At 43.7% G+C, this 144,179-nt stretch overlaps 1 protein-coding gene across 1 annotated transcript; it reads left to right on the top strand.

Annotated features, from left to right (window-relative positions):
- Positions 1 to 32,302: 32,302 nt before the first annotated feature.
- On the top strand, positions 32,303 to 141,758 carry CHORDC1 (cysteine and histidine rich domain containing 1). The gene is made up of 11 exons (XM_086933987.1): positions 32,303 to 32,506; positions 51,361 to 51,410; positions 59,637 to 59,693; positions 61,716 to 61,876; positions 63,934 to 64,037; positions 65,699 to 65,757; positions 70,679 to 70,749; positions 79,975 to 80,080; positions 91,297 to 91,416; positions 103,635 to 103,697; positions 140,718 to 141,758. The coding sequence occupies exons 1-11, from the start codon at positions 32,443 to 32,445 to the stop codon at positions 140,874 to 140,876; spliced, it is 1,014 nt and encodes a 337-aa protein (XP_086790113.1). The 5' UTR covers positions 32,303 to 32,442; the 3' UTR covers positions 140,877 to 141,758.
- Positions 141,759 to 144,179: the final 2,421 nt, after the last annotated feature.

Below are 144,179 nucleotides of genomic sequence, written 5' to 3'. Positions count from 1 at the left end.
AAGTGCAAAAGCACTCGATTGCACTGCATTAAAGGAGTATCGACATTACTTAGCTAATTTTGCACACACGATACAGTGAAGACGGCCTGTAACAGTGATTTCGAGGTATTGGTTTTCTCCACTGATGTAGCTGTTTTTGCCACTGCCCCATTAAGTCACCTTTCTCTTTTCGTTTTTCTACATTGCAAGTTTGTGAGGTCTGTTCATACTAGAGTACACTTACTTCACAGTCTAGAGCGCAGTCAAAGAGACCATAATTTAAGAAGAAAGTTTGTCTCTAAAGTCTAATTGTTGACAGGCAGGTCGAGGAGCGAGAGCGCTGCAACTAATGCGAGCGGTTTGGATGCAAAATATGACTTTATTTATTTTACAGTGAAGTAGTGATGTATAAGCAAGTACGAAATATATTCCTAGATGTTTTAAAAAGGTGTCTATTTGTAATAAATAGAGGCCGTTTCAGTCAAAACCTAACGAAAGAAGCAGACTCCTTTTTGTTTTTCACACAGTCAGGACAACCTGTGGCAAACTGTATTCAGCTTGACAGGCTACGTCCATCCACCTGCCTTCTTATCTCACCTCCATAAAAGCAACACATTAACTACTTGAGCCTAAACTATTTCTGCCCATGTTTCTAAAAGATAACTCACCAGCCGGACTACAGTTTTTCACCAAAACTGCTGCTTAAACAGCGTGAAGAGAGAAAAAGATTAGGAACAACTGTGTTGTGTAAAGTTGTGTAAGTGTTTGAAGTACGTAATAGCTATTGAGTAGATCAATCACCCACATACATTTTCAATCAGCAGCTCTCGCCACCATGACCCCACAATTTATTATCTGCACCGAAATTTTGAACATGTCTGCAGCGTCATGGCACTACTGGCAATCCTGAACGGCGTGAAAGTGTACCGAACAGGGTTTACGCTGAATGGGAAAATAATTCCTCCAGTAAAAATTAAAGGTGTGTCCCCCACTTCCTGAAAAACAAGCAATTGCAATGCAATAGGTCTCGCATTAGGAAAGTGTGAGCTATTGGTATTGTAAATGACAATTTTTTTAAATATGTGTTGGCTTTGAAAATATATAAATTAATAGCATTGTTATTCACAACGCCAATAGCTTACACTTTCCTAATGCGAGTCCTATTGGCTATGGCAATGATTCTTGCTAGCAAGCAAGGACAGTGCTGTTGTGCTGCTGAGTGATGATGTGGTTGGGTTGAGTGATGTGGTGGTGTCCCCGAGTGATGTGGTGGTGTCCCCGAGTGATGTGGTGGTGTCCCCGAGTGATGTGGTGGTGTTCCCGAGTGATGTGGTGGTGTCAGTGAATGGTGCCCCTGAGTGATGTGGCGGTGCCCCTGAGTGATGTGGCGGTGCCCCTGAGTGATGTGGCGGTGCCCCTGAGTGATGTGGCGTTGTCCCTGAGTGATGTGGTGGTGTCCCTGAGTAATGTGGTGGTGGTGTCCCTGAGTGATGTGGTGGTGCCCCCGAGTGATATGATTGTGCCCCCGAGTGATGTGGCGGTGCCCCCGAGTGATGTGGTGGTGTCCTCGAGTGATGTGGTGGTGTCCCCGAGTGAAGTATCCTCTTAATAGACCTGTAAACAAAACCCTTGTTATGTATATAACATTGGTTAACAAAGCATTGGATGTGTTATGAAGAGAGACGAGTAGGCACAGATCAATACTGCAATGATTTTCTTAGCCAAGAATGGAAGTATGTCTGCGAGATGAAGAGAGGGTGGTACATTGGATAAGGAAGATGAATGAATAGGAGACAGGAACAGTAAGCGTGGGAGAGGCGAGGGAGAGAGGAAAGAGGAGGAGGGGGCCGAGATCCAAAATCAGTGAGGGAGGAGGTTGTGGAAAGGCCAAATTTCATAGGAGCAAAAGCAGCGAGCAACAGAAGTGAGCCTGTATGGAAGAGAAGAGCCAGGGCAAAATCAATATGAAACAACAAGGTTGAAAGCGAGAGAGAGAGCTGGATGAAGAACAGACCATGAAAACAAGTAAATAAAAGCTCGCGAGGCCAGCAAGTTCGAGCGCGCATGCCTTTGAAGTCTGATGGGGGGAGGGGGCGGGGGAGCGGCTGCCTTTGCAGTTTGATGCCGAGGCTCAGACAAATGGTGGTGTGTGAGCGGCTTCCTTTCAAGTATGATGGGGGGGCGGGGGAGCAAATGGTGAGAGCGCGCCTGGCGCACATGCACTGGCCATAATCCACATTCCAAAGCCCTCTGGCAGGCTTTCCTGGAGCCCCTACATAAGATCAGAACGCCCAAGGACACATCATTTCTATAGAAGATATTTTTGTAACATTTCCCTGAAAAAAAAAAGCTCTACACCTCACCGTCAGCGTTAGGTGGCACGAACACAGCAAGAGAAACGTGCTCTTTTTTGTTTTCCTCCCATACAGTGAGACTGTTGAAACCATGCCTTGTCACTATGAGACCCAAATTAGATTGTTGCAAGGCAGGGGGGAATGCTTTGAAACCCTGGAGCAAGAGGCACCAGGGAAGCTACCAATGCTGGGAAATAAAACAATACACAGTGCAATCGTGTTTACAGTGGCAAGATCAGTGCTCGGTCTGTGATTGAGTTCAACACACAGCAAGCCATTATCCCACATATGCTTCTCTCTTTCTCTCTCGTAAAATATTCAAAATTAAGTTTTTTTTTTATTAACTAACCCAAAATAACTAAACTGCAGGATGATGCACACTATACACAGGCGGATCTCGCGAGCAAAGTTTACTAAGGCGTTGTCGCGCTGTCCAATCGAATGCAGTGATACGGACAGACCCGGCATAATATCAGTCCGGTGGTACACTATGCGATGAACATATTTTTAGCCTAATTGCTTTTAAGCCAAGCCCTTAATTGCATTGGTTACGCCCCTTTGAATGACCCCATAGTTTTTTCATCCCACTCAAAGCCCTGGTCTACACGCACGGTCAGGTTTATGGCGCACATAGCCTTCGCTGCAGCGCACAGAGACTTCACTCTGCCGCACACAGAGGAAAATAATTAGAGGGAACATTGGTCATGACCGCCTGGAAGTTGGTGACAGCGTCAGGGGAGGTGAGGGGGAAAATAATTTGTAAATCGTCCGCGTAATTGAACACTGTGACGTCCCACCTACCTAGGGAGTGAAGGAGAGGTTGAAGATATAAATTAAAAAGGAGGGGGGACAGAGAAGATCCCTGGGGGACCCCGCAGGATGAAGGAACACTGGTGGCGCTAAAGGGACCCAAGCTCACTGCTTGAGATCTACCCTCTAGGAAAGATTTGACCCAGGACAAGGCAGGCCCACAGACTCCGGCGGCCTCGACACGGTGGGGTAAGATGTAAGAGAAATCTCGGTTTTTAGTAAGTGAGGAGGAACAAGACAGAAAGAGAGGGAATAAGAGGGAGAAAGAGAAAGAGAGCAGCTGCCAGCAGCAGAGCAGGAGAAGTGGACACTGTCCTTTTCTTCTCTGGGCAAGAAGGGAAAGACTAAGGGCCAGTTGTAGGTAGGTCGTTTGCGTTCGCAAAACCCAAAAGTTGCAGAACTCCGGGTGTTTGCGATCGCAAAATTGTGTGATGAGATGTAGGTAAGTAATGTCCCATGCTAAATTGCTAATCGCAATGTTAGCGATTAGCAATTATGCGTGTAATGGATTCTGCGCATAAATCTGGGAATTCGCAAACTGCGTGTCAGTATTTGCAAAAATTGCAAATTCCGTCACGCAAATTGCAAATTCGCATTTTCCCATGTAGGTAAAAGTAGCAAATAGCGAATTCTCAAATAACCCATTTTTGCACTTCTCAATTACCACCAACTCTGGCCAGGTGGTAATCAGGTGCAAACTATTTAAAGTGGCCCATAATGCAACAGTGGTTTCTCACAATGGCTGGGCTTTATGTTATATCCAGGAGGCTGCGTATCCGAGAGGCTGAAGAGAGAAGGAGACGGCAGGAGAGGATCTACAGGACATGCATCACCCTCTTCCAATGCACAAAGGAGGACATCCATGTGCACTACAGGCTGCATCCAGAAAGTACCCTGGAGCTGATAGAGGAGCTGACACTCATGCTGGAGCACCCCACATACAGGGCACACACCATTCCCACACACATACAGGTGTTGTGCTCACTGCACCTCTTAGCATCAGGGAGTTTTCAGGGGGTAATCGTCACAGTAGGAGGGGTGTCCCAGAGCGTTTTTTCTGTTCATTCCTGTTAGACCTGGAATTACCAGTCTACATAGGGTAGCCTGGCACAGAGCAGGGACTGCTAAACTCCAAGGCAAATGTGTTGTGCTTACAATACCCACTCACAGTAACCCGGCGCTACCCCACTGAAAATAAATGACACCACACCTTTGTAGAAAAATATGGTCTGCTTTATAAAATTCTTCTTTCTTTTTCTTTATCAAAAGCAGTGTTTAGTTTCAGTACATAAAATAGTTCTGCAGTCAATTACTAGCCTCTACACCTCTTCTCATAGCATTAATCACCCTTTCCTTCCCCACAGAAAGAATCTCTGTAGTCGCTCCCTTATTTGAGCGATCTATACATATCACAGTTCTAGTTAAATTTCATTACACAAGTAGAGCTAATTTTCAGTTAGGCACGGGTGTGCAGTACCTTTAAGGCCTTGACGTTATTACAATGGAGAAATTACAGGTGTTTAGCATCAACTTAAGCACTAGCCCACTTGTATCTTCAAACAACCAGAGATGTACCTCAATACAGACAATTATGCTGGTTTAACATTCTTTTCCCCATGACTTGACAGTTTGTTCCAATGACCTCCTTGGATCCTATATCTCTTAATACTAGGAACACTCCCCCTCATGCAATGTGTTTTCTTATATTGGACTTGGCCCTGCTACCTCGGCTCACAACAGCAGTACCTGCGCCTCTATCAGTGTTCGTTCCCCCACAGGTGACACTAAATAAGCAGGGAAGTACTCAGATCATGGAGTCTTACAATGAGGAGGTAAAGTTTGTGGCGTACAATAGCAGGTTGTATTTGTCCCAAATCCGAATGTTATTTCATGGCCACGGGTTTCTGTCAAATCTTTGGCTTAATACAGGCAGGCTCTGGAAACCTATTCCTCCCCTCCCTCTACGGCTCTCTCAGGCCACTGCGAGGCCCTCACAACCTCTGGGGCCCACACGTTACTTCCAGGCCTTACCGGGTGTGTGGCAATTTCGTCCCGGTCGGCTCCCTTAGCCACACTACCTCTCAGGATCGTGCTGCAGCAGTTCGATGACGTTCCCGGCCCCCACGCTGCAGGTCCTAAGCAGCTGACAGCGCCGTAACTCCTCTGTGCGTTCTCCGGCGCGTTTCCCGGCTCCGCGTCGTGCTCTCCCCTCAGGCGTCACAGAGGGAGGGTACTAGCGTGGGCCGGCCTCTTCGGATTTCCGCCCCTCCCTCCACCGCTCACTCGTCAGCCTTCTCCAGCTTCCGCGTTTCAGCCTCCCTATGTCTGCTACTCTGCCGATCAAGATCGGGCCCTCCCCGCGGATTCTACTCAGCGCTGGGGCCCATATTCCAGAATCAAGGACCTAGCAGTAAGGACGTCAGTCCACGGATGTAGCCAGTGAAGGACCTTTGTAATAGCTTCTGGCCACCAGGGGTCTTGGGGACAGCAGCGGTGAAGTTCTAAATCCCTCTACACACTACCTCTGGTGTCGGCTCAGGTTGGGTCACAGAGGAAGATGGGGGGAACCGGACAGTCTCTTCCACAGTCAGCTGTTTCCCTGTTGCGCTCCTGGGCTTGCGTCACCAGCAATTTTGGTACAGTTCTCCCAGGACACTAACGGGTTTGGGAGAGCTGGAATGGGGGAATGATGACAGGCTTAGTCAATAGGTTGTAGGGGCACATCAGCCAGTAGAGCAGCCGGCTCAAAGGTCGATCCACCTCCTATCAGGGCGCTTCCCTCCCCTCACTATCGCTTTGCTCCTCACCAGATTCTACCCCAGCTCTCAGGTCATTCTAAAATGGCTGCTCTGGTTCTGGCCCTTTTAAAGGCTGGGCTCTGGCTACCAGAACTGGCTAGAAGATTCTAGAACTTCCCTATGTAGTTCTATGGGTCAGTCTTCTGAGGTAAATGATGTGGCAGTTACAAGCCACCATTTTGTTTGTCTTATGTATTCAGTTACAAAGGCACTTCCATAAAGGGTGCCAGGGCCTCAGAAAACCATAGGGACCAAGCAGCACCTAGCCCCCCTGGACAACATCAAAAATTCCAGTGGACACAAAAATAAAAAGAGTTAGGAGGCAAAAGAGGACAAAAATAAATAATTAACAGGAGGGACCACCCAAAAGGCTGACAGGTCTAATACGCGTCCCCCCAGCTGAAAGTGGGGAGAGCTACCCAAACCCTTGGGAGTTCTCATCACTAAGGCGGAAATACATAGAGAGACTATCTGCATTGACATGGTCCACTCCAGGCCGATGTTCCACCCGGAAGTCCATTCCCTGTAGGGAGATAGACCATCTCAACAGCTTGGGATTTTCTCCCTTCATTTGCATCAGCCAACGAAGTGGTCGGTGGTCGGTCTGCACCAGGAAGTGTGAGCCAAACAGGTATGGCCGCAGCTTCTTCAGAGCCCATACCACCGCAAATGCTTCCCGCTCAATTGCACTCCACCTCTGTTCCTGGGGAAGCAGTCTCCTGGACAGGAAGACAACAGGTTGATCCAGACCCTCTTCATTGAGTTGCGATAACACTGCCCCAATGCCATGTTCTGAAGTGTCTGTTTGGACAATGAATTCCATGGAAAAATAAGGAGCCCTGAGAACTGGAGCAGCACACATTGCTTGTTTCAAGGTGTTAAAGGCTTGCTGACAAGCCTCCGTCCAGACTACCCGTCGCGGTTGTTTCATGGATGTGAGTTCAGTTAGGGGTGCCACAATGGTGCCATATCCCTTCACAAAGCGACTGTAGTATCCTGTGCGGCCCAGGAAAGCTCGGACCTCGGTTTGAGTCTTGGGGGGCTCCCAGGCCATAATAGCCTCAATCTTAGCCTGAAGAGGCTGCACCGTTCCTCTGCCCACCAAGTGGCCTAGGTATACCACCGACCCCTGCCCGATCTGACATTTGCTGGCCTTGATTGTCAAGCCAGCCTGTTTCAGGGCCTGGAGAACAACTTGTAGATGACACAAATGGTCCTCCCAACTGCTACTGAAGACGTCAATGTCATCCAGATAAGCAGCGGGGAAGGCCTCCATCCCGGAGAGGACCTGGTTCACCAGCCGCTGAAAGGTGGCAGGAGCGTTCTTGAGCCCAAAGGGCATTACACAGAACTGGTAGTGGCCCTCAGGCGTGGAGAAGGCTGACCTTTCCTTTGCTCCATCTGTAAGGGAGATCTGCCAGTACCCTGAGGTGAGGTCAAAGGTACTCAAGTATTGGGCAGCTCCCAGCCGGTCAATGAGTTCATCCGCCCTAGGGATCGGATGAGCATCAGTCTTGGTCACTGAATTCAGTCCCCGGTAATCCACACAGAACCTTAGTTCTGGAGTGGTGCCCGGTGGGGCAGCTTTTGGTACCAGAACCACCGGACTGGACCAGGGGCTACTTGAAGGTTCAATTACTCCTAGCTCCAGCATTTTAGTGACTTCACTATGGATGCTGACCTTCACCTTGTCTGGCAGCCGGTAGGTCTTAGACTTCACAGGTGGGCTGTCTCCTGTGTCCACATCATGGGTACACAGGTGGGTCCTTCCCGAGACAAGGGAGAACAGCGAGGAGTACTGCTCCAGGACGTGGCAGCAGTCCTCCCGCTGCTCAGGAGTTAGGGATGGGGAGAGAATCACTCCCTCCACCGACCCATCCTTTTCCTGAGACGAAAAAAGATCAGGGCGAGGTTTGCTTTCCTCTTCCCCTGCTCCATCAGTCACCATCATCAAAATGACCTCGGGCCTCTCATGGTGGGGTTTGAGGCGATTAGCATGTAGCACCCGCAGGGGCTGCCGGGGGGTTTTCAGATCCACTAAGTAAGTGGCCTTACCCTTCTTCTCCATCACCTCAAAGGGGCCTGTCCAGCGATCCTGGAGGGCACTAAGCTCTCCAGGTTCCATCACCCACACTTTCTGGCCAGGCTCCAACTCCACTGGGTGAGCATTGTGGTCATACCACTCCTTCATCACTGCTTGGCTGGCTTCCAAGTTGTCAGAAGCTTGCTTCCACAACTTGGCCATTTGACTCCGGAAGGCCAGCATGTAGCTCACCACATCCTGGGGAAGCTTCCTGGGAGTCTTTTCCCATCCGTCTTTCACCAGGCTGAGAGTTCCATGCACAGGGTGCCCATACAGAAGTTCGAAGAGGCTGAAGCCCACTCCCTTCTGTGGCACTTCCCTGTAGGAAAACAACAGACAGGGTAGGAGGACGTCCCATTTCCTCCGCAGGCTCTCAGGCAGACTTCTGATCATGCCTTTCAAGGTTTTGAAGGTTTTGTTGAACCTTTCCACTATACCATTGGTCTGTGGGTGGTAAGGGGTGGTGAACTGGTAGGTAACCCCACACTCCTTCCACATAGCCCGCATGTAAGCTGACATGAAGTTGGTGCCCCTGTCGGACACAACTTCCTTGGGGAAACCCACCCGGTTAAAGATCCCCATCAGGTCCCTCGCCACTGCAGGTGCAGTAATGGTCCTCAGAGGAATGGCCTCTGGGTACCGTGTGGCGTGATCCACCAGAACCAGGATAAACCTGTGACCAGCTGAAGTGGGTGGATCCAATGGCACCACAATGTCGATGCCCACCCTTTTAAAGGGGGTGCTAACAACAGGAATTGGTTCCAGGGGAGCTTTCAGCATCACCCCTGTTTTCCCACTGGCTTGGCAAGACACACATGTCCGGCAGTAAGTGTCGGACGCCACCTTCATCTGAGGCTGATAAAAGTGGGGGACAAGCCGAGCAAAGGTCTTGTCCTCACCCAGGTGTCCTGCCAAGGGTATCTCATGAGCCAGTTCTCAAAGAAAGGCTCGGTAACGTTGAGGGACAACTAAGGCCCGTGACGAACCGTGCACTGGTGCCTTGGGTTCACTGTAGAGGAGACCATCCTCCCAGTAAATATGGTAGTTCCCCGTAACGTTACCTGCCGCCTGAGCTTCGGCCTGTCGCCTCAGTCTCTCAAGGGTAGGGCACTCCTTCTGGCCCTTACCAAACTCCTGCCTGGTAGGCCCTCCTTCCACATGCCACTCTGCAGGGATAGGTAGGTTCTCCAGGGAGATAACATCCCCCTCCGTGGACTCCTGGTCCACCACCGCAGGTGGCCTATCCGTCTCACAGGGCCCGGATGCCGAGGCAGGCTTCTCCTGTCCCCGAATCTTTCCCTTTCAGGCAGCTGGCTGTGCCTTTGTTCCAGGCTCTAGCCCAAGCGAACTCCCCCTCCGGGTAGTCGCGGACCTTGTGCTAGCACAGGCCCAATCAGGTGTACCCAGCATCTCAGAATGAGTCCGGTATTCCACCTTCTTCCAAGCATTGTGCTCCATATCATTCCCCAACAGACAATCAACTGGCACGGCAGGGCTTACGGCAACTCGAAGTAGACCTGCAACCCCTTCCCACTCAAAATGGAACATCGGCCACTGGGTAGTGGCCCATTCTGCCGTCAGCCATCGCGGCGGGTGGAGTACATGTGGAATCACCTGCTCTGGAGACACCATTTGACTCCTTACCATAGTCATACTGGCTCCTGTGTCTCTCAGAGCTTCCCCTCTTTGGCCATTGATGGTGACCCACTGCCCATACTTGATAGTATTTGGGGGCACCTGGATCTTAGGAACCATCTCCCGATCTCCCAGGGACACTAAGGTGACACCCGCCCACTCCCCCCCCCTTATCTAAGGGCAACTCCTCCCCGAGCACTACACTAGCTACTCCCGGGGCTTTTCCTCCAATGGGAGGGGGGTGGTCTCTTTGGGCACTTAACATCTCCTTTATAGTGCCCAACCCCACCACACTCATAGCAGCGGACAACCCTTGGCTGCTGACTATGGTCAGGATGAGGGTTTCTCGGCAGGTTAGCCTTGGGAATGAATCCTGTTCCCTTTCCCTGGAATCTGTTTTGGGGGCCTCTTGAAAACTCCCTCTGTTTATCTCCCCCTTCTTTCTTCTGGGGGGCGCCCTGTCCAGTCTTTTGGGAATCCCCTCCAGTCCCCTTTGAGGACACCTGGGTACTAGCCCAGATGTCCGCCTCCTCAGCAAGCTTCCGGGGCTGGTCAGCTTGCTGTCCACCAGGTGTTGTCGCAGCTCGGGAAAACATTTCTCGAGTAGGTGCTCCTTGAGGATAAGGTCATACAACACCTCGTAGTCCCCCACCTCGCTGCCTTGCACCCAACCCTCTAGGGCCTTCTTTGCATAGTCTAGGAAATCCACCCAATTCTGTGTGCCTAGTTTGTGACTACTCCTAAACTTCTGTCGGTATTTTTCTGGAGTCAGCCCAAACTTTTTTATCAGCGCCACTTTCATGGTGGGGTAGTGGGTCTGTTCTCCCTGCTATAGGGCCAAAAGGGTATCCCTTCCTGCAGGAGGCATGTATTTGTACAAACCACCGCCCCCCAGTGTTTTTCTAATATCTCATGGGCTCTTAAGGAGACCTCATAGGCAGCCAGCCACTTCGCAATGTCATCCCCTGCACTGTAGCTGGCAACTACGTCCTTGGGTAGGTAGGGTCTGGGTTCTCTGCTGGTGTCTTTGGATTCGCTGCCACCATTAGGAGTACTGGGAGTCCCTATTTGCAGGGCCTTAAGGTCTAACTCTCTGATACTCAGTTTGTGAGCTAGCCTCTTCTCCTCCCTCTCCTTCACTAACTTTGCCAACTCCCATTTTAATTGCCTCTCCTCCCTCCTGTCCGCTAGTTCAACTTCAGTTAAACACCTCACAGAAACACTGCTGCCCTCCATTGAGAGTACCCTAGGACCTGTTAGTAGGTTCCCCCCTCCGGTGGGTACAGACCATCAACCTCAATGACAGTGTCCCGGTCCCCCTCTTCCTCCTCCATCTTCCCCTCTCTGTGCGCTTCCCCCCATGCCCTCAAGCTAGTTTGAAGTTCACTCTTTTTCGCACCTCGCTTGAAGTACACCCCCTTTCTCTGGCAAAAGTCTCTGAGTTGGGCTGCAGTATAGGTCTCCAATTCTTCCAGATCAAATTCCATTTTGCCACTTAGGGTCAGGGACAGCCACTTGGAAGAAGTTAAGAAAGGGGTAAAGTGAGAGTTACCTCCCCACACTACCAGGAGTAAATTTGGAAAAGCAAAAATTATTAATTAGGGAGTCCGCTAGGAGAAGACCTGGAATTACCAGTCTAAATAGGGTAGCCTGGCACAGAGTAGGGACAGCTAAACTCCAAGGCAAATGTGTTGTGCTTACAATACCCACTCACAGTAACCCGGCGCTACCCCACTGAAAATAAAGGACACCACACCTTTGTAGAAAAATACGTTCTGCTTTATAAAATTCTTCTTTCTTTTTCTATATCAAAAGCAGTGTTTAGTTTCAGTACATAAAATAGTTCTGCAGTCAATTACTAGCCTCTACACCTCTTCTCATAGCATTAATCACCCTTTCCTTCCCCACAGAAAGAATCTCTGTAGTCGCTCCCTTATTTGAGCGATCTATTCATATCACAGTTCTAGTTAAATTTCATTACACAAGTAGAGCTAATTTTCAGTTAGGCACGGGTGTGCAGTACGTTTAAGGCCTTGACGTTATTACAATGGAGAAATTACAGGTGTTTAGCATCAACTTAAGCACTAGCCCACTTGTATCTCAAACAACCAGCGATGTACCTCAATACAGACAATTATGCTGGTTTAACATTCTTTTCCCCATGACTTGACAGTTTGTTCCAATGACTTCCTTGGATCCTATATCTCTTAAAACTAGGAACACTCCCCCTCAGCCAATGTGTTTTCTTATATTGGACTTGGCCCTGCTACCTCGGCTCACAACAGCAGTACCTGCGCCTCTATCAGTGTTCGTTCCCCCACAGGTGGCACTAAATAAGCAGGGAAGTACTCAGATCATGGTGTCTTACATTGAGGAGGTAAAGTTTGTGGCGTAGAATAGAAGGTTGTATTTGTCCCAAATCCGAATGTTATTTCATGGCCACGGGTTTCTGTCAAATCTTTGGCTTAATACAGGCAGGCCCGGGAAACCTATTCCTCCCCTCCCACTATGGCTCTCTCAGGCCACTGGGAGGCCCTCACAACCTCTGGGGCCAACACTTTACTTCCAGGCTGTTACATTCTTGCATTTCCTATGCTTGGTTTTTCTTCACTATTTCTTATGTCATTGTGGCTGGAGCCTAGAATGTATGATGCGTGCCTGCATCTTACATGCTGGGCTCCAGATTCTGCTTCAACTGTATTATACTCTGGACATACTGCCTAACGGACGTGCTGTGCTTCTTTTATTCAGTCCTAAAATAAATCCTTATATTTTTTATATATACAAGCCTCCTACTTTTTTATACTGGCGACGACGGACATCCATCATATTTCTGCCACGTTACTTTGGAGCACAGGAGCAGAAATTTTGAGAATCCACGTTTTCAAAGTTTAAAATTATACTTCTTACCCTAGAAGAGAAGCGGATCGTTTCATGCCCATTTCCTGCTTGCTCCGGTGAATCTACGTAAAGTATTCGGCATTTTCTTGATTTCTTCGTGTTTTCAACGTTTTCTTCGTGAACTGAGACTGGTTCTTTACGTCATCAAGTGCCCGACGCTTGAACCAATCAGCAACTTTCTTTCTATCTCGATCCTGATTAGTCACCGACAACCAGCCCTTTGTGTGAGTCATCGCGCATCACGCTACACGTCATCGCGCACCACGCTAGGCTGCCATTTTCGTTGCTATAGCAACTGAAATCACCGAGTGAAAGAAACACGAAGCAGTTACCGTATACTCACCGGACAAGTGAAATTAAACTGTTTTACTTTTAAATTGAAAGAAAAAGGTACCATTTTTACATGCTCTTCTATTCCTTGCGTGTTTTGTGTTATTTGATTCTCACTTGGGAGGATTATCTTCTAAACAACTGTGCTATACTACAAACTTAATATACTACATACTATCGACTTCCTCATTGTTACTATTTTCATTAGCTTCACGCTACTTCAACATTTCAGGTCTACTTTTGGAACTTTACTGTGGAAATTTTGACAGGAGCTCTGTTTATTTTATTACTAGACTGCCATCTACTGGATGTTTTAATAATTACTTTAATCTTCATTACTTTTAGAATTCATTAGTTTTCCCAGGTTGTTTATTTGGCATTTATTTACATTCAGGATTTAACATGTAATTTGATCCACCGTCCAAGTTCTTACAATCTAAGGGTGATCCGCCCATTCCATGGACAAGATGGAAGGAGGATTTTTTTACTTATCTCAAGGCTATGGACGGAGAACGCATGTCTGCTGAGAGGAAAAAGAACATATTTTTACATTGCCTAGGTTCTGAAGGACAATTAGTATTTAGAACATTGCCACCTGTAAGATCGGGTGGTGATAGTAATGTATATGATGAAGCGGTTTCAAGGATTGTGGGGAGACTCAAACCTATTACTAGCGTTGCACTCAATAGATTCAAATTTTATACTAGAGTTCAGGATGAGAAAGAATGTTTTGATGATTTTCTTACAGCTTTACGCGCATTATCTCTACATTGTAATTTTGGTCTTATGACGGATGAAATGATCAGAGACCAGATCATTGTGCACGTAAAGAGTAAAAAAGTTCAAGAACAGTTGTGGATCCTAGGAGATCCTAGCTTAGAAACAGCTATCAGTACTGCTAAAGCTCTTGAACAGTCAGACAAATGGATAAAGTCTTTGGATAAAGCATCTACTTCTAGTACTTCTACCTCTGGTAATGAAGTTAGTGTTGTTAAACCTCATGAACAAAAACATGTTTATTATTCCAATAGGAACGATGGAAAAACTAAACAGTTTTTCTGTTTTAGATGTGGTAATCCCGACCATATCGCTTCCTTTCCGCAGTGTCCAGCTATTAGTAGACAATGCAATAAATGTGGGCGTTCTGGACATTTTTCGAAAATGTGCAAAACTCCTACAAAGCCCTTCCAAGACACTAAAAAATCGTTTTCTACTTCTAAACGTCCTGCTGGTAATGTTTCATATGTTAATGATGAAGCATGTAGTGATCCTAATATTAAGGAGTTTGGTATTGTTGTTTCTGTACAAGAGTCATTTGACATTTCACAAGCTGATACTTTATCTTCTCCTAAGAGTTTTGTTAACATTTTGGGTAAAGTATTAGAGCTTATGGTGGACTCTTGTTTCCCTTGGACCATTATCACTCATGAATATTGCATAGAATCGTTTGGAGATCTAATTGATATCAATGCGTTATCTAAACCTGATATCAGTGCTTACAATTTTGATGGATCTGACATCAAGTTTATTGGTTTTAAGGAAGTTCTACTTACAATCAAAAGTAATTCTGCTATTGTGAAGTTATATGTTGCATGGAAAGGAGTGAATGTATTGGGATGGAGGGACCAAGCAAAGTTAGGAGTTACGTTGAACCCTAGACTGAAAGATCCCGTGTCTGTTCTTGCTATATCTAATGGAGAATCTACTGAGTTACCTGAGTTCACAGAAATTTCTCGTGCCTTTCCAAAAGTGTTTTCTGATAAGTTGGGTAAGTTGAATGGGTTTAGTCACAGAATCAAAGTTAAGCCCAATTCTGTTCCTGTTAAGCAACAACTAAGAGGGGTTCCTATTAGTATTAGGGACGAGCTTAGAGATATGTTGGATACCATGGTGAAGGAAAATATAATTGAGGAAGTGGAATCTTCAGAGTGGGTTTCACCCATTGTTTTAGCCATTAAACCTGACAAAAGTATTAGGCTATGTGTAGATTTGAGGGCACTTAATAAGAGTTTGGTCACTGACTGTCACCCACTTCCTAACATCAATGAAATGTTATGTATGTTAGATGGTGCAAGTGTGTTTTCAACGTTAGACCTTAGGTCTGCATATCACCAGATCGAACTCACTGAAGACTCTAAACAATTCACAGCGTTCATCACCCCTCATGGGTTATTTCAGTTCAAGAGAATGCCATTTGGTTTGGATTCGGCTGCTTCAGTGTTTCAAAGGGCCATGTATCACATTTTTAAAGACCTAGTATTCGTCAAGTGTTTTCAAGACGATATACTTGTGTTTTCTCAAAATAACTGTGAACACCGCTCTCATCTTAAAGAAGTCTGCTCTAAATTAGAACAATTTAGTCTGACAATTAAGGCCAGCAAGCGTAAATTTTTCTGTAAATCTGTTGAATATTTGGGACACACTCTTTCTGGAGAAGGAGTGGTACCAAAGAAAAATCTTGTAGATGCCATTGTGAAAGCACCAGCCCCGGATAATAAGGAAACATTGCTCTCATTTGCTGGGTTATGCGAGTATTACAGCAAATTCATTCAGAATTTTGCTAACAAAATGGAACCCCTGAGAGAATTGACCAGGAGTTCTGCCAAATTTGTTTGGACAGACAAGCAAGATATGGCTTTTAAGCAAATTAAAGATGAGATTGTCAATGCTCCCACACTAAAATCATTCTGTATTAATAAAAAATGCATTGTTACTGTGGATGCCAGTCTATATGGCATTGGAGGTGTTCTGAGTCAGAGTGCGGGTAAGGATGAGTGGTGTGTAGCTTTTGCTTCTAGAACTTTATCTCCCACGGAAAGAAGGTACTCGGTTATCGAAAAAGAGTTGCTTGCCTGTATTTGGGCTGTGGAGCATTTTAGAAATTATGTGTGGGGACAGACCACAAACCGTTGGTAGGGATTTTGTCTTCTGGGGGTGGATGGAACTCGACTGCACGGATAGCTCGTTTATCTTCACGCCTTCAGGAATATGATTTTGAAATTATGTATGTACCAGGAAAGAGCAATGTCACGGCAGATTTTCTCTCCAGATTACCTTGTAGTGTTGATAAGGTTTCTACCATTGATCTTGACGTGGATGTTGTTGCTTCTATTGAGGATTGCATTTCTCAGGGGTTTTTAACGTTAACTGAAGAGGAATGGTTTAAGGAAATGGAAAAAGATTCTGTATGTCAACAAATGTTTGACTACGTAAGAGTTGGATGGCCTAATAGTAAGTGCATTTCTGCTGAATTAGCTTCCTTTTCTCAGGTTGCTTCTGAAATCGAAGAGTTTGGTGGTTTTTTATTCAAGACTGGTAAGTTAATTCCTCCTGCTTCTTTACAAGAGAAGATTTTGTTGTTGGCTCACCAGGGTCATATTGGTATGTCGTCTATGAAACGCTTGATTAGAGAAAATTTTGGGTGGCCTGGCATTGATAAGATGGTTGATAGAATGTTAAGAGAATGTTCACAGTGTATTAATAGCGATAAAATGCTTCATTTGTCTTCTGCTCCTCTTAAACCTGTGACTTGGCCTAAGTTTCCTTGGCAGAAGGTGGCTTTTGACATCTCTGGTCCTTTTAAACATTTGCCATTGAATGCTCGTTTTGCTTTAGTTTTGGTAGATTACCATTCGAAATGGCCCGAAGTAAAGTTTGTTAGTAATGCTTCTTCACAGGTTATTTTGTTTTTTTTTAAAGAGATCTTTGCTAGGGAAGGTTTTCCGGAGACTTTTGTCACGGATAATGGTACACAGTGGGTTTCTTCTGAGATTGAACAGTTCCTTAACAGTTCTGGTATTAAGCATCATACTGTCTCTTTGTATGAGCCTAGGGAGAATGGTCAGGTTGAGCCTTTCAATCAAGTTCTTAAGGATTGCATTAGTGGTATAAGCTCTTCTGATGAAAATTGGTTGGATGTTATCAGGAAAAGGTTATGGATCTATCGCATCACACCTCACTCTGTTACAGGTGTGAGTCCTTTCAAACTTCTGAAAGGTAGGGAACCCATTTCTGTCATTTGTCCCTGGTGGGTTAAGAAGTTAAACAAGAATGATTCTAAAGTTGATATTGAGAGTGTTGCTAAACGTGTTGAAGATAGACAACAGTGTATGAAAGTTTTGTTTGATTCAAAAATGAATGTCAAACTTCATGATTTTGTTGTAGGAGAATGGGTGAGAGTGAAAAAACCTGGATTTCTGGTTAAAGGATTTTCTAAATTCTTTCCTCCCATTAAAGTGGTCAAAGTATTCAAAAACAGTGTTGCCACACAAGATTGAAGGGTTTGGAATGTTCGTAGGGTGGCCAGATGTCCTAATTCTTCTAATTCTGCCAGATCTGATAGTTCTCCTAACTCACTTCCATCACGGGCGCAGGTTAATGTGTCTCCTCGTGCGCATGTTAATGTGTCTCCTCAAAGTTCCCCTCATAAAGATTTGTCTATTGCATCTAGGGTTAAAACTGATGTTAGACCCAAAAGAATGCCTAGTAGGTACCAGTGTTAATTTTCTTTTGAAGGGATAAGATGTGTTACATTCTTGCATTTCCTATGATTGGTTTTTCTTCACTATTTCTTATGTCATTGTGGCTGGAGCCTAGAATGTATGATGCGTGCCTGCATCTTACATGCTGGGTTCTAGATTCTGCTTCAACTGTATTATACGTTAGTCAGAAAGAAGTTCCCTTTGGGTAAAGTAGCAACAGTACATAAGTACTCACAAGCATACAAACAACCATTTAAGACACCCACATATCACAAGGAAGCAATGTAGACAGATGAAACTTGACAATGTATGTGAAAACACTCTAAAAATATTTCAAATTATAAAAACAATTTATTAAGGATACATTACATTAGATAAAAACAGAAATTGGGAAACACATAGGGATGGTACAATAATCAATAAAAACAACATTCAAATAAAAAAGGAGTGTACAGGGAAAAAGGATAGAACTCAATCAAAAGACAACAATTTTGAATTCCTCCTTAGTTTGTATTCCCAGATTCGCTCCTTAGGCGTCGACGCGTTTCGGCGGTGTATTCATGTTAATCCGCCTTCATCAGGACAGTAAAACAATAAAGTTTCCCAAATAATTTCTGAAATTTAAATGAGACCAATCTTAAGCTTACTTACTAAAGACAGAAGATCTACTCAATATAAAGAAATCTAGAATCACAATCTTTAAAAAACGTAATGTTTCCAACTCATTATACTAACATACATATATATACATTGCTTCCAAAACAGAACACATAGTACATTAATCATGCTCCTATAGATATACGACATTCATGGTTTGACAGTAGTAGTTCAACACTTTTGTTAATCATCACAACCTTAAAGGCATTAAAATATAAATGTTCATGCCTAAATAGGAATCCAGGAACATTTGAGTTTCTACTAGTATTTGTGTACTACATTAACCCAAATTTAGCAAAAATAGAGGTGGCGTGAAAGGAGAGCACTGATACATCACCTACCTCAAACATAAGATAGGTCTGACAAATATTGTAAGGGGTATTCAGCCTCCTTAACGTCAAATCAAGAAATTCGTCCAGCGAATCCTTTTTGCTATATGTTCAGACACCTAGTCAGGAAAAATGAATATATTGAAGGTTGGCCCTTTAGATACTATGGCACAGGATTCACAAAGAACTTTGACTAATATGTATCCCTATTTCACAAACTTTCGGGCTGTGAGTTACTCGATACTCTCTTCTATTTTGCTATGCCCATTATTTTGTGCGTTGGCAAATAGTCATGTATTAAATTATATTTGATCTGAATACTATAGTCGAGCAGAGAGGGCGATAAATAATTAAAGATAACAGAAAGGCTTAATGTCTGTTAATTAGCCGGTGTTCTTATGGAAAGCGAGTTCGTACATTTACGCCAGAAATTGTGCTTCAGGTACTTACTATTCAAAATGTAGTGGTAAGAGGCGTAAATACGTCTTTCAGATTCATCTAGTTCTCCAGCTAAATGACTGGTAGCTGAAAAAATATTTTTATATATACAAGAACAGCGCATTACTAACTGACTGCTACAAAGTAGAGAATGCTTGCTATTTCAGGTATCTAAAGGCATACTTACAAATAATTAAAAAGCTAGTACGTAAGCACGCAGTAGTGATGTATTCAGTTCCAACTTCGGTCCTTTTTACTCATGCTTTTACACGATTTAGTTGCAGCATAGGTTCAGGGAGTTGTCCATAGATACCCGCTGTACGAGGGAAATCCTCTCTATAAGCCCTACATATTATAACAAGAAAAAAAGGGGCAAATACCCTTGTTACAAGCGTGTTCTTAAAACGCTATTGCAATATAATCTAAAACCCCCATTCAGTGCATTTACCTTGGGCGCTGTAATCGCGGACGTCCTGCGTGCTTCTGTTCGTCTTCCCGGCTAGCAGCGTCTAGGAGAGACACGCGAATTTAAATACCCAGCGTTACGCGGGTGTTTGATGATGACGAAAGCGGAAATAATAGAACGGGAAGAAAGACTGCCCGTGGTTGAAACCGCGTTATTAAAAAGGAAGCATTTAGTTATTAGAAATTCTCTTTGTAATGCTTAAACCATTATATAGTTTTACAAAAAACTAATTTAGCGGTTGTAATTTATATTCACTGACCGTTTTAAAGAACTAGTTGAAGAAAGATTCTTTTGCTAGAAATATTCTTTTAGAGGATCGCTAATAAAATGATCACAGACGTGGGTCACTGTTTAAACAGGAAACCTAAATACTATGGGCACCGAGGTTGTATTCACAGAATAATCTGTTTTTACACTAGTGGACAGCCTGTTCTACATACATCTAACGTGTCTAAGTACTGATGGTCCGAACGTATTATACACCTAATGGAGACACCTAGGAGCCAATGGATGTCCTATGTAGCTCCAATAATCCTGTCCCATTCTTCTCTTGAATTAAGACCTTTCCTGACAGTGTCCAGAAAGGAGATGTACCATTGCTCTCTCTCTTTCCTCCTTGCGACCATATTGCCACCTCTTTTACCAATTTTGATTTTTTCCAGTATGAACCAGCCAAATTCTGAATCCTTGTGGCCCTTTTCTAGGAAATGGGCTACAATTGGAGCAGTGATTTTTTCCATTCTCACGGCTGATCTATGTTCCTGGAGTCTAGTTCGTACTTCTCTCCCTGTTTCTCCAACATAAGATAAGCCGCAGGGGCACTGCAGTAAATAGATGACATTTTTACTTCTACAATTATTGTGGGTCTTACATGTTATTTTTTTCGAATTACAGACAATATCTGATCCCACAATACATTGATTGCACATGTTACAGCTCCCACATTTCGTTGTACCAATAACCTTTGTACCATCAATAGTTCTTTGTTTTTCAACTGATTCATCTTTGTAGGTATGAACCAATAGATCACGAAGGTTGCTGTTCTTTTTAAATGCGAATAAGGGCTTTTCTAATACTACATTTTCTTCGTGATTCAGAATATGCCAATGCCTATTCACGATGTTTTTTATTTGGTTACTCATGTTTGAAAATTTGCTAACAAATACAACTTTATTGAGGGGCTTCTTTTCCTTAGGGGTATTGTGGATCAAAGCATCCCGATCAAAGAAGTGTGCCCTTTTCATAGAATTTGACAAAAGTTTTTTTGGGTAACCCCTATCTTTCAGTTTAAGTTTAAGGACTTCAGCATGTTTGTAATAGTCATTCAGATCAGAGCAGTTTCTCCGAAGGCGGAGAAACTGACTGAAGGGAATGCTTTCCCTTTGGGATTTTGGATGGAAACTAGAGAATTCCAATAATGTGTTCTTTGCCATTGGCTTAGTATATAGTTCTACTGCCAAGGCTCCGTCACAGTTCTTTATGCATATATCAAGGAATTCAACCCTGGTGGTACTGTAAGATGATGTAAATTTTAGGTTGGGATCTCCTAAGTTAATCCACAGGAGAAATTCCTCCAGGAGTTCAATTGGCCCGTCCCATATAAAGAAGATGTCGTCAATGTAGCGGTACCAGCCCGCTACATTTTCGAAGAAAGGGGCCAATTCATTGTTGATGTGTATGTCTTCAAACCTGCCCACATATAGGCAGGCCAGACTAGGGGCACAGGTGGCCCCCATGCTGGTCCCCTTGAGCTGTTTGTAATAGTCATTTTTGAAGAGGAAGACATTGTTAGTCAGGATAAGTCTCACACAGTCAACTATAAAGTCCTTGTTGGCCCCACCAAGATCTTGTCCTGACAGAATTTCATCGATCACCTCTGTGGTTGCCTCCTGAGGGATATTCGTGTATAACGACTCAATGTCTAGGGTTACTAGACATTGAGTCTCCTCACAGAAAGGCATTCCCTCAATCATTGATATGATGTGCGCTGAGTCTCGCACATATGATTTTAATTTGCACACAATGGGTTTCAAAAAGTGGTCGACATACTTGCTCACTGGTTCCAATAGTGAATCGATACTGCTCACTATTGGACGCATTGGTGGGTTGGATCTGTCCTTATGTAATTTGGGCAGGCCATAAATGGCAGGTGTTCTAGGCTCAAGATTGTTGAGGAAGCAAAACTCCTCTTCACAAATAAACCCGGACTCCTTGGCATTTGTGAGCAGAGCGAGGCATTCATTCGCTACTCTTTTTAGGCTGGTTTCGGTAGTACGGACATAGTGTTCGCTGACCCCAAGGAGCCCCAGCATACGCTGCTCATAGTCCTCGGTGTCAAAGACCACCACACCGCCGCCTTTGTCTGCTGGCTTGATGGTCAGAGATCCATCATCTCTCAAATGATTGATGGCTTCTCTTTCACTAGCTGAGATGTTATGGTTGTAACTTCGCTTTTCTTTATTGAAAAGTTTGTGAATGTCGCTTTCAACTGCCATTTCGAAAGCTTCGATGTTTTTATTCACCATACTAAGAGTAGGGGTGAATTTAGACTTGGGTTTTAAACCGGAGATATTTATTTTTTCTCTATACTCCCTGTCTTCAAAAAATCTTTTTAATCTAATCTTCCTAAAAAATGAACGTAAGTCCTTTTCAAACTGAAATTTGTCTAAATTCGTGGATGGGACGAAACTGAAACCTTTACTTAGAATCCCTATTTCTACATTACTCAAGAGTTTTTCTAGATAAATTGATTACTGGTAATTTGGTTGTTTCCAGTATTTCTTGTTCCGGGTGCTTAGATATTCCTGCTGAGGAGGTGCTGGGTTGTAGTTCTGCTGGGGAAGACCCTGGTTGTAATTGTGTTGAGGGGGACCTTGGTTGTAGTTGTGTTGTCCTTGGTTCTGATATTGTTGCCTTCCTCGAATGAAATGACCCTGGCCTCGATTCCCATTGTAGACCTGCCCCCTCCTTGGGCGTGGTTCTAAAAAAACCCCTTGGTCATAACCGTTCCTACCAGCCTCGCTGATTTCTTCCTCTTCAGATCCGGAACACGATGAATTAGAGAAGGTTACTTGTTTGTTACCACCTCTTGAGTATATTTGTCTGTTGGGGGGTCGTTCCCAACTCCCATTATATTTATTCTGAAAGTAGTTCTCTTTTAGAAAAGGGTAGGTTTTGTCTTCTGCATACATCTCAATATCTTTTTTCAGTTTGTTTGTTTTTTTGTTTATCAGGTAGGTACTGTAACCCTCAACATCTCTATTAATGTCGGCCAGCTTTTTCTTGGCCTCCTCAAGGGCCGGGCAATTTTTAAGTTCATCTTCAAGTTTATCAATCTCTTCCTTTTCTAGGATGAGTAGGCCCTGCGCTGTTTCGATGATTAAGAGCATCCAGTCTCTACTGCACCTATTTGAGATTAATGCCCAAGTTTCAAGGAACTTCCTGTTCTCTGTGAATACTCCCGGTTCATTGCGAACCTGTAATCCAATGGGGATAATGCCAGATGTTAGATATTCTACTAGGAAGTCAGCATGGGCTTCCGTTCGGATTAGTTTTTTCTTCAGATTCACAAGCTTACCCCAATTTTCCCCTTTACCCGAGGCTACTGTGATCCTATTCCCGCTTTTGGTACTTATAATGCGGTGGAGTTGGTCTTCACTAAAACCGAATGTTTTGATTTTATCCATCAGGGCAAAACGTCCCTGAGGATATAGATATTGTGCTCAAGGGCAAAAAGTAACTCTCCAGTCCAAAGGACCGTTCACAGAATCTCTAATAAAAGAGAGAGGGACCCCAAAACCGTATTATACTGCCTAACGGACGTGCTGTGCTTCTTTTATTCAGTCCTAAAATAAATCCTTATATTTTTTATATATACAAGCCTCCTACTTTTTTATACAGGCCTTACCGGGTGTGTGGCAATTTCGTCCCGGTCGGCTCCCTTAGCCACACTACCTCTCCGGATCGTGCTGCAGCAGTTCGATGACGTTGCTGGCCCCCGCGCTGCAGGTCCTAAGCAGCTGACAGGGCCGGAACTCCCCTGCGCCTTCTCCGGCGCGTTTCCCGGCTCTGCGTCGTGCTCTCCCCTCAGGCGTCACAGAGGGAGGGTATTAGCGTGGGCCGGCCTCTTCGGATTCCCACCCCTTCCTCCGCCGCTCACTCGTCAGCCTTCTCCAGCTTCCGCGTTTCAGCCTCCTATATCCTGCTACTCTGCCGAACAAGATCGGGCCCTCCCCGCAGATTCTCCACAGCGCGGGGGCCCGTATTCCAGAATCAAGGACCTAGCAGTAAGGACGTCAGTTGCCAGGGAGGGACCTTTGTAGTAACTTCTGGCCACCAGGGGTCTTAGGGACAGCAGCAGTGAAGTTCTAAATCCCACTACACACTACATCTGGTGTCGGCTCAGGTTGGGTCACAGAGGAAGACGGGGGAACCGGACAGTCTCTTCCACAGTCAGCTGTTTCCCTGTTGCGCTCCTGGGCTAGTGGCTTACCAGCAATTTTGGTACAGTTCTCCCAGGACACTAACGAGTTTTGGAGAGCTAGAATGGGGGAATGATGACAGGCTTAGTCAAAGGGTTGAGGGGGCACGTCAGCCAGTAGGGCAGCCGGCCCAAAGGTCGATCCACCTCCTATCAGGGCGCTTCCCTCCCCTCACTATCGCTTTGCTCCTCACCAGATTCTACCCCAGCTCTCAGGTCATTCTAAAATGGCTGCTCTGGTTCTGGCCCTTTTATAGGCTGGGCTCTGGCTACCAGAACTGGCTAGAAGATTCTACAACTTCTCTATGTAGTTCTATGGGTCAGTCTTCTGAGGTAAATGATGTGGAAGTTACAAGCCACCATTTTTTGTGTCTTATGTATTCAGTCTCAAAGGCACTTCCATAAAGGGCGCCAGGGCCTAAGAAAACCACAGGGACCAAGCAGCACCTAGCCCCCCTGGACAACACCAAAAATTCCAGTGGACACAAAAATAAAAAGAGTTAGGAGGCAAAAGAGGACAAAAATAAATAATTAACAGGAGGGACCACCCAAAAGGCTGACAGGTCTAACAATTCCTCAATGCCATGATGCAGAGGATGTATCACCACATCAAATTCCCAGACACACAGCAGGAACTGGACAAAACTAAACAGGATTTTTATCAAATTGCCCAATTCCCCCACGTGATTGGCTGCGTAGACGGAACACAATTCGCACTGTCCCCATCACCACACAATGAGTATGTTTTTAGAAACAGAAAATCATACCATTCGTTAAACATCCAGGTTGTCTGCAATGCCAAACATGACATCACAGACATAGTTGCAAAATTTCCGGGAAGCACTCATGATTCCTTCATTTTTAGACACTGTGGTTTACATCACAGACTTACAAATGGCGATTTTTGAGAGGGATACTTGCTAGGTATTTATATGGCACAGACAAACAGTAGTATAATATGTTTCAACTTGCAGTTTGTCGCTAAACATCTACATACTTCATCCCTGCAGGAGACAGTGCATATGTATTGAGGGACTACATCCTCACACCCTACCTTAATCCAACCACAGCTGCTGAGCGGAAATACAACACTGCCCACAGAGCCACAAGAGCCACCATTGAGAGGACCTTTGGAATCCTCAAAAGCCGTTTCTGGTGCCTCCACAAGAGTGGAGGTACTCTACAGTACAGCCCGGAGACGTGTTGCAAGATAGTGGTGGCCTTCGCAATGCTACACAACATTGCTACCAAGAAGGGCACCCCAGTGGATCTGACAGAGTCTAACACATCCGATGAGGAGGATCCAGCCCCCCAACGCAGACATGCAGGAGGAGCTGGGGCCGCTGCTGGGTGCCTGAGACGTGATGACATTACACAGAACTACTTCTAGGTGAGAAAATAGACCACAATGACCAATGTTGATGTTTAAAAAATGTTTACTTCCTTAAATGCAGGATAAGCGAAGTCAAACAGTGTGACTGTATCTTTGTAGTTAGCACATGTTAATATCCTCACAGTGCCAAAATATCATCGAATTAGGTAGTCCTTATGGCATGTGTTGCCTCACAACATGCCATTGTGCATGCCGTCCCTTCACCTCCAGCGTGCACGCCCTGATGCACCTCCTTCAGCCAGTGCAGTAGCCTCGCTGTTGTCGTCCACAGCTCTGCCCTGACGGCCACTCCTACTCCTGTCTGCAGGAATAGGTGGAGTAGGTGTGCTCCTGCTGGATTGCCCATCTGTGTCTAGGCTCCTTGGCATTACAATTCCCCCAGTGACAGCAGCCCGCAGTTGGTCAAGTGCATGGGATACCTGCACCAGGCACTTGGCAACGTCCTGGCAGCAGTGTGCCATCTCATGTTGCATGCTTACAGTTCTTCGAGCTAGCATAGATATGGCTGTGGATTGCCGGCTGACAGCCCTTGCAAACTGGTCCAGGCGTGTGTGTAACCGACGTTGCTCCCTGCGCAGGGCCTGCGTATCAATCCTAGCTTCACTCAGATTTGCCTCTGAGGCTTTTGCTATTGCTGTGACACCAAGTCTCAACTCCAACATGTGCCGGTTGTGTTGTGCCAGCTGGCACTGTATTGATGTGATTCCTTTACTTTCAGGCGCTGCACACGCAACATGTTGCCCTCAAAACCTGCGAACACAGAATCTGTCCCTGAGGAGGCATTGCTGGTGTTGGCCTGTGCCCTCTGTCTTGCACCACTGCCAGTCGTGTTTGATGCGCATGTTTGTGATCTGTTCTGACTTGTGTTTGGAGTAGCTGCAGCCTGTGTGTCATCTTCTGCATCTGTGGACCCGGATGGCATTGGTATCAGCGCAGGAACAATTCTGCGCTGTTTGCTTTGCGCTGATGGTGTGTCATGTGTCGCACCCTGGCTCTCCTGCCCTGCCTGGTCCTCTGCTGTAGCTTTCTCCCCCACTGATGTCACAGTGTCCTGTGTTGGTCCATCTGCCAAAAAACAGCACACATGAGTTGTGTGTGAATTTATTTTTTTTCAATAAAGTTCTTGATTCTACAAATGACATTCCTACTTGTCTATTTTGTCTATTTTGCACATTGCTAGTGTGAGTGTTCCCTATGTACCCTTTGTATGTGTATCTGGACCAACTTACATTACATGGGACTACATTTCCCATTATGCCCCACTGGGTGACCCTCAAAACATGGACCGGATTCCTATTCATGCATGGGGATGTTCGGGTCTGAGTGGGATGGGGATGCTTTGGGGATATTGGCATGCATCTTACCTTCTGTGGTGCCTCTAGTGTCAGAGCTGTCAAGGTCAGCCATGCCCGTTACTGCCTTAGGCATGAGGGTGCCCTCCACCAACTCCTCCAGGGGAGTCGGATCTGGTGTAGTGGAGGTCCCACCTCCAGTTGCCTTAGCTTCTGCCAATCTTGTGGCCACCCTCTCCTTCGGTCTTTGCCTCATATCGTACCACCTCTTCCTTAAGTCCTCGGTGGTACGATGGGTTATGCCTATGGCGTTTACCTTTTCTTATATGTCAGACCATATTTTTCTTTTCCTGGCTTCAGGAACACGAAGTGAGGCTTTCCCAAACAGGAGGTCATGTTGCCTCACTACCTCCTCTGTCAATACCTCCAGCTCCCTCTCTGAAAATGTTTGTTTTCTTTTCCTGCTCTGTTCATCAGCCTGCTTGTCCCCACCCTGCTTTCCAGAACCCTTGGATTCCATTTCTGCAACTTTGGTGTCAGAGAAAATTCCACACTCCCTCTTCACTGTCTCTCAGCCAGCAACTGACTCTGGAACAGGTGCAGGCAATCAGGTGCAGCATGGGAACTCACACTTCCTGGTTGTGATGTCATCATTCTGCACCTGAATTGCTCTTTCTCGTTTTTGCGATTCTTTATTAGCGAATTAGCTAATAAGGAATCGCAATATTAGTAATGTCACAATATTTCTGCGAATTTTTGGTAATCGCTAAATAATAGTAAATGTTTACCTATATCTGACTTTGCGATTCCGAAAGTGCGATTCGCAGAAAATCGCATTTTCCAAATCCCCAAAATAGATTTACCTACATATGCCCCCAAGTCCTTTTCCTTCTCTGCCTACCCCACCAGTCCCCAAACGGCCACGAATGCAGATCCTTATCTATAGGCATTGGCTATTTCTGCCGACCTGGGACGCATTCTTAAAATAAACAAGATGGGGATCTGATTCTACTGAATTAAAGAAGTAGGGGCACAGCATGCCCTGGCGATCCCGCCCACTTCGACCACTGTATGTGTGGTGCATTTCTCCCTTTGCTCTGGCTAGCACAGCATCCCGTCTTCCAGTGCACCCACTAACGTCAGTCCTGCCAAGCATCACGCATCAGGTGTGACGCTCACGCATTTCAGTGCGGTGTTCCACATCACTGCCCTGAAATACATTGTCACGCATTTTGCCACTCGCCAGCGCGTGCCAACAGCGTCGCCTGTGCATCGGCTCTACTGCTCCGAGAGACATGCTGCCAGCAGCTGCTTGCTGGGCTGAGTTCAAGAAATAGTTAAAGATCCATCTGCTCTCAGCTCTGGAGTGGCTGAAAGCGCTACAAAGTAACAAATCTGCCCAACCTATTGTGCCTGGCTGGCGCCGCGCGGCTTTCCTTTGACACACACACACACACACTCTCACTGCTGCCAATTACCGATGGGGGGGGGCGGAGGGGCGCGGGTCTTGTCCTCCTTCAGCAGTTGATGATGCTACCAGTCACTGTGGCACACCAGGGCGTCCAGGTTTATTAAATCCGGATGTGACCCACAGTGCCCTCACGTCTGAGGAAGAGGAAGTGAGGCAGAACGGTGGGGGATTCAATCTAAGTGAGCCGAATCCCCTTCACCGGGTTCACATGCTGACTTTTTTCTGCGGTGCCGTGCGCAGTGCCGCAATTTAATTAAACCCCCAACTTTGTGAATGACTGACCGACCCTGTGACAAAGTGAATTACTTTCACTCACCGGTGACACAGGACACTGAGTGACTGACTCGATTCGATTGATTCGATTCAAAATCTTTATTCGGATTGCAAGAAATCCATAAAAGCACAGTTTAAAATACAATTCGACATATTTACAATTACAGTTACAGTAAATGCAATAGATGTTATAAAGTGCATATCAGTACAATTACAAAGTCACACATTTCCATTGTCTAAAGTGCAAAGGAGGTCAATAATCATGAGGAGTGCAAATAAATCAAGGGCATTCCATACTTCTACGTACATTAAAAATAACTTTTAAGAAAGTGCTTGTGCGGAATATAAGTTCGTCGTCCTCTAATTTTAGGAGCATAAAATAGGACTGGTTCAAGGAGAGCGGTCTATGTTTTTTAAAATATGGGGCTAGAAACCATTTAATATATTTCATATAAAACTTACACATGAAAAAAAAAAGTAAATCATTTTGTTTACTGGTTCCGTCACAAGGACACGGAATATTTCCATCTGAGCAGTGTCCCAAAGGAAAACAAAGTGAAAACTTTATCGTTCCTGCTCTCATTCTGAAGAGTAAGGATCTTTCCCAGTTACACATTGGCAGTATCAAATACAGTGGGAGTTGTTGAATTGATAAGCCATTGTTAATATAGGACACAACAGTTTGTTTTCGCATCTCTTCTGACAGTCTTTTTCCATTATAGGTGGCATATAATTCAAGTTGGACTTCCTTTTTATCGTCCTCTTAATGTGAGATGGATTATCAAAGAGGTCACCTCTGTCTATGCTAGACAAACTTTCTTGTATACCACGAAGCCATGGGATCTTGTTCCATTTGTCACAGGCTAAGCATTCCCTCAGGATGTCCTGTGTTAGGCTAGCATGGTCATTTGCCCAAATAGCCAACCAACATAGTACGGGCCTGGCAGCAATAAAATCACTAATATAAGGTATATTCAGCTCTGAGTGGCAAATGTACCCTGATGATGAAATGGGAACCCCCAGTAGTTTCCTACAGAGCCGATTCTCTTCTCTTTGTAGTATGGGGGTTTTTACTGACCCCCAAATTTCGGCGCCGTAGGTTGCCACTGGAGTACATTGAAGCTTATATATCTTTAGGATTGCTTTAGTTGCTCCAATTTTCCTTGGTCTGGGAAGGGATAAAATTGAGTTTATAGCCTTTGAGAACTTGCCTGTGGTGTGGGCAATATGCCCACTCCACAGGCCGTTCGCAGCAAAGACTATACCTAAGTATGTGAAAGTTTTAGTTGAGAGCAACTTATCAGCTCCTATCGTAATAGAATTTAGTTGCCTGGCACCCGGCCCACAAGATATAATAAATGATTTTTTTAAATTTACTTTTAGATCCAAATTCCCCATATAAAGTGAAAAATCCCTGACTAGTGCACGTAGGACATTAGGTGTTAATCCCATGAGCACAGCGTCATCCGCATACAAAAGACAAGGTAGTGGGCCTCCTTTAATTTTGGGAACATCTAAGGTAGCCTTCTTGAGAGAGTTGCTCAGGCCATTTATATAGATAATGAATAACAGGGGTGCTAAAATGCACCCCTGTCTTACACCTCTTTCTACATTAATTGGCCCGGAAACTGTACCCTCCATGTCAATCCGTACTTGCGCCTTTGTATCTTTGTGCAGGTAGGCGAGGAAATGTACCAGGGGGGAATCCAGGCCGTACGACAAAAGAATCGACCACAATTTTGACCTATTTACCTGGTCAAATGCGGACGATAAATCCATAAATGCAAGGTAAATGGGTGATGCCTTAGCTATATTATATTTACTGATTAAAAGATTTAGATTTAAGCATTGTTCGATGGTCCCAACCTTGCATCTAAAACCCATTTGACAACGGTCTAGTACCCCCATTTCCTCAGCCCAGTCATTGACTCTGTTGTACAATACCCTGCCCAAGATCTTCAATGTATTGTCCAGGAGCGAAATAGGCCTGTAATTTACAGGATCAGATCTTTCGCCATTTTTTATAAATGGGCACTATTATGCTCGTGGACCAGGTTGCGGGTATTGGGACAAACGGTAGACTATTAAAGAGGTTTACAAAAACGTTCCCCCAGAGTTCCGGCTTATACTTGATTATGTCTATTGGGAAGCCATCGGGCCCAGGTGCCTTGTTACCAAGGCTCTGATTAATTGCCACGGTGACTTCCCCCATGGTGATTTCTAAAGATTCCAATATTCCTGGGGCATAGTCTCCTATGACAGCTCCAGGGCTGGCATATATTTTGGAAAAATGCAGTTCCCACTGCTCGCTTGCTATGGTACAGCTAGTTGGAGTTAGTTGCTTACCCATATCCCGCATCTTTTTAACAGCAGGCCAGAAGGTCGTACTGCTCCCTAACGCAGCAGCAGTTGTTAGTGCCTCCCATTGCTCAGCTAGTAAAGCAGCCTTCCTTGAGCCTATGGCTGTTTTATAATTTTGTCTAGCGGCCCTCACATCCCTTATACTTCTGGGTTTGCAGTTTAAAGCTCTACGAAGGGCTTTATTTGCTGCTGAGCAATAGCAATAGAGTGACTGACTCATCATGGCCGCCCGCCGTGCAAGAGGCATCGGTGATCACGGGCGGAGCAAATTACTGCAGCCAAGCGGGGGACTAGTGAGTCAGCAGCCTGCAGTGTCTGGGGGGAGAAGAAGATGAAGACTGCTACTGCAGAGTGCATCATGCAGCAGTGCAGTCACAGTGTTGCAGCGCTGTGCTGCCGCGGCGGGTCCCTGAGTCTGTGAACTCGCATAGTACTAGTTCAAGTAAGTTTTTTATACAACACGATGAGTCATCTGACAATAATTATTTCTCACACAAAAGCATCTGCAGGGCTGCTCTGTTTAAGTCTCATTTTAGGGCAGTAGTAAGCTGTATTATATTCATGGCCAGGTCAGTGCATGACTGTTTTACCAGGCAGGGCTCTCACTGCTCTGGGCACTGGGTGAAAAGTGTGTGTGAGTGTGAGTTTTATTTTTATTTATTTATTTAACGTGGTTTTCTTTAGCGCGAACATTACCCGAAGGTGTCAGAGCGCTTTACAAAAGAACCAGTTGTGATACATACGGATTTAGGATTACATGAGTTACATTAAAGATACAAACAGGAAAAAAAATGTAAATGTACAAGTTGTAAAGTCACACAGGGAAGAGATGTAGGTGCCCTTAATGAACCTTCTGCCCGGATTTACATGCGTTCCTCCAGGTTGCCACCAGGGCGAGTATCACCAGCTGGCACCTCCTGTGGTTCGCATCTGTTGAACTGAAATGAAATAAAAGATCTGAGGGGGGTGGGAGAGAGGTCGATTACAACTGGGGTTAGTGTCCTTTCATTTCTGAGACTCCGCAGCAGTTTCAAGAAGTTCTTGGAGTTTCTTGTTGCTCAAATGGCTGTAATTTCTGATATTTAGATATTTCCCTAGTCTTAATTGCATGATTTTTGCTCGCGGAAAAGTGTCACTCATACTCGTTGGACTGTCACTCATAATTTCACTGACATTTTAAAAATGGAACACATGGCAATCTGAAACCTTTACAGCTATGCGTTTTAAACGTTTCAGGGCTACACTCAGAGTAAAGGGAAGGGGTTTCTTACACTGCATAAGCACTAGAAGCGCTTTGCAATTACTTCCACACTCCTTGAACATAACTGCACAAAAGTAGGTAACTTCACTCATTTATTACATGAACAGAACTGAAGCATCACACATAAGCAGAACTGAAGTGTCACACATAGGCATTAAAATGTCACTGAAAAATTGATATGTCACACACCAGCAGGTTTCATACAATTCAATAGAAAGTTAAATATTGGCGCATTCGCTATATATAGCTCTCAACAATATGCATCCGTCAAAGCTGCATGCATTGATATCTGCGCGCGAGCACTGTTTATCCTCTAACTTCAAACGCGACTCTGCTGGCGTAACTCTATTTCGTCCCTGCAGCCTACGGACTACGTTTTTTCCCGATTCATCTAGATTTTTCTCGTCCCTCCCTGTGAACACGTCCGCGCCACCCCCTCCCTGTCAACTTCAACCAGGAAACTCCGCCCCTTTGACTCTAAGCCAATAGGATCCAGGCTTGGAACTTCTAGGATCTGAATGGCGGAAGTGACTCTGGCAGGTAGCGCATGCGCGATCGCTCCGGGTCAGTGCCGGTAGCCTGGCATTGGTGTTGTTACTGCTTCTTATCGCTTCTCTTTAGTCGGTTTTCTCTGTGCTGCGCCTTGGACCATGGAACTGCTGTGCTACAACAAGGGTTGCGGTCAGCGCTACACGAACGAGCAAAATAAAGGAGGTGAGTGAAATACTTTTTTCACCTTACCTGTGTTATCCATCGTGAACTCTACTTATCTCTCCTTCTTGACATAACCACTCATCCTCGGACCTCGCTCCTACTCCGTTAGCCTCAGTCCTGAACCCCAACTAGGTTGCTACCCAACCTTAACTCCTCTTCCTATCTCCGTCCTACCCTGTCTGCTCTATCCCTTTCCCACCACTTGCTCCCTTCTTAAACAATTTCTCTCGTCTTTAACTCTCTCCCTCCCTTATTCCTGGGTCATTTATTTATTGTTCTTAATGGGCCTGTACTTGTCTCCTTCCCTGTGACCGGAGGTAAAAATAAGACTTTCCTCCTTTCCCTCGCCCTCCTCCCCAGGGCTTTAAGTGGATTTAAAAACTGGGGGGTCTCTCAAATAGGCGAAGCCGTTGTAATTAAGGGCATGGCTTAAAAACACTAACATCTGTGCTTAGCATAGTGTGCCGCTCAACTTGTACTTTGCTGTTTCTGTCTGCATCCAGATATGATATAACAAGTACCATCATACCTAGAAGTCAGGACTATTGGCTTTGCCAATGGTTGTTCGTTGCCTACGATAAATAAGCAGAAACTGTGGCTTGTTGTATATAATATTGAAAAAGCTTCCACTTAAAGCCCTGGTGACACCACAACAATGTTGCTGCTCTTGCTTTTCAAAAAGAGAAGGGAAATCCTGAGCGAAAATTACTCTCTTTAAAGAATGTCCCTTCCCCTACAAGGCTCACCTGGCATGAATTGGGGTGGCATGGTGAGCAAAGGAATGATGGATTTAACCCAGATCTGTTGACTGGGGGTGAATGTTTCGATTTATTCTGCCTTCCGTCCATCAATTGTGTCTTTTTCCACCTGGCACGACGTAATGGTGTAACTTTTCCACTATTGAGAAGTGAGGAGTGTGAGCACCCCACATCGATGTGCATACTGTTACTGCAGTCTGGAAAAAAACAGACCGGCTGTGCCAGGGCACCAAACAGAGACCGACCCGTTTTGAGGCCCCCGTTTAAAAACTGCCAGTGCCTGAGCACCGGCAAGACCCGTCACACTTAAAGCCCTACTTCTCCCTTTCTCGCCCCTGCACTCTCCTCCCTTTCTCGCCCTTGCACTCTCCTCCCTTTCTCGCCCCTGCACTCTCCTCCCTTTCTCGCCCCTGCACTCTCCTCCCTTTCTCGCCCCTGCACTCTCCTCCCTTTCTCGCCCCTGCACTCTCCTCCCTTTCTCGCCCTATCGCTCTCTTCCCTTTCTCGCCCTATCGCTCTCTTACCTTTATTTGCTTTCCTCCCCTCTTCGCTTCCTGCCCTTCCTTACATCCTTATGATGTCCTCCCTCAAACTTGTATTTCCCTTCCGCCCTCCCTGATTCCCTTTCCTTTCTCCCACTACCCCTGTGCTTTACTGCATCTCTGTGATTATCTCCCTCCTTCTTGTCTTTCCTTTGCTTATCCTCTGCAGTGTGACCTAGTTCAGGTGACACAGGGCCATTGTAGACTTTCGACTGTACCATTGGGTCCAAATACCATACCAAGTACTCCCCTTTAGCACTTGGCTCTCAATAGCGAGATAGGGCATTGAAGTCTTACTCGAGGAGATGGTGTGGAGTTGACTTTTGTAGACGAACACAGGAATATTTCATGATGATAATACCACTTGAATTAATACTTTTCTTTTTCAAAAGAAATGTACTTTATTGCACACTAAACTAAATCTAAATCTATATCTATATCTATATCTTCCATACTACTATTATAAAGAGAGAACACAAACCTTTGAGCCAGGTAAACTCGAAAAGTACTGCACCAATCACTACACCCAATTCAAAGATAGCTTTATTTAATTTTTGGCAGTAAAAAACCATAAAAGCACATTTCATTACACAATAATATTAAAAAGATAAAAAACAGTTTTGGTTATTTAGAAAAGGGAAAACTATTTACAATAATGTTTGCATTAGACTTGTAGCAGCAATCAATTCATGGATGCTCTGCGGTTTACGGCATATTTCAAGAACATAGCTACTGCAGTCACTGTAATTTCATCCTGAAGCATGTATAGTTTAAGTAAGGCTGGTCTGCATTGTCTTAAACCCCATAATTTTAACAGTGGGAGTAGGTGTCTCTTTCTTCCCCATTCATAATATTTACAAAATAATATAACATGGATGTTTGATTGTTTGGAGATGTTATCGCAAGGATAATTTATCAGATTGGCAGACCAGTCATTTGTACTAGGAAATGTTAACAATCGGAAAAGACAGTCAGTCCTCATCCTAGTTAGCAGAAATCTCGTGTAAACAGAATATGTAGGGGACAAATAAGACTGAATACCTGTACCAAACAACAAAAGATGATGGTAAACAATTGTAGGTTTGTTGCCCTCTAAATAAGAGTGTCTGTCTTCAAGCAGACCTAGGCAGCATGCCTTGAGTGCCTTTTTCGAAATTGAAGAACATGAAATAAGATTTTCATACAAGTCAGAAAGCCCTAAAGAGTTAAAAAAAATTCTGACGTAGGCAAGCCAGGGTATTTTCCGTGAGGCAGCTAAGGCCATGCAATCTGTGATCACATCTTTGCTAAAGTCTGTTTTAATCGAGGTCCATATTTTATGCCACAGCAAAATTGGACTTGTCTTGATTATGTCTGTGATATGGACCCGGGCAAGCTCATTGTGACAGATATTGGTAGAGATGGATCCCGGTACTGCTAGCAAGTATCTGAGGAAGGCGTATGGCTGAGATACCCGCCACCCCCTCTCAACACAATCCCCAAAAGGAGGGAAACCGGAAACAGTTCTTAAAGTTTTTGGAAGTGGGAGGGAGTGACCCTCCCGGCCGTATTTATTAAAACAAAATTAAAAACATTAAACGTTTCATGTTATGTACAATTTCATTAACACATTGCGATGTTTGGCTAACCTTAACATATTCTCTAATACAGAGGTTCTCCTAGCCGAACTAGCATCCTACAAAAACATTCTCTAGAAATACTGAAATTGTACATCCTAACGTTTAAGGGCCAACGGCAAGGTCATAACCGGTGTCAAGATCCCTAACCAGACTTACCCCTCCCACTTGGGAGGGGCGACAGCACAGAGGCTTACCTCAAGTGCAACTACTAACAATTTCCCTTGACTTGACGGGGGCACTTAAGACTCGACGCCATTTAAAGGTCGTTCGAAGACTCGTGTGAGGTATCTAGAAGGTATCGTGGACCTCCCCCCACCCCACACAACTTACCGCATCTGCCGTCGCAGATGACACTGGCCCCGGGAAATTCCCCAGGAGGGGGCTGTAACCCCTCCTACAAAGGAAGGGGCCTTGACCGCCTTTCCTTTACTTCCGGCGACCCACCCTTAGACGGGACCGCCTCCCCACTGAGGGGCCAATGGCCACCTCTCCCGAGCGCTCCCATCCGTGTTGGGTGACGCCCACTCATAGGGATCTTCTAATTAGTGCTCACCGATCATGACCTTACCGCCTACCAAAAAATAAATACGACAATTCTTAGTCAAACCTATGTAAACATTGGTCGCTACGACCGAAAGAGCATGCTTAAAATTCAACACTATATCAAATCATTTTAATCGTAAAAACCTACACGACATTCACCATTCTTTATTATGCTCAACATCAAACTGATACCTTCACAGCCTGTAAACGAAACGGAAAACATACTTATAAATTCACTTTATTACAAAACAACTGGCTGTCCTCAGGGGCTGGTGGGTGGGTCAAAATTGGCTCTTCGTTCTGTCCCGAGCTCACGTGTAGCGAGGAGGTGCAGCTTCGGAGCACAAGAACAAGAGGACGTCTTCTGGTCTTGCGTCTCTTTTTATCCGTCTTCAGGGCGGGCGTAAACCCGCCCCCGCCTGCCCCTAGGGCGGGGCTGGCTACGTCGGTGTCTAGGCCAGCCCACTCTAGGGCGGGAAAAAACGCGCCCCGGCTACGCCGCTTCGGGCATACCAGCCGAGACGCGCCTCCCGCCCAAAAATGGCTTCCCGGGGGGATCGAGGCACTCCGCCATACGTTCGGGGGGACCGAGAGGTCGCCCCTTTCCATTCTCGCTAGTTTGTATCTCACGACAGTCCGCCATACCCCAGATTCCTGCGCCATACGTTGCTGTGGAAACGCATTTGGCTGCATAGATATTAAGCAGTATCTGAACCGGCTTTCCGCCTAATTTTTTGGCAAACTTTTTTAGGGCACCAATTTGTCTAGAAAAAAGCCAAATTTTGTGTATTAATGGCTGTATTCCACGTTCCCTTATTGTTAAAAAAAACGCCCAAATAGCTAAAAGTTTTTGTTAAGCTTATCTTTGTTGAATTTAAGAAAGTGTTGCAGACTATGTTCTTTTTTATACTACAGCACATAGTAAAAGTTTTGCCCACGTTTATCTTGAGTCCTCTCATACCCATGAATACGGAGAAACCTGACAGTGCTTTCTGGAGACCTAGCTGTCCTAGATGTCCAGGACACACTACACCCAATACACCATTTGAAAGGGGAGATGTAGCAGAAGGACATAGGCTATAGATGTGGACACCATATACATTAAAAAAGCAAAAACACCAAAAGTGGGAAAGTAGTCCCTTGTGGGCATTAGAGTGGGCGTGTCAAAGAAAAGATGTGGGCGTTTACAGGGGCATGGCCCAAAGTACAAACAATAAACATATGCCAAACGATTTCACTGATTTCACTGTGCAAGGCACACACTTCACCACACACTTCAATTTGCATAGCGCGAATGCGATTTCAATGATTTCACTGTGCAGGAAAAACGCACTTAACTGTGCATCCCGCGCATTTGCAAAGGGCCGCCTATCACTCGCCTCGACAATCGACATTTGCGCATTCGTCTGCGTTACCCTTCAAACATTAACGCCTTCGTGGGATGACATCCAAAAAGGGGCGCGCCTTCCATAATAATACAGTGCCACAGGGGGCAGGCTTACAAAAAGGGCCGCCTATCATTTGCGTTGCTTCGCACAGCCCACCAATCACAACACACAATGATTAACACACACACGAGTTGCGATACAAAAATATAACAACTGTTTAGCCATTTGACAAACGACAACGTTGTCACAGGGGGAGGATCGTAAACAAATAGGTGCCCATTTCTTAGACAAGAAAGCCAATCGACAGAACATGAACAAGACTTTACTCACAAGGCTCCAAATAATTACGTATGCTGCGGTCAAAATATAAAACTTACACAAACACTTCAGAATTTCAAACACTCTGCGTTATCAGTGGAACACTGCCAGTACTTGCGCTGATGAAAACAAAAAAAAAATTAGTAAAGGGATCGAAAACGTATACAAGGAAAGACCCTTTCACAAACAAGTAATTTCAGGCAAAAACATCTGAGCGACCACTGTAACACTTGCTGCACTTGTGGCGCAAATTACAATATTTGGGAAACAACAACATTCGCACACAGGGGGAACACTCTCAACAAGGACAGCATAACAAAATTAGGTGTGGCTCAATGAAAACCTGCGGATGAATTAAACACACATTACTACGCAAACAAAAAGTAAAGGCAACACTGAACATCGGCCATCCCCGGACAACGACGGGACGGGCTGCTAGTAGTATGTATAAAATTAAATCGAACAAAGAAAACACAAACTCTCTAGCCGCTTTATAGTCTGAGATCTTAGTCCAAATGCGATAACTGTTATGTTTAAAGCAATATATTTTGACTGAGCAGTGGAGTAACCCACAACTCCAAAAGCTCGTAAAGTGTTCTAAAGCTTCTTTGTTGGACTGCAAAGACTTCCCTGGCCAAAATGAAGCACCTTTTCCACATTGGCCAGACGCACCTACCCATATGGGCCAAAATAAAGCACCTTTTCCACATTGGCCAGACGCACCTACCCATATCTGGCAATTCTAAACAACAGACAAAAGAGAGTAGAAACAGGGCACTTACCTGTACCTTTGATGGTAAGGTCAATGGGATCCCACAGTGTTGGAGGAATGATCGGGATCCCCCTGCTCATTTTCCAGGATCTCCATGCTTTTGGTGTTTTAACTGTAGATTCTTGTCCAAACCCGTTTGGTTTCCATCCATGGTGGTTGAGATTTCCATCCATGGTGGTTGAGGTTATTTGACTTTGGTGTCCCAATGGTCTGTGGTTCTGCACTGGGCAGGTACAACCCTTTAGGCTGTTTACTCTCAGGGTAGCGAGGGTGAGAAGTCGCAAGCTTGTCAGGGAAGTTTGTGGAGCAAGAGCTCAGAACTTAACAGTCAACCAAAAGTCACAATAACCTAATGTACAAACCAGTGCATACCTTTTATGAAGAAAGAAAGTACTTTAATCATTCAGTAGAACTGAACTCCACACAATTAATGGAGGAGACATACAGGGTAGAAGGCTACATATTGATAGAAAGTGAGGTGCTACACCCTGTCCTTCCTGGTGTCTTTCTGATGTTCCCTCTTTCCTCACACTACACTCAAGGCTCCATATCTATAGTCTGAGTACACCACCGTTTTCAGGCAAGGATTAGGCACAGATATAAATAGCTGACTTTCTCTCACAGGTGTAGTGCAGAACTTCAGTTAAGTGTCGCCTGTAGTCAAGTCACAGTAGGTTTGTATTTGCATGTTCAGACTTAAGTCCCTTGTGCAGGCTCGGCCCCAAGTTTTTACCTGCTGGCTTCTTAATAGTTACGCAGTGCGATGGGAGAGGATCTTCTTCTCCTCTCACTACATCGGCAGTTAGATGTAGGCCACGCCATGAGTCTTGCTCTTGAAAATGTCTTAGAGGTAATCAGTGGGGCAAGTCTGTCTTAGACCTGGTCGCAGCAGCGGTGGTTCTGCTGACCATCTGCGTTGATGATGTGCTGGTGTGAGAATTGCATCCTTGAGTCTTTTGACAGTTGCAGCCTCAACAGAACTTGTACATGAGAAAGTAGGAATTAACTACATCTCGGACTTAGCTGCGTTACGCCCTTTGACACTCTGGCGATCGATTTGGTCGAAAACTGAAACGCTGTTTGCACAAACAATCATTAGAGATTGATTGAAACTTGATCACTTTTCCCATATTCCTTGGCTTAAATACATTTATTATTGGTACAACCTCCTATTTGATTGTAACATCCTCTCTGCACCTGAGTATGCAGCATCGATCCTTAAGAAGGAGCTAAAAGCAAGGTTTTTACTATACAAGAAGGAGGTTAAAGAAAGATTGCATAGGAAGCTACCCACCACTGTTTTTTATATAGATTTACATTTAAACAAAGGCTTCCAGGCATATCTATCCATAGTCACTTGTAATTCCCATCGATTTGTTTTAACATGTCTTAGGCTAGGAATTGTGCATCATCTGGTGGCATTCCCGCACATGAAAATTAGTACTTATTCCGCATGTCCATGTGATCATATTTCAAGACAAAGTTGCTGCCACTTTTTACTGTTTTGGAAATTTGACAATTTTTTAAGGAAATTTTATCTAAAACCTATTTTTTTTAAATATAATGGTCGTTCCACAAAAATGGCTATGAAATTAATATAATCTTTAGAAGGTCGAGATATTTGCTTTTTTGCCGCATCGTATATTTTGGAATGTATAGCCGCCAGGAAATCAATAATTCTTTGATGTAATCACTTGTGGCTAAACAAAAATGACATAAGCTGCGTTCAATTTCATTCTGTTTATACATGTATAACCATAGTAGCACTAAGCACTTTTTATGCCTGTTGTATTTTAACAAATCTGTGCAGAATTTGTATAGCATTTATTTTATTTATTAATTTATTGCTCAATATTGCACATAACCATTCTACTTCTACATTAGCTGCAAATTTCGCCGTAGAGTTTGTAGCAGGAGAACAGTCTAAAAATATCTTGTCATTCTGACCATTCTGTGTCTAAGGAAGCATATTGCACTTTATTGCTATACTCTTGCACTGAAACGAGACTTGCACAAAATATTTGCACCTGTCACTTTACTGCGTAAATATGCACATAATATGATGAACCGAAAATATCATAGTAAGCGCATTTAAGAGGGGTATAGTATGATATATATGTATAGCATTAAACAGGGAAGTATAGTATACCCTGTACTAAGGACAATTTTGTTTAGGTACCTATTGATGCCTCCCCATGAGTTGTAAATAGACTAGTAACTTTGATGCTTTTTTAATTATTAATATTTACTAAAATGTATGTTTTACTGTTCTGCTTATATGGTTGTGTTTGACAATCCGAATAAAAGCATTTTGAACTGAACTGAAAGTTGCAGTCTCGGGATGATTACGATTTATCGCTGCGTTGTGATGCACTCTTTCCTTATCACAGCAGCAGGACCCACCTCTCAGCCAACAGCTGCCAGGTGACACAAGCAACCGTTGAGGTACAGTCTTAAATACAGCATGCCATGAAATTGCACAGAGCGACCAGGAAGCCAACTTCACAGCATTGGTTACTGCTGTCTTTGCACTCTGGGGAGAATCGGCTTTCTTTGGGTGCTCTTCACTCCAAGAACATGCCATGTTTCTCCTCCTGATCAGCCTGTCCTCCTACAAGGCCAGGCACTCTCCTTCTCTCTCTCAGCAGGCAGGATTCTAGGAACTTCAGGCGCCGCCCTTAGCTCCTCCAGCAGAAATTGCAGACTTCAAATGATGTCCTCTTGCTTCTGCAAATAAAACTGTTAAGTTTGAGTACTCCTTTAATCACTCCCTTCATTAGCCAAGAACAACTTGGGACTGTAAAAAAGTAGGGTAGTATGGATTCTGCTTTTGTATACAATTTTCAGACTGGATGTGGTTCCACAGTCTAAGTCTTCACAACTGGTTAGGGTGGGTTCTCTTTCAAAAGTAATTTTCAGGCTTTTCTTCAGACACAACCTTTCTGAGAAGTGATAGTTCTCACAGCAACTGGCACTTAGGTCGGCTCGAAGCAGGAGTATCCATTACAGGGTTACAATGAAGCACGAGTGCTCTGCACCTGGCTATTGTCAAACGTTCTGAAGCAATAACCAGAGACAAAGTGCAGGCGTTGCCCAGAAACTCCTCACCTTGAACAACAAACTACAGTCTTGCCTCTACCATCATATAGCAGAGCTCAAGAAAGACTTATCAGCCCCCTCTTGCTAACAAGGTTCTCATTGAATTTTTAAAGTTAGCCGTGTCTCATTCCTCTTCACTTCATCTGGTCGCCACCCTGCAGGCCTCTATCTGGGGAAGATAACCTAATCTTCCATCTTACGCAACAATAATCTTAGGCCATCCAACTGAAGAAAAGTGCCGCTAATATGAACCTTTATACTTTATCCATTCTAAAAAAGCATTCCATTATATTATCCATTCTGTAAAATCTATCCAAATGAAATGCAGGATTTGATTGTAGGAAAAATATAAGTTTATTACAGAGAGGATAACGATCCCATCAATCCAGTATCATCAGTCAGGTGCAACTGACTCTACACATCTGAGTATTCCATCACCAAGGAGCTACTCAAAGAACAATTAGTGAATACATTGAAATGCTATGCAGTAACCAACATTATTATATACAATAAATACAAAATGGAAGCACATTGTTACACACCTTCCTCCCATATAACACAAACAAAAAATAAACCACTAGAAATACATATTTTAACATTCACTTTCTGATATAATCTCTGAACCTTGACGGAGGATTTATAATCCTTTCACTCTTACGATTTAAAGACTTTGAAGGAAACCTGCTCGACCCAAAGGTGGAATTAGAAACAGTAATGGATGGAGAAATGGCATCTACCAAACCTTTTTTTATTACAACCACCCTATTGAGATTACATATCCTTGAATCTTTTGTTGTAATTGCATTGGTTACATTTTTACAACCTTATGGGTCTTTTTAAACAACTCTGAAGATTTCCTTCCAAACGGAGCTCTAATCATGACTAAGGCACCTATCTTAACATGGGTGTTCTTGACTGCTTTAATAGCATCAAATCTTTCTTTACGCTTTACAATGTTATCAACCTCTTTCTTTTCATGAGGTTTGAGAAGGCAAATTGTTTCCTCTCTTATGTAACATATCATTCACCCAAAATGGTGTAATAAGGGTGTTTGGGTGTCTACTTTTAAGTAATTCAAACGGTGTGCAACCAGTAGTTGCATGTCGAGTGATCCTATACATTTCAACAGTTTTTTCAACTCCCTCCTTCCAATCTATATTGTTCTGTTTAGATAAGGAAATGGATTCCTTAAGAAGCAGAACAAAGCGTTCTACCACTCTGTTGCATTCTGGGTGATATCAAGAACAACGTTTATGTTTGATACAACATTTGTCCAAAAATTCTTCCATTTCCTTGGAAACAGATTGTACACCATTATCTGTTAACAGGTACCCAGGAAGACCCTCTCTAGTGAACATATCCATCAAGAAACTGATAACATGTTTAGTATCAATATATTTAGTGATTTTTATCTCCGGCCATCTTGAGAACAAATCTATAAGAAAAAAACATATGCTTCACCATCCTTGCATTTCACAGGTCTTAAAATATTATCAAGTGCCAATTTTTTGCATGGCCTTTAGGTCGTTCTCTGATGACCATGGGTTGGACTCTAGGCTTAAATTTTTTTTCACTTAATGTACAAAGGATACAATCTCTTATTAGCCTTTCTATTTCTAAATCCATTCCGGGCCACCAATAATTGAGTCTGACTCTTTCTTTAGTTTTAGAGATGCCTTGATGACCCTGATGAGCCAGCTCAATTAATTCTTTGCGCAAACACCTGGGAGGAATTAATCTTGTGCCACGAAAGATCATACCACTAGACTTAGATAACTCATGTCTCACATTCCAATATTTCTCAAAGTTACCTTGACACTTCCTAAGCCACCGGTTTTCTATAAAGGAAGTTAGCTCTATGAGTTCATCATCTCTTTCACATTCTTCAAGCCATTTCTTCTCTTTAATTCCATCATTCTCAATGGCACACACCCATTCCAACTCCTCTTGTTCTTCCTGACTAACACATTCATCAATAGGTGTCACTAACCTGGATAACGTATCAGCAGTGCAATTTCGAGCTCCACTTGAAAGTCATAACCTTGAAGATCAATGACCCACCTTGAAATTCTGCTAGATATGGCGTCAATACCTTTCCTGTTAAAAACCTCAACTAATGGTTTATGATCCGTGCGAACAACACATTTCTTGCCCCATAAAAGGTTCTTTAGCTTTTTTGTGGCCCAATGAACGGCTAGAGCTTCCCTTTCAATTACAGAATAACGGAATTCTGCACCTCTGAGACTCCTAGAAAGAAAAAGTATCACTTTGGTTGAGTTCCCAGATTCTTGTTGTAGTACTGCGTCCAACCCTTTTTATACTTGCATCGGTAATTAGGAATGACTTAGCTGTAGGATCGAAGCTTCTCAACTTAGGTATTTTTTTTAAGTAAAGCTTTTATCTCAACAAATTCTGCCTTGCATTGTGCACTCCAAATAAATTCAACACCTTTGCATAAAAGTGTTTGCATGTTAATATACTTCTCAGCAAAACCTTTAACAAATTTGCTATAATATTCAGTCATCCAAAGAAGTGCAGTTTTTCTTTGTGCTCAAATTTGTCCCACACACTTTAGCATACCTTTTTCCATTTTTGCCATTAATAGGTGGATCTCCTGGGTTTGATAAGAAAAATGGTGGAGTAGCTACATTCTGCCTGGTGAAGGCACAGTAGATGTTGATAAGAATGAGCAAGGTTCACTAATCAGCATGCATGATGACCAAAAATGATGAGTATTAATGTTATTTCAAATAAAAGAAAATGCTAGATGCTGCCTTTGAAGAACTAGTATCGGGAACAACATTTAAAACTTCTAGTAAATAGAGCGATAATGAGCAAATTTGAGAACAAATTTGTGTTTAACTCAAGCAATAGTATGCATGAAGAGTATTGATAAGTTAAAATTAATGTTATAAAAAAAATAGTAATGCTAAATGCTGTCTAAGCATGTCCAGTATGAGAAACAAAATGTGAGGTTTCAATTAAATTAAGTAAAACTATGTAAAATTGAGACAAGCGTTTTGTTTCTCTCATACGATGGTATACAAATAAATAACAGAGTGTTTCACTCACCCAAAAAAAAACGTTCCATCTAATTTTCTTAATCCAATCTTGGCTCCAGCAGTAGTTTAATTGTAGAAGCTGAAAGAAAACAGTGAAAAATAATGACAATTACAAAATGGCCTCCACGTACTCGTATGGCATGACACCACTTTATGACATCACAAGCAGTACGGAAATCTTGCCGGCTCTGTTTCAATCTTCATACAACGGAACAGAAACAATGGGGTCTCTGAATTCCTTCCTGAGCTTGTTTCGTGTGAAGGATGCAGTGCGTGTGAGGAATCTAGTGCTTGTAGACACACACGGAGAGTGCGTGCAGGGAATCCAGCGCTTGTAAGCACAAACGGCGAGTTCGAAGAGCAACACTCCGCTTTTAAAGATAAACTTGTTTGTTGTATCATAACTTAGCGGCAAAGGTGCCGATCCTGAAACTTTCCACAATCAGTTCAATTCTTTAAAGATGCCGATAAAGTCTCCTTTAAATGAGCAATTAAAACTTTTCTAAAAGTGTATGCTGATCAAATAACTAGAAAGTCATTATAAACAGAAATGACAAAGTGTCAGGTTTAAGGAAATTACACTCACACGAGTAGAGTCAGCGAATCAAATTGGCAAACAATACCAAATAAGTTTTTTCCTTTCACTCCAAGATGAATGTTACAAAAGAATCATCCCAGAAAAGTCTTCTTCAAGTTTGATAATTAAGTGTTACCTAAAAAGAGATTAGAGAACAAGAAACCAATTACCCCTACTTTGTGAGCTTGACATTGGCTCCCAACAAAGTATTCAGGATAACAATAAGCCCACATCGAATTCTCCCAACCCTTAAAGAAAAACATGAAATAAGGTGAGGGATGTGGCGTATGCGTGTAGTTTCTTTTTTAAGTTAAAAAATGTCTCTTTAAAATTAATCTCTTTAAAATTAATCCACATTTCAAGGGAAATGATGAGGGTTAACACTCACAGGCTATAAAGGCAAGAGTTGATGAGCTGTTGATGTTGAAATCTTTTCTTCTCTGTGAACATTTCTAAAACTTCTTTTTCCTTCAAAGGTGCAGGATTAGATTGTAGGAAAAATATAAGTTCATTACAGAGAGGATAAAGATCCCATCCATCCAGTATCATCAGTCAGGTGCAACTGACCCTCTACACTTCTAAGTATTCTATCACTATGGATCTACTCAAAGAACAATCAGTGAATACATTGAAATGCTAAGAAGTAATCAACCGTCATATATACAATAAATACAAAATGCAAGCACATTGTTACACATTCCATAATAGACCAGATGCAGATTGTACATATAGAAAATATAGTTAATTGAAACATATTTTGATTGTTCATCTTAGTTTACTAAAAATGCTGAAACCCATGATCTGTATTATGGCCTATTTACTCTAACGTCCGTTGGAAAATTCACAGGGACTCTGTCCTGAACAGTATAAGCTCTTTATCACCTCCGCATCAGCCATGTTTGACTTGCTGTCAAGTAAGTACGTTCAATTTAGTGCTTATATTCTTCTTGTGGTACAATGCATAATGTATATTTATAGATATCAAATTACAACATTTCTAATAGTCCCTATGTGTTACAAGCTATTTCACCAAAGGGCCTAATGATGCTGCCCACATGAATAATTGCACAACAAGAAGTCAAAATTACAAATATAGAAAAACAGACAAATATGTTCCCTAATGTGGTATACTATTTTGGTGATGCACATTTTACATTTATCAACTGCACCCTCACATAGGTGCTGCTGCCATGTTTTAAAATCAGTTTTTTTACTCATTTGTACGCTGACAGTGGACAACTGAAATTGATCAGATTTCCAATTCAAACCTGAGTTTACCATGGCAAAGCAGTAGTACAAGAAACAACCAATCATAATCATTCTACTCTGAGTTCATCTGTCCAATGAGTTTCCCCCCTCTTTCTTCTCTGCTTCAGGAGCAAGATAAGTATTCCTCCCCCTTGGGGCTTTGTTTGTTTGTCAGAATTGCTGGTGGTTTGTTCTTTAGGTGCACAGATTGGTAATTGTGGAGAGGTGTGGTGCAGCGACCAGGGCAGCTGACTTCAGAGCACAGGGTACACTGTTCGGTCCCAGGCTCTGCGGCAGCTCAGCACCATGTGACAAAGGGCAATAGCTCACTTAATTTCCACAACGGCTCCCAGCACCTTGAGACCCGAAAGGGTGAGTAGTTTGCGCTTTAAGAATACGGATTTACAATCTGTTTCCCCTTCTTCAGAACTTCCTGCAGAATCTGCTGGGCATTATTATCTGGTGGAGGAAGGATCTCTACAGCTCATGGTGTGGCTGATTACAGAGAACAATTGTCAATCCCGTGCCTTTTTAGACTGGCTGAGAGCCTTTCTAGTAAATCTTGTGCGAATTGCACCATCAAAGAATCTAGCTTGACCTGACTGAGATGGACATCTTGATATGTGGAACTGAGTCTTAAGCCTATGAGGTCAGAGCTTTCCACATCTTCGTTTGTTGAGGTTGCACCAAAATGCAGAGCTTACAGGGCAGTACGTTTATTCAGATAAGCCATTACGGCAGGCCACGTGTTTATTGATGGAGTATTTGTAAAATACCTCTTGGTTTGTAGACTCTTGAGGGTGCCAAAGTATTTGTGCATGTAGGAATTTAATCATGTATAGAAATTGTTTATTTCTTGGCAGCATAACAATTTTCTTTTGAGGAAGGAATTTTCAAGGTAAGCTAGACGTGTTACCATGCCTGGTTTCTTGTAAATGGATTTAGGATATTTGAGATTTGGATATCTCTAGTTGAATGTTTATGCCTCACTGTGCTAACTTCATAGCGTCTTGATGTACTATGGGTAATACCATGGTGATATCATACCCTGAATTTTGAAACTTGCCAAACTGTGTTTTGTACAAGATATCAAGGCGTATGAGGGTAATTCAGACCCTACATAGTCAAACAACTCTTAATTGCACCGAATAAACTCTTTTTATGCCCATCTCATCTCCCACACTCGCAAGATTGGTGAGGTGTGAGAGGCAGGTCTTGATGTATTCATATTTCAAGCCCACTCAGCTAGAAGCACCATGCCTTCTAAAGAATTCGCCTTGGGGGCTCGTCTGGAGGATATTTATGAAGGTGGCGGACTGGTACTCAGAATCAGCCTTCAAACATTTCTACTTTAAGCCAGTTGGGAATGTGGCATCAATCAAAGTGAGCAAGCTTTGAACTAGCATAATCCTTGCCTCAAGTCCTGGGTCAAGATAAAAATAAATCCTAGCTAGTGTGAAGGAAAGAGTAGAATTGAAAAAGGACAAAGAGACAATGGTTCTCCCATCCTCAGAGCAATACTTAATGCTTGCTCTTTACATTATGCAGGAATGGAGCCGAAACTGGGTAGAAATAAGGCAAAGTCTGCTGTACTCTCAAGATAGGAGGAAGGCCTCCTTGGGCAGATGACCTTATGAAGTGGAATGATTGTGATTGTTTGTTCTTTGTACTACTGCTAAGCCATATTCTCATGGGAAAAGTGGTTTTGTTATGGTTTTGTTAACTTTGGGGTGCTGTTGGAGTATAAAGCAGAGATAGAAAGCATAATGCTCACCGCTGTGTCGTTAATGTTTTATTGTGGTTCCCTCATCTAAAAGTGATATCGTTTGCATGCAATTCAGTTTTGCCTTTAAGTCACATTTATTTTTAGTCCTCTACTTGCTGTACCCCGCCACGCGTTGCTGTGGCTCAGTCTGGTTAAATGGAAGAGAAAGAAAAGAGTAAGCACACGTTTCTATATGTTTAATTTCACAATGCTTGTGGGCACACAATTTTTTTTTCCTTTTTGCTTTCTTTCTTTTATTTATTTATTTATTTTTGGTCCTCAGTTACCACCATGTATTCAAGTGTAGCCGCAGTCGGGAATACCACTTCTGTCACAGATTATAAACCTGGCAGGGCATGGTTACAGGAAAGTACCAGGAACCAAATACCCTCGGAAATGTCATACCCTTAGAGACCAACACGTAAGAAACCAAAGACAAGAAAAAAACACAGAATCAGCCAAGAACAGGTGGAAGTGCAACCATTGAGTCCCAGACTTCCAGATGGATCAGGCTTTGTACGTTCAATAAAACCACAGGTGTATAATCATCGGACCGGGGGGGGGGGGGGGAGGGGGGGAACAAACCCCGGCCAACTCAATGGCCCCAAACAGACTGATGCCAGTATGCTCTGTTAACTTGGTTGCCTGCTCTTGCTAGATCTAATTGGAGACTTGCAAAACTGACACCTGCCAGTCCATAAATGAAGGAGGAACAGGGTCCTTCCATCTTCTACAAATCTCCCAGCGGGCAAGAAGAATGGAATAAAACAGTAGACTCTTTGCTTGCCCTTGAACCTGAGCCGAAACTCCTTAGATGACAGTTGAGAGATCCAGATTTATTTGCTTTCCTAGTGATGCAGAGAGTATGTGACTTATATTATCCCAAAAAGTAGCAAGGCAGGGACATTCAAAGAACATGTGGGTATCCGATGCTGCGGGCAGACCACATTTAGCGCAGACTACAGGATTCCCTTGTGAGCTTTTCGTAAGCCTGAGAGAGAAATAACATTCCAGATGGAGCGTGAACAGATGATTTGTACGCAACCATGCCGGCTTAACAATGTCCCATAACGCTTTACAGGAGGTGCTCCACAGGTCTTCTACATCACATCCTGACATGGTAGCTCCCCAGAGATGGACTGGTAGTAAAAAGTCACCATCAACTTCCTCCAAGATCGACTTATACCAGAGGGAAACTTCCTTTTTAGCTGGTGAATTATCTGCCAGTTGGGATACTAGACGGCTATAGCCTCCAATAGGAAACCTGTTTGCCAGGCACGGCCGTGCAAGGAATCAATGAGTCCAACCCACCATTTGCATATATTTGAACCATGAAAGGTTCGGTCCAATCCTGCCTCTTAGGCACTCCCACGGAAGGAGATTACCATCCATAAATAGATCCCCCCCAGACCACCAACCCGGCTTCTTTAAGCTGTCACACAACCACAAGGGGCTATCTGAATGACCCCAAAGGGGTGCCTTACTGCCATAGTAGCTGATTTTTATGGCCACCGTTAATTTTGCCCAAGATTTTGCAAAACCCTGCAGAATCTTCAATTTGATATTCTTAAAAAACTATTTGATCTTCTTAAAAAAACTGCGCTCACAATATGTTTTTGTGACTATTGTCACGTTGTGTATATATATATAAACACGTGCTAATGTTGCAAAGTGAACCAACTCCTTTCCACTCCCTCCACCCTCTTCCCGGTCTGCCATCCTGACACCAACTGTTCATACTAATATATGTAGACTGTTGTCTCTATGCGTCCTTTCTTAATGTTACAAAGTGAACCAACTTCTCCCCCCTCCCTCCATCCACTTCCCGGTCTGCCATCCTGACACCAATTGTCCATCCTTTTATAAGTAGACTATTGTCTCAATGCGTCCCTGGTAGTTTTAGCGCTGCAACCAAATCAATAGGGTCTGTTCGGCCTTTCGATTAAAAACACACGCGTATTAGACACACGCATATTCTAATCCCACGTTGTGTATATAGAAACATGTGCTTAATCGAATCCAACGTTGTGTCAAAATGTCAAATCAATCGGTGAAGAACTTTCGGAGATTTAAGATTTTGAACAAAGGAACATTGACATTTTTATGTGTCTGGTCGGGCTTTCGATTAAATACACACACGTATTTGACACTCGTGTATTGGAATCCAAAGTTGTGTATATAAAAACACCCCCCTATTCGAATCCAACGTTGTGTCAAAATTTCAAAGCAATTGGTGAAGAACTTTCAGAGATTTGTGATTTTGTACAAACGAACATTTACATTTTTATTTATATAGAAGATAGGACATGGTAGGGGCAAGAAGAAATGGCAGTTTAGAGGGCAAACAAAAAAAAACATACATCAACTTTTTAGTACAGCCCTTTATCGTGGTTAGATGATAATAAGGATATGAAGGATAAAGTCAGAGAAATATCATAAGACGGCCAATATCTTCTGCAGCATTTTGTGTATAATCTTTTGTTTTCAAAGGTCGAATTGAGATGAAATGGCACTAGTAACCCTGTTTGATGTTAACCCCTTCCCTGCTCGGCACATTCCCCTGCTGTGCTGGGGGAGGGGGGGGGGGGCGCTCGCAGCGCTCCCATGCTCAGTGCTCCTGTGCTCATGACGAGCTGAGCTCGTCACGGCCGCACCCGTTTCTTTAGAACGCTCAGCACAGCAGGGGAATTAGCCCAGCGTGCGAGCGTTCTAAAGGGCATGACGAGCTCAGCTCGTCATGAGCACCGGAGCACTGTAGCTCATGACGAGCTGAGCTCGTCATGAGCATGCAAGGGGTTAAGAAAGATTGAGCAATGCTTAAGACTTTTTTTGTTTTTTGTGAGTGGCTTCATTTGTGGCTCATTGATATGCCGGAGAGTGGAGGAACTCGATGTAGGATGGAACAATCAAAAAGGTGATGCTTTAGGCGAAGACTATCACAGTTATTAGAAGAAAAGTCAGGTTTGTCCTGTTGGCATGACTAGAGTATAGAAAGAAGATTGATAAGTGAAATTGGACGCAAATATTTTTGCATTAACAAATACATATTTGTTTATGTTTTTTCACCCTGTGTATTCTGTAATCAATATAACCATACTGTTTTTTCTGGTTGATTAGAATGTTTACTATTACTTTGTAAAGCAATTGTTTTTGTTTGTTTCAGATTCCTGTACATATCATCCTGGCGTGCCTGTGTTTCATGATGCATTAAAGGTATGTGTACAAAAGAATTCTTCTGTTCGACAAGGAAGGGTTCATGGTAAGATGTAACTTCGCTGTTTTATGGATTACTAAATCACACATATATTTCTTCCCAACATAGAATAATGGAAAACTGTGTTTTAGAACCTAGGTACTCAGTACGGGCCACCAGCGGCAAGGTAGACCTTCCTTGGTGGCCTGCGATCCTTGCAGTCAATGTACTGGTATTTCACAAAAGACGGTCAGTAAAAACAAAAGAGGACTGCTGGAGCATGCAAGAAAGCAACTTCCCTGCGCATGCTCCAGCGGCTGTCCTCTGTGTTTGCTGAGAGCCCCTGAGATAGCACTGGTGGAAAGCAAAGGCTCTTTAAAAGTCAGCTATTGCGTGTTCACAGCTGACTTTTTTGGGGGCATTTCGTAAAGCTTCCATTGTTGCCGACAATGTCTCTGCCCGCAGCCTGCTCTTCGGACGCTGTTTGCAACCTCAACTGTCCGATCTGATTGATGACTGCAGCAGGGGACCTACCTGGACCCAGCCAGCCTGCTTCTTTCCTTGCTGCTCGCAGACCTCCTTAATGCTCCATGGGCCTCTGTTGTATTCGGCATGCATTTGGACACGCAAATACCAACGCTTGTGACTGCATTATTTGACCATGGATTTACCAGATTCTTAGCCACTCGTTTCCCTGACGGCTGTAATGGATGGGCAACAGAGAAAGAATGTTAACATATTGTGGTTCATAAAGAGATGGTGAATCCTATTAAGCATGTCGAAATCGTCCATACATCTGTAGTGTAGTGCGTTGTGAACTTGACTCACTTCCATTCCTTGACCTTTTTTTCAGACAGACCTGTACCCTTTGTACAAGGCGGATGCGGTACCCTTCGAGTCAGATACTCCCTAGTAGTGTAGGGCTATTGCCACAATTCCTCTGGTGTCGCCTTCTATCCAGATAATGACCCATTTCTGATTTATTTGGCATAGCGAGTCAAAACATCAACAATTCACAAATGTAGACTCTTTTAAATTTGATTGTGGATCACAACACTCACAATAAGAAGGTTTAAAAAAAATCTTATCCTGGTCAGTCCCATGTATATAATATTGTATATAGCACCAGCGCACTATTTATTCTTTGTCATTCTTCACTGCGACATCCCCAAAAAGGAGCAGCTTAGCCCGATACTTGTTCGTACCAAACTTTTGTCTCGATTACTTTCTGAAAAAATGTATTTGAAATTAAAAAACAAACCTTACTTGTAAAAAGGATCCCTTAAGAGACTATTGCTGTGGAAGTCAAGGGCTACACTTCACCCATAAGAACATTTTGTGTATATTCATCTTGGAGCTCCGTTTAAGGTAGGATTGCTGAGCGCTTTCTCTTTGCATTTCCCTCCTTTTTCTCTGCTTTCTTCTTCCTCCCACCCCCGTTTTTTAAAGTGCTTTCACCTTGCTTTACTCTCCTTTTTCACTGCTTTCTCCTTCCTTTCCCACTTTTTCTGAGTACTTTCTCCTTGCTTTTCTCTTCTTTTTCATTGCTTACTCCTTGCTATCCCTCGTTTGCTGAGCTTTTCAGATCACTTCAAGGCAGTTAACTCGAGCGTTTTATAAATCCTTGATTGATTTGTTATTTTCATGTCACTTGTCTGTGACATTTCTTTATTTCTAGTATGCTTACGTGTGACATTTCAGTGCTGTATGTGTGACATTTTGAGTGACACTTTATTTGGAGCAGAAAATAGTAATGTCCATTTAATGAAAAAAGCTTGAGAAATTATCCTTTTTTTGGCAATTTCATGGTCTGTAGTCAATTGCCTCACTACTGAGTATTTTATGCCAGATCTCTACCTTGCTTTCATTGTTTATCTCACTCTCAGAATAACCATGGAGTGTATATCTTTGGCTAAGCTCAGAAAATAAAAATTAGAACTTCACATTAAGAGATGACAAATGGTTTTCAATTGTCCTACTTTACCTGGGAGAACATAACACCACTGCTTACCACACTGACATTGGATAACTCAATTCCACTAGCGAAATGGGCCCATGGTAGTGGGCGTGGAAATTACCAAAATTCCTTTAAAATGGAATAAAGGAACACCCTTCAAGTGTAATCTGTTTTCCAAAACTTGCTTTTATACTTTGGTATTCAGTAGTGTGAAATGTATTCTGGGATTTGCAGTTTCTTTTTCATGTGGGCTGTTGGCTAAAAAGATGCCCCACACTGAAGGTGTTTAGCATTACAGGCTCTTTAATGTACGGGCAAACTAAGAAAGCGAGGAGGTGGGGAGGCTGAGGTGGAACCAGAGCAAGGTGAACTACCCTGCTGCTGTCTTTTCATGGATATTAGCTGATTTGCCCATATCACCTAAAATTATGTAAAATGTAGTTTTTAGCTTTTGTTTCAAAATGCAAAGAAAAACAGAATAGATTCTTTGCTGAACTGTCATTGTTGGATCAGTAAGCCCACCCCGGTTCTCATCCAGACCACCGTAGGTAAACCACATCATGCAGTCTTCTACAAACAATGCTTTATCAGTTATTGTCTCAGTGGTCACACGTAGCACATGCATTACTGGCCTTAGGAAATTACAACTACACAACTAGAACAAGATCAGTTACCATCTTCCTAAACAAGAAAATAATAGAAAGTGGTGCACACCATAATCGGAAATAAATTGATCCGCAAAGCAGTACCTGACAAAAACATTTTTAACAATTATTATTTAAAACACACTTATTTCAACCACCATAAATTGCAGAAGAGAATTTAGCTAGCATTCGTACAGCATCTTGTCTTCTTAAGGAAAAATTATGATTTTGAGTTAAAGTAAGAACAATGCAAAGCTCTCTTCATAGGATACTTTTAAGATGGCATAAACCATCTGGATCTAATGAATGACCCTATAATAGCTGGCACGTTGCTAGCATAATTGCAAAAATTCAATTTTCTATCAGGCTTCTCTGGGAATGGGCCAAGACCACTATGTGTGTTATCAATTAAATGTTTAATCGCAATGTGCACGCTTTACTTTTTACACATCGCGTATGTTTAAACAAATAATATTTCTTTGGTGTTGCTCACAGAAGTTGGTAGCAAGATGCATTGTTGGCCCTTTTGTCATGAGCCACGGTGCCAGTCCTTTTGTTGTGAGATATTGTCAGTCCATCGATTGTGAGGTGTTGTTCGTTCATCGGTCGTGAAGTGGTATCGGTCGTGAAGTAGTATCGGTTGTGAGGCGGTGGATGCCCATCAGTCGTGAGGCATGTCGGCAGATCGTTTTTGAGGCGGAAAATCGAATTCCTAGTCCTTGTTACATATTGCACAGTAACAGTTCAGCTGGAGAGCTATGCAATGGCCTCCAATCCAGTTACTAAGCCAAGCAAACGACTCAGATCCATACAGAGTGAACACTGGGCATTCCAGGCAGCATGGGAAGAAGAGTACTTGTTTTTTGAATGCCCCGAAGAGAAAGCCATTTGCTTTGTAAAGAGAAAGCAACTGTTCTTAAGAGATATAACCTATAACGTCACTACAAAGCTCTACACTCAGGATATACTGAGAACTTCCCAAAGATACTCAAAAGTGCACTCTAGAAAAGTGGCATTTTTAAAGTAGCTGCTTCTTTCCCAGCAGAAGCTCTTCCTTTGCCAGAAGAAGAAATCTGAGGCTGTTACTGAAGCATTGTTCAAAATATTCTACTTGCTTGCCAAACATAAGAAACCCATTCACAGACGCAGAGCTGGCGAAGAAATGTTGACTTTCAGCAGCCAAAATGTTATTTTAAAACTATATTAGTAAAGCCAGCATTTTAAAGAAAATCGGTGCATTACAAGTATTGGAATCCAAGTGTGCACACAGAATAGAGGTAATGGGAGAAAACTTCCAGGAGCAGGTGATCAAAGCAGTCGGAGAGTCATCAGCATTTTCATAGATGAGTCCACAGACTTGGACCAGTTATTAGTTTGAGTGAGGTATTTGGACCAATCACTTCATCCCAAAGAAGAGCTCCTATGCCTTCTTCCACTGCAAGGGCACACAAGATGAGAAGATATACTGGACAGCATCTGCAACTACTAATATATCACATACCATCGAACACTCTTGTCCGCATCGCAACTGATTTGGCCTCTGCCATTTGTATCTCTGTTTGAAAAGAAACTCACTGGAAAGACTGGGATAAACTACCAATGCATTATTCATCAAGAGGTTTAGTGCACAAAATTAAAGCACAAAGAACTGAATCACTGACGATTAGATGTTGTAACTTGTAAGAAATTTACCTTATCAGCTAGGTTCTGTTACAGCTTAGACATACCTGCTGCCAACAGCATGTGATGTAGGTAACCATTTTAACAGTTGCCAGAAGCCCCTTCCATATAATGTTGATTTTATTGATTAAGAAAGAATATAGATTTTCAAGAGATTTGAGTGGAGACGAAACTTGGAAGGCATATGTTATAAATGTTTTACTAATCAGAGTTAAAGTTGCAGCATATTTTTTGTCTAAAAGTAGACTTACATATGGTAGTTGCCAGTTTCCAATACCTAGTCAATTTTAATGCAACCGTAACAATGAATGCAAAATTTAAACCATACATTCCTTATTAGATTTCGCCTGAACAGCACTTGTGCTGTGCTTGTGAAATCTATTGTTAAATAAGCCTTTAAAGGGACTTTCATTGGTTCCTGTGCTTGCAACTTACTTTTTCTCTGTTTCTATTGGCTGTAGCATACTATTTCCTGTTGCTTCTCGTTTTTTTTTTTGTATCAGTCTCCCGGCACCCAGGTACTGTATTGATAGGCTTTGTGGCACTATTTTAAGCCTGCACAGCACTTGTCCTGTGCTTTATTTTAATTTTTTTATTTCCGAGTGCATAGCTCTGTACATTTTTTCTCAGTACCTAATGTTGCTCCCCCACCTCTTTTCCCACCTCCCATGTACCATGTTAATAATAACTCGACACATCCCAGTCTCGGACTGTCGCCGTCTTGGAGTCAGACAGCAGCCGCATAAGATTACTTTTAAAACCCCTAACTTGTTGCCTAGATTGTTTCTTCCCTTAAAGCAAGGTATAAGTGACACAGCTTTGTTAAATGTTTAGGACACCTTAGACACATGAAGCCAACCAAACGTCCCGTATGGGCACGCCCAAGTTCAGTTGTGACACTTTCACAACATACTAGCCCGTTCCTTGATGGAAAACCGATCTTGACGCAGTCTGCCATAATATTTAAATATGAACCCTGCGTCATCCACCTAAATCTTCCACGAGGAACAGCACCAAGCCTGTGCTAAGATGGCGGACATGTTGATGCATTACAAGGAGGAGCTGGAAGGTATCTCGCATCTCTGTTTCTGTGGAGACATGCCAGCTGCAGTGATTGGCTGCCTCCTGGACAGTATCCTGGTGGAGGTGTTGAGCTTCCTGTCTGTCCCAGACTTGGTCTGCAGCAGCAGGTGTGGTATAACTTGTTATGGACGCAAGCTATATGTGCACATCAAAATAAAAGAAACTTCCTTTTATGAAGCTCTGCTTGCCGTCTCTATGCCGAGTCTAAGAACTGTGCAGTTGATTTGCGTGCCTTCTTTCTCCAAGCGCATCCAGTGTGTTTCCTGCATTTTGTGTGTTTGCATTCCCTGCTCCGCATATGATGCTCAGTATTAGCATTTAGAGAATGTTTCTAGAGAACATATTATGACAAGTCAGTTTGTGTTCCGAATAGTGTATGCATATGTTAGTAGTATACGCACGTGAATGAACACATGTGTACACTATATTTTATGTATGAGCTGTGTATGGATAAAGTATAATGTGTAGGTATGATTAATGTACAGGTTTTTTTATGCCATGCCTGTATATTGTATAGGTTGTATGCAAACTGTGTGTGGTATAGCGCAAGTGCACACTGTCTGTCCAATTAATTTTGTGTGCATTGTCTGTGCAGTATACCGTAATACAGAATACTTGTGTTCATCCCATGCATGTATCGTACAATGTGCGTTTTGTGTATTCACGCCTTAAAACTTGAGCATTCTGTTTCTTCAGTGTCTCTTGTGTGCATGGTAAATGTGCAGAATAACTTGCTTGCATTTTGTGTACAATATATAGTGTCTGACGTGTGAGCATTACATCAGGTCTGCGCCATCTCATTAACACCATATTCATTTAATACATAGTATACAGATCATAGTTTCTAGTGTACAGTGTATTGCGAGAATGCTTTCCATGCACGAGATATGGTGAATATATTCCACTTGGTGGACAGAAGGTTGTGTTTCTGTAGTTTTTTTAAATTTGTGCATTCTATTAATTTACAAAATTATGTGGTCGGATGTCGTCTATATAAGGCAGGGATTGTATGCATTCCACATCTGATGATTAGGCATGCCTGAGTGTTTAGAGTATATTGTGTGTGCATGCCTTGTGTGTTTAGCACATGTCTGCACACAGTTTTTAAACCGTATTGACTGCTTGAATTATATAGATATGTGCATGCTATATGTTTTCAGTATAGTGTAGATGATGTGTATTAGATTGTACTGCTTGTGCATGTTTTTTTTCTGTGTTGTAGGCATTTGGGTGACTGTACAGTAGGTATATTGTGTGTTCGAACTTTGTCTTATAACATTGTGTATGCAGTTTTTTTATTTTGCAATTTGTTTGTCTTAATTGCACTGTATATAAAGAAGTCCTAAAACTTTTACGAAGTTTCAGTAACTTATATTTAAGGCTCCCTGTTTTCCGTTTTTAATGATTTTTACAGATAAATAAAGACAGAAAACATTTATTTTCTTGTCCGTATTTATTTTTAAATGTGGATAAAAACGAAATTGGGTTACGTTTTGAGTAATTCTAAATACTGTCTGCCATGACTGCTAAGCCAATAGCTGTGTGGATTAATAGGCAAGGGGGCTAAATAAAGAAAGGAATTTTAGTAAAGAGGCTTAAACAGCAATAGATATGCACAAAGTTGATACTGAAATGTGCATATTTTCTTAAAAGTGCATTAATTTATCTTCTACAGGTGTTTACAGCATTGAAACCTAGTAGGCATTCAAGCATGAATGCATATTTGCCAGTTAAATAAATGTGGAGATATACTAATTTCAGCTTCATTTTTCCACAAAACCTAAAATAAATATGGATAAATACAGATAAACATATCAAAAACATAATATGGATAAATGCAGACAGAAATGTAAAAAAAAAAATACCATAAAACTGGGAGCCCACTTGTATTGCACAACTGCTCAACAAGCTAAAGCTTACAAAAAAGGAATTAATCACATAGGCAAAACCTAATGCATTTACCAAAGCTTAAGCTACGCCTTTTTTGCTTGATGCAAGAGTGTAACCAGTAGAACCCACCGTTAGTCTGAGAGAACCAAGATAAACCTCTTATATTACCAGCTGCATTGCTTTGTACTAACTTGCATTACAATTTTTCATCAAGTTTCCGGAAGTGAATGGAGATTAGCAGTGCCTGACTCAACCACTGGCAACCTAAGTAACTTTAATGATAACTTGTAGTTTATAAATTTACCAGTAGCTAATCAAGGTAACTAACAATGGCGGCCGCCACAACAGGAAGGTGAAGGGGCAGACAGGCTGGTGGGGGGGAGGGAGGGGGCAGGGATGAGAAAATAATCATTTTTAAAAACTTACCTTTCGCCAGCAGCCTCTGACGCCGACAGCTGCCTCTGAGCTCTCCCATCAGTGCACAATTTCTACAGGCACACACACCACTAGCCATCAGTGCACACATCAATTGTTAACGCATCCACAATTAACTATTGCAGTAATCGCAGTATGGCACACTTTACTTTTAAACATATTCATCTAAAGTGCAGCATGCCACCATTGCTACAAAAGTAAATACACTTTTTTTGGCCTACAATTTATTGACTTTTGATGCAATTAGTGTTGCAATATTTAGCAATGCCAAAAGCTCAAACTTAACTACTGGGAGACCTATTGCATTGCAAATGCTTGTTCTTACATGTTTGGAAGCTATCACATTTATACTGCCTTTGTATAGAAAATGGTTTGTTGATATGTTGCAAATTTGTGCGTGTTTTCAGGATGAAAGTCTTATGCAAAGCAATCCACAGTTAAACAAATGAGTGCTCCAAAAATGGATCATTATGGTAGAATTTAAGCCTTTTATCTAGCATTTATACATCACGTAAAGCCTAAGAAAATTGCATAATCTGTTTATTTCGTTATTATAGGGCTGGTCGTGTTGTAAGAAAAGGACAACGGATTTTTCTGATTTCTTGAGCATTGTGGTAAGTGTCATTGTTTCCATTTTAGAGGTTTGAAAAACAATTTATATAGTGCTGTAATTTTATTTCAAATCTGCTTTGTGTTATTTGATAATTAAATTACATTGTTTCTGTCCGTTTCACCGCAACCCACATGAGAAATTCTTCTTCTCTCTGTTGAACCCTACATTGTTTGCATATTTTCACCCATTTGAGTTGCTTCTTGTGACAGAATCTTATGTGTTTTGTGCACGTGACTTTCACTTTACATTTGTCTATTGGCACTTCTAAAACAAATGGAATGAGTTTATGCCTTGACCCATTGCAAGAAACAATATAGCCCTTTTCTAAGGATAACTGTAGTATTTGCAATAGAACCGAGTCAAAGCATAAGCACATACTGGCTTGCTTGTCAGTCGTTCTCTTCAAAAACCTGCTTTTTCATTATGTCATGGTGTCTCATAGGTGTGATTTGGTTTTTCGATACAAAAATTATAATTTTCCATCAAGGGTTTCTCACTGCAACCTTACTTGTTGGGCTGTCTCCATATAAATTGTGGATCCTAGAATAGTTTTTCTAGAATATCCATGTTTTCAGGCTGGCAATAGTTATGATATTAAAATATGGCAATTAAAGGCAACGTTTTTTCCAGAAATAATCTGTTCATTCAAATGAAGCCTACTAAAGTACTTTTGACTAAAAGCACCATTTTAGGACTATGCTTTGTTTTAACAAAACCGGATACGGCAATGTAAACAACTGTAAGATTGACCCTGCTCCTTTAAAAATATTGGCGATTGAAACACCTGATTATACTCTTTAGGGCTTGGAGCTCTTCACTTTCTACAGTCACATTATTCTCTTGAAACTTGAGGTACTCAAGAACAGTGTAGCCACATTACAAAAGTATTTGAGACTTCTCTGGCCTTCATAGAAAACATAGCCATGTCAGCACTTAGTATAGATTGTACCCTGGCCACCTACCTCTCATCTCATGGCAGCAAGCATGAAGGAACCTATTTTTGGTGAAAGAATTATGGGCAGATGATCCCAAACTAAAATAATATACTGATTTATTTTGTTCTACTCTAGGTCATTGAGCTGCAGGGACATGCCATGAAATGTGATAATGTTACCTTATAATTACAAATGTATACTTTTGGATCTGATGATGATCCTGCCACATATAACTATATGGTTTTTCTACATATGTTCTGTATAGATTATGTCTATCATGTTCTAATCAGCCTTGAAAATGCCCTTGACTTGCTAGCCATACGACACCTGTTTGCTGCTCTTTGATTTTCCCTCTTTTGGCATGAAATAAATACTGAACAAAATAATTCACAACGAATTTGGATTTTGGTATTTTTTTATCCCTGGAACTTGAATATCGTCATCAATCAACTTCATTTTGGTCGGAGACATTGAAAGTGCAAGTGCAAAATACAATATACAGAAAATATTAATACAAGATCTGTACATTAGGAACCAAAAGGAGTGGTACACAGCATGAGGTAGAGTACATTGAGCTTTAAAACGTTGGTAACCAATTGGAACTTACGTATTTATAGGCCGAAACGCATCGTGGCGGCAGAGCGCACTAATCAATAAAGAAAAAAATATTGCACAAGAAAGTGGAGTCCGTTCCTTTTTCTGGTTCCATTTAGCAGGGAAACGTAAAATAACTTGGTTTGAAATATGGCACATTTTGTTTTGAGCAAAAATAGGGCTGTGTCATGACACCTGTTATTTAAAAATGTTTCAGGAAATTTCACATGCTATTTTCTGTTGTCTTTTTTAATCTGACACAACTGACCAGATAAAAGAGAACGTTTAACAGAACTCACCACCTCGCTTTCTACAAGTATATAAAACATATTTTTAATTACATTTCTAGTTGGTGCATTTCTGTATATTTATTTTTCTTTTACTACGAGGTTGCACGGAGTGTGTACATTTAGCTTTAAGGTGTAGTATGATTAAAGAGAAGAAAAAAAACTGTTTTGTATATCTGCTTTATGCATAAATATTTTCTAATGCAGGGGTGTACAAAGGGTCCTCATAATCATGAAAAGCCCCCTGAACCTGTAAAACCAGAAGTCAGCATAACATCTGAGAAAAAAGAGTTGTCTGAACTGAAGCCTAAATTCCAGGAGCATATTATTCGCGCTCCAAAGCCAGTGGAATTGATCAAAAGGCCAAGGTATGTAACTAGTCATCCGCTGAGTGAATAGGCATCTTTCTTTGTGATAGCTAATGCTATGTGCCCACATCTTTTCAACATTCTTTTTTCTCTTCCTAACAAAAATCGGCTGATTACTGCCACTTTAATCATCTTTTGTCCAATTCTCTTCTCTTGCTGAACATTCTTTATTTCCTGTCCTTAACCCCATTCTGTTCTTTTGCTAGACCTTTCCAGATTTGCTTCTGCCTGTTTACCTCTAAAGCAATTTCCCTTAATTTCATTCTTGTTTTTCCTTTTTTCCTTTCGTAATTACTGAGGTCCCAAAATGTCAACTACTATCTTTACTATCTTCTTTAATTCTGTGTTTCTTCTTTTTTCTGAACGTTCTTGCTTATTTTCATTCTTTATTTTCATTCTTTTGTTTTCGCAAACTGGTTTGCCGTTTCTCTTCCCTACTTCATTTCCCACTCATCATTCGTTTCCTAGCCTACCTTCAGATTTCATTCCTTTTTATGAAAATATTTGGGTTTTTGTAGATCGCGATAAGATGGTCTAACATACTGAAGTGCCATAAATAAGTTGTTTTCCTGCTGAAAGGCTAGAGAATGCTGGAAAGTGTTACCTCTTTATGTGTGGGTAAGCAATGGATTAATAGTCTGATTAGTCTTCTTGCAATATTGGCAACTAGTTGGGGGGCATATGTGTCTGAAAGGCTTAGTTAGGTGTCAGGCAGATCTCTGGTAACACTGATCGCAGAGCATAGGAAGCACAAAGGCTTGATTTGCTCTGAATCTCCTAAAGAGGCCCAATTTTGAGATGAGTACATGCCTTTCAGCATCAGTATTTTCTACCTTTCCGACTTCACCTGAGTAGTCTGATGCCCAGCAGAGAGAAGCATTACCATGAATAGGAGTTTATTCGCCTTGTATGCAGGATTCCTCTTCAAGTATCTAAAGATTCCTTGTCCTTTCAGAGATGAGAGGCTGTGATCTGCTGTCACTAGCCTAGTAGAAATTGCAGTTGGTTTGGACGATAGACTTGTAAACAACCCAGCAGGAGCCATGAGCAATTTCAGCACAGCATGTTAGGACCTAAGGCCATGACTACACTCTAACAGATTTGTTTGAACATTGATTTCTCCTACTTAGTGCTTTCCTATGGAAATATCCTTTGCAATAGAGTGGTGAGCTGAACATGTACTCAGTACCTCTTGTGAAGATCTGCTATTTCCCGTGTGCATTTAGTGAAAATTAGTTGTCGAATGGGCTATGCATTAGGTATGTCTTCTTAGGGCTTATGGTGTGTCAATCCTGGAAAGTAAGCATACATTGAAACTGTTTACGCCATTCCTCTACATCATTTGATTTTAAAATACTTTCCAGTGCAAAAGAAAACCAGGCACTCTGGATGGCTTATAGAAGCCTAACATGTCAGACAAATTGGGAGTCAAAATTGCAGTTTTTATTTTGAAGCCTTTTTCTTAGCCAGTTCATTGATTGAGGAGGTCAACCATGAATCCTCAATGTACTGCACTAGATTAGAGCCACCAGAAAAAGCCAAAGTTTCCAAATCCTTCATTAAAGCTTGACAACAAATCGAAGGAGACTCGCCAAGCCTAGAGAGAGTCTCCACCACAAAAGTTGAGATCGGATGAATGAGAATGCGAAGAGCAATTGTCTCTTTAATTAATGGGTATGGAAAACAAGGTGGAGCACAGATCAGTCACTGTAAACATTACTGGGGATGCAAGAAAGGATAGAGGTGGGGTTGAAGGCCACAGGGATTCTAGGAATAGCCACATTGTTAATCGCTTCCGCATCCTAAATGAATCTGTAAACATTGGTCTTTCTCATCTTCCTTGTATGAAGAATGTGGGCGTATTACACTGGCTAGCAATCAGCACTAAAAAAACCTGCTTAATCAAGTCCGTTATGAAACGGCGAATCCCTGCCTGCTTTGTTTTAAGAAATACTGTGAAATTAGCCGAATAGGACTTATTAGGTTGATCTTTATTTCTATATCTAGAGATGTTTTACTTTGAAAGATAATTTCTTTAGAATGTATGTCTTTTTCAGTCCAGATGAGCCTTCCACAAGATTGCAGTTCAAAGTATCGTCTTCGCTGATGCAAGCTTTAGATAAACTGAAACTGTGCACAGAGAATGAGCAAGAGCAGAATGGTAAGAAGTTAACATAAGAGACATTCATTTATGTTGTTTTCTTCTTTGAAGTTCAAAAGCTGTTTACACGTGGATACGCTCATAGCATGGTAATTTGCAAGGTTCCCATATTTGGAAATAAAGCATTTATAATACAACAGTGTCTCAAAGAGTTCAGTCTTAACTTTTTTTTACTATTCCACAGGATAGGTAGGAGAAAAATACAAATTTCTCTTTAGATTTCCCTAGTCCGCCATACATCATGCTCAGAGCAGTAATATTTAATCATTCATTTTTTTTATATTTATTCCAAAACGTTTTTTAATGCAAGGCATCTGACAGGTGGCCAGCAGAGGAACCTTTTTGTTTGATCTTCGCTCTAAACTCACTTAGTTTTTTTTTTTTTTAGAAAAGCACTTATCATGCTACAATCTGCAGTAGGAGCAGGTACTCCGATCCAACAGTATGGAGCCTGGCATTTCTTCTCACACACTGTTCTTTAAAACTGCAACAGCATGCCAATTTACTAATCTCCTTAGAGACCTTAGAATTGGAGTCGGCGTTCAACCGAATCCGAGTTCATTGCCTTTGTAACTCCTCCCTCTAGCCCTGCGTCCTCTGCCCAGAAAGTAGGCTGCCCACCTACTTTGCTCTGCCTCTTGTGATCTGTCACCTTGGTAGTCTTGTAGCCACTGGTTACCATGAGAATGGTATCTTTGTTGTTTGATTGGGGGGGGGGGGAGGGGGTTTGAGAAATGTTTGTTTGTGTGGAAGTTATGATACAGTTGGTGTCAAGTTAGTTCAGTGACCTATGGGCAGTTACGCAGTCTTCATAACAGTATTAATGCTGTCACTGTAACACAAAGGTAGTAAATGTTGTTCACTGAATTGCCTAGTACTTATGTTTTAGTTGTGACTTTCAAGAGATAGCAGGGTCAAGGCATACTCTTGGAAGGAGGTGTGGGTTAAAACATCTACTTGAAAGAAGCCAGATGATTCCCAAAAAATGTAATGCAGTGGTCGTTTATAAAAGAATCGAACTATCAGTTGCATTAGTGGTAATTTGCTCGTTAAATTTAATATTTTGACTCATTACATTATAACTTATACTTGACACGAGGAGGGTATGGACATATAATCGGGAATACAAAACAACCACATAGGACCGATAGCCAAGCACAGCACCTGCTCACAGAGTACTAATTTGTGGATTCACAAGTAGCTTACAGTCCAAAGTGCTTTCTTAGAATGTCACGTTTAGTCCTTTGTGACTGCAGTCTTGGCTGAAAGAGATTAGGAAGTGAATTGTACATTCTAGCAGCTGAGCAAGGGCCTTATGTTATCTGGTGGCTTTTGTAAAAAATGTCATCTCTTCTCTCTGCTTGTGCTACTGACAAACATTTGTTATCAGGGACGAGGTTGCAGAATTCACCTATGCAATGCCACTCTGCTCTTAGGATGGATCTTGTGCACTTCTGTAACCCTGCTCAGTGCCACTGCAGAACTATGAGATTCCTGTTTATCTGCTGAATGCTTTCTTAAAGTTTTGGAACCAGACCAGTAGACATCCACTGACAGGTGTTTCTTTTTTGGTAATACACTAATTTTGTGCTGTAGAACCAAGTTCTATCTTGACAAATTTGGATTGCGACAGTTCTAAGAAGTTTGCTTTATTTCCACAGGCAATGACAGTGGAGAAATGAAGATCGGAACATCATGTAAAAATGGGGGCTGCTCAAAGGTACAGTTAATTTTTAGTTTTGGAATTATGATCTATCAAAATACATTTATTTCAATGATACTTTAGTAAAAATACCTATAACTGCATTATTTTTAATTTGTCAAGCTTTTGACCTCTTGTATATACTTTACTATATACTTATATAATTCGGTGTGGGCTGGAACTCCACCCGCTGCTTTCATTTGTTTGTTTCAATGTCCCTTTAAAAATTCTTGGTAGCTAGTGGTCAGTCCTGTCTCTTTGTCCCTTCTTTTCTTTTTCGTTCCTCCCACAGAGCAGGGACTAAGTACTGTATCATTACGCTATGGTTGTTTATTTTTTCTTTGTGGACAATTTCTTCCCTGCTCTGTTACTGCTTTACTGTTTGCAAGTGTATGGCTGACTTCCCCTTAGTCCGAGAATAACCAAAGTGCTGGAGTGCGAAAGAAATGGCGTGAGTACTCCACCCCCCCCCCCTTTCATAGAGAAGTTGTTGCTGCAGCTCTCCGTTTTCAGATCGCCTGTTTCAGGACAGCGCATGGTTAAACGCTTGCTGCCGCCAGAGAACCAGATCGGGCTTGACCTCCCTAATACTCAGCAGAACGGGCATTTTTATTTTTGCAGATTTGTATAGCCCGAGGTAGACCTGAGGGTATTGGAGCGCTTTTACATGTGCAATATTTGCATAACACAATGTTATACAGTTACATTCCTAAGCAGGAGTGCCGTGTTGAGGCATCTGCCTTTCGTACACAGCCTCAGCACCTCCAAGCGCAGTCCAGTTACCATACAATCAGGAGCAGGCCGAGCCTGCAAGGCTCCAGCTCTTTAAATGGAGATATGAAAATGCCGGTACTCACTCTTTACTGTACCTGTTTGCTCCTGAGAAGTTCCGGTACACTCCCATTAAAAATATTGCACAAGTGCTGAGAGGTGCAGATACTCTCCTTTTCATATTAAATAAATGGTGTTACTGAGTACGTCAAAATACCTTACCATTTAAAGCGCTGCTGATGTGCAATTTTCCTACTCGATTGAAAACAAAATTCAGATCTGTCTCATGAGAAGAGGTGAAAGCCATGTGTATCCTGACCGCCACATTCTATGACCGGATGTCATGTCATTCTGAGGCTTTACTGGCCAGAGTAACAAGTGTTATGTGCAGGGGCAGCATGATGTTTGCTAAGTTGTTCGCACATGTGTTTTATTTATAGTGTAAGGAGGGAGTCTAATGTGCCAGTATAAAGAATGTACTTTGGTGCGCTGTCATGTTGATTACCAGTGCCTTATTGCAAGGTGACTATTGGGTTATGTGCATATGGGCTGATATGATTTACTTAACATACACAGTGAGTGTGGTCTAAGGTGTTTTACCTCTAATGGCAAAGTGATTTATAACCTCTATATTTATGACAATTGCCTAGTAGCAAAGCAATTTATGTTCCATGCATTTCTATGACAAGTGCCTAGTGGCACAGTGATTCATGTGATTGTGGTCCTATGTATTTTTATGAAGAATACAAAGTATTTTTTTATATACCCTTGTGCGGAGTCTCTTTTTTGTAGTGTGCCTAGTGTGTCACTGGTGGATGTGTGTGTGTGGTGTGCTAATCCTTTACATATTGCCTCCGGGAGAAGCCTGACTGCTGTGCCAAGCGCAACTCCCTTACCCTAACTAGAGTGGTGGGTTCTACCTGGCTAAGTGGGGGGGGGGCTAGGGGGGCTTGTGTAGGTGTGTGTGTGTGTGTGTGTGTGTGTGTATATATATATATATATATATATATCCATATCCATATCCCGTTTTGGCTTAGGGAGGTTGGAAAACAGGATGTATGTGGAGATATATGCAGCACAGGAGAAATAGAGAGGCAAGGCCAGACTGGAACAGAAAATAAGCACGGGTACTAAAATAGAAGTGAACCATTTAGTGCATTAGATTGTTAAAAAGTAGTCCATATTTAGTAATTGGGGTAGTTTTGAACTCTGTATAAGTGTTTTTCAAGGTGTGGAAGAGCTCAATGCAGACAATGCTTGGGAGAATTGCAATCACCAGTGAACCTGTGCCCAGCAGAGCAGAAAACAGGCCCACAAGCATTCAAACTATGGCTCACACGCCATCCAGTCAGACCAGTCCCTCTGAGCAAAACAGAAGAAACATAGGATCTGTAGATGAGTAACTAGTTTTACTATTGTTTTTTGCCAATGTAGGTCAGACAGTAAAGAGCTCCTTCTTTCAGTCGATGGCTAATTTGTATCCAAACGCTAGGTCAGTGAATGCACCATACATTTGTCTCCAAAAGGATCAACGCTAACCGAGTGGACAAATAATCGTAGGCTCCTAACCGAAACATAATGACCTTCCACAGTGACTGGAAGCCTCTACCTTGGGCCTACCTTAGGTGTGCCTTACTTGTAAGGAAAGGGAATTTTTGGGTCTGGCAAATGGGTGCACTTGCCAGGAAAATGGCAGTTTACAACTGCGCAGTCAGACACTACAGTGGTAGGTCTGAGACACATTTACGGGGCTACTCGTGTGGTTGGCACAACTAGGGCTGCAAGTCCACTAGTAGCATTTGATTTACAAGTCCAGGCACACACCGTGTACTTTACTAGGGACTTACCTGTAAATCAAATATGCCAATCATGGATAGCCAATCATATCATAAATTATACAGAGAGCATATGCACTTTATCTCCGGTCAGCAGTATTAAATTATCCAGAATCCTATAGCCTACGAAAATAAAAAGTAAAAGCAAAAAGTTTGGGGATAAACCTGTCAAAAGGGCCTGGTCTAACAATTGTTGTGCCAGTCACATTTTTCTTCCTCCTGCTACAGCATGGGGCAATGATTCAGACCACTTTAATTGGGTAATTTCAATGCGTGTGTCAGCGTTTTGCTCTTTCGCAAGGTGCACATAGTAATTTCAGTGCTAGTAACTACTATAGCAGTGTGTGCTTTTTGAGGCCAAATATACTTTTGCTTTTTGCCAATATTTTCTTTTTTCATATTGTTGAGGTACCAACAGCCCTCCCCCTAACCACAGCGTTTTACAAACAACAAAACAAGAATTGACCATCCTTATGCTGCATGGAGATGTGTCAGGATGCTTTTCCAGTTTCTTTCCAGCATTTCGCTTATGTAGCTTTAAGTTGCACAATTTATTTCTCTTCCCAGAGAAGCCAATACCCAGAGGTCTCTGGGTCATTGGCTTAAGTTTCACCCTTTATGCATTTTTATGTTGGTTGCTTGCTAAAGTTCTTTAGTTGGCGCCACTGAATCTTAAGGTTGAAGCCTTGCCTTCAAAAAAGTTAAGAGCCATATTCATTGCACATGTAATGTCTTCACTTACAACACATGATCTTGTGAACGGTGGGTAACATTATGAAGACAAGGCCTGGCACCATTGTTACTATAATCACAAAAAATCGAACTTCTTTTCCCGTTGAAGATCACATCGCAAAGGAAAAATCTTCACTAAACTTTCTGTACTAAAACAGAAAAAATACATCGATTTTTATCCCCCTTAACCCAATCCTGAATACATTTAAGTCTTGAGGCTGGTTACAATTGCCATTTTTGATTTACAGTAAAATCTGGGAATATCTTATATGCTTTCTTGGAAAGATACCGTCCCAAATGTACTACTTAGATGCATGACGCCGGTTTCAGACATGGTGTAGCCACTCCTTTAGGTTTGACATCCCTAAATTTGGAGGTGTGACAGTGACACTTTCTCTTGGCTGCAGCACGGTAATCTTACAAAATTAGGTTGCAGTGGCAACAACTCTGCTTTGATTCCAGTATCACATTGATAGTTCAGGCTTTGTGTCTCTCCTCTCTCTTCTCTCTTCTCTCTTTTCTGTTCTCTTCTCTCTTCTCCTTCTCTCTTCTCTCTTCTCTCTCTCTCTCTCTCTCTCTCTCTCTCTCTCTCTCTCTCTCCCCCTATCCCCCTCTCTCTCTCTCTCTTCCCCCTTCTTTCCCCCCTCCCTCTCTCTCTAGTCCCCCTCTCTCTCTCTAGTCCCCCTCTCTCTCTATATCCCTCTCTCCCAGGTTGCTCTTAAAATGTGATGGACTTAATTTCAGCATAGAGATTCACTTATTCCTCACTTTGGCGAGTGAATATTCTAACGTTCCAGAGTTAAAAAAGTACTTGAAATTGGCATCTGAATACCCAAAATAGATAAGAGGCTTAATGTTCAATCCCTCAGATCTTTCACAGCCAAGGTGGCTGTGCCTTTTCTTATTTGGCACAAACCATTGGAATGAGCTGACTGTAGACATTTGACAAGAGCTTCGATTCTATTAGTTAAAAAAAAAAACGGAAAACCTGGCTCTTCCAACTAAAGTTCTGAAATAGTTCTCCTGAACCTGTTGCTAGCACCATGGGTCTAATTAGACTTGAGCCTTCCCAGATGTGATTTCATGCAGCTGTATATGTCAACAGTGAGCGCTATGACATCCGTTCCTGTTGTTGCAGGTGTGTAATGGTGTTTCAATTAGGTCTACTTGCAGATTCCTCTACAACCTCGCCCACTTCCCCCTTCTGTGGTGTGTTGATGCATACTTTGATATGGTTCGCCAGCATTTCTTTTGCCTCTAAGTTCTTAGAAATTCGGAAGAGAATTGACAGGAGTGCTGACCATGTGTGGCTCCCTGACATATCTGGGGAGGTACTACAGTCTTGGCACCACTTGCTGGATCCGAATAGCTGCTTCTTTTCCAGATCCATTCAGGCACCTGGATTAGACTCGAGGTGAGAAATCAGCTGGTAGATAAAGTATTCACCAAAAACCAAAGGTAGGTAACCTAATTTTCGGTTTCTTTAGCATCTTGAGTAATTCAAGCCAAGTTAATTAAGGCCCTTTTTAAACAATAAGAAATATTGCTGTTACTTTCGATCTTATCAGTCAATCACCTACTCACACTATTTTTCTTTGTAGACATTTGAAGGGCCACAGAGCAATGACGAACTGTGCACATACCATTCCGGTGTGCCTATTTTCCATGAAGGGTATGTATGTATTGATAGGATTTCTGGTAATTATTTTGAATGGTGGTAAATTAAAAAAATAATATTAAATTATGTGACCATTTGAAATAACAGGACAGAATACTTAGTCAGAGCACTGTGGTATGCATTTTGCCCAGTCAGGGGATAGATATCGAATATTATATTCTTTATGTGTGGTTGGGACCGAAAACTCCACCGAATGGTAATGGACGTGCAACCCTGCTTTGAGTGCCGCAGCTGTACTGATGTCTGGATCCCTAGTGCTAATTTTTGTTGTCATAGGCAAAATCAGACCCTCTTTGTGCACTCTCCATGACATAGGCCTTTCTCACGAATTGCAATCTTGGTTAGACCAGGAGGGGTACCCAAATCGCTACCCTCGTAGATGTAGAAGGCTGCTGCCTTTACCAGGATTTAAGCAACACAAACGCAGTAGTGGCAGCATGCTGTGTAGTAATCCATAGGGGTGAATCCGTTCTTTTTACCTGTGTCACTTAAGTGAGGCCTACAGCACACTTATTTGAAGTTCTGCTGTGTGCTTAACTCACCCTTGGCCTACTTCGATTTGGTGTGCTGCGCAGTGCATGTGTGATGTATATGGGCTGGACATATGTGTGCCTGTGAGTGGTAACATACAGGGATAATGTAGTACTGTGTAGTGCCTCTATGAATTATGCATGTGCTGGGTGTATGTGCACCTGTGAGTAGTACAATACATGAAGGATCTAACGCTGTGCAGTACATGTATGCTTTATGCATGTGCTGAGTGTATGTATGCCTGTGAATGCATGGAGGACTCTGGGAGACCCATGGCTGCCCGGTGAAACATAAGGAGAAGAGATATAGGATTTTTGTATTGCTGCATTCCTTTAACACCTTCAATGCTACAGTGATTCATCTTGGATGCTGCACTCCCTTGAACCCCATTGTTCATGACGAGCTCAGCTCGTCATTAGCCCACGAGCAGTGTACTGCATGACGGGCTGAGCTAGTCATGAGCATGGAAGGTGTTAATGATGGGTAGGACACACTGGAGAAGGGAGAGCCAGGCTCCCCCAGATACCCTTCAAAGGGTGCGCTTTGATTCAGTGAGAGGTCACAGGGGCCTCGGTACGTCTCAGGAAGGAGATGTGGCTGATAAGATATTCATAAAGAGTATGGCTGACCGGTACATCCATCCATCCTCATCTTGCTTCATCTAAAATTAGCTTCTGGATTAATGCTTCAGTGAGAGGCATAGCAACAGGTGCAGTGGTAACGGGGCCCAAGTGTGTGAGGGTGCCCTTGTGTAACCCCCAGTTGTAGCAGTCTTTTCATAACCATCCGACTGCTGAAGGGGTCAAATTTGCCTCTCTTGCATTTGGGTCAGTTGCACCCTTGCAGCACCGCTGGCTCTGGATGTAATCCTCACTTGTTGTGCAATCAGCCTTTGGAAGCAGCTGACTTTATTAAGGTCTGCAATCGGGGAAAAGTCATCCACTGCATACTCGCACTATGTGCTATCACCAGTATAAGGACATTGTGAAACCGAATAACTTGAATATAGGGAGATGGTGGACCTATTTCTTAAGAGACCATGAATGGCAGAAATAATATGGAGGGAAGTTTGTGATGTGAATGTCTGGCTCTTTCTGCCCATCCTGAATTGCTCATCGGCATGTCTGTCCAGGGAAGAAAGCGCTCTTGTGGAGCAGACACTATGTGTGAAAGGGACAGCAGTTTTAAAGGCAATAAAGTGGCAGCTTTGCTAAAGCTGCACATTGCTACAAGTTACATTCATTTTGACTTGAGATACAAGTCGGGCTTACTGTAATAAGCTGTTTGATACCTTGGAGTGCCTGCTTTGATCACATCATACTAGGAGTTAGCACAGCTGTGGGATTCCTCATGTAACCCTGTACTTGTCAATTGGACTATCAAGTCTTTCCACAGTAAATACTGCAATTTTGCGTGTTTTACTGTCAAGACATGCAAAGACCACCTCTTGCCTGTGTTATATGTTGCACCCTGCTTTAAGGGCTCTGTAGGCTTGCCAGAGGGGTGACTTAAACGCATGTCCTGGGGAAGTGGTGACTTGGCCATTGCTTTCAATGGCAAAGTTGTGCTAGAAGTGCACAACTGCTATACCAGTCTGCAGTGGTAGATTGGGGACCTGTTTTACCCAGGGGGCCTCCAGGAAGGTGCAATTGGCACAGCAAGACTTAGCGTACCTCTTAAACTTACATGTCCTAAGTACCAGAGTACCATTTTGTAGGGACTTGGAGGTAAGTTAGCCAATTTCAATGAGGCACAGCCAATTCGACATACACTTTCATGGCACTGGCACCGAAGTCAGGTTAGCAGGCACTCGGAATCGAAAACCAACTGAATCAGTCGAAAAACTAGGGGTTGGGCACACAAAAAGAGGCCTTTCCTATCAGTGATATTGGAACTTTTTTTTCCATTCCTCAGATCATTCCAAAAGCAAAATATTCGCTCTGCCGATTGTAATCTTTGAACTCAATATTGGCGAAATTGTTTGGTCTGTAAATACGTCAACCATGCATTTTATTTTCTCTCTAAGGTCTTGCAGGTCATAGTTAGTTCCTGTAATTTTGGAACAAACTGTATTAGCTACCAAAACTGAAAACTTGCCTATTGCTTGATAAAATTCCATTCTTTACCAGTACCAATTCAGGCATTGATCAGACTTCCATGTCGCTCAGGTTAGAGAATACGTTTTAAATGTTGAACATCCATGTTTCAAATTAAAGATGAGATGTTGAACCTTGGGGAACACCACAAACATTTTCTTTTCCATCATTTGTATTTCCCAAAGACCTGTCCCCCACCCAGCCTAAGAGTGGCCTGGAAATCATGTATTTACATTGGTGATCATCCAAAGATCAGTACCTAATACACAGACATACTAGGGCTCTAGTGTGCAAAATGTAATATCGTTTTGGACAGTCTCTACTGTGGACTGGCTGCAATTGTTAGTTACACCATCGCTGTGCAGTTGTCTTTTAGAGAAATTGAGTTTACCATAATTGCAGGTAAGCATAAACCTCTTTTACGTTGATTAAAGAGATCCAGCTTTAAAAGTGAGTTTCTCTGTTAGACTAATATCTTGATTTATGTCTAAGCCACAGTCTGTACCACTATTGAGAGTAAACTACTGATGTAAGCTAAGAAATTATAGGTTCGAGGCATATGAGCTGCAGATTACACACTGTGCATAGATCGCCACCTAGTGTTGGGCCCAGATGTTTGCAGTTTGTTGTTGTCCTGAAAAGTTCTTTGGAAGTCACAAGATAGGTGACTCCTCCTTTGGACCCCATTGCGCATGGGCATCGGCTCCATCCTCAGATTGTTTTTTTCCGCCATCGGGCTCGGATGTGTTTTCTGTGCTCCGGTTTGGAACCGAATTCCCTTCAACGCGCAATCCTCACCCGGTTCGACGGTATTGTCTCAAAGTCTTCGATTCCGGTCGCCGACGAAGGCCTTCGGGACTACTTAGGACTCATCTTCTGGCTCATGGAAAGGACATCATTCAAGAAGTGTCCTCAATATGGGTCGAAGTTTCCCCACACCGATCTACATGAGGTGTGCAACCTTTGCCTCTGACCGGAGCACGAGGCCAAAGACTGTTCCATTTGTGCCTCTTTCCGCTCCAAGAAGACGATTCGGGACCGACGAGCTCGAAGAACAATGGCTCGCTCGTCAGCTTCGATCCCAGACAACATCTTTGGAGAGGGCGTCGACGTGCCAGAACACCAGCACGCCGAAGAAAGCTCCATCTCTTCTGATGCCGAAGACTCAGACGTCGAGGACATCACTCCAGCTCAACGGGTCGTAAGTAAGACAGTAGACCCCAACCCTTCCTCGACACCCTCAAAAAAGGCTTCGGTCACATCCTCACCTACGGGCCCGGGTGCACACCGAGAGACTGCTTCCCACGCCCGCCTTCGGGCCCGGCAAATAAGTTTACTAAGCCTTCAGGCGGCTCGGGCTCGAGCCAGCCTATTCCCGGTGCCGATCCGACACCAAAGAAGAAGCCATCTTCCTCAACCACGCCGACCGTTGCTCCAGCACCTAAGCACTCTGCGCCGAAGACTGGCAGCGGCTCATCCATGCCGAAACCTCACTCTGAGCCGAGTAAAAAACCACCCAAAGGCCCGACTCACACGCTTCGGAGCCGAAGAAATACCCGGAACCGAAAAAACATGTTCCGGTAAAGGACATTTCAAAAGGCCACACGTCTAAACCAAAAGAATCTAGACCATCTACTGACTTGGTACCGAAAAAACCTCAGGAACCGAAAACTTAGACGCAAAAGGATCTGCCCTATACAGAAAAACTTTTTACACCAGATCCTCACCAAAAAACTCTTGTTAAAGACACTAAGACTGGCCAACTAGCTCTTGGTTCCAAAAAGAGACCACTAGAAGTGCCAGCACCTCCTCCTCCTCCAAAGAAGAGAGACATTGCAACCTCTCCATTAAGAGTCCCTTTTCCACCACCTCCCCATACTGTTTCTCCTCCTACACCTCCTCCACCACATCATTCTCCTACACCATCCACTAATCCAGAGGATGATGTGGTTACAGACTCTGATGACACAGTTGGGGGTGTACATGACCCAGCAGGGACCAATAATCCCCCTCAGTGACCTAATCCTTGGGATGATTATAACACCCCTGATGTGCCTTACGTCCCACAAGATGATGTATACACTTCCAGGCCTTCCCCACCAGAGGACACTATAGGTTTTAACCTACTATTCCAAAGAGCTGCCCAGTACCATGGGGTTGACATGCACACTAATGCTGTGGAGGAAGATTTTCTTTTAGACACACAAAGGTCTACTGCCATTTTGCCAATGCTTAAAGGCGTCATTAAGCACGCAACATAGGATTTTAAAGATCCTGCTAGGTCTCGGGTCCTCAACCCTCGCATTGAAAAAAAATATAAAGCTGCCCCTACAGACCCTGTTTACATCAAAGGTCCAGCACCACTAGATTCTTAAGAACTGTCTCATGCACGTAAATGTGCTAATTCACAAACATCAGGCGAGGCCTCACCACCAGATAAAGAATCTAAGCTCCTTGACGCCTCTGGTAAACTAACAGCGTCACAGGCTGCTAATATTTGGCGCATTGCCAATACCCAAGCGTTGTTGGCAAGATATGACAGGGCGCATTATGATGAGCTGAATTCCATAACCAGACGAATATAAAAATAGGGCCAATGAACTCATACAGGAAGGTAAAAATATTACTAATACTTCCATTCGTTGTGCCCTAGATGCTGCAGATACTGCCTAAAGGGCAATCAATACCAGTATCCTTTTGCGGAGACATGCCTGGCTACATATTTCAGGTTTTAAACCTGAGGTACAAAATTCCATCCTCAATCAGCCATTTGATGAGACACATTTATTTGGCCCTAATGTTGATGTGTCTTTAGAAAAGATGAAAAAAGACACTGACACAGCAAAATCTATTGGAGCCTTGCAGCTGCAAGCACCCAGACGTTCTTTTCGTCGCTCATCATACAGAGCCAATACAAGAGGCTACTTCTCCGAGGGCCCCTCTACTTCCTACAAAACCCCTAGTCAATCCACATACACAAAGGCCTACCAAAGAGGGAGTTACAGGGGTAACAACATCAAAGGCAGAGGCAAAACCAATAACTCCCGCTCTGCCTCCACCCCTACCCAATGACTTTCCTCCCCTTTCCCCCAACATTCCACTCCTATGGCGGGGAAGACTGCAGCAATTCCTTCCTGCCTGGATCAACATCCCATCAGACAGGTGGGTGCGACAAATTATTCAGTCAGGTTATTGTCTAGATCTAACATCTACCCCCCAAACATACCACACAAACAGCGTCCAATGTCACAAGAGCATCTGTCACTGTAAAAGCAAGAAGTAATGTCTCTGCTAGAAAAAAGTGCAATAGAACCAGTTCCTCTGCACCAACAAAACATGGGGGTTTACTCCCTATATTTTCTTATTCCAAAAAAGGACGGCTCTCCAAGGCCTATTCTAGACCTCAGACCGCGAAACATATACATACAGTCAGACCATTTTCACATGGTCACACTTCAATAAGTCCTTCCTCTCCTGTTGCAAAACGACTTCCTTGCTACTCTAGATCTCAAGGACGCATACTTCCACATTCCCATTCACAAGGCTCACAGGAGGTATCTCAGATTTGTAATAGACGGGCAGCACTATCAATTCAAAGTACTCCCATTCGGAGTCACAGCAGCGCCAAGAGTATTCACCAAGTGCCTAGCAGTAGTGGCAGCACATTTACGAAGACAGCACATACATGTCTTCCCGTACGTCGACGACTGGTTCATAAAAGCCAGCTCATATGACCAGTGTGTGGAACACACTCACGGCACAATCCAACTGCTCCACAACTTGGGGTTCACAATAAACCACACCAAGTCTCATCTGCAACCATCCAAAGTACAACAGTACCTCAGTGCTACAATAAACACCTCAACAGAGCTAGCTTATCCCACTACAGTAAGGATAGCCAGCATGCAAACCCTTCTCACAAAGTTTCAGCCACAACACTCCCTTCCAGCCCGAGTGTTCATGCAACTCATAGGGATGATGGCCTCTTGCATTTTCATAGTTCCCCATGCAAGACTTCAAATGCGTCCTCTACAAGAGTGCCTATCACGTCAATGGAACCAGGCTCAAGGTCAATTAACAGACCTAGTGTTGGTAGACCGTCGGACTCATCGCTCTCTGCAGTGGTGGAACACCAAAAAACTTTGCAAAGGGCGACCGTTCCTAAAGCCAGTTCCCCAAATAGTCTTGACAGCGGACGCATCGCTCTCCGGCTGGGGAGCCCACCTGCTGCAACACACCATGCAAGGCAGGTGAACACCACAACAAAAGTTACTCCATATCAATCACGTAGAGTTACTAGCTATATTCCTAGCACTGAAAGCTTTCCAAAAAAAAATGTCAAACCATGCTGTGTTAGTCCGCACCGACAACATGACAGCCATGTACTACATTCAAAAACAGGGCGGAACACACTCCCTGCAATTTTCTCGACTAACTCAAGACATATGGCGCTGGGCTATACCTCAAAACATATTCCTTCTAGCCCAACATGTTCCAGGAGTACAAAACACCATAGCAGATCTGTTAAGTCGTCAGACACAACAAACCCTTGAGTGGGAACTTCATATGCAAGTTCTTCAACCATTCTTTCAGATGTGGGGACAACCTCAGATAGATCTATTTGCCACTCACGAAAACGCCAAATGCCCAAGCTTCGCCACCAGATATCCACACCCATTGTCCAAAGGCAATGCGATATGGATGAACTGGTCAAACAGATTTGCGTACGCTTTTCCACCTCTACCACTCATGCCACTAGTACTACGCAAACTACAGCAGCATTCTCTAACCCTCATCCTAGTTGCTCCAATGTGGGCCAGACAGCCGTGGTACACAACACTGCTACAACTGTCTGTGGTACCGCACCAAAAATGATACATGTCTTCACACCTTTTAACACAGAACCATGGAGAGATCAGGCACCCGGACCCAGCTCAGCTCAACCTAGCGATTTGGCTCCTGAGGTCTTAGAATTTGGATATCTAAACCTTCCTCCTGACTGCATGAATGTCATTAAAGAAGCTAGACGCCCTACCACTAGAGCATGCTAACAAGCCAAGTGGAAACGCTTTGTAATATATTGTCACAACAATAATATTAACCCCTTAGACGGGTCTATTCAACACGTCATAGGATACTTACTGCACCACCAAAAATGTAACTTAGCCTACACGTCTATTAGACTGCATCTTGCTGCAATAGCAGCATATCTACATAACAGACAACATCTATCTCTGTTCAGAGTGCCTGCTATTAAAGCCTTTATGGAAGGTCTTAAAAGAATAATTCCTCCCAGAGTGCCTCCTTCACATTTATTGTTCTCACACGGCTAATCAGACCTCCCTTCGAACCATTACATAAATGTGAACTAGAATTTTTACCATGGAAGGTTGCGTTCCTAGTAGCTATTACTTCTCTGGGAAGAGTTAGTGAACTACAAGCACTAACCATTCAAGAACTCTTTTTGCAAATGCATCTTAATAAGGTTGTTGTATGTACTAATCCAAAATTCCTGCCCAAAGTCATTTCTCCCTTTCCAATCAATCTGGGGAACAGCCCGTTTTCTTCTCGCAGCCACAGACAGTAGCAGAAAGAGCTCTTCATACCCTAGATGTCAAGAGTATTGCTATACTACATCAAGAGAGCACAACCCTTTCGTACGACAAAACAACTTGTTGTGTCTTTCTCCCCACCGCATAAGGGTAATCCCATTTCAGAATCTGGGATAGCTAGATGGATTGTCAAATGCATACAGATTTGTTACCACAAAGCTAAACGTACGTTATCTGTTCCTCCTAAAGCCCATTCTACAAGAAAAATAGGGGCTTCAATGGCATTTTTAGGGAACATTCCCCTAGATGACATCTGCAGAGCAGCTACATGGTCTACACCGCACACATTCACAAAACACTATTGTGTAGATGTGCAAACCAAACCACAAGCTAATGTGGGCCAGGCTGTTCTCAAAACATTATTTCAAACTACTGCAACAGATAGGGGTGGTCGCCGCTAAGAGTGGGTACTGCTATACAATCTATGCACAGTGTGTAATCTACAGCTCATATGCCTCGAACGGAAAATGCTACTTACCAGTATGCATCTGTTCTTGGCATGTAGAGCTGCAGAGTTACACACGCCCACCCGCCTCCCTGGCTACCCTTGTCTGTTCTAGTATAATCTTAATTAGATACAGCTTACATGGACATCCTTCCTTTTCTTGCAAAGCTCCATCATTTCCCTAATGGCGAAAAACAATCTGAGGATGGAGCCGATGCCCATGCGCAATGTGGTCCAAAGGAGGAGTCACCTATCTCGTGACTTCCAAAGAACTTTTTCAGGACAACAACAAACTGCCAACATCGGGGCCCAACACTAGGTGGCGATCTATGCACAGTGTGTAACTCTGCAGCTCTACATGCCAAGAACAGATGCATACTGGTAAGTAGCATTTTCCTTTTGATCAATTAACATCCTCTCTTAAATGACCTGTCTTGTCTATAACAGTTAATAAAACCAATAATGTTTCCGGGGCTTTGGTATTAAATAAAGTCTGCTTCATTTATTTGACAAAATAATCACTTTTATTTTTTAGGATGAAATTTTGGAGCTGTTGCAAAAGAAAAACATCTGATTTTAACACATTTTTATCCCAAGAAGGCTGCACCTCAGGACAGCACTTGTGGGTTAAAAAAGATGCTGTAAGTATACATCACAGTGCTGTTTGTAAAATGATATTTTAAGGTTATGTAACACTAAAAAACATAAATTTAGTGCTAGTCCGTCCCATTACCTTACCTCCATTCCTTTGCAATGTCCAGTTATGATATTGAGAGTTCAGGGCTCCATTATACAGCAGAAGTCAGCACTTCAAACCTTTTCTTCACAGAATCGATTTTATGAATTTTCTCATTCTGTTTTTGACTTTCTCTGGTAGTGAGGGCCGTTTGGGACAGGGGGTGTGCATGCCCAGGTTTGCTTTTTAGGTTTCAATACTTTCCTTTTACCCCAGTTATGGGTGCCAGGAATTGTACATAAAGTGGTTTTCACTTCTCTAGGGTTTAGTTCTCTTCCCCCCACTTATGCTACCTTAAACTACTCAGTTATAGCACCACATCAAGCATTCTGTGGTGAAATGCTCTTTTTGCATGGGCCTTAATCAATTGTTGAAATATACATTTGGCTGTTGTGCCGTGTCCGCAGGAGTTATGTGACTTCTAGAATCCGACAAGTGATATCATCTTTGTTTAGGTTCTAAGTGCTAGTATAAGTTCACTGGGACATCGCCTTAGACCCAGAGTTCCTACCCTGAATGTGCCCATGAAGGACATGGTCGTACGTTGGTATATCCTTAAAATGGGTCTTGCATTACTTGCATGGTCAAGAACACCGCCTTTTCTGTCAACGACTAGAGAGGTCGCTATACATGGAACCTTAAAGTGTGCATCCCATTTTACAGTGCGTTTAGTACAGCAAGATTCGAACACGTTTACATCACCCTGGTAACAGCACTGCTTGTTAGTCCAGTACTATTGTATTAAGGCTGATACAAGGCCTTTGCCCTTCACACCAAAGGCATGTGGGTACAGAAGTTTGAAGAATCCTCACTGATCTCCTGAGGGTTCACTCGTTCTCAGAACCTTACAGAAGAGGGGTATTCAGGGATATTCAGCCTTCCATGCCTATAGTAGTGGTTTAACAGACATGGAACCACTTTGTCCTCCTTAGACTCGAGAATGTTGGTCACACACCTATCCACATGGGATTTCCATAAGCCCAAGATGAGTTCCAGGTATCATCTGCTCAACAAGTTTGAGTTTTTAAGAAATACTTTGCAATGAAGGACTTTTTTTCTCAAGAGGCTCGTAGTCAAGCTTTTTAAGAACCACATCTAGTGGAGCACAGGCCTATGTAAGGCCTGTGCTCCTGCTTCCAGGCCGTTCTTCAACTCTCAAAATAATCCAGATCAGTTTACAATGTTTCCTGTGAGGCATTTGGTCTTGGAGGCAGTAATCTACCCCATCTACACGCGGCTTGTCTAAGTCTTGGTTAGTAATCAGACTGACTTGTCTGTTGACAATAGAAGAGCAAACCTACATGCAATGTTGTTTCCAAACCATCATGAGTGGCACCAAAGGTTCTCTTGGTCAAAAGGCAACTTAATCTTTGCCATTCAAGAAGAGAGTTTGCATCCGAGTCATCCCACCTGCAAGAGAATTTAGAAAAGATCTATTGAATATTGCCAACCTAGCAAAGGAAGTTAGGGAAGAGCATTACCTATCGCAATTCTGAACACCGTGAAAGATTTCACTTGTATGGGCACCTTTGTTTTGTGTTGGATCTTTGATAAATGCTCTTGTCTATGTTGGACCGGTTTGGAGTTTCTTGCTGAAGTACAAATATTATTTTCAATGTAGCTAAACGTAGGCTCTTGGCTCTGTTAGTGCTTTGTTCCAAAAGGACTTCACGTGCTTTTTTGACTAAAAGTGCTTTTTCTCATCTTTCCAGTAATGGAGATGTTTGTGAATGTAAATATGCAATAAGCATCGCTGTCCGCCTGACTTTTTCGAGTTCTTTATTGCTAAGCAGGCCTGCTAGAAGCAGTTCAGGCAAACTCAGTTTTATATGCAACTGACTGCTTTTAAAGGCCACTGGTATGTCTATAAACACTCACCTTTCATTACAGTTACCACAAGCTGATAGATGGCATGCATGCATGAATTAATCTCATCTACTGGCAAACGCTCGGGCTGCTTTACAACCTTTCAATTGTCATTATAAGCCAGTATGTCCCCGTTGTATCATCTGATGCAATTCTCACCTAATTTTCCGATTTCTCTGTTCTTTTCCCTTTTTTAGGTCTCGGAACTGCGAACAGATTGCGAAGCAATCTGTCGTTCCGAGACTCTTTTGCAATCATTCTTGCTTTCAAGGAGTCAAGGGAGACAGGAGACAAGTGAGGTGCACGCGCAACCTTGGAACTGGGATCAGGTCGCGCGCGCTTCCTGTCTTTATTATTATTATTATTATTGGAAATTTATTAAGCGCCTGGTTACGCCACTGGCGTGTCCCCGCGCTATGACAAGTGGAGTGACTGTCCCCCCTCCTCCCAACCAAGCTACCTACTGAAACAGATAAGTTTTAAGTTTTTTTCTAAACTGGATTTCGGAAGGTTCAAGCCGAAGTTCCAGTGGCAGATTATTCCAGCATTTGGGGGCAAGGTATCTGAAGGATCTGCCTCCCATGCGAGCTTTAGAAATTCTAGGTACTTTTAACAGCCCGGTCTGTGAGGACCGAAGGCTGCGTGTAGGCTCATAGTAGGCTATTAGGCTCTGAAGCGGGAGAGGTGCCTTGCCATTCAAAATACGGTGGCAGGTGGCAAGGGCCTTAAACTGCACTCTCCTCTCAATAGGGAGCCAATGGAGTGCTCGCAGGGCTGGCTTGGCAGATGCCCTCCTAGGGAGTCTGAGGACCAGCCGCGCTGCCGCGTTTTGGAGAACCTGCAGACGACCGATGACCCCGCCTGTGGCCCCCAGATAGAGTAGGTTCCCGTAATCAAGTCGGGAGGTGACCAAGGCATGCACCAGCGTCTGACGCGCTGAAATAGGAAGCAGGTCTAAAACTTTCCTAAGGGCTCTCAGAACACTGAAACATACCCCCGCCACCCGACCGACATGTGGGCCAAAGGTGAAGTCCCTGTCGAGCCACACGCCCAAGTTCCTGGCCTCACGGCAGGGAGCGGGAGCTTCCCCCAAACAAGGTGGCCACCACGCCGACGACCACGCCGACGGTACACCCCCCACCACGAGCACCTCGGTCTTGCTCCCGTTCAACTTTAAGCAGTTGGCAGACATCCAGGCAGCAAGATCATTCATGCAGTTCCTGAAAATGTCTGCCGCAAGACCGGGCGCGCGCGAAAGGGAGATGACCAACTGCGTGTCATCGGCGTAGGACACCAGGCGGAGGCCATGACCCTCCACAATGGCCGCTAGGGGGGAGACATAGATGTTGAATAGAGTTGGGCTCAGGGACGAACCCTGAGGAACGCCCTGGCCCAGCTCAATCTCCCTAGAGTAGCACTCACCCAGTCTGACCTGGAAGCACCTCTCAGAGAGGAAGGATTTAATCCATCCAAGCGCAGCTCCTGTCACCCCACCTCCATTCAGACACTGTAGCAAGGTGGAATGTGCTACAGTGTCGAATGCTGCGCTTAAGTCTAAGAGGATCAGTGCCATCGTCTGGCCCTCGTCAACTCCCTGTCTGAGTGCCTCCACCGCCACGAGGAGAGCAGACTCCGTCGAGTGACGGGGACGGAAGCCAAATTGCGAGTCGTGGAGTAGCGAAGCCGTCTCCACGAACTGCATGAGTTGTATGTTGGCTATTTTTTCCGCCACCTTCGCCATGTAGGGAAGGAGGGAAATAGGACGGAGATTCTCCAGCTTTTCAAAGCTAACGTTTGCCTTTTTTTGCAGGGGAAGTACCACCGCCTGTTTCCAGGCCTTCGGGACCACTTGAGACTCAAAGGAAGTGTCCAAGAGCTGACGCACATAGGGCTCTAGCACTGGCAAGCTGTCCTTAAGCCGGTTGGGGGTGGTCGGGTCTCTGGGGGAACCGGATTTAATAGATCCACAGATACGAAGAAGCTCCGTAGTGGAGGGGGTGACAAACATGGTCAGCCGATGTTCCCCTTCCCTTCTTGGGGGTTCCAAGAGGGCAATGCCACTATCTGTCCTCTGGGGGAAAGAATTATATATATTGGAGACCTTGGTTGCAAAGTACTCCGCAATACGATTACAGCCTTCCGTAGTGCAAAGTTTCTTAGGTGCTGAGGCGGATTTTCCTATTGCAATAGATTTGTAGATAGAGAAAAGCTCCTTGGTGGACTGCTTAGCTTCCTCAATTTTATTGCAATAATATGAAGATTTAGCTTTCCTAATCAACATGTGATAGGCACGTCTGCAGTCAGTGTAAACAATTTTGGCCTGCGTGGAGTATGCGATCCTCCATTTCCTTTCGGCGCGTTTACATGCAGCCTTGGCCGTACGCAGGTCCTCATTGAACCAGGGCGCCGACCGTTGTATTCGGCCGCCTGATTTCGACATACTCAGAGGTGCCACCTGATTCAAGGCTTCCAAAATGCGTTGGTCCAAGTTGAAATTAACTTCATCAACCCCGTCGCCCCCAGGATGACCTTTCTCGGTAAGTGCCTGATTGAATTTGGCCAGGGAGAATGCTGTCCATCTGCGCCTAGGATGTTTATCAGCGGGATGGTCATCGGGGCGGGGTCCCTGTATTCCGATGGTAAAAGGGACGAGGAAATGATCGGACCATGCGATGGGAATCGGTACTTGGGCGTTCACTTGGCTCCAGTTAGCAAAGACTGGGTCCAGAAGGTGACCCAGCTTGTGGGTGGGTGACAGTACCTTCTGCTCGAATTGTAGGCTAGCCATCGTGTGGCATAGCTCGCTCGCCACTCTGTCCGAGGGGGTATCTAGGTGTAGGTTAAGATCTCCTAGGACCAGATATTTATCCGAGCGTAGGGCGGCTTCAGTGACACCTTCCACTAGCTTTCCAGCAAAGGCTGTGGAAGAGCCTGGTGGTCGGTAAATTAACAAGCCTTTCAGGGTGAAGCGGCCATTAATGGAAATGGAAAAGACGCCAGCTTCACTGTCATCGATCGCAGTGCGATCCAGCTGACATTGATAATCTTGCCGCACAACAATGGCTATACCGCCCCCTCTCCCACGTGGCCTGTCTAGCCTATGTAGGCAGTAGCCTTCAGGTATGGCCTCAATGATCTCCGGCATGGAGTCTTGATCAAGCCACGTTTCCGTAAGGAATAAAAGATCCCATGGTTTCCCCGTAAGGAGGTCACGGATATCAAGGGAGTGTTTCCGTAAGGAGCGAACATTTAATAGGCCACATACCAAAGTATGTTGGCCTGCGATTAGTGCCTTGCCGGTGTTAAAGGTGTACTCGCAGTGGCTGGAGGCCGCATTGGTCCCTGCGTCAATGCTATGGGGACATAGCCCACATAGCTCTCCTCGGAGGAGAAGTAACTCATCTCGACTCCAGGAGACTTGACAGGAGGGAGAGGCAGGGATTGTGGCCCCAGGCCGCAGTCGGCCGCGGACGGGCGCAGACGGGCTTAACTCTGGCGCAACTCCGGCGCGCCTTCGTCGCGCCCGCTGCGCTCGCCCGCTGCGCTGTCGACAACACATCCGCCTTATATCCCCCCCAGCGTTCCAACCACTAGAGCGCTGCTGTTCCCTACCGGAAGTGCCTGGCTCGGACCCTCCACGCCCTCTGCACAAACGGCGCTAATCCCCGGCGTCAGACCGAGGCGGGAGGGAGGGGCGAGTCCAGTCCTCCGTGAACAGTCTAGCAAGCTCAGCCGAGCTAAAATCAAAGGGCTCACACAACACGCTGCCAACACGCTGTGCTTCCCTGCCAGGTGAGAGGAAAAAATGTGGAAATTTAAAATAATAGCATAAAATGCTCACGCGCCGCTAAGCATGCGAGCAGAAGCGCTTTGGTATTTAAAAGCGGTAGGGACGCTGCCACAGTCCACTTACCACACAAGGCTCCTGGATCCGGTGCCTTATATCCCCCCCAGCGTTCCAACCACTAGAGCGCTGCTGTTCCCTACCGGAAGTGCCTGGCTCGGACCCTCCACGCCCTCTGCACAAACGGCGCTAATCACCGGCGTCAGACCGAGGCGGGAGGGAGGGGCGAGTCCAGTCCTCCGTGAACAGTCTAGCAAGCTCAGCCGAGCTAAAATCAAAGGGCTCACACAACACGCTGCCAACACGCTGTGCTTCCCTGCCAGGTGAGAGGAAAAAATGTGGAAATTTAAAATAATAGCATAAAATGCTCACGCGCCGCTAAGCATGCGAGCAGAAGCGCTTTGGTATTTAAAAGCGGTAGGGACGCTGCCACAGTCCACTTACCATGGCTCCTTGGAAGCAGACTCGCACGCACACACATACAGACCCCCCCCCCTCGCCGCACATACACACACTCAACACGCACACATACAGAACATTTCACACAGAGACCCCCCCCCCCTTCCCCTTCCCCTTCCCCTTCCTACCTCGTCTCGGCGTGTCTATGCGCTCCATGGTGACGTCACCGGCTTGCCCCAGTCGCGTGCCGTCCCTGCCTCTCAGATTGCGTGCCAGTGCTCGCGCGCAGCCGCCGTTCACGGCTGCGCGCGCCCCCCGCAGCTAAGGTCGCCGGTACGTAGGGAGAAGCGGGTTGCTTTGCCAATTGTGCCGGTGCTTTCTGGTGCTTAGCACCGGCACTGCTCCACGGGCCCCTTCACTTCATCATGAATTATCCCTGTCGTGAATTAAATGGTGCGCAGTGCGCACGGCATGCACGCCCCTGGGCCCCGGCCGGGCATCAGAGGCTCATCATTAATTGGGTGCGGGTCGGGCGGGCCTCACAGGCTCGCTCTTAATTAATCAAATGTGCGCAACTGCTGCACACGCGCGCGGGCCCCAGCCGGTCCTCCGAGCCGTCTTTTTATTAATTACATAGTGCGCGTCATTTGGCATGAGCATTCAGCGCGCGCAATTTAAAGTGCGAGTGAGACGTGAGGTGTGGCATCCTAAGACCCAGCCACGCTCCAACGACCGAGAGAAGGACCTCCGTCACCGCCGGCCGGCTGCCATAATTTAAACTATTACTAGCCCCTGCCTTCTACTGCCTGCCCGCCGTGCCCGGCCCGCTCCCGCCTATGGCCTACCTCGGAAGCTGCAGTCCAGGCCCAGCCCTCAGGTCAGTACCTCACCTACTCAAATGTTTGAGGCAATTGTAGTTTCCATGCCCATTCAAATATTGGTATCCTTGCAGAGACTGCCAACAAGTGTCAGTACTGCACTGCTGAAGGTACAGCCGCCGTCATATACAAAGTTATTGGGCCATTAAAAAAACAACGGGCCTGCTATACATTTCTGCCTATGTCTCCATTTAAATATGGCAGTGCTGCTGAGCGGTTCTGGTACTATCCGATTAATAGCGCACTCTCCTCCCAGTACTTGCCCCTGGAAGTGTTATGTATGTCCGTTTTGTTAACAACCACGGCGGCTCCTTTCACTTCCGACCGAGCAAGTAGTAAGGGGGGTGAAAAAGACTCGGAGCCCCGGCCCCCGTCCCAATCCTGTACCTTCCGTTTCTGTGTCGACTACCAGCTGTTCAACAAGGGCACGCGTGGATTTTTAGACAATTTTAGCGCGCACAGGCTGTTCACTGTATCACTGCATTCTCTTTTATGCTCTTATTGTGGGAAAGTGTCACCATTGTTACACAGACTGTGCATTTATCTGAGGTGCCCATAAGCTGAACAGAAGTGTCTCAACATTAAAGCAATAATAATGTAGTTTTATATAGAGCTTCATACTGCGCTTAAGGAGCTGTCAACAAGTTTTGCTATTACTAATTGATTCAATTCACCTTCCTCTAAACAGTGAACACAAGCAACAAAATGAAAAAAAAAATATTTGCGTTTCAATCTCAATTTGTAATGTTATAATGAAATACAAAGCAATTAAAATTTGTGTTGTGAACTTGTGAGTGCAGAGTAGTGAGTGCAGAGTAGTGAGTGCAGAGTAGTGAGTGCAGAGTAGTGAGTGCAGAGTAGTGAGTGCAGAGTAGTGAGTAGTGAGTGCAGAGTAGTGAGTAGTGAGTGCAGAGTAGTGAGTAGTGAGTGCAGAGTAGTGAGTAGTGAGTGCAGAGTAGTGAGTAGTGAGTGCAGAGTAGTGAGTGCAGAGTAGTGAGTGCAGAGTAGTGAGTGCAGAGTAGTGAGTGCAGAGTAGTGAGTGCAGAGTAGTGAGTGCAGAGTAGTGAGTGCAGTGAGTAGTGAGTGCAGAGTAGTGAGTGCAGAGTAGTGAGTGCAGAGTAGTGAGTAGTGAGTGCAGAGTAGTGAGTAGTGAGTGCAGAATAGTGAGTAGTGAGTGCAGAATAGTGAGTAGTGAGTGCAGAGTAGTGAGTAGTGAGTGCAGAGTAGTGAGTAGTGAGTGCAGAGTAGTGAGTAGTGAGTGCAGAGTAGTGAGTAGTGAGTGCAGAGTAGTGAGTGCAGAGTAGTGAGTAGTGAGTGCAGTGAGTAGTGAGTGCAGAGTAGTGAGTAGTGAGTGCAGAGTAGTGAGTAGTGAGTGCAGAGTAGTGAGTAGTGAGTGCAGAGTAGTGAGTAGTGAGTGCACAGTAGTGAGTAGTGAGTGCACAGTAGTGAGTGCACAGTAGTGAGTAGTGAGTGCAGAATAGTGAGTAGTGAGTGCAGAGTAGTGAGTAGTGAGTGCAGAATAGTGAGTAGTGAGTGCAGAGTAGTGAGTAGTGAGTGCAGAGTAGTGAGTGCAGAGTAGTGAGTGCAGAGTAGTGAGTGCAGAGTAGTGAGTGCAGAGTAGTGAGTGCAGAGTAGTGAGTGCAGTGAGTAGTGAGTGCAGAGTAGTGAGTGCAGTGAGTAGTGAGTGCAGAGTAGTGAGTGCAGAGTAGTGAGTGCAGAGTAGTGAGTAGTGAGTGCAGAGTAGTGAGTAGTGAGTGCAGAGTAGTGAGTAGTGAGTGCAGAATAGTGAGTAGTGAGTGCAGAATAGTGAGTAGTGAGTGCAGAGTAGTGAGTAGTGAGTGCAGAGTAGTGAGTAGTGAGTGCAGAGTAGTGAGTAGTGAGTGCAGAGTAGTGAGTAGTGAGTGCAGAGTAGTGAGTAGTGAGTGCAGAGTAGTGAGTAGTGAGTGCAGAGTAGTGAGTAGTGAGTGCAGAGTAGTGAGTAGTGAGTGCAGAGTAGTGAGTAGTGAGTGCAGTGAGTAGTGAGTGCAGAGTAGTGAGTAGTGAGTGCAGAGTAGTGAGTAGTGAGTGCAGAGTAGTGAGTAGTGAGTGCAGAGTAGTGAGTAGTGAGTGCACAGTAGTGAGTAGTGAGTGCACAGTAGTGAGTGCACAGTAGTGAGTAGTGAGTGCAGAGTAGTGAGTAGTGAGTGCAGAGTAGTGAGTAGTGAGTGCAGAATAGTGAGTAGTGAGTGCTGAGTAGTGAGTAGTGAGTGCTGAGTAGTGAGTGCAGAGTAGTGAGTAGTGAGTGCAGAATAGTGAGTAGTGAGTGCAGAGTAGTGAGTAGTGAGTGCAGAGTAGTGAGTAGTGAGTGCAGAGTAGTGAGTAGTGAGTGCAGAGTAGTGAGTAGTGAGTGCAGAGTAGTGAGTAGTGAGTGCAGAGTAGTGAGTAGTGAGTAGTGAGTGCAGAGTAGTGAGTAGTGAGTGCAGAGTAGTGAGTGCACAGTAGTGAGTGAGTGCACAGTATTGAGTGCACAGTAGTGAGTGAGTGCACAGTATTGGGTGCACAGTAGTGAGTGAGTGCACAGTATTGGGTGCACAGTAGTGAGTAGTGAGTGCACAGTAGTGAGTAGTGAGTGCACAGTAGTGAGTAGTGAGTGCAGAGCAGTGAGTGCAGAGCAGTGAGTGTGCAGGGTGAACAATTCCAATCCATACCACATAATTCCATTACACACCATATGCATACACTCCATAACACATGGCTAAAAGACATTGCCATTTACAATGCCATTAGCTGTAACTCAAATAAATCCGAGACCTATTGCATTTCCAATGCTTGTCCTACTGGTAGTCTTCTTTTGCTCCACTGTTTCAGAGACCATTCTCTATTGTGCCCAGTATTCTCTCAAAATATTTGAAGCCTTTAAAGTTATTATTATTTTTTTTGGGTGAGAATTTGTATCCAACTTTTAGACATTCATGCAGGATATGGGGATTCTCAGGTTATGGGGAAACACAGTTGAGATCCCAGAAGAAGCGGCAAGAGTTTGCTATTTATGGTTTCACAAAGATTTCCGGCTTAGTGCCTTTGGGGCTGTGTCATCGGGGACAAGTATGCATGGTTATAATAATTTTTCAGATATGTAAAACAAAGGTGTTGTGATTTTACATTGCAGCTCCCTTTCACAGCACCTCAGAGCCGATGCCCATATTTCAGCAGAAAAGATGTACACCAACCAAGCACACTCTGTCCGAATAAGGAATTAAAAAGCAAACATCTTATTTTGGGGCACAGAGACCCCACTGTGATATGAGCAGCAATCTCGGTTTCTCTGGGCAGCAGCTTTTTTGAAGGGTACTTTAAACACCATTCTGCTTCATACTATGCCCAATAAATATATTTTTAAAAATGTTTGTGTTAGAAACCTGTTGCGCCATATCTTTTGAAGAGTCCCGAAGTCGAAGCATTCAGCAATTTGTGGCTTTTACATGATAATGTGTTGACATCTGGGACTTTTACGTTAGATTTTACCTGTAAACTGTAGCTGAAAAGTACCACAGGCCTAGTGCTCTTGGCTAAAAATGGAAAAATATAAAGATCTAGTACATGACACAGACTCGCATAGCAACTATTGACTGAATGGGAGTGGGGCATAGAGGTGGGAGGGCCAAAAGGTGATGCAACAGCACTGTGAAGGATTGAACTACCTTCAACCATACATAATAAGAATATTGCACCTTGAATTTCAGTATGTGGCGTCCGGTGTCTATATGGTCATAGTACTTCTTGGTGACTTTCATTATCCTTATAATGTATGGTTGAAGGTACTGCATCCCTAAAAATATTGTCATCAGCACAGTGGTGCTTGCACGCTCAGGTCGATGGCCACCACTTTCACAACTGGTGAACATGGCAAGGGAGTGGAGGAGATTAGGGTTCAACAAAAGGAGGGCCATATTGTCCTCCCCTCCTCTCAGGAGCTGCATGCTTTCTTTGTATTGATTACCACTTAGAAAATGTGTTATTCGTAAGCAAAAGTATATATCGGTGCTATCTAAAACATGCATTGTTTGTGTGATGATCCTAATGTTTTTCGATACAAAGCAAAAACGGTGTGTGTTTTTGTGACTCTTTAGTTTCTAACATTACTTCTATTTTCAGGGTAAAAAGGTTGTCCCATGCAGGCATGATTGGCACCAAACTGGGGGAGTAGTAACTGTTACAATATATGCCAAAAATGCTATTCCTGAACTCAGCTATGTAGAAGCAAACAGCTCAGTGGTATGTATTTGCTTTAGTCACTTAATTAACTGTAGAAATTAATGGTCACAAAGGCTTTTTTGTTTGCAAATATTTTATTTGTATCTTTTGTTTAAGAAAGAAAACTTGTTTGCCTCCTCCCCCAAATACTGTACATTTATGGAGTTTATAAATATAACAGAACAAACGTTTACACTGTATTGAAAAATAATGACCAAGTAGAGTTGCTTGTGGTTAGTACATTGTAGAATCCAATGCAACTTAATTGAAGATACTAAATTTAATGTTCAGTTGATTGGCTTAAGTTCACCGTTACCTGTAAAGTTTTTCCTTATTTTCATCCATTTCTGAACCCAAGTAAATATTCTTAAAGATTAACTACTTTAGGTTCTGGTCTTAAAATGCAAACATGTACTAGGCTTCACTGAGGAGCTTACAAAATATTACTATGAATAATACCTCTATTTTCCTTGCTTTCTAAAGGTGTCGGTGTATCTCTTCTACTAGTACGGTTAGAGACAAATTTCATTGTCTAGAAAAGGCATTGAATATTTACTCAAAACAACTTTTCTGGTTAAGTATTCCTGGTGCTTAGTGCTTTACTCTTTTCTCGACAGCAAGGATATTTTATCTTGTTCAGTTTTGTTACAGGCCTGCACAAAGTACAGAATCGGTTTTAATAGATGAATGGATGACATTCACCCATTTGCAAGTGCCTTGACTTTATTAGACCTGTCACTGGCATTTACTCGGTTGTTCATGGCACAATGATTTCTAGAGTAAAAGAGATTGGGCTAGCTGGTTCGTTTTGGCTTGTTAACATGCATCATTTGTGCTCTACGGCGTTCAATACGAGGACTGTAGTGACCACCAAGACGCTGCACTTTCACCATACCTTTTCAAACTTTGTGGCACCTTCAGTCATCCATTCTCACTCTTTGTTCCTTCAGTTTTATACCTTTGACTAGGAAGCACATTTCATTTTTTAACTTAATGATTGACTCGGCAGTGATGTTAAAACTGAATTTTTCAGAGGATCAAGGAATAGCTTATGGAAAATTGGTTGATTATAAATGCAAAATAATGAACATATTGGTGTTTGTGTTCCAGAAGTCCACACTTTCACCAATGTCTTGGCAAAGGAGATGGGCATTTGTCCTGCTGAGTCAGGCAGTACAGAGCCAGAGTGTAAAATTCGATAAAGAAAATGCTCTGAAAGAAATTTGTAGGAGCAGGCTCTTATGAAAAAAAAATACCTCACCCTATTTTCCCATATCTACCCGAGAAAGGATGCTGTTTGTTGTTGATAGGACTGAAGGTAGCAGATTGCTGCTTCTCTCTCTCTCTCTCCTTTGGGATCAGCAAGGGCTTAGTCAAAATGCTTTCAACCACCCTAAATCATACCACTAGAATCTTTATTGTAGCTGCCAGATTTGCTAAAGTATCTCCTATGTGAAATCATTTAATTGAGTTTTTACTAAAGGAAAACCCTTGTTTAAGATTATTAAAGTTACAAAGTCCTATTTAGTAAAGCACCACAGCAATTGGATGGTGTATTAACCTCGTTTGCATCACAGAGGAATCACGATTTTCTAATAGTGATGAATTTCTTTCTTTTGCTTAAAAAAGCAAGATTTAATGGGAGTCCTGTCTCTGTTTTAACTCTTTTCAATATCTGCTTTAGATAAAAGCACAAAACGTAACTTTTTCTTTTCTTCTTAATTTCCTAATTATCTGTCTCAAATAGATAGTCTCTGGCCACTTTCTCCATAGTGTCTTAAAACACGCAGTGATTTAGTTGCCACAATAACTTGTTAGCTCCAGTAAGGCAATGTGCATCATTCCTGGGTGAGCACATTGAGGCCTCTGTAATGAATAAAGAAGCTGAGGTGAATCGTCCCCTGGTTCAGCAGGGTATTATTGGTCTGGTGCATGCACTTTACAAGGGCTTAATGGATCCAATATCTTGATGACAACAATCTTCATCTGCTCTTGGACTTTTGTCTGATATTGATGTGTCTTCAGTTTGACAAGCCTAATTTGCTGTACCTCGGCATAAAATCAGGGATTAGGAAAAATGGTATGAAGAAGTGCTGTGTACAAGCACTTACTCGTCTCTTTTTGCTTGGGCATCAGATGGATGAAGAGACTTTCCTCAGCTCTCCTCCTACGTTTGCTCATAAGCAAGGATGTCTGCAATCTCGCCCTGATGGTGATAGGGCTCGAGTTATTTTATGTGGAAAACAAAAGAATGCTCTTATGTCACCAAAGTCAGCTCAATAGTTGACCACATTAATCTTCTTTAAGATGGCAGTCCATTTATTCTCTAAAGTGTAAAGCTTTAATGGTTCCATAATCCTCATCCCTGCCCTCTTTGGAATGTACTCTTTTTTTTTTTTTATGAAGCTTTCTATTTGTTTTATGTATGAGCTGGGCCATCTTCTCATAGAAGCCCAGCACGTAGTCCATTGCCTCACTTGTGGGAGACATTGGTTTGCTTTCCCAACCCACTGTCACAAAGGCATCAGGCCCAGAGAAAGCAAGTGCAAAAAGAAACTTGCAGGGACAGAAGGCTACACCATTGGGTTGCACATTAGTCAAGAAGCCAACATAGTACGAGGATGCCCTACTTTCACAGCAGTGGAGCTTCTATGGTACCTATTATGCTTCTGAGCTTTTTGTTAAAATGATCAACCAGACCTTTGTGTTGGGACAGTAAGATGAGGGCAAGCAGTAGTCTATATACTTTATCCAGTATGACCCTCTTGTCCAATTTGACCCACACCAATTGCCCACACCTGAAGAACCTCTTTTGGTAAAACAATCATGGTGAATATTCCCAATAAACCACAGACCAACACAAGGGGGTCTGAGAAACTGCCTCAGTCAAGGCTAACACAATAAGAATGTACATGTTGCCTGAGGTATTAGAATGATCCAAGGGGTTGACCATTCCCATCCATACCCTCTCATATGAATCTTTGGCAGTGGTGCTGAAGAATCTGTGTTGTGCACTCCTTACTTACCAGATGCTTAGCATTGGAGAATGTTCAGGTGTCCTGGGGCACATAGCTTTGTGGTTGCGTCCTTTTACCACTAATGTCCCTGGACCAGACCTGGCCTCATTCATAAGTTGAGTACCCCCTTTAGAAATTGACGCTCGTATCAGACAAGCAGTCAAAGGCTTATTCAGCCTTTGGAGTTAAAGAAGTGATAGTCAACAGTGAACCCAATAACTATGAACAGTTTACAGTTCCGTGCTTTTAACTATGATAAGAAAAAAGTACTGTAACTCTTAAAGGTCCATCGGGGTAATAGGAGTTCATGCCAATGGTGGACAAGTACTTTCTCAGCTCCTGGCATTGCTGATGACTCGTGTGCAGGCAAAGCTGGCTCAGTCTGCATCTTTTGATCTCCACACTCCTTTTACAGCAGACCAGACAGACTTCTTTTGAAAGCAGACCACATCCCTTCTTCAGCAAGACGTTACAGACTTCTTCTGGTGATATCCCCTGCCTAAGATCATAGCTGTCAGTGGCACCAGTCCTAGGACTCAGAAGTTTCCCTGATGCTCTGTGGTGTGCCACTTACGCTGGTCAATAAGAAATCCTGGACAAATCTGTCTAGTTCAGTCTGACCCTTCTCTTAAAATACCTTTCCAGACATGTGTAGTTGGTTACCAATTCACTGTTCTACAGCTAGTTTGGGTAGCTCCCTCACATTGTCTATCCCTCTTCTCCAGAATTATTGTTTTCAAACAATAGCTTAGTAGCGAGGGACGGACGGACGATGTAAGTGTCCCAGAAGAGCACCCATAAAACTATTACAGACTGAAAATCTCACATCATACATCTATCAACCTTTTGGAAGCAGCACCTCTGGGACAATAAAAAGCAGGCCCGGACCTGAAAAGTTCATGCTGTTCTACAAAAAGAACCATTGTATTGCCCTTCTCGAATTTTTAATCTAAGCTTCTGAGAATGCTCCAGAAAGGGACAAAAGGCAGGACCCCGCTGAATGGTCACTTCTATATGAAGTCAGTCTCTATCCGCCCGCACTGGAGAGACTGTTGCTTCACAAAAGCCTCAGGTACGCCATCAAGGCACAATGCCAGTCTGGCCGTTAACCACCCTCCGTCTTATTTGTCATTTAGTCTGGGGCAATCCAAAATGGATTCTGATAAAATAATCTTAGTCTACACACTCGTAGTGTAGATGAAATATGCTGCTTTCAACCCTTCTATGGCTGTTATTGTCGAATATAGGTGAGTTTCAGGTTGCAGTTAAGGTCCTTCAGGTACATTGAAAAACCTAAGCTCGAAAACATCCTGACCTCTGGCAAATGCATTACTGCAGAGTGTTATATAAAAACTGTGGATTTTCTAAATTGAGAACTTTTTGTGCATTTATCCATCCATACTAATATAATAAAGAGAGAGCCCAAACCTTTGAGGCGGGTAATCTCAGGAAGCACAGCACCAATCACAACACCCAATACAGCGTTGGAAAGGGCAGTTGCAGCAGAAGGACATAGGCTATGCAGACGCCCACCATATACATTTAAAAGGTAAAAGAACCGTGCCAGCAAAGTAGTCCCTTGTGGGCGTGTCTGCGTTGTGCTGTGGGCGTGTGCTGGGGGCATGACAAACGCTGGGGGTGTGTGGTACGTTCCGCCCTTCATGCCATGTCTCATATCGTGTGCTAATCCCACCGTGATCCCTTTAAATACCCCTGCACCCCATAATCATAACCCACCCTTACTCCTTAAAATACCCCAACACCCTTAAACACTAACCCATATTAACCCTATAAATATACCCTGTACCCCAAAACCCAAACCTATCCCTAAACCCTAAACCCTAAAAATAGCCCTGTACCCCAAAACCAGCCCTGAACCCTATAAATACCACTGTACTTCAAAACCCAAACCTACCCCTGAACCCTAAAAATCCCCCTGTACCCCAAAACCCAAACCTAGCCCTGAACCCTAAAATACCACTGTACCCCTGTTACAACTGGGATTTCTGGTTGGCTAAGGCTTACTCCAAAGCCAGGCAGAAACCACCATTCTAGTCAGGGCAAGGGAGTCACACGCCAAGATAACCCCTGCTCACCCCCTTGGTAGCTTGGCACGAGCAGACAGGCTTATCCCGGAGGCAATGTGTAAAGCATTTGCGCACGCACATAACAACCTATCAATACACCACAAAATGACACCAAACAGGTAAGTATATCAAAAATATCTTTTATCTAGCTTTAGGCAGCTTAGCAAAAGTAATGTAGTTACACAATCTCTTTACTCTACTCAAGGGTTGCACTATATTCTAGGAAGTTAATTCAGTCTCAGTCTCAAATATCAAAGAAAGAAATGTTGTAGGTTGTACGATCTCAAAATCAGCTCTTCGCTGGTTCTAGCGCTGTTTTACAGAAGCGCCTCACCGTGCTTATTTCAAGAGAAGCCTCCGCGTAGGGAAAACCTCAAAAACGGCCTCTGCCGGTCCGGCTAGCTCTCCGCCCGCTCTCTAAAATCCAACGAGCGGCGGGGAGCCAGATTACAACTTTAGTGCTGGGACAGCAGGTCGGGGACGATGAACACACTCACGGATCACTCGGCGAGGACGGGTCTTCCTGCAGACTCGAGCGCGGCTCCCTCGCACGGGAGCGCTGCCTTCACGGCTGCGAGACCAATCAGAGCGCGGCCTTGGTGTCGAACCCACGATGCTAGGTCAATCAGGGCGTAGCTCCTTAGGCGAGCCCCTCGTGACGCCGACGCTTCTCTCCTGCTCCAGCCACTCACAGCGTGGCTGGATGATGACGCGGCGGCCCGGGGACCAATCCCAGCGCGGCGCCGCCAACCAGGCTTCGGTGTTGCTGAGGGGGCTCGTCTCTGGGAGCCAATGGGGGTGCAGCTTCTCCGGCTTCTTCTCCGTGGCCCCGGGAAGGGACAGCGAGATCTTTTGGGTGAATGCAGGCCCCGGGCAGTGGCGGTGATAAGCGGCACAGTGATTTTTAGGCTGCAAGAGGTGGGCGGAGCGTTTGTGAAGCCGCAGGATCCCTCAGGTGGTCAAACACGAAAGGAGGCACAACGATCCTCCGATCGTCGGTGATAATGTGCCGATGAGCACACCGATCTCCTGCACGGCCAGCAGTTGCAAATCACGCACCAAGTAGGAAACAAAGCACGATCTTCACGGTGTTCTGTAGTTTCTGGGGAACCTTTTGACCCTGGGTTCCAGGACAGAAGGCCAGCTCTTCTCAGGCCCTTGGAGATTCTTGTAGACACAGCACACAGCAAAGTCTTGAGGTCAAGCAGGCAGGGGTCACAGCACACAGCAAAGTCCCCTTCTTCTCGCCTTCAGTTGAGCAGCAAAACAGGTCAGCCCAGAGCACACAGCAAGGGCAGTCTTCCTTAGTTTCTTGAGCGGTTCTTCTTCTGGCAGAGGTTCCTCTTGATTGTAGAATCTTTCAGCATCCAGGGGCTGGGTAGGGCCCAGGGAGTCAAGCCTTCCCCTGGGCCCCAGCAGCAGCACGCCCCCGGTAGTTTCAAGTTGGAAAACAAAAGCACAGCACAGCACCTTTTTTATACCCAAAATCCTTTGTCTAGCAGGGTGCAGGCAATGTGAGAACCAGCTACAACTGGTTATGGGGAACTCCTTTCACTGGCCAGGCTAGGGACATCAGACGCACCACAGGGGGTGGAGCCAGCATTGTGTGGGGAAAAGCCCAGCCCTATTCAGGTCCCAGGTGTACCCCTCCCTCACATCAGCATGCTAATCTCTCCATTCACCACCGGGGCAGACCCATCCTGACTCCTGGAGCCAGGCTCACCAGCCAGCTCCAGCCAATCACACGCCAGACACAAATTACACAAACATGCCAACTTCTAGAAGTGGCACTTCCACACTAGACACAATCATGCCGCATACATCATTGCGCAGCATTCAATCTCACGAGTTCGCACATACCAAACTCGACTCTGCACTCCCCACACATCAGGAACTACCATGGTCACACATATTACCCATGCATTCCTATGGGAGGGCAGATCACTCTCACCACACACACAGAGAGCGCACACACTTTACACTGGACCACAGTGAAAAAGTGTGCAGAGATCTAAAATCACCAACACCAGGTTACAGAAACAGGCTAGGCAAAAGCAAAAAGTTTCGGGGTGAACCTGCCAAAAAGGGCCGGGTCTAACAACCCCAAAACCCAAACCTACCCCTGAACCCTAAAATACCCCTGTACCCCAAAACCCAAACCTAGCCCTGAACCCCAAAACCCAAACCTACCCCTGAACCCTAAAAATACGCTAGTACTCCAAAACCCAAACCTAGCCCTGAACCCTAAAAATAACCCTGAACCCCAAAACCCAAACCTACCTCTGAACCCTAAAATACCCCTGTACCCCAAAACCCAAACCTAGCCCCGAACCCTAAAAATACACCTGTACCCCAAAACCCAAACCTAGCCCTGAACCCTTAAAATCCCCCTGTACCCCAAACCTACCCCTGAACCCTAAAAATACCCTTATACCCCAAAACCTAAACCTAGCCCTGAACCCTAAAAATATCCCTGTACCCCAAAACCCATACCTATCCCTAAAACTACCCCTGTACCCCATAACCCAAAACTATATCTGAACCCTTAAAACACCCAAACACCCCAAAACATATACCTCTGTACCCCAAAACATATACCCCTATACCCATACTTACCTTATCCAAACATTTTTTTTAAAAACATGCTTTTACCATTCATGCATTTACAACGAATTACGTTGTAAATGTATGCGTGGTAAAAGCATATAAAATGTAATGCCATGCGTTATAATGGCATTGCGGAGTCATGGTACTTTCGTAATGAAAGTATGCGGAGTGATGGTATGCGGAAAAAAAGTTGCGGAATAATGGGTGTTTACCCTCCCCGGTAAGTACATTGGTGGCACGGCAGCCCACATCTCCAGCAACATACTCATGTTTTTTCACCACCCATTTGAAAAATGCACAGGTCTCGCTCATTGATGGCCAGCACCGACATACACTTTTAGACACACCTCCCGCCACAAGTTCTAGAATTGCAAACTTTAGAGCTGGGGAGCTACGTTAGAATCTCGGCATCAGCTCAACATCCTGTGATTCCAGGCAAATCGCTTTGTCTCCCCGTGCCTACCACAAATGAATGGGTTCTTCTGTAATGTAAATTGTGCTCATGCCATGTTGTTGAGTTCGCGCTATATAATATTGCAAGGAAAAATAAAGTAGGGAAACTCGAGTTCACACACTACTGAACGCGCACTCTTAAGTGCATCAGCAGTGCACTGTGAATCGGAGCGTTTCACAGGCCTGTCACAGATAAGAAATGCTATCTAAACGAAATCCTACAAAACAATATACTACTTGCCGGCAGCAATTCATACGTGGACAATGTCGGGACGGGCTGCTAGTCAAATATAAAGAGGTTAGTACAGTTATACTAACAGCTCAACCGTATATGGCTTTTGTATAAGAAGCTAATCCAATGGTAGTGTGCATCACAATAAGTATATTTGACTTCTTAAAGACCTAAAAGAATCCAGATGTGCCATAAACAGTGTTTTCTGAAACTATTATACTTCTAAGAGGCTGGAGCTTAATATGGCCAGGTATTCTGTGGAGAGGCACCTCAGGAATATATTTGTACAGGTGATTTAAAGAAATAAATATCACACGATGGAAATGAGCAATGCCGCAGTAAGGAGTGCTTATTGGATGCTGTGATATACAGATGAGGATTACCCAATGGTCATGTTTGCAAGAGCCCATTACATTTTTCTGGCCAACTTCCCTCCACTGTCTGCCAGCACAGAGCCTTCTATTCCTAACCAATGTAAGTACTGTTTTGGCTTTCTACCTATGTTTCTGCACAATGTTATAGAGAACAATGGTCCCTATTTTCAGAGGAAGCATCACTTATATACAATAATCATACTCTAAATATGTAGTATGTCTTTTGTCCAGCCGGACAAGAATTTATTTTGCAAATCTATATAAAATTAAATTGTTAGAAACATTCAATGACAAGTGGGCACAGCCGTGACCCACGAAACAGTCAGACAACAAAGCGAAGCACAGAATGGCCAAAAGGCAAAGTGAAATACGTCTGTACACTCCTATTTAAAAGTTTTAACAGACTAAGATCATTTTCTTTTACACCATTGCACATTACAATATTGCATAGTCATATTGCATATGGCGTTTTTTGGTGTTGACGACGTTTCGATGCCACCACTAGATACTGGGCATCATCCTCAGGACAACATAATATTTCATTGTTGTCTTTATGAATTTACAATTGCACTATGCCTAAATCGCATTACTGTACAATTACATGACACAGGGGAGAAATTGGGAAAGAAACAAAAAGGAACATGAATTGGTAAACATGAATACTGTTAGGCATGTAAAAATGTGACTGTTGTGAGTTTAAAATCGGCGAGATGTGTGGAACAACGAGTGGGGGAGGAAGGGAGTATGATAATGAAAATAGGAAAGCATATAAGGAATTATTAACCCAATATAAATTCTTGATCACAGAGACAAAAAAAAGTATTACACTGAGCAAATCAAAAGTGCTAAAAACTCAAATAAAAAGCTCTTTGAAATAACTAAACATTTGGCGGGATGTGCCCCAGATCTTAATCCCCCTTGCTCACAAAATTTCTGTGACTCACTGGCATCCTTCTTTTTCACCAAGGTGAATGATATTTTCTCAGCATTCACCCTAGGTGATAACCAAAGCACTGAAAAAATAAATATACCATCTTCAAGCAACAATCTTTCTTGCTTTGCAGAGGTCTCTGAAGATCAAATACAGGATATTATCAAAACTATTAAATCTGGATCAGCTCTGGATCCCTGTCCTCTGAATACCCTTTGTCTACTAATAGACACTGTGATTCCAGTTATCACCCAAATATGTAATCTAATGTTTCGCACAGGCATCTTCCCTAACCATCTAAAAAAGACCTTACTAAAACCTCTCCTGAAAAAACCCGGCTTAGAGAAAACTGAACTGAAAAACTACAGGCCCATAGCGAACCTTCCCTTTCTTGCCAAGATAGTTGAGAAAGCCATGAACATCCAACTTGCAGAATTCATCGAGCAACATCATCTGCTCGACGAAACACAATTTGGATTCCGCAAGTTTCATGGAACGGAAACAGCACTCATTAAAGTGGGGGATGATATCCGACTAATCAGAGACCATGGTGGCACAGCACTATTGGTGCTTCTAGATCTATCGGCTGCCTTCGACACGGTTGACCATAAGATCTTAGTCAACCGTGTCGAAAAGATGGGTGTGCAAGGCCTAGCAAAAAATCTACTGGCGTCTTTTCTGGCAGAGAGATCCCAGGCAGTTATACTGGGTCAATTTGAATCTGCAGAGTTGTCACTGCCATGTGGGGTACCTCAAGGTTCATCCCTTAGTCCGACACTATTTAATATATATGTGTCGGACCTCGCAAAAACCATCAAAGCGCATGGGATGAACCTTACCTCATATGCAGATGATACACAATTGATACTGGCTGTGAGAAATGATGGGGAAACAGTGGCGGAGAGTTTCAAAACAGGTATGCTGGCCATTGGACAATGGATGTCAGCAAACTGTTTGAAATTGAATTCCGATAAAACCGAGGAGGTCACTTTTGGCCATCTCACCCCTAGCTGGTCCCAAATTTGGTGGCCATCTTCCTTTGGAGCTGTGCCTAAACCGGTCACGAAAGTGAGAAATCTGGGTGTCATCTTTGATGACAATCTAAACTTCATGGCACATGCCAATCAGACAGCCTCCACAGCCTTCTATAAATTACGACTGGTCAGGAAGATTCTTCCTTTTCTTCCCAAAAATGTGGACAAGACATTGGTCAGCGCTCTTGTCCTATCAGCATTGGATTACTGCAATGGCTTGATCGCTAATGCTCAAGTCAGGATTATCAAGAAAATGCAGACAATCCAAAATGCAGCAGCCAGACTTCTCCTTAACATCCCTAAATTCAAGCCAATAGCTGAGAACTTAAGAAGTCTTCATTGGCTCGCTGTTAGGAACAGAATTAAATTTAAAACACTGTGCATCGTTTACAAGACACTACATCATCAAGCACCTCAATTTTTGAGTGACCATCTCGTCCCATACATTCCCACTCGGACACTACGATCAGCAGGACAAAATGACTTGATAGTGCCACGGACTAGGCTGGTCAACTGGGGAGACAGACGTTTCCTAGTTGCCGCCCCAAAACTATGGAACACACTCCCGCAAACTATAAGATCCAGCCCAAATCTCATGTCCTTTAGGAAGAAACTGAAGACATGGTTATTTAACCTTTGAAAAAGTCACAAGATCACACGGGAGAGTAACAATAGTACAGCGCCGAGACGCCTGCGGGCAATTGTTCGCGCTTAACAAATGTTAAAAATAAATAAATAAATAAATAAGGTTTGGTGTGACTGAGTGCCTTTTGTGCGTGGTCAAAGCGGTGAGACCACTCTTTGCCGATCAATCTATACAGATTACACTGTGATAAAGTGAAAGGGAGGACGGCGCAGTAATTGGTATTGTACGGCTGCTGAGAGACCACATCTGGATTGGTCATGCATTAATTTAAATGCGGATGCAATCTAGTGTCGTGACGTGAAAACTTAAGCGTGAGGCGCAGCAGTCAGTGTGTTTAAACAATCACAGGGTTCATGCATTAGATCGTGTGAGCATGAAGGTGGTAATGAAATGAAAAAGTGGATAAAAACGGCGCAGTGATTGGTAGGACACATTCGATAAAGCATGTGTCAAGGCAAAGGGCACCTAGACAATAAGACTTTCAGTACAATCTTAAGTAGGCTGTTTCACTGTGGTATTTCTACAGTACAGTCAGCCAAAAAGAGCATTGTTGCCTCTTTTCTAAGGTAAGCCATTACGTAGCACCACCCCCAATTCACTGAACTACAATATATGTAATGGACAATTGATCAATGATCTGCCTCATTTTGAACTTGCCATTTCCTCTCCCTTTGGCTTATTTCATACTTCTCTGAATTTTTTTATTATTTTAATAAAGTTAACTATTAACCCACTGTACAGAAGAACTTGTTAATAAAACTGAATAATTGCAGCAGTTTTTCAGTCTGTTTTTTTATTCTGTTTGTCAAAAAATCATGCAAAAAATGTTCAACACATTCTTGGTTTTTTTCCCCTCAGGTAACAATCCATATTATATTTGATGGAGAAAAGGAATTTCATCAGAAAATAAACTTATGGGGTGTAAGTAATTTGTTGTCCACTTAGTAAAACCAGCCAAACTGTTTTTGACTTATCACACCTTAATTTACTTTGCATTTATTAAAACCTGTTATAATTACTATATAGTCTAGCACAAATTAATACCCAATTTATCCTCGGTTAAGAATATTCTTTTAGCCATTTGGCTCTAGAAAGGAGTGTGCTCACCATGCAGAGTCACCCGTACCTCTCAGCCGCTTGGTGGTGGATCTGGTCTTAGGTCCGGGTTAGAGAGGGGCTCTTGCCACTCTGTCCTTGTCTCTCGGTACCTTGAGCTCTTTAAAGTTTACATGCATGCAAGCTCTGCAAAAGCAGCAAGGCTACCTAGCAGTGCTAAAGCAGGCCAACCGGCTTGGTACTAACTTTGAGGAAATGGGTAGCACACATCTCCCCATTCGGGAAACAACCGCAGTGTGGTTTTTGCGGTTTGTGTACACCGAGTTCTTCCGGTGCAGCAGTGGCTCTCTAGCTTATGTGCTTAGTCATAGGAGTTTGAGGAGAAGCCCAATGACTAACAATACCAGTGCATATATAGAGTTTGAAAAAACAACCATTCTCTGTGGGGAGAACTTGCCTCCTCAGGTAGAATGCTTAGTAGAGAAGCCCTTAGTCGGTCCCCAAATTGCACTATGTAGGTCTGTTCCTTTGACACATTTCAGTAGATTCTCCAGGGGTCTGCAGTGGCAGTATGCCTTGTGTAATTCCCTCCTCCTTGTGCACAGTTCCTGTAGTCAAAGTAGCAGAAAGAAAAATGTAGCAAGGGAAGGATTGTTTCTCTGTATGTAGTGGCTATTGTCTATCTTAATTAAGCTGTCATAAAAAAAATTTCAGAATTATCTAATGACAGGAGCACCAAAGGTGATTGGGTTCAGTCTTGTCCACAATCATTATTGCAAAGGAAATGTCCATGTTTACAATCACTCATGTTATTGAACACATTAATACAAAAAAGGGTTGATTTTAACAGTGGTCACTGGACTTAATTTACACTGAGGGGCCCGTAGGCAAAACCTCTGGGTGCAGGCTGTGACACCGACAAACTAGTCATAATCTGACAACAGTCAGATCTCTGTAATCAGACGCGGTGGGTCCCACATGTGGACCAATCTCTGGTCTCCCTGTCCTTTGGTGCTCCTAGGATATTCTTATAGGGTACTACATTAAAGGTTTTGAGTTTCATTGGGATTGGACGCCTCTTATGTGCAGCCCTTAAGGAAAACTTTAGAGACAAAAGAAAAAATGGGGGAACGCTTCATGTTGACTCATGGACTTTTTTCTTCAACAGTGAAAAAATCACTGAGCATATGTAATTAATACATGTGCCACTCTCTTAAAGCTCCTGTTCTTTGTTCCCTTAGCTTTGTGTGGATATACCTTTGCCAAAATTACATTTGATATCTACCCATGAATTAATGAGTATCTTGATTTAAACTCCCCAGAATGGAAAGTAAATACCAAGTACTTTATCTCCGGTTTTTCCCAACTCTGCGCAATTAAATGCTAATATTACCATGTCAGCAAGTGATAAAAATATGTGGGTGCTGTTGGTTTTCTGGTGCTGGACTCAGTTACCCTAACAAGGTGCCTGCTGGATCAGTATTCCAGTATTAAGTAAAGTGGTTGCTGCAGTTCGAGCAACTATTCAAACATATATAGTAGCACAAAAACACAACACAAATTTAAATGTGGTCCATATATCCACTTCAGTGTCTTTGTATTTCTCAAAAACATTTGTTGTAGTACAAATTAAAGCATCTAGAAGTAGGAGTCTTACATATGCTTAATAAAACAAAAATACAAAGGATTCTTATATATACACAGTGCTCTGGGTGACATGGAAAGCGAGGAAGATGGGGATAAAGTGTTCACGTGTGGGTAGGGGACAAGGAAATGTACTGGTGACATATACACATCAGTATAATTTGCTTTATACGTTTCCATACAAGATTGAAATGTTCCCATTAAAATACATAACTCCGCAGGACCCTGACTTTATCTTATAAGGTGTCACTAGAGTTTGTATATGGAATGTAGTCGACATTTCAACCCCTGTTGTTCAGGACAGGTAGTATTCCTTGAGTTAGGGTCTTCTTCAGGACTAGTGTAGCACCTGTGGGAAACAATTGGTGTGTGAGGGGACATATTTAAAATAGTGTATGTGCTCAATGGAAAGGATCAGGTATGAATACCTACGTGAGGGAAACGGGGGACAAATCCATTGTATTCTGTATAGATGTAGGGCTTGAAAAACGCTCCTAATGAGAGAGGAGGAAGAGAAAAAGGGGGCCTTGAGTGGCATTTGAAATGGATTATCTCAATGACTTTAGGGTAGTACAGAGATCAGTACTTACTTCAATTCGATTAGAGGATAGACACCTACTTACTTACTTTTGAAGCGGAAGGCATCACTCACGCTGTAGCCTATCAGCCCAGCAGCGCACCGGCCTCCCAGCCCACCTCTCGCCGCACCCGCTTCGCGGGTGCCGCTTCGCTGGTGGGCGCTGGTAGAGGCAACATCTTCAAGGACCAACGCAGGACGCCGGCGGCAAGGCGGTAAGGGGCGCGAGGAACCAGCGGGGCTGCGAGTGTGCGGGGACTTCATTTCCCAGAAGTCCCTGCAAGACCAAGGAAGAGCTTCCGGTCCGCTCTCCCTGCTGGCCCGCCCCCCGCCCATGAAAGCCAGTTAAAAGCCCTCCTCTTCCTCTACCCTGTGGGACACCTACTTACTTACTTTTGAAGCGGAAGGCATCACTCACGCTGTAGCCTATCAGCCCAGCAGCGCACCGGCCTCCCAGCCCACCTCTCGCCGCACCCGCTTCGCGGGTGCCGCTTCGCGGGTGCCGCTTCGCTGGTGGGCGCTGGTAGAGGCAACATCTTCAAGGACCAACGCAGGACGCCGGCGGCAAGGCGGTAAGGGGCGCGAGGAACCAGCGGGGCTGCGAGTGTGCGGGAACTTCATTTCCCAGAAGTCCCTGCAAGACCAAGGAAGAGCTTCTGGTCCGCTCTCCCTGCTGGCCCGCCCCCCGCCCATGAAAGCCAGTTAAAAGCCCTCCTCTTCCTCTACCCTGTGGGACACCTACTTACTTACTTTTGAAGCGGAAGGCATCACTCACGCTGTAGCCTATCAGCCCAGCAGCGCACCGGCCTCCCAGCCCACCTCTCGCCGCACCCGCTTCGCGGGTGCCGCTTCGCTGGTGGGCGCTGGTAGAGGCAACATCTTCAAGGACCAACGCAGGACGCCGGCGGCAAGGCGGTAAGGGGCGCGAGGAACCAGCGGGGCTGCGAGTGTGCGGGGACTTCATTTCCCAGAAGTCCCTGCAAGACCAAGGAAGAGCTTCCGGTCCGCTCTCCCTGCTGGCCCGCCCCCCGCCCATCAAAGCCAGTTAAAAGCCCTCCTCTTCCTCTACCCTGTGGGACACCTACTTACTTACTTTTGAAGCGGAAGGCATCACTCACGCTGTAGCCTATCAGCCCAGCAGCGCACCGGCCTCCCAGCCCACCTCTCGCCGCACCCGCTTCGCTTCTTCATTTCCCAGAAGTCCCTGCAAGACCAAGGAAGAGCTTCCGGTCCGCTCTCCCTGCTGGCCCGCCCCCTGCCCTTTACGCCCCCTACTTAATAACATCTTACTCCCGCAGCGCGGGACGCAGCACGGGCGAAGACTGGGCAAAGACAGGGCCGTTTGAGGTCGTTCGAGGACGGCAGAGGACGGCCCTGGCCCTGTCACCCTGTACTTTACTTCGTTCCCGCAGGCCCCCACGACTTCTGACGTACATCACTGAGAATCACGATGCGTCCCAAAACTAGAAGCACGTCTAAGAAAGCTACACTGGTGACACAAGTGACCGGTCCTATAGACCTTTTCATATCCAGGGTAAACGACACCATTGATAAGAGTATTATCCTACTGGAGAAAAGAGTCTCCTTGGACCTCATGCAGGCCAAACGATCCTCGCTCGGCTCACTTGCCACCGCAAATTCCCCTGCTCACCAGGTTGCTAATAATTGCTCTTTACCACTGCCACTAACTATCGTTCCTACGATGACTGTTCCAAATTCTGTAGATTTATCCGTAACCCAAACAGACTCTGATCAATCATATGTCGACCTTGAAGCAACCCCAGACTTAGAAGCCTGCCAATCACCGACTGAAAAATTTAGACCAGAGTGCCATTAGTAATCCCTTACTACCTGATCCAGTAACGACCTTAGAACCAACAAAAACAAGGAAAAACACCTCCACCCTCCCTAAGGCTATGCCAATTATCAAGGAAAAACCTAAAACAAAAACAAAGAATCATAATCTGATCACGCCCACCCCAAACTCTTCGGCAGGTATCCCCTGTTGGGTGGAAAACATGGTCATGGACCTAAAATCAGACCTCGAAGCTAATATTACAGCACAGATCAAACCCCTAATATCAAAGTTGGACAGACTTGCGTCACTAATCAATACGAAATGCAGTTGTAAGGCAAGCGGGAATGGTCCCGCTCCAACGCACGGGGCAAAGGAAATACTCCCAAAAAAACCATCTAGTCTAAAACAAATAACAGGTATAACAAACAAGCCTCACACTTCACCAACTAGAAAAGCGGCAGTAACACAACCCCTAGCTAAAAAAGGGAGTAATCTAGATGCCCCCCAAGACATTCCGGTCGCGGTAGATCTCCCCCCTGCTACACAAATAGGCCCAGCAGGTCAAACTAAAACAAACAACCGACAAACAAAAGGAAATACCACCATTCCAGCAGAGACCCCCTCCCTAGAAAAACCACCAGAACTGAAGACCAAGCAGTCTCGGCCCAAAATAATCAATTTACCCCCGGAAGCTTCTCCCTTCGTGGTGGTGTTAACAGCTGTTCCCCCACTGAAGGAGGGTGTAAGAGAAACTTTCGCGGAGCTGAGGAACAAATGCGCCCAGTGGCTCCAACTCCACAAACCCTTACCCGCTCACATCAGGGGTGATATCTTCTCCGCACGCAGAGGAGATTGGGTTGGCAGAAGCACGAAGGCAATAGCGGGAGATGTCATCAGCATCAAATTTAGGGAGATAGGGACATCAAATTATATCTGCAATTCACCCAACAGAGGACCAGCCACCCAAATAAATCCCCTTCCCTTGTCCTATTTCCTACCCCCATCTTCAAGGCAAAATTTTCCCTCTCCCGTACTCCCATTAAACACTGGGCCTATAAATTCCTCTGAATACAATATGTATCAATACCAGCAGCACCCACACTTGCCACGATTCCCACAAATTCCACAACAATCAGTTTTCCAGTGGCAACCACCCGCCCAACTTCCTCAACCTATACACCTTGCTACCCAACCACCTGCTCATCCTCCTCAATACCCATATCATACCACCCAACAGTGGTGGCAACCCCAGCAATCCACGCAACACAACACTCACCTATGGCAGCAGCCGCGGCAAGGACGGTTTCCCCCATTCAACCCACTAGGCCTTAATCACCAAGGCAGAGATAGGGACGAATGGAGTGGACAGGAACACTGGAGAAAGTACAGTGACCCCACACGTTGGGATAGCTGGAATGGCATACAATTAGCAAACAGGTATAGCGCCTTGGAGTGCGTCGATTGACTACCACAACCACAAGAACACTCCCAAATCCACACAGACCTATCGGAACCCACGGTCTCCCCATTAGTCCCTCCAGACCCAGAGATTCCTCCAGCCCCAGAGATCTTTAACGAATCAAAAAGAGTAAAAAGCTCAAGGGACAGTCCAACAATCCTGAGCCTGATCTCGTGGAACATCGCTGGACTAAGGACAAAAATAGAGGATGGGACAATCATGCACCACATGCACAATCACCAAATAATATGCATACAGGAGACATGGTCATTACAAGAACATCACCTGCAGGGGTACAAAACGTACTCCTCTCTCGCGCAGTCGGGACACACAGGTAGACCAAAGGGAGGTCTGTGCATCTATGTAGCCAACACTATCCAAAACGCTAAAATAAAGGTTATAGAACTGGCATCTAATTTGCAGATCCTTGGTCTTTTCCTCCAGAAAAAAGAGTCAATGGTTATCATTAATTTTTATAACAACCTGGATGAACTGGACTTTGAGGGAGTCCTGGCCCACCTCCATGAAAAATTAACTACTCTCAGAATGAAACAAGGAGAAGAGGCCCGGCCGCAATAATATGGGCAGGCGACTTCAATCTTCACGCCTGTACCCAACCAAAAAGAAAATGTCCTGGCATGGTGACAGAAGATGGCCTCTCACTCACCCATTTCTTGCATAACAAAATGGGTAGGCAAATGAATGATCTCCTATCCGACCTGGATCTCCAGATAGTAAACACTCTGGACTATGGGGATAACTCACTTGCACCTACTTATATAGGAAGAGGCTACAAAACCACGGTAGACTTCATAATTATATCAACATCCTTACAACTAAGAATAAAAAACTTTGAAGTCAAACCGAATCCTCAAAGTGACCATGCAATATTAACCTTGGAAGTCTCACTAAACTATCAACAATGTTCTCCAGTAATAATAGCCAATGCATTGACCCAGGAAAATATCAATATGGATAAAGTAAACGGGTACTCAATAAAATGGGGAAGGATAAACCCAGAGGAACTCACCAAAGAGTTAATAAGATCAGTCTATCCCCAAATCAAAATTTGTTTGGACATAGCAACTAAGGACGTGGAGCTTCTAAATAACTTTGCCCAAATTATGGACAAACTAAAGGTTTTACTCACAAAAACACAAAAATCCGGTCCATCCCGGCCCAAAGGCTGGTTCAACCAAGAGTGCACTAAGGCTCATACAAAATTGAAGCTAGCCTTAAACAAAAACGAAAGGGATCCCCGCACAATAGCCACCCTCAGAAGTGAATATCACAAAATTAGGAAAAAGAGGAAAGAGGAACTGAAGCAAGCGCTGTGGCATGAACTCCACACCAGTGCCCAAGAAAAAAACTCTCAAGCCTTCTGGAGAATTATAAGAACTCCTTTCTTGGCAGACGACACTTGCCCAAAAATCGAAGCTGCTATAGACGCTGCAACTTGGGTATCACACTTTACCAGCATCTTCCAAAAACCAACCTCTGATCAAGAGACGGAAGAGGAGGAAAAAACATTCCTATCATACCCTATAGACATAAATTTTGAAATCTCTGAGATTCTTGTGGCATTGAACTCAACCAAAAAAGGAAAAGCTCCAGGGCCGGACGGAGTCCCGGCAGACTTTTTTAAACACCAAACAGAACTTTGGGCACCGATTTTAACAAGGGTCTGCACCGCTACGGCAAAATTAGGAATTCTGGAGTCATGGACAAGGTCCATCATGGTGCCGATATTTAAAAAAGGTAACCGTATGGACCCTGCCTGCTATCGCCCAATTTCTTTGCTGGACTCACTGGGAAAAATAGCAGGAAGAGTGATTTTAGAAAGACTTCAGGACTGGGCGGAAGAGAGAGGCATCCTATCCGACCTTCAATTTGGATTTAGAAAAGGACTAGGTACTGTGGAACAAGCCCTAAATTTATCGATAATCTTTGGAAAATATGTGCATGCAAAGAAAGCAAAACTTTACATGACCTACGTAGATTTGTCCGCGGCTTTCGACTGCGTCTCCCATACAAAATTGTGGTCCCTTTTAGCACAGATGGGGGTAGATCCATCACTCCTGAACTTTTTAAGGGAACTCTATTCCAATCCATCCGCAAGAGTCCGCTACGGGACAAAGGGGGAACTGACGGCGTCTTTTAGAGTAGAGCGTGGGGTCAGACAAGGATGTGTCCTGGCACCCTTCCTTTTCTCCCTCTATACCAACAACTTGGAGGTCGAGCTCCTGAAGGGTGCCCGTGATCTTCCACTGGCCAAACATCGCCCGATCCCCGCTCTACTCTACGCGGACGACGCCGTCCTCCTTGCACAAACCCCCCGCGAACTCCAAAGGTCCCTTAATAGATATTCGCAGTTCATGAGAACCCTTGACCTTCATATAAACGTAAAAAAGACTTTCGTAATGAAGGCTGGGGTTGGGAGGAAACAGCAAAACTCCATCTACCTTGGCAGCCAAAAAATAGACTCTACAAATGAATACTGCTATCTGGGAGTCATGATAGATAATAAACTCTCCTGGAAACCAGCAGTAGAAGCCAGAAAACATTGTTTTAAAAGAGCATTAGCCGCATTGGTGTCGTTTACACAAAAACTAGGAAAACGTCCGCCCAGGGAATTGATAACCATATACAAAGCTAAATGTCAATCTACAGCTTTATATGGAGCAGGACTATGGGGCCATACGGATGTCACCTCTCTGCAAATTGCAGAAAACAAGTTTTTCAGATTCCTCTTATCCGCCCCCAAAAGTTCCTCGACTTACGCCTGCCACTTAGAATTGGGGGCACCATATATCGAAGATCTTGCCAAAATTCAACCACTCCTCCTTTGGCGACGTATCTGGGCGTCAGATAAAAACGACATTACAAAAACAATACTGGCGGATGCAATGTCTCTGGACTACGTTTTAAAAATTAAATGGCTGGCCTATATCCGGACCTTTCTCTTTGACCTTGGAATAGAAAAATATTATTCAAACCCCGAAAAAATTGGAGAACTCTCAAAAAATAATTTTAAAAAACGAGCCTTGGACCATCTGGGTAATCTAAGACTACAAATAAAAGCTGGGAAACAGTCGGTGCAGCACGCAATAATGGTTCAATCTACCCTTTTAATGCAGCCCTATTTAAACCTTGACATTGGTACCTTCGAACGATTTCTCCTGATAAGATTCAGACTGAACATATTTCATAAACTGGTAGCTTTCCCAACGCCAAACGTTTGGGACCCAAATCCACTTCCATGTCCATGCGATGGGATATCAGGTCAAACCACCCTTCATACTGTTCTGTTCTGCAAATTTTATCAGGAACACCGCAAACTTTGGTTACTAACTCTTTTAAAATCTTGGGGTCTTAGACAATGCCGAGTAGCCATGTTGAGCTTGCAGCTTTTGGACACCGAAGCCACATGTTACCATGTTCTTAACTTTCTGAAATGTATATATGGACACAGGAAAAACCTTTAATTATAATAGTACTGTATAAATTACCGAAACTCCTTTTTGCTGTTTTTAAGTAATCTGTAATTATATTTCACTGAAGATTTTTTATCTGTACTGCTTTTATGGATCTTTAAAATCCGAATAAAGTTTATTATTATTATTAGAGGATATAAATTCCTGGCAATGATAAATATACGTAAGGGGAAACTGCGGCACTGTCGGCTCACAGGTCCAGGGATCAATCCCTAATACGCTGAAAGGGAGAACAAAGTCTACGTATGTATAGAGGATGTAAGAGACTAACATCTGCAGTTCTACAATGGAAGAGGTAGAGTTCTTCACTTGCCAACAGAAATGGGCACATGTTCTGTGGCTGGTGCTGCGCGTTCAATGCAAGCAGTTGGGGATGATGCCAGTGAGCGATCGCGGTGTGCGGTCGATAGTAATTGTATTGAGGTAGTGGTGCATTAAGTGCGCGTGCGTCTTGAAGAGACGTCATATGCGGGCATGTAAAATGATCAATAGAGACCAGGGTGTGCGGTATATCTAAAGTTGGTGGTATTTAAAGGAGTCATCCTAAAACTCAGTTACTTTCTAAAAACATGCCCCACTGTAACGAGTGTAAGATCAAATCGGACCAATTATCGTAATATCAACGGTGCAATCGGCTAGGATAAACGAGGAGCCATATTGAAGGCCGGTTAATGCCTTGACCAACAGACACATGATTGCTCGCCTGTGCGCCGGTAAACAAAGCAACAAAAACATCAAAGCTCACTCCAAATTTGGCAAAGTCTGATTAAATAAAAGGAGGCATGGCGCTGACGGCCTGTGTGCCATATCTGTCCCTGGTGGGGTGCTATCACTAAAGTCAAAGAAGGAGGAAAAATCGCAGCTCATTTACCTCTCCGGGTCGTATCACTCCGAATGTGGTGAACCGGAGTGGAGCGGCCAAATCTTTTAACAGAAAATGATCGATAGCGCGAGGACGTGGTAACGCGCTAAGTCATGAACCCTGGCTGACTTGGCTGCTCCCAGCGCTTCATGTACATGGAGCGTCGGTGCGAGAGCTAGTACAAGTCCGAAAGCTGCTGTGGATTAAAGGGAAAGTGTGTGGGATGACATTGTGTGTCAATAGAAAGAGTAACTCGTGGGCGTGTTAGCAGTAAATGCCCTTATTAGGAAGTATGACTACGGGCACATTCTATGTATAGTGGAAAGTCCCTCGTCTATATGTGTTGGCCGATCAAATAACCTAGTCGCGAAATCCATTTAAACATCAAGAGTGAGATGTAGCAGAAATCAGATGATATCGGACATATTTCTCACCTGCATATGTTAGCAAAACTGTGTATGCCAGGCTAGGTTTTGGTTATGCTTAAAACGGATAACATCAGTGGATAACGTTAAGTGTTAGTATTCAGGTACTATTCTGTGCATCTTTTTCTTAAAATTCAAATCATTTTTATTCAGGGAAAAAAATAAGAGGAAGACAGGACAATACAATAAGGTGCAATAAAATACAAAAGGTACAATAAATGCATGTTACTACATACCAGATCTTGATTGCAGGAAAAGCAATACAATACACTACAATACAATACAATACATTGCAATAATAAAAAGAAACTAGAACATGTGAGGTCATTAATTATACTTATACATTTGCATATTCATTTGCATATATATTTGTACGTTTGTTGTCTATGTCAAGTTAGGTGCACAATACGTTAGTGTCTATGTGCGACTCACGGTATAGGTCAAGGGGCAAACTGCAAACTTCAGGGACAAGAATTTACAGCATTCTTGAGTTACTTCTACCCGTATGGTCTACGGGGATCAAACAAAAAGGAGGAAGCGTCCAGCGATTTCCACAACTTTTTATGAGAGGCACGCCCTGGGGAGGATTGTAGGGCTGGGTTATCGGCCCCTCTCAGGAAGGACAACCAATCTTGCCACAGTTTAAATGTTACTTCCGAGGTGTTTTTCCACTTGCATAACACAACTTTGCATGCCAGCGTGAGTAGTAGATCGAGGAGCTGACGATCAACAGCGTTAGACAGGTTTGGTTCTAGCACTCCCAGAAGAACATAGCTAAACTCTCTCACAGGCTTGACACCAAGAATATGTTCAGTGCAATCAAAAAGTCTATCCCAGTATTTCCTCAATGTGGGGCAATCAAACAACATATGAGCCAAGTCTCCCACCCCTGCGTCACAATTCCAACACTTGGGGTCATCTCTTAGGTGGAGCTTAAAAAGCTTCTCCGGTGTCTAGTAGGTTCTGTTGATTAACATGAATTTAGTTTGAGCCAATATAGGCGAAACCTTGTTCTTAAAAGCTGTTGTATGAATTACATCCCAGTCTAGAGTCACACCCGATGTATTGGGCTCAGCTTCCCACCTTATTTCATTTCGTCTGTGCACTTTCTGAGGAAGGGGGAGGAGCATTTTGTATACCTTCGAGACGAAGTGACCTGCTTTATTAATACGTGGTATAGAACTCCATAGCCATGGTATAGAGTGCGTCAAGGAGCGAGCAGACAAGAGTGTTTTAAGTTTCAAGAAGTCGTTAAAGTCTATTGGTTCGAGGGTGTATGTGGTTTGGATCGAAGAAAACGGTAGGGGATCATTCCCGTCAAAGAGGCCGCTTACCATATTGATGCCCTTGGCGGACCAGTGACTCCACCTAAGAGGTACCCCGTTGATTTTCAAAGATGGGTTGTGCCATAGGGCTATGGAATTGGACTTTTTAAGCTTAAGGCCTTTATGGTTTGACTGATCGAGCCTCAGGAGTGCCCTTCTCGTGTTCAGCAATATGTACTTTGAGTGGGGTAGATACGCGAGGTCCATGGTGAGTAGGGCCGATAGTGGAATAGTGCCCATGATGGCTTTTTCGATATCCACCCATAGTGGGGTCTATTCTGGGCATCTTTAATGCATAATAGAACAACCCTCGTATGCATGTGTCGTAAAACAAATTCATTGAAACCTCAAATGTGACATGTAGCAGTAATCAGGTGATAGTAGACACATTTCTCTCCTGCACATGTTAGCAAAACTGTGTAACATAGGCTAGGTTAAGTTGCTCAAAAGACATGAGGCCTATGCTAGCAAAACTATGTGAAACAGGCTCGGTTTAAGTTGCTCAAAAGACATGAGGCCTAAAGTAGTGTGTTCAATACAGATAGCATCATGGGCATGTTACATGGATGGTATGGCCGCCTCACTCTCTTGCCAATCCTGCCAACTGTGCATTAGTACCTTCCAGCCCATTAAGTCCATTATTTACAGTGTCCAATAAGAACATCATCTTACATTCCCTAACGTTGAGGAGTTACCCTATGTCACCCCCTCTCTGTCCTAGGGATACTTTCTCTAAGATTAGCCATTTCATGGAGTCCCCGAGAGTGAGAGTGTTCTTTAAAGTGTTCCACAAGGGGGGCACCTGGGGTCTCGCATCGAATACGACTGCAATGCTGTAATATTCTTGTTTTCACTTTCTGCTGGGTTTGACCTACATATGCTAGATTGCAGGGACACAGGATGGCGTAGAGAATGTCCTTAGAGTTGCAGTTACTGTGCGACTTGATTTGGATGTCATGGTTCCTATATGTGAATTTCTTGGTTTCTATTGTCATTTTGCATGCCTTACAGTGTGAACATTTGAAGTGGCCTACTATGTTAGGAAGATTCCACATCGATTGAATTGTGGGGTTGTGTGGGGCATCCAGTAGGGAGCGTACCACGTAGTCTTGTATGTTTTGCGCCTTCTTAAAAGCATGCATAGGTGGATCCGGTATTCCAAGTTCTTCCGATATCAGCTACCCTGTTGGTATTTTGTCTTGTTGTCTTAGGCGTCAGTAGAGTTTCACGGTTCTGGTACCAGGCTCTTTTTCTGGCTCGGGTGACTTGCCTTCTGGGGTATCCTCTTTCAAGCAAGCAATTGATAAGGTCGTCTGACTCCCTGAAGTAGTCTTCCTGCCAGGAGCAGTTCCTGCATATTCCCAAAAACTGCCTGAATGGGAGATTGTCTCTAAGGCTCCTATTGTGGTGACTCATGTATCTCAGTAGGGAGTTCCTGTCAGCGGGTTTCCTAAACAGAGTGGTGTATAGGTGGTTTTTGGATACCTTGACTGAGATGTCTAAAAAATCTATAGTATCTCTATTTGAGGTGATCGTGAATTTGATGTCCTCAGAGCAGGTGTTCAACCATTCAAAGAAACCTCTCAGATCAGCATCATCCCGTGTCAAGATCAGGAGGATATCATCTATGTACCTTCGCCATTTAGTGATGCTCCTTTTATACGGGTACATATCAGACAAAATGTGATGTTCTTCAAAGTTGTTCATGTAGAGAATGGCTAAGTCCGGGGCGAAGGCTGCCCCCATCGGTACACCTTTGGTTTGGATGTGAAATTTATTCTGGAAATGGAAGATATTGCGCATCATTGCCACCTCAATGAGTTTCACTATAAACTCAGTGGGTACCTCAGTAGGTTGGGGCCTGGTGTCGAGTGATTCCCTGATGACCACGAGCGCCTGTTGTTGTGGTATACTCGTGTGTTTTGAACAACTTAAAACTAGCCTGTTTTACATAGTGTTGCTACCATAGGCCTCATGTCTTTTGAATAACTTAAACCTAGCCTATGTTACAGTTTTGCTAACATGTGCAGGAGAGAAATGTGTCTACTATCACATGATTTCTGCTACGTGTCTTATTTGAGGTTTCAATGGATTTGTTTTACGACACATGCATACTAGGGTTGTACTATTATGCACCCCACTTTAGGCCTCATGTCTTTTGAACAACTTAAACCTAACCTGTTTTACATAGTTTTGCTAGCATAGGCCTCATGTCTTTTGAATAACTTAAACCTAGCCTATGTTGCACAGTTTTGCTAACTTGTGCAGGAGATAAATGTGTCTACAATCACCTGATTACTGCTACATGTCACATTTGAGGTTTCAATGGATTTGTTTTAGAACACATGCATACAAGGGTTGTTCTATTAAGCACCCCAATTTAGGCCTCATGTTTTTTGAACAACTTAAACCTAACCTGTTTTACATAGTTTTGCTAGCATAGGCCTCATGTCTTTTGAATAACATAAACCTAGCCTATGTTACACAGTTTTGCTAACCTGTGCAGGAGAGATATGTGTCTACTATGACCTGATTACTGCCACATGTCACATTTGAGGTTTCGATCGATTTGTTTTACGACACATGCATATGAGGGTTGTTCTATTATGCATTAAAGATGCCCAGAATAGCACCTGAATAATAACACTTAACGTTACCCACTGATGTTATCTGTTTTAAGAATAACCAAAACCTAGCCTGGCATACACAGTTTTGCTAACATATGCAGGTGAGAAATATGTCCGATATCATCTGATTACTGCTACATCTCACTTTTTTTTTCATTTCAAATCATTTTTATTGAAGGAACAAAAAGGGGGAATGAAATGAAATGGAGTAAACAGTAAATAATAATTCATAAGATATATCGTGCAGCGGCTGACATTAGAATAAATAACTGATACTAGAGAAAATATTAAGTTACATAGATGAATACATGTGTCAAATTATAAAAGGTGTACAGCCATGATTATAGTTAAAAATAAATAGAAATAACATAGAAGAAAAATGCAGGTATAAAATGCAAATACAGAGTGCCGAATGCCAGGTGCCCAATACAACAATAGTACATATCACACATCAAAGGTAGCGGTTCTATCTCAATCAATGTTACAGTACATTTTACATACAACAGTTCGATAGCCAGCAAATATTAGCAACCACAAATGCGCCTAGGGGGATCAAAGCAGAAGTAAGAGACATTGAGGGATTTCAACAGTTTCTTATTGGAAGCACGCCAGGGGGAGGAGTGCAGGGCACTGTTATCTGTGCCTCTAATGCAAGATGCCCATTCTTGCCATGTCTTAACGGAGACTTCGGAGGCGTTCTTCCATTTACATAATATTACCTTACATGCCAACGTGAGTAGTAAGTCTAGCAGTTGACGGTCATTAACATTGATCACAATTGGATCCAGAGCCCCCAGGATGACATAAACGAATTCTCTTGGGGGTTTAATTTTAAGGACATGTTCTATGCAGTTGAATATTTTTCCCCAGTACTTTCCAAGGGAGGGTCAATGAAAAAGCATATGTGCTAGGTCTCCTTCGGCCAGATTACAATTCCAACAGCTGGGGCTGTCTCTTAATTGGAGTTTAAATAGCCTTTGGGGTGTCCAGAACACCCTGTTAAGTATCATATATTTAGTTTGCAACAGTATTGGAGAGACTTTATTTACAAGGGCCGTTGCGTGGATTTTGCTCCAGTCAAACACAATCCCCGTGGTGTTGGGCTCTCCCTCCCACTGTAATTCATTACGCTTTTGGGCTTTCCCCGGCACCGGGAGGAGAAGTTTGTATACTTTTGACACAAAGTGACCCGTTGCTGTAAGGCGTGTCAATTGTGGTTTAAGCCATGGTTCTACGTGTGTGAGTGGGCGTGTAGACAGGAGTGTTTTGTAATTTGAGGAAAGCATAAAAGTCCATTGGTGTAAGGCAGTACGTTGTTTGGATCGAGGAATATGGTAGCGGGTAATGCTCATCGTATAAGTCACTCACCATGTTTATGCCTTTCGCAGACCAGTGTTCCCAATTGAGGGGTTGCCCGTTAATTCGAAGGGTGGGGTTGTGCCATAAGGCTATTGAGGTGGTATCCTTTACCCTAAGGCCCGTCTTGTGTACTTGGTCTAACCTTAAAAGGGCACGTCTCGTGTTTAACAATATGTACTTTGAATGAGGAAGATGTGTTAGGTCCATGGTGAGTAGCGCAGGGAGGGGGACATTGTCAATGAGGGACTTCTCTATCTCTACCCAAAGTGGGACATACAACTGGTCTTCAAGCAACCAGTGTACCCCCTGCTTGCACAAGAATGCTGTCTGGTAATTCCTAAAGTTGGGGAGACCCAGGCCGCCTTTGTCCTTGGCTAATTGCAGCTTCTTCATTGATACCCTGGGCTTCTTCCCTTGCCATAAGAAGGTTCCAAAGAGTTTATCCACTTTGTGCTGGAAGTCTTCAGAGAATGTTATTGGAAGCATGCTCGCTAGATAATTCACCAGCGGTGTCACCATCATTTTTAGGGTCTCTGCTCTCCCCCACCATGACAGGAACTTAAAAGACCACCCATCAAGCAGTGTTGAGATTTTCTTTAAGAGCAGATTTTCATTGACTCGCAGGGTAGTGATGAGGTCTTTGTCCAAGTCTAAGCCCAGATACTTAAAGCAGTCTGGTTGCCATGTTAGACCTGAATCCCCTAAGATTTCCTTGTTGCCTTGATTATTCAATAGTTTGACTTCTGTCTTGTCTTTATTTAGCGTGTAACCCGATACTTCCGAGAATTCCTCAATAGTGGACATAAGAGCTGGTATTGCCTCTCCTGCTTTTTCAGACACGACTAGCACATCATCTGCGTAAGCTGTAAGTTTTATCGTACAATCTTTAATGGTGACTCCGGGAATGTTTTTATTATGGCGAATTTGGTATAGAAACGGTTCTATGGCTAAAAGGAATAACGATGGGGAAAGGGGGCACACCTGCCTGGTTCCCTGTTGTAGTCTGAATGATGACGAGAAGGACCCTCCCGCTCTAGCCCTGGCTGAGGGGCAGGAGTAAAGTGACATGACTAGTTTAATGAAGGACTGTCCCAGGTTGAATTTATGTAATACAGCCTCCAAATATGACCAGTCCACTTTATCGAAAGCTTTTTCTGCATGGAGTGTGATCGCTGCAGTAGGGGTGGACAGTAGTCTGGCCTTTTCAAGGATGTGGGCTATGGTTCTGGTGTTGTCACTGGTCAGCCTATGCTTCAGGAACCCAGCTTTGGAGGGGTGGATCAATTTCAGGAAGAACTTCTGTAGGCGGTTGGAAAGTATCGAGGCCAACAGCTTACAATCTAAGTTGATAAGCGAGATAAGCCTATAGTTCTTAGGGAGCATTAGGTCTTTGCCTTCTTTGAGTAGTACAGCAATTACAGCCTCCGCTAGTGTGCCTTTAACTTCACCCGTCTCATTGATTTCACGAAATAGGTAGAGGAGTGGGGAGGTGAGCGTGGAAGAGAAGCACCTGTAAAATCTGGCAGTAAACCCATCAGGCCCAAGAGCTTTCCCGCACTTAAGGGATTTAATGGCTTCTTCAATCTCAGATTTTGATATAGGGTTATTTAGGCCCTCCTGGTCTTCCTTGGGGAGGGATGGTAGGGCGCAATCTTCTAAGTAATCTTTAACTTTGTCTTTTTTCACGTTCAGATTCTTGGCGTAAAGACGTTCAGAGAATTCTTTGAATATCTCCGCAATCTTAAGGGGGTCAGACCAGTTCACACCAGTTTCGTCTGTGATAGTTGATTGTGTTTTTTTTAATTTGAGATAGGCCGCAAGGATCTTCCCAGCCTTGTTCGACTCGCAGATTTTAAAGCGCTTCCTCCTGTCTAGCCAGACTCCCGCCCTTTCACTTACTATTTTGTTGTAAGCATACTTTTGATTATTTAGTTTACTCAGTCTCCTCTGTCCTATCACTTAAGTATCTAGCTTCCAAGGCGGAGATTTCACCCTCTAGCTTCTCTAAGGCCGCGTTACAATTCTTGTTTATGGCGGATTTAAGTTTAATGATTACCCCCCGTATAGTGCTTTTCAGAGCTTCCCCGATACAGAAAAGGGGGTGGTGATGAACAGAGTGTCTGAATTAAGCAGACCACTCTTACCCAGTCCAAAGATCAGGGCTTGATCCATCACCGTTATTTATCTCACTGCACCATCCCAGCTCAGAACCTGGCTATATGCAAATCAGTCTGTCCCTGGCCCAGTGCATCATGGGAACAGGGCAGACTAAACTACCAAGCCAATTCTTTACCGGAAAGGAGACAAGCTACCGGGGACCGGTTTCTGGCATTTCAGCCGTCTTCGGCCCGGCTTGCCTGAATCCTGATGGTGCAGTGAGAAAGGGACTAATGTCTGAGTATACCCTGCCACACCTATAGTGGCCAAAAACGATACAGAAAAGGGGGTGGTGATGAACAGAGTGTCTGAATTAAGCAGACCACTCTTACCCAGTCCAAAGATCAGGGCTTGATCCATCACCGTTATTTATCTCACTGCCCCATCCCAGCTCAGAACCTGGCTATATGCAAATCAGTCTGTCCCTGGCCCAGTGCATCATGGGAACAGGGCAGACTAAACTACCAAGCCAATTCTTTACCAGAAAGGAGACAAGCTACCGGGGACCGGTTTCTGGCATTTTAGCCGTCTTCGGCCCGGCTTGCCTGAATCCTGATGGTGCAGTGAGAAAGGGACTCATGTCTGAGTATACCCTGCCACACCTATAGTGGCCAAAAACGATACAGAAAAGGGGGTGGTGATGAACAGAGTGTCTGAATTAAGCAGACCACTCTTACCCAGTCCAAAGATCAGGGCTTGATCCATCACCGTTATTTATCTCACTGCACCATCCCAGCTCAGAACCTGGCTATATGCAAATCAGTCTGTCCCTGGCCCAGTGCATCATGGGAACAGGGCAGACTAAACTACCAAGCCAATTCTTTACCAGAAAGGGGACAAGCTACCGGGGACCGGTTTCTGGCATTTCAGCCGTCTTCGGCCCGGCTTGCCTGAATCCTGATGGTGCAGTGAGACAGGGACTCATGTCTGAGTATACCCTGCCACACCTATAGTGGCCAAAACGAGCTTCCCAGCGCGTTGAATCAGTGGTATCACCCCTTTTGTTGTCTTCCAGGTAGTTTTTTATGGCAGTTTCAATAGTTTTCCTGTGTTATTCTTTTTCAAGGATTTCCTCATTAAGGCGCCATAGTTATTGGCGGAGTGTTGGTTTTATGTTGGAAACAGTGAGTTATATGCAAGAATGATCTGAAATAACCCTAGGTTCTATGCTTGTTTCCTCAATCCTAGCCGTGGCGTTCTTGGTAATAAATAAGTAGTCGTGCGGCAAGGAGTAGAATGTATAATCCCTCCCAACCGGGTTTTGTAGACGCCAGGAGTCTATCAAGTGAAATCTACTGCATAACTTCGTGAAGGCTTTATGTGCCTTGTTACTGCGAAAGGGGCACCTAGAGTCTCTATCAAGAGTGGGGTCAGACGGTAAGTTGAAGTCACCTGCCAGGATATGGACTGCCGTGCCAGGGATAGTGTCAAGCTGTTTTGGGAGATCTGCCCAGAATGCCAGTTCACATGTATTTGGTGCATAGACATTTGTTATGTAAAATTCAGTGTCGTCCTTAAGTAGTTTAGCCGTAAACCACCTCCCTGTGGAGTCAGATACAGAGGAAAGTAGTTCTATATTGGCCTTCCTGGCAATCAAGGTCACCACACCATTCTTTTTCGCGATTGCTTCCGATCTTACAACCTCCGTGTAAAATTTATTCCTGAGCGTATGAAATTGTTTGGCTTCCAACTTTGATTCCTGTAACAGGGCAATGTCTCCCTTTTGCCTACGTAAGTAGTCTAGAATTTTCTGACGCTTGACAGGCTAGTTAAGGCCTTTCACATTAAGCGAGAGGATTTTCAGATTGCCTACCTTCGTTACCCCCATGGGTGTATCAATTGTAAGAGGCATCATTAGTGTACAGAAGGATATCCGAATTCAGATAAAGAGCATATGCAGTTGACCCTGGGGGGTCTAAGTATAACCATCTTAAAGCATGATGGGCAACATTTCTACTAGCCTTAGATATACATCTCCAGATTAAGACCAATAGCGAGCACATAGTAAATGGTTGTAACACTGAGACATAATTGTTGTGTGCGTTTTGGTAATGACAAGTAGCTTCTAGGCGATTCAGGCACCCAGTTGTAGATAAGAGCGTGAAGAAAATGGAACAGAAATAATAAATATGGCTAATCCTGAGAAAAGCAAAAAGAAGAAAAAGGACAAACCCCCACCCCTTCCCCCACCCATCCCCCATCCCAACCCTCCTATCCCACCCAAAACTTGAATGTAGGGCATGGTAATTAGGAGAAAACAACAGTAGCGCCATTACCTCCGTGGCAGCCGATGCAACATATCAAAGATTGAAAACTTGATCAAGTTTCATTTTAAATATCTAAGAGTAACAGCAACTATTATTTGATAACAATTATGAGCAACAAGTAGGCATTATCGGCAGCAAATCTCCAGCATATCTCCAGTCTCAACCTAAGTTATTGGTCCGAATAGTTTACCCTGCCAAGATACTACTTGTCCGTGGTTAGGTTAGCGGAGTGACCAGAATTTCCAGATATTATGAGCACAGTGTGCAGACTACGCACCTGTAATCCATTTGCATTATACAAATTGCTTCGAAAACGAGCATAACATAATAACAACTACCTGGCGGCAGCAGGTAAACAGTAAGGGGATGGTTAAGTGTCCAATAGTTGCAAAAAATGAAGCCAGTGTCTGGGTTCAGGGACCTGTCTTGTGTGTGGGCTATCTACCAGCAGTGTGTGGGTGTAGCCGTTAAGAAAGAAAAGAATTTTTCTTTCTTGTTATCCCCTCACTCACCGGAGTTTCCTCACGGTGACATGCTTCATCATCGGGGTCATCCCAGTTCTCTACGAAAAGGGGCGTGCTGCGACTCTCGAGCTACGAAGGAGCACTGTTAAGTGAAAGACTATGTGTGGTGAGAGTAAGTGGAGTGGATGTGTGTGTGAGTGTTAAAAATACCGTGCTAGTGGGCCTCAATGTTTTATTCTGCTCCTAGACCGGTATGTTAAAAGTGGGGTTTGTACTGTAGACCAAGCTGTGATGTGGGTTGGTTCAGTAACTGGTCAACATGTTTCACGCTACCCCTAGCGTTTCGTCAGGACCATACAGAGACCAGCCCTGTATAATACCACTCCTAAAAAAACCTAGATTCAGGATTCAAAGATTGAATTAGTGCAACAAAATATTTACAGTGATTGACGCTGTTCCAACTTGGTACACGCGTTGGTTTTGTTCAATGGTGAACCTGTAAAAGATATGAACAGAAAAATGTTAAAAACTACCTTGCCCCTTTCTCTGCCGAGATCGGGGTCTTTTAGTCCTTCAAAACGTGCAATTGTCCATGCACGTTCATTCATGCACGTGGTTTATATGGTGTAAGTTTTTGCCATACAGGGACGTGCATGCTTTGGAGTCTGTTGTCTGTCGGCGATTGACACTGGAAGTGAAACTACCGTGAAAAATCGTGACAGACATACAAAAAGTGACTATACAGATAACAGTGAATACACAGATCAGACACACAAAGGGAGAGAAAGTCTTGCCAATAATTACATTTGTTGGTGCAAAATGGCACATCATGGTCTCATAGGGGGGCGGTATCGCCTCGGTGGAAACAATGCTAAAAAGTTATTAAAGTTGTAAAAAACAGAGTTAGTATTCAAAAGTTTCTATTCCTCAGAGTACATTTCTCATGTGTTCAAGAAAGAGTTCTTAGGTCTGGATGGATAAAACTTACTTCCTGATCAGCAATGCCGCATAGTATTACCTAGCTGCTTCCCCTTGGACCGCATCTTAAGGAATGGTCCGTGGGTCCGGGTTTTATAGGTATTAACTTCCGGTTTTAAGAGACTAGAATGTTGTAGCGGCCATCTTTGGAGGATGTAAATTGACCTAGTTTGGGTCTTTTTACTATTCCTATTCTTCAATAGGCCTAGTCACAAGAGTACATTGTTTACATGGGGATTTTTACAGTTTCGTGTGGGATCTGGTTCTGGATTAAATGGCTTAGTAATGTCATCTATTTAAGACACCCCATGGTATGTCATCGTTCAATCCTCTGGTATCCGTCTGAAGTTTGAAAACCCAGCGCTGTTCACGTTCGTGGAGGACTTTCTCAAGATTTTCTCTGTTTTTTACACATTCCAAGACAACCCATTTCAAATCGTTCGGGGTGTGATTCCTCTCGATGAAGTGGTTGGTCATTCGCGTTGTTGACTTCTTGCAGCGTATATTGCTTCTGTGCTCCACAATCCTGGTGCTTACTTTTCTTGTTGTCATGCCAACATAATGTAGGTTGCATGTGCATGTGATCAAATATACCACTCCGCTTGTGTTGCAGTTGGAGAATTCTCTGAGTTGCCATGTGGTGTTGTTGTTAAAAGTGATTTTTTTGGTTACTGAGGTTAGATGACATACGCTACAGTTGTTACACGGGTAGTGTCCGTTCGAAAGCGGTTGTAGTCTGTTTGTGTTTTCTGTTGGTTTTGGTCTTGTGTGTACCAAATAGTCCTTCAGATTTCTTCCTCTTCTGTGACTGAACATCGGTTTAGGGATGTTTAGTTCTCCACTATTCAGTATTGTCCAGTGTTTCTTCACGATCTTGCTCACTTGATCAGACACTTTATCGAAAGCCGTGATGCAGATTGGTCTGTCACTGTTTGAAGGTTGTGCTGTTTTCGGTTCCAGGAGAGCCTCTCTGTTGTTGTTGCTCGCTCTCTTGCATGCTTTTTGTACCATTTTCTTCGGATAGTTCCTTTGTTGTAGTTTTGTGCTTAATTCCTCTGCTTGAGATAGATAATCTGATTTGTAAGAGCAATTTCTTCTTAGTCGGAGGAATTGTCCGAAGGGGAGGTTTTGTTTTAGGTGTCTTGGATGGAAGCTGTTAAAGGTGAGGAGACAATTTCTGGAGGTTGGTTTGTGATGTGTTGTGGTTATCAACAGTCCGTCTCTTGCCCAAATATTCAGATCCAGAAACACCAGATGGCTCCTGCTCATGGTGTTAGTAAATTTTAAGAATGGATCTTGATCATTTAGCCACTCGCAGAAAACCAATGCCTCTTCCTCGTTGCCGTTCCATATCAACAAAATGTCGTCGATATAACGTTTCCATAGCTTTATGTGGTCCATGTGGGGGTTGGTAGCAGTTAGAATTTTCTTTTTCTCTAGTTGATGGACATATAGTCCCGCTATGCTCGGCGCAAAGGTGCTGCCCATGCTAGTCCCATGTTGTTGGCGATAAAGGGTTTCTTCAAAACGGAAGAAATTTTCTGTGAGAGCTAGCCTGCAGCATTCCAATACCACATGTCTGGGTGCGTGATACGTCCACTCCTCCTCAAACAGAACTTCCTCCAGGATTTCCAATGTTTCTTTGTGCGGTAAGCTCGTGTAAAGACTCTCCACATCTAGACTTATCAAAATGCTAGATGTGGGGTCAAAAGGTGTTTCCTTCAGAAGGCATAGTACGTCCTTAGTGTCTTTCAGATAAGTGTCTGTTTTCTGAACAATGGGACGGAGAAAGGCGTCCGCATATCTTGATACCGGTTCCAGCACAGACCCTATACCTGAGACTATTGGCCTTCCTGGAGGGTCATCCATGCGTTTATGGATCTTCGGGATTGTGTAGAAGTATGGGATGACTGGTTTAGTGTTGACTAGGAATTCGGATTCTTTCTTATCCATCCAGTCATTCACCAGACTTTCCTCAATCAGGTGTGCTATACTGATTCTTATTCTCTCTGTGGGATCTTCTTTAATGATGATATAGTTCCTTGTATCGGCCAAGAGTCGGAGACATTCCTGTCTGTATTTTTCGGTGTCTTGTAGGACTATTGCTCCCCCCTTGTCCGCCGGTTTTATGGTTATTGCGTTGTTATTTGATAGTTCCCGGATCACTTCGAACTCCAAGTTGCTTGTGTTCTTGAAGACTCTTATGGTGTTTGGATCCAATTCCCTTACTTCCTTCATCACGGCTTTTTCGAAGGCCAGTAATTCGACTGGTAGGTTTTGAGGTGGTGGAACAAAAGTTGATTTCCTCTTCAGTCCAGTGTCCGAGTTTGAGGTTTGTGTTTGTTCATTGTCTTTGAAGAAGACCTGCAGTTTTAATTTCCAATAGTGTCCAATAGCACATCAAAGTAATGGAATGAATGAAGGCAATGTGACAGATATGTTATGTAGACATAAACATAGCCTGCCAACGGCAGCAGGCAGCATACATTGAGACCTTGAGGAGTAACCTTGAAGAGCATCACACAACGCAATATATCCGCGACACCAGCGAAGGATACTCATTTATAGTCAGTGGCGGCTCCACCGGCTGCTTCAAGCGATGATATGTCCATGGAAGATTCGTCTGGTCCGTGTAGAAGTCTTTTGAGTTTCTGTGGATCTGAGAAGACGTAGGACACTCCTTGTATGGTCACCCTGAACTTAGCTGGACCAATAAATCTGTATTGGTGACCCAGTGATCTTAGTTGCGGACGCATTGTGAGGAAGGCCTTCCACACATCGACGGTTTCCTTACAGAAGTCCTGTGAAATGTACACCTTGTTTATCTTCCACAAAACGTGATTGTGTTTACGGACAAAGGACAATATTTGCTCCGCATGTTGAAATCGTAGGGGCTTGCAGATGATGGGTCTCTGGCCCTTTTGGTTTTTTGTTATCCTGCCTGGAACTCTGTGCGCTCTATCAAACTCCAGAGGCTGGGCGAAGGTGAGATTGGTTGCTTGTGCGAACCATGTTTCCAAAAAGGCAACGCACGATCCGTGATCTTCCTCTGAACCTTCCGGAATACCAAATATTCTAAGATTCCCTCTCCGATTTCTATCCTCCAATTCCGCAAGTCTCCTCGTCGTCTGATCTGATGTTATGGTCAATCGTTTGAGAGTACCACAGGTCTTGGTTTTAATGTCCTCAAGACGGCTGATTCTTGATTCAGTTTCGGGGAGTCTAGAGTTTGTGTCTCTGATATCTTGTCTAATGGCCACAACCTCTTCCTTTGTAGATTTCGCCAGGTCACCTACTTCTTCCAATCTAATTAGTATAATGTCCATGGCTTCGCTAACTTCCTTCTTGACTTTGATGGGAGATACTGGTATCGGTGGTTCGGCCTTTAAGCGCTTAAGATTTTTCGTCGTTTCTTTGTCCCCCATGTTGGCCTTTAATCCTGACTTTAATCCTTCAATCCTGACAGGAAAGAGAGAAAAGTCTTGTGGCTGGATGGTTTTACTCCGTCTGGCTTGTGGGGTCTGTGTTGATGGGTATAGGTAACCTGTGGTCTGTGGCCGTACTATGCCAGTAGTCTGCCAGGCTTATATCAGGCTTGCCTTCTTGTCTTGTCTTCTTTCAGTTAATGTTTTGTCAGTGCTGGGACCTGATATGTCTTATTATTAGCGCATATTGGCATGTGATGCTTGGTTAACATTCATTATCTAGTGTCCATGCCTTTGGAGGCTGACGTAGGATCAAACAGCAGGCACTACTTGCACGGAGTGTCACAAACGTCGGACATCTTATGATCAGGCAAAGCTGAATGAAGGTCCTAAACTTGCTCCTCACCTTTGAAAATTGGCAAAGTCCACAGCTCTTCACATGTGCATCAAGCTAAGACACAATACAGCTATCAGAAAAGGGCTTGTGACATGAGAAGATGCAGTTGTGGTCAGCTGGGCACACGCTGATGGTGGGATATGAACGATCGTCTTCAGGGCTAAAAAAAATACCAATCTGTCTTTGCAAGGCTGCATCAGGGAGTACAGGCATTCGGAGGACCATCCGATGTTATTTCACGCTGTATGAGCGCGATATGCAGGCTTAGGGGCATTTGCCGATGTATTGTCGGGCGGCCGCCATTTTGCGTGTTAACGCGCGCGGTACCTGCAACTATCGTGGGTCATTTTCCCCGATCCTCGTTTTCTGCTGCAGGCATTCAGCATCGACCGGCACAGCCCTCAGGGACCGAAAATCCCGGCAGCTGAGCAGGCCGCTTGGTAGAGGCAGGATCGGGTGTCCGATGAATCAGGTAGGCGGGCAGGGCAGCTTCAATGCGGCCTCTGTACACGGCCCTGGTAAAAGTCTTTAGCGTTGCTCCCGGCTACTCAAAGTAGTAGCGATGTGTTCCACGCATACTCCGCTGCTTCATGGCATGCTAGCAACAGTTATCGGTCACGGGAATTCGCCGAAATGTCTCAAAAACTCGGCGCCACGGGAGGAGAGAAGGGCTCAAGCCGCCATTTCCTCCGGCGTCCAAACCACGCCCCCCGCTACATGTCACTCTTGATGTATAAATGGATTTCGCGACTAGGTTATTTGATCGGCCAACACATAAAGACGAGGGACTTTCCACTATACATAGAATGTGCCGTAGTCATACTTAATGCTAACCTAATAAGAGGGCATTTACTGGTAACACGCCCATGAGTTACTCTTTCTATTGACACACAATGTCATCCCACATACTTTCCCTTTCATCCACAGCAGCTTTCGGACTTGTACTAGCTCTCGCACCGATGCCCAATGTACAGGAAGCGCTGGGAGCAGCCACGTCAACCAGGGTTCCATGTCCTCGCGCTATCGATCATTTTCTGTTAAAAGAGATTCGACTGCTCCACTCCGGTTCACCACATTCATAGTGATACGACTCAGAGAGGAAAGGGAGCTGCGATTTTCCCTCCTTTTTTTACTTTAGTGATAGCGCCCCACCAGGGACACATATGGCATACAGGACATCAGCCCCATCCCACCTTTTATTTAATCGGACTTTGCCGAATTCGGAGTGCGCTTTGATGTTTTTGTTGCTTTGGTTACCGGCGCACAGGCGAGCAATCATGTGTCTGTTGGTCAAGGAATTAAGCGGCCTTCGATATGGCTCGTTTATCCTATTGCACCGTTGATATTACGATAATTGGCCCGATTTGATCTTACACCCGTTACGGTGGGGCATGTTTTTAGAAAGTAACCGAGTTAGAGGGTGACTCCTTTAAATACCACCGACTTTATATATAGCGCGCACCCTGGTCTCTATTGATCATGTTACATGCCCGCATATGACGTCTCTTCAAGACGCACGCGTACTTGATGCACCGCTACGTCAATACAATGACTATCAACCACACACCACGATCGCTCACTGGCATCATCCCTAACTGCTTGCATTGAGCACGCAGCACCAGCCACAGAACATGTGCCCATTTCTGTTGGCAAGTGTAGAACTCTACCTCTTCCATTATAGAACTGCAGATGTTAGTCTCTTACATCCTCTATACATACGTAGACTTTGTTTTTCCTTTCAGCGTATTAGGGATTGATCCCTGGACCTGTGAGCCGACCGTGCCGCAGTTGACCCGTACGTATATTTATCATTGCCAGGAATTTACATCCTCTAATCTAATTGAACTAAGTACTGATCTCTGTACTACCCTACAGTCATTGAGATAATCCATTTCAAATGCCACTCAAGGCCCCCTTTTTCTGTTTCTCCTCTCATCAGGGGCGTTTTTCAAGCCCTACATCTATACAGAATACAGTGGATTTGTCCCCCGTTTCCCTCACGTAGGTATTCAAACCTGATCCTTTCCATTGAGCACAAACACTATTGTAAATATATCCCCTCACACACCGTTTGTTTCCCACAGGTGCTCCACTAGTCCTGAAGAAGACCCCAACTCAAGGACTACTGCCTGTCCTGAACCACAGGGGTCAAAACATAGACTACATTCCATATACAAACTCTAGTGACACCGTATAAGATAAAGTCAGGGTCCTGCAGAGTTATGTATTTGAATGGGAACATTTCAATCTTGTATGCAAACTTATAAAGCAAATAATACTGATGTGAATATGTCACCACTACTTTTCCTTGTCCCCTACCCACATGTGAACACTACATCCCCATCTTCCTCTCTTTCCATGTCACCCAGAGCACTGTGTATATATAAGAATCCTTTGTATTTTTGTTTTATTAAGCATATGTAAGACTCCTACTTCTAGATGCTTTGAATTATACTGCATCGAATGTTTTTGAGAAATACAAAGACACTGAAGTGGATCTATTGACCACATTTAAATTTGTGTTGTGTTTTTGTGCTACTATATATGTTTGAATAGTTGCCCGAACTGCCGCGACCACTTTACTTATTACTGTATTTGTTTGACCCAGGTCAGGTAGTATATATGGGTTACCCCCCTTTATATACAACAGTATCAGTATTCCAGCATGCTAGGCACTGAGGGTTGTTTAAATTGCTTATGTCTGACTTTCTCTGGATCCCTGGGTTAGAAAATTGAAAATATACCCACTTTGATCACACTGTAAGCTTAGTGAGGCATGTGTCTTTGTAGTGTTTTCTGATGATAGATCTTATAAACTTTCTTCTGTGGGCACCAATTACTCAGAGAAATGCATTAACTGTTTGTGATGTCTCCCTCTGTGGCTGAAAAAACTGAAACACATTCCCACCCCCTTCAAGTAATCTTGTTTGTAGACTGACACAATGGAAGATTTACTTCATGCTGAAAGAAGGTGAGAAGAACATTGGTGTGCAATGAGTGAATCTAACTTTGAGGGAGGTAAGAGGAATCCTGAAGACTGATTTTTATAGCAGAAATGCTGTTACTGCTTATGAAGTTCCTTCACATTAAGTCAGTCTGGCCTCCTTCAGGACCCCCACAGAGATATCAAAAAGAAGCACCTGAATGACACCGCTAATCAGTGTCATCATTTCTAATAGATACTGAGAGAGGAATGCAATCAACCTGCTTGCTGAGCTGGGGTGAAGAAATCTCATTACACATCAAGAACTTAATTTGTGTCTACAGCTTCATCCACGTCAAGATCTCTTCATAGTATTCAACATGCCAGGAGTCCAGATTGAAGCAAATTTTCTTTCCTCGACTGAAGATGATCTTGGTTGTTGCTCTTTTCTGTTTTCCTGTTTCAGATTTTGTTTTACCAGTTGTCTCAGATTGAGATTCTGGATACTGCCTTTCTACCGCAATATACTGCACCTTCAAGAAGGACTCTACTAGAAAAGCACATGTGGTAATAGATAATAGAAACCATGTACTAATCTTCATGAGAGAATGGAGGTGATGATTGCACTTGACTTAAGAACAAAGATTCTTCTGAAGTAACTTATTTCATCATAGAATGGATGATACCCTTTGAAATATCAGAACCATAACTCGTACTGTGACTCGTTCTTTCAGCGTATCACCACCAGATGGCGGTATACTTATTGCAGTGTTTTAGAGAGGTATGGCAAAGCTGAACATCCTCATATCAGCTCCAAAGTACTCATCAGTTATATTGCAAACTGTGCAACCCTGTATTGCATCCAAGGATAGGATAGGATTTCAATTTATAGAGCGCTCAAATGCCAAGGCGTCTTGGCACTGATGTAAGAGAGAAGAGATCTGACGATCCCGGTACTGATCACTTATGACTCAGGAAATAACCATGTTTTTATTTGCTTCCTGAAAACTGTCATGTTTAGTTGGAGTCTGAGTGTAATAGGCAGTTGGTTCCACAACCAGTGCGATAGGCTTCCCATCCCCCCCCCCCCCCCCCCTATCTAGCTCTACGGACTTTGGTCGCACAGATGAGGCCAGAATTAGCAGATCTAAGACTTCTAGTGGGAATATATCACTGAAAGGTTTTACGAAGATCGGAAGCACCTCCAGCATTTAATGTCTTATGTACCAAGCATTAGGCCTTAAATTCCATACGTTGCTGTATTAGAAGCCAGTGTAACGACCCAATGGCAGCAGAAGTGGGTGACCTTTTAGGATGTTCATTAGTATTCGTGCCGCCGCATTTTGTATGAACTGCAGTTTGGTCTTTTGTGCCTTGTCAATGCCTACGAATAGAGCATTGCAATAGTCTAGTTGGGATAAGACTGAGGCCACTACCACTGTTTTTCTTAGCTCCTGAGGAATAAAAGGGAACACCTTCCACAGAAGCTTCCATATGTAGAAGCAAGTGGAGGTTACGTGGTTGAGATGGGCAGAGAACCCTAGAAGGTAATCAAAGATGATCCCCAACTTCTTAACTTTCTTGGATGGTGTTGGGCATACACCCGCCTTTATCGGCCACCAGGTGTGGTTCCACAGGGACGGACCGCCACCAAACTCCATGACTTCTGCTTTAATTGTGTTTTTCTTAAGATAATTACTCCTCCAGCTCATGATGTCAGCCAGACATGCATGGAATCTAGCGGCCACCGGTTCCGACTGTTTTGATACAGCGATGATAATCTGTGTGTAGTCGGCATAAGACACAAATGAGAAACCATGCTGTCTGATGAGAATGGCGAGTGGGGTCACATAGATGTTAGAGCGTTGATGACAATGCCGAGCCCTGTCGGAATCTGCATGGCAGATGGAAGGTGTCAGACTGTAGACTTTCCCAGTGTAGAGTTTGCTCCCTATCTTCTAGGAAAGAGGAGAGGAGGGGCAGAACCACCTCCCCAATCCCCACCGCCTTAAACCTCCGCACCAACACCGTGCGATTCACAGTGTCGAATGCTGCTGATAGGTCAAGGAGGATGAGGATCGATCTTCCCCATCCACCTGTCTCCGAATATCCTCCGTTGCCATAACTAGCGCCGTCTTGGTCGAGTGCCCTGACCGAAAGCCATGCTGACTTCAATCCAGCAGGTTGTTGCAAGCCAGTGTATCGCCAATTTTGAGTCTCTGTGAACCAACAACTACACCAGCTTCTAAGAAGAGCGTGTCTCAGTGTCTTTTCAAGAAATGTAGCTTTCGAAAGAGGATCCTCTGTTCTTCAGAGCAGTATCTAGATTTAGTTAAAGTGGCACCTACATACGTGTTCCATTGCTCCACTTGTTTTGGTTTCTCATTAGCAAGCAAAAGGCTTAATTTCATTGGAATGAATCCTCTGCCACAGCAGTAAAGGACGGCATTAGTTAGGGGGTGGAGGGTGGTTTGAGTAATCTTTGTGGGATCTTATAGACTTCTTTCAATGGACAGTGAGGCAGACTTTTAAAAAGTTCAGAATGACTGCTTTGGACTGGGATGGCACCACTTTGCAGGGCAGACTCCTAGCTTTTAGAGTCCAGATGCAGGTAGTTGAAGATTTTGATAACTCTAAAACTTTAGACCAGGCGGCAAGCCCTTGACATCACTCTGGGTTCAAGTGATGCAGGTCCAGTCCTCACCCAGACAGGAGAACAGCAGGTAGCAGAACAGCTCAGCAAAGCAAGAGCACAGAAAAGCAGAAGTCCAGCAATGCTGCAGTCCAACAGAGTGGCCTTCCTTTCTGCCACACAGCAGCTCTTCTTCCTGGTGGAGTAGTCAGAGGTCAAGAAATGTAGGGAAGTCATGATGCCAGAGGTTCTTTACTTATACCCAGCTGTGCCTTTGAAGTGGGGGAGACTACAAAGAAAGCTTTAAGGGCACAGAGGTCCACGTTCCTGCTCTGGCTATAGGCTCACTATAGGGGGGTATACAGGTCTTTGTCTTTTGGCAGGACACAGTCTATTCATGTAAAAGTGTGAGACTGTGCCCAGCCCCTCCCCCTCATCCTCCCAGGGAAATAAACATGTTGTGTTTGGCTGCCTAAAGGGACTTTTCAAAGCCCAGCTGTCACCCAACCCACACCGAACAGAGACAGGAACAAAATGGCTAACGTAAGTAAATGCTAACTTTCTAAAAGTGGCATCGACCAAACTGTATTTAAAAGCCAACTTCACCATAAGTTGTGATTCTTAAATTGTGAGTCTAGTGACACTAAACTTGAAAAGTCCATCTCTTCACAATTGGAAATTAAACTTAAAAGAGGTAATCCCAAAGTTATCCAATGGGATAGATAGGCTTGCAGTAGTGAAAAACAAATGTAAGAGTTTTTCACTACCAGGACATATAAAACTTAAAAGTCCATGTCCTACGTTTTAAATACATTATACTCTGCCCTCTGGGCTGTCCAGGGCCTACTCTAACGGTGACTTATATGTATTAAAAAGAAAGGCTTGGGCCTGGAAAGAGGTTTGACTTGCCAGGTCGACATGACTGTTCTAAATTGCACACACAGCTCTGCAGTGGCAGGTCTGAGACGTGGTTAAGGGGCTACTTAAGTGTGTAGCGCAATCATTGCTGCAGGCTTACTAATATCATTTAATTTACAGGACTTGAGCACATGTAGTGAACTTTAGACCATGCTTATAGCAAAGATATTAATTTCAACAAGGTCCGGTTTCCTTATTGCCTTAGCTGCAGCATTAAATGCTAGTAAAATTAAAATTGTTCCTCTTGATGAATCTCTCATAGTTTTTTGCAGAGATAAGGTATTAAGTGGGTGCTTTACCTCATCTGCTATGTGGTTTCATATTAGTTACATATTTCACTTGCCCCTTTTCTTCACTAGTCATCCAAGCTCTGTGGAGCAGACATGCTTTTGTCTGATGTTAAGTGGGTCTCAAAATACTACATAGACCCCATTACAGATCGACATCAGGGAAGTTGTTGTGCATCTCCAGTGTTGAATCCCATTCATCTAAAGGACGTATAGCTGCGTGGTTTGTTCTGTATCATCTGCTTCTAAAAATGCCAACTGTTTTTTCTCAATTATTGGAGAACATTCTGCCAGAGTGAAAACTAATGGTCTGATTAAAACATTGGCGGATGGGATATTCCGTCCTCCGTAGTACAAGTTCCATAGGATATAATGGAACTTGTAATATGGCGGATGGGATATCGGTCACGTTTGTGACGGAGTATCCCACCTGCCAAGATTGTAATCAGACCCTATGTATTGCTACTACTTAAGTCATTGTACAGGTCTATAAGTGTTTATCAATTGAGGTAATTCTCTGAGGAAAACATCCTGCCCCAGGAATTTAATTCTTGTTTTTCTCTACACTTCTCTAAAGTTTCAGGTACCACCGAGATATCATAGGGGCTTCTGTCTTTTCCAGTCTGGAGCCAAGATGTTTTGTGGCTGTTAAAAGATGTTGGACGAGTGTGAGAGGCTGGCTCAGTATATGATGTACACCTTTGTAAGTGGACACCTTGTACTGATCCAGACAACCCTTATGGCGATTTTAGTGGTCTTAGGCAACCTTAGAAACCTCTTTAAGTGGTAGCTGTGGAGAGCAGCCTTCAGGCTCAGTCCAGGAGTGTAAAGCAGCTTGTTTTACCAGAACATAATGTTATAGATATAGATTATGTGAAAAAGAACCACACATTGTATTCATAATAAGATGTTTTAATTAGAGGACACTCACTAACATGTGCAGATATCTCTCAGCCGGAGATCTGCACAATACACACAATATTGTGCAATAGAAACAAGTAAGTAGCACAGAATACGCAGTAGCCCCCAAGGGGAGACCAAACCATATACTAAAATAGTGGTATGTGAACCACGACTTGACCGTACTCAGAGGATGTAGAAGTGCCAGGGACCCAAGAAACCACCCAAGGAGCCTCACGGATGGTCTGTCCAGTGTTGGAACACGACCGCCTTCTCCATACAAATCAATGTGCCTCCCCACTCGTAGATACCTTAGGAACCAGGATACCTGCACCAGAGAAACCAGGTGCATAGGTGTGAAGTGTCATCGGAAACCGCTGCCGAACCCAGTGGAGGACTTCAGAAAGATGCTGTTGCTGGGGAAGGTGAAAATTGGCCAGTGGAACCCAAAGGTGAAGAACCTGCAAGCAGAGGGGACAGGGTCTATGCCACTCAGGAGTGACCAGGAGGCATGGAATACGAATGCCCACTGTTGTCGGGTGCTGCAGGTGAGCTGACTGTGACCTTGAAACTGGAACTGTGTGGAACAGGCGATGCTGTGGAAGACCAGGAGCCGTACAGCAGCTGTCCCACATGGGATATCGAGAGCTGAGGGGTCTGTGTCCAGCGGCAGCATCAACAAGTCTTGGCTACTGCAACCAACGTGGAAGTTGAAGAAGGTGCAATGTCGGGACTAGCAAGGTGCAAGAGACTTACCTCAAGCAGGGAAGTCAGAGTAGCCCTGAGCAATCCGAGGATCCTAAAGAATTCAAAGGTGACCCTCGACAGTACCCACAGGCCGGAGGCACTGGAGTCGCAAGAGGTCCTTGAGCTTACCAAAGAAGCAGGCCCATGGTGCAGCCAATGTGGTGTGGTTGAAGATTCTGGTCACTGGAGATGCTTGAGGTTGGGGCTACTTGGAGTCCGAAGATCTTGATGGTAGGAAGCCAACAAGCCTTTGCAATGGCAAGTTGATGCGTTGCACAGGGGTTTGGTTCCTGCGGCCTGACGAGACATGCTGGCCTCAAACTTGGTGAGAGGAAAGGACAGGCCTAGAGGAATGTGGAGACGTACACATGCTGAGCCTTTCGTAGTCCTTGGGAGCCCAGGATCAGCAGACTGATCAGATTGATTGCGGTGTCAGCTGATGCAGGGAAGTGACTCCTTCGCTTCAAGGGAGATTCCTTCAGGTGTCTTGGATGCCCACAGGCCTTGGAAGGTTTCATGTATGGAGCACAGGCATGGACGTTGCAGCAGACGAGCAGGGCGAAGAGATCAGGAGCAACAGGAGCCTTCCCGGTTGCAGCCTTGATGCCCAGAGCGAAATCTTGAGTGCCCAGACGGTCGAAGTCGAAGCGATGTCTGAAATTAATCATGTCCCACAGCGAATCTGGGGACCAACCCTCAGGGAAGCCCTTAAGTACCCTAAGGAACGGGTTGGAATGATTCATAGTGTCCCCCCAGAGGAGGGTTTGGACGGTGGGGAGGATACTCCCATGTCCTTTGTCCAGTTTCACGCCATAGCAGGAGCCAATGGCTCCCTGAGCTGGTTTGAACTGGCCTATGCTAGGAGAGCACCAAATGTGCCCCTCAAGCTAACTGACTGGCGCTGGCAAATGCTTCTACCCGTCCCCAATACACTAAACCCTTTCTGGGAGGGAGTCACACCTCCCTGTGACAGGATACCTATTTTTCCTCCTTTCCTTGCTCGAGCTTGGCTCAACAGCACAAGGGCAGAATCGTGTCTCTGGTCGACAGTCATGTTGTGCTGTCCTGGTCTAGAAGACTGCTACCGGGAGCATTGAGGACCTAACGGAGAGCCTTTACAGTGCTTGGAATCATACCTCCCACACCGTTTACTGTACCTAAGTACTTATCATAACAATTTAGGGGAGAAAGCAGAGAGAATGGGGTCCCGATTAGCAGGATCCTGTAGCAGGGATTAGTGAATTGCGGTGGACCAAACAAATGTACCACAGTACCTAGAACCCCTAACCGACTAGCATCAGTGTCACATTAGCTCTTCGACCTATAGCAGAGTAACCAATGATCAAACAACCCAGAACATGTGACTTAGTTTACTCTCAGGATGGATGGGAATCAAGAACACTCTTTTGTTTGTTATTCTCATACCAGTCCACAACATGGGTAAAAAAGAGACACAGTAAAGTTTAAAATGTTTATTTTAATGACGTGCTCTAAGATGCAGTATTTTTGCCAGCATAAGTAGGCATATGATTTAAAAATAATACAAACAGCATTGTTACAATTCCATAAAACACAAAAAGAGTAATCTTATTAAAAGGATGGTGGAAAGAGGTCTATAGCGCCTTGTATGCCACCCTCCCTAGCTAGGAACTATGTTTTATAAAATATAGGAGGTCTCTTAGGCTTGAATGGGGGACCCCATACCTCCAAGATCAGCAGGAGTGAATCACATCAGGATCTGCAAAAGCTCTCTCGGTCTCTCTGGAAACTGAATTCTTCCAAGTGCCCCAAATCATGTATGCAGTGCCATATTAAAGTCTCCAGAATTTCAGTTAACTGCAGTTGCGTGTATGTTGTGTCTAAGCCTGGGGCGATCAGCCCGAACAACAGCTAACATTTGTTATGATAACCTTGGAGGCTTTAGCACTCACTGTGCAGTAAGTCTAGGGATGTTGACAACAAGCCAATCTCATGTGAAGATATTCATGCAGTCAAACTTAAGACAACAGCTACCTGCAGTGTTGTGTGCAAAAGGGCAAAATGGCACTTAAACTTCTAATAAGCTTATGCTTACATAGCAATGTGCGCAAGCAAAGGTCTGCCTTCACTACAATCCCAGTCAGACTAGTCCGAAACAGATGCGCACCAGGCAAAAAGTGGGGGTAACCATAAAAGCTGATCCTACAGATTCCTACAACAAGAGCTCGTAGTCCATTGTTCATGCCTCATGTTCTGAGATCCATGAGTCCCAGAAGAATCCATACCGGGCCCTTGTCAACGGTGTAACCTGGTATTTGTTTGTTCAGGGACAAAATTTTCTTCCATAAGGGCCTATCGTATGACCACAATATACGGAGGGAGTTTTCCCACCCCATTAAAACATCTCTAGCACTTCTCTTGTACATTTAGTAGATCTATTTGAGCAGATATGACATTAAGTGTCAGATACATCAGTGTATATATTTGTTCTCTGTGCCCCACTTTATTGTGTTCCTTATTTATATCTTCCCAAAGTTGTGCCCATTCTCTTTCCGAAATGTCTCTTCCCAGCATTGTTTCCCATCATCTCTGGAACCCTTGGTGTCCCTTTTCCCCAGTTTTTTAAAATTTTGTAAATGTTAGCGATCACTCCTTTGGTTTTGGGACGTTTAATGTATTTCCCAGGAGAGGTGAGCTGTCTCATTGCTCCTTTCACTTTGGGGTGTGACACCCAATGGCATAGTTCCATGTAGGTTAGTCTGTCTATTTCAGCAATCTTGATTTTGGCTTTACACTGTAAAAAGGATGTTACGCTACCTCTCCCGTACATTTGTCTTAGATTAAGGCAGTCTCCTTCTCTTCACCTATGGAAGGCTGTCCCTTTGTTCGCAGATTAAAGTTTGGGTTGTGACTAGTCGCAGTGAATATGGAAGGGTAAGTCGTAAGCCCTAGTTTAGTGTCGATACTGGTCCATGTTTTCATGATTGTGTTCAGAATTTTGCTGGCATAGAATTCTTTGGCCGAGATTGCTTTGGTAACCATAGGACATCCCACAGTGGTCTGCCCATTACCGCTTAGCACAAATACCTTTGGGAACTTTTCTTTCAAGAAGAATGGCACTAAGCTTAGTTCTTATACTATGTAAAAAAATATGACATTTCAAATGTGTGGAGTGACAAGGTTATTTTCTTGAACTAATTGGAACATACATTGGATCTTTATTTATTATTTTTTATTTCAGGTAATTGATGTGAACAGAAGTAATGTAAGTGTGACGGCTACAAAGATTGAAGTCACTCTGCGAAAATCTGAACCCATGACATGGGCCAGGCTGGACCTGCCAGTGCCTCCTGTAGTAGAGAAAAAACAAAGTGATTTAATTGTTGATGATCAACAATGAAAAGTGCTCTTGTGTTTGATTCTGTATAAGGTCTAACAGAATGTTCATATTATGTATGATTTTTGACTTGAGAAAACAGATTTTTTTCAAATATTGAAATATTTTGCTTAAAGTAGATTTCTCAAACCTTTTTGTAAAATATTTATTCATAGTGTTGCCTGCATCATACATGTGGTTATCTAAATGTATGTACATATTAAAGTAACAGAATATTTTTACCAAAAATAGGCATGTGACTAATTCTCAGTGGGTGAATCAGCATGTAGGCATTGTTGCTCTCATTATGTATGTAGTATGAATTCCATTATTCCTTTATCTTTCTTTTGTGAGCGGGACCTCAAATTAATTTTCAAAGGCATAATAATTTGACTACATCTGAGGAAAGCGTGAGATGCTTGCAGAAGAGATGTGATATGACGTCAAACCGAAGTAAATTGCACATTGTGGTGGTGGGGCTCAAATGCCACTGTGTAGAGTAAAATACAAAGTGGTTTTTAATACTTTTTCATTCTTTGTATATTCTGTTTAAGTTAATTTTCCCTCTGTTGAAAACCAGCACAACAACGTGTATAGTTTGTAGCTGAAGAAAGGCAGTCTAATGTAATATTTCTAATTATTTTTCCCCTGTGGCTCATTTTTTAAGAGCTGTATTCTGCTTTCATGAATTGATTTATGCAGAGCATGGTTTTGCAGGACATTCAATGAGCTTAATCATTAACCCTTGTAGAGTAGCATTTATATATATATATATATAACTTCTGCATGACTTCAATGGTTTATGTTTCGGACACTCTTACCAGTTTGTCATTCATTGGACCAACTTGTATTGGTTTTTAACATTCAACAAAAATAGTATTTCATTAAATTATTCCGTTTGTTGTACGTCTTGGCTTGCTTCCAACTTTAAATGTTAGTTTATGTAAGAGTTTTTTTTCTTGAGAATGTTAACTGTTCTTCTGAAAAATAAGTGTTATCTTTAGACTTAACTCAGGGAACAATACTTATTATATTGTGAATTCCTTAATTACGCACACTTAAATTAACCATCTCTGTGAGACAGTGGGGGTTATTACATTATCCTAAAATACGGTCCACAACTTATAACTCAGCTCCTACAATGTGCCAGATGCTATTCCTCTTGTGTGTGGTATCTCATCGATCCGCTTTCACTGGTCTTAGGCACTTGTGAATATCCAATAAGGATGCCTGGGCGATTTTACACACCCATGTGGCTTCTTAATCTGGCTATCTCAGTCACTTTGTAACAACCTAGATAGGTAAATGCATTGTGTGCGTTCTCTATAAAACAGATCCAGAGCACATTTAGTTTATCATCGTGGGAGTGGGAATCCACCCCAGTCTATATTAATGTGTGTTTTGTGAGGTTCTTGATTTCTTTTGCAAAATAAGACTTTTTTTGTCAGGCGTCAAAGCTTGATGTCTTTTTACCAGATGTCATTCATTATCCAATGGGGTCCTGAAAGGACAACACTGAGCTGCTTTATGTACATTTTTGGGAAGATCTGCATGCTCGGGCCCAGGGAATACCCCGTGGTGCTACACATTAATCCTTGTTTTCCTTGCTTTGCTGTTGTGAGCTGATATTTTATGCGTTTCTAAACTACACTGCTCCTTCATGCAAAAACTAGAGATTTCCACAGGGACCAAGGACCTTAGCACTGCTGTCCAGACCGAACAGTACTGCTGAGATTGAAAGATGCCTGGAGATTCCCTTTTTGACGGTTTTGTTTTTTCATTCCGTTTGCCCATTTGTTACAACGCTCATTTTCAAGTAACGGATCTAAGCAGATCATGTCATGGTTTTTAGTGCCTTCAGTGTTTTATTGATAAAAACAGCTAATTTTCTTTTAATGAAAGCTACATGGAATGATAATCGCTTTCTGAACTCTTCTGGAATTCCGATCTCCGAACTCTAATTTCAAAATTTTATCCCCCCGTCCCATTGTATTTCATACACATTTAATTAACCCTCTGGCAACAGGTAGTTGTGGAGCAAGGTCCTGAAAAAAACACACTTGTGACATTCATGAAGTGCTTGTTTGTAGCAGCTCTTGGAGGAGCTCTTAATAAAAGTATTGATGTCCTCCAGCTAGACATCTTTGATTCTACTGCACTGCAATATTGTACAACCTTAGACAGGTAGCAAGAGCTCTGCATGGAGTTCAATTTTCTCTAATTTATATTGACAGAATTCCCTTTTGATGAGTTCCTGGATGCATAACATACTTTGAAAGTGTTTCACACAACTGTTGGGCTACCGATGGTAGAGTAATTAAGAAATATAATGTCTCTGATTCTACCTGATGGATACATTACAAGATTGCCTCTCCCTGTACTATGTGGTGTATTCCCAATGATGACTCTCCTGATCCAAACTAGCTGCTCCTCGTTATTGAGCATATTAATCGCAGATTAACAGGTGTGGCTATGCTTCTTGGTTCCTTCTCGTTGCTGTCTAGCATCCACTTTCTCATTAAAGAATTTGTTGCCTTTTTTTCGTTGGAGTTTGGAAGATTATTCAGCTCTCATAGCCTTCTAATTTGTGCCTGTGGATGACATGAAGTTGTTTAAAAGTCAAGGCTGTGACGCCCTTCTCCTTTCCAGCAATAATACTTGTGGGTGTCAAGTAGGATGTTGCTGTTCTGCCAAAGGTCTATCACTATTTTAACCCGTTTTCCTATTGGGAGAAAGAAAACAGTTTGTTTAGTCAATTCCCAGTAAAAGGTACAATTTATGACCTAATTTCCACCACTGGTGAACCCATAAGTACCCTTTGAACCTGCTTTGATCCTTCTTGTCCTACAATTACAGGCATCTTCTCCTGGGACTTGCCATTATTACTATGTTATAGCTGATTACACGTGGAAGCAGTCACTGTCTGTTCTTTTTAAAATTCCAAATGTTTGACAAAATTGAAATAGCTCTGTTGCAATTATTATATAATTCTGAATGACCGAGTGACTGTTCGATCTGTGTCTACTTTTGTATTGGGTTATCGGCATGCACGTTACCTTCCAGAGCTCGGAGATCAGAGCTGACCAAGTGTCACCCGTTAGTCAACTTCTGCTTTTCCGAATCTTGCATAGATGAATATGAGTTGAACTCTCTTGTGCATAAGAACTTATGGTGTGGTTTCTTAATCGAAGCTCAACCATTAATTGGTTATCACTGTAAAAAAATAAAATCCCTGGTGGAGTATAAATGTTCAATATAACAACGTTTTTGCAATCCCTAACTCAGAAATAGAATGTACCATTATATAAATGTCGATAATCAAACTTG

This window comes from Lissotriton vulgaris, chromosome 8, assembly GCF_964263255.1.
Source record: "Lissotriton vulgaris chromosome 8, aLisVul1.2, whole genome shotgun sequence".
In the NCBI taxonomy this organism is placed as follows: Eukaryota; Metazoa; Chordata; class Amphibia; order Caudata; family Salamandridae; genus Lissotriton; species Lissotriton vulgaris.
The sequence above is the reverse complement of the archived record's forward strand: the minus strand, read 5'-3'. Positions and strand labels throughout refer to the sequence as shown.

Bases quoted from the DNA above. Each gene is read 5' to 3' on its own strand.
- CHORDC1 (XM_086933987.1), top strand. From the start codon at position 32,443: ATGGAACTGCTGTGCTACAACAAGGGTTGCGGTCAGCGCTACACGAAC. The intron at 59,694-61,715 runs GTAAGTGTCATT...TTTCTAATGCAG, and splicing joins CTGATTTCTTGAGCATTGTG to GGGTGTACAAAGGGTCCTCA. The intron at 80,081-91,296 runs GTAAGTATACAT...TTCTATTTTCAG, and splicing joins TGTGGGTTAAAAAAGATGCT to GGTAAAAAGGTTGTCCCATG.